Source organism: Sphaerodactylus townsendi, linkage group LG04 (assembly GCF_021028975.2).
Source record: "Sphaerodactylus townsendi isolate TG3544 linkage group LG04, MPM_Stown_v2.3, whole genome shotgun sequence".
Classification (NCBI taxonomy): domain Eukaryota; kingdom Metazoa; phylum Chordata; class Lepidosauria; order Squamata; family Sphaerodactylidae; genus Sphaerodactylus; species Sphaerodactylus townsendi.
The window spans coordinates 130,930,514-131,052,409 of record NC_059428.1 but is presented as its reverse complement, the minus strand read 5'-3'; the positions used below and the strand labels follow the sequence as shown (position 1 = coordinate 131,052,409).

General features: G+C 44.2%; 1 protein-coding gene across 3 annotated transcripts; it reads left to right on the top strand.

The window, feature by feature from the left end:
- The first annotated feature begins 2,689 nt into the window (after positions 1–2,689).
- TDRD3 (tudor domain containing 3) lies at positions 2,690–107,498 on the top strand. 3 transcript variants are annotated; one of them, XM_048492812.1, is made up of 14 exons: positions 2,690–2,883; positions 35,377–35,461; positions 37,920–37,985; positions 42,715–42,875; positions 44,769–44,910; positions 46,664–46,735; positions 48,859–49,011; positions 49,445–49,582; positions 56,135–56,291; positions 60,100–60,225; positions 66,673–67,508; positions 69,350–69,475; positions 99,930–100,066; positions 107,285–107,498. In XM_048492812.1, exons 1-13 carry the CDS (start codon positions 2,843–2,845, stop codon positions 100,047–100,049), a joined length of 2,223 nt encoding a protein of 740 aa, XP_048348769.1. In that variant the 5' UTR covers positions 2,690–2,842; the 3' UTR covers positions 100,050–100,066; positions 107,285–107,498. The 3 variants fall into 3 exon arrangements, with proteins under 3 accessions (XP_048348769.1, XP_048348770.1, XP_048348771.1); XM_048492814.1 differs by having other exon boundaries at positions 2,847–2,883; positions 37,924–37,985; XM_048492813.1 differs by lacking the exons at positions 99,930–100,066; positions 107,285–107,498 and adding an exon at positions 79,239–79,364.
- Positions 107,499–121,896: the final 14,398 nt, after the last annotated feature.

Below are 121,896 nucleotides of genomic sequence, written 5' to 3'. Positions count from 1 at the left end.
TGATCTCAGATTGCAAATGCCTTAGCAGACCAGGTGCTCAGGAGCAGCAGCAGCAGCAGAAGGCCATTGCTTTCACCTCCTGCATGTGAGCTCCCAAAGGCACCTGGTGGGCCACTGCGAGTAGCAGAGAGCTGGACTAGATGGACTCTAGTCTGACCCAGCTGGCTTGTTCTTATGTTCTTATGTCTGCTCATGCCTGCTTTGCTGTCCACCTGCATCCTACCCCCATTGGTTTTTAAGGGGGGACATGCAGAGGGGACTTTTTTGGCCATTGTTTCCCTCTGCAGCATCAATCCATGTATAGGAACAGGAAAATAGCCTGAATATTATATTTGATATAGAAGAATAAGAGATCTATATAAACTGAGAATCAAGAAGTCTCTCTCTCAGTAGTAAAAAGTAATTTGTCAGCAAAGGTACAAAGTAGAAAGACCTTATCATATTACTAAGTAAGTTATAACATCCTGGAACAGGACAGGACTCTAAAAACCCCATCTCTAAGAGTCCAAAATACATTTTTAGCTAAACAGGGAAATTTAGTTAATTAATACAGATGTCAAACAAATGTTTAAAGGTTAGAAGACAGGTATCATCTAATGAGATTATTAAAATGTGTTTTTCTATATTTTAATGAATTTTGAAATTATAGTTAAATATATGAAAAGGATATATGGCATTTATTCTATTTTGAATTATAGATTATAAGAATGACTGTAATCATTTTAATTCTTTTTAGGGAATAAGATGTACGTTAAATCATTTAATCCTGGAAGAAGTTACTTTGCACCATAGCCCTCATCAGGAATGTTGGAAACTGGTTAACTTGATTGAAAGGCTGGAAATAGTTTTATGGCCTGACCTATGGAAGGGGCAAATTGAACTAGCCTAGCAAAATTTGTACTTGTGTTAAACTAGCATAGCGGAAATTTGTGTTTGTGTTAAACTGTTAGATTAGCAAAAATTAGATTTTATGGTGAAAGCTATGTACTGTGGGAACAGGCCAGAATGTGTATAAATTTGTATTTGATTAAGTTATAGAACCAAAGAATTGCAAAGAATCAAAATGGGAGCTTCTGTGTAAGTGACCAAAAGCCTGCATGTTTTGTAACAGGTCAAAGGAATGTTACCAGCTTGCTAGTGACTATGCAAACAAGCAAGATAACATCTTTAGTATCTTGTATACTACGTGACAGCAGAACTATGCATTTTATAACTTTGGTTTTTGGGTTAGAAATGAATGTGATTAGTTAAATAGAATAAGTGTTTTTCTATATAGTTAAATGAACACATAAATGATAATGAGAAATTCATATTTACATGTATTAGTATTTTACTATAATTCTATTGTCTTAGAATCATTGTATAATCATTTAAAATGTTAGAAACATTTCATGCTGGTAAAGGGAAGTTTTATGATCTAAAAGTATGTAGAGTCAGAACTGCATTGCCTAGGGACATAGCTCTCTCTGGGAGAAACTTAGCAAAATGGGTTTTTCTTGGAGGAGCAAGCTAGTTTTATGGCTGTCCTTTGTATATGCATAGAGGCCACGCACTAACAGCATGTAGCATTTGACGTAGTAGAATAAGAGGTTGCCTTCATGTGACCAGGAGACAGATCTGACCAATGGGGTTTGAACACACATGCTTGTAGCACGTGAGAGGTATGGATTATAATACGTGGAACGTAAGGGGATGGATTGTGTGACGTTTTTGCATCTATAAAAATTAAGGCTCTTCCTCTACTGGCCGTGCCTCTTTCGAGAGCCACCCGGGAGGGGTAACCTCCTGTAACGATCTAAATTTTGTGTCTATCACTCGAGGGCACCTGGGGCTTGTCTCTCCCTCGGGAGAGGTCACCTTCTGTAATCTTATCTACATTCTGCTAAGTAAAAACTGTCTGTTTGTTTCTAATGTCAGATGTCTTTTGCTTTATTTCAAATTTTAAGTTTTTCTTAAAACTAACTCAGCTGTGTAGGACCAGAAACACGATCCTGGCCCCACAGTTTGTAAGAAAATCCTGACGTATGCATTTTGAAAGCATAAGAACCAAAATCTGTGACTGGGAAAGTGTGTCTCTATCTAGAGCACCCTTTTTCAGAGACTGAATATGAACAGTAAAAATGCCTTTCAAAACCTAAGTCTTTGGGAATTTTCTTTCTGTCTTCTAAACGTGACTGATCTGGGCCAGAAAGGGGTTTTCTGGTCCAACACATGCTAGGACCGGAAGCAGATTTGGGGAGGGGGGTCATAACCCAGTTTCTGGGGGGCATCATAACCCAGTACGAAGTGCTCTTTCTTCTCAAATGCATCCCCCCCACCACAAACACACTTCTTAAATCACTTTTTCTTTTACTGTAATTTACTAAGCTCTTTTATAAAGCACAGCACTTTTGCGGGAGAGAAGGGGCAAGTGCAAGAGGCGAGCCCGCTCGCCTGAAAAGGGTCTGCACTGCAGGGGAGTCGCTGCACCCCTTCATCAAATATCCCAGCGGTCAAACATCGGCGGCCTGTTTTGCGCCTGCTCGGGCAGCTTTTTTTTTTTTTTTTTTGCGCCTGCTCTTGCAGTTCCCACCTGTGTCCACGGGTGGCAGCAGAGAGTACAGACAAAGCGAGGGAGACAGAGAGCGGAAACTCTATGGTCGGGGGCGGAGGGAGCGTCCCTTCGCCGCCATTTCCTGGGGCGAAGCGGAAGAGGCGGGGCGTTCTCTTGGGGGCCAGAGGCGGGGCCGAGGCCTCCTCTGCGCCGCCCGCCCGCCCCGGGTCTCCTTTCGTCCCCTTTGGACGCGCGTTCTCACGTTACTCTCCTCACCCGTGTCCGGGGAAGCCGGGGAGGAGCGGCGCTATGGCCGAGGGAGCGGGGCCGGCGCTCTGCGAGGCGGGCTGGTGAGTAAGACAGGATGCTGGTCGGGACAGGGTCTGCGGGGCCTGCCCGGGAGAAGGAAGGAAGCAGGGGAGCCCCGTCCACGGACCTTTCCCCGCCCCACCCTTCTTTGGCTTGCCTCCTCAACCCACGTGTCCTCGTGTTCGCACGATACCCTGAAGTTTACGTGCGCGGACTACGGTTGCCAACTCTGGTGGGGCAATTCTAGGAGATTTGGGGGTGGAGCCAGGGGAGGGTGGATCTTTGGGAAGGGAGGGGCCTCAGTGCGGTATGATGCCAACCCTGGTGGGGATTGGAGAAGGTCGGGACTTCAGTGTGATCCTCCAACCGTGTCATTTTTTAGTTGGAGGATTTATGTTGGTCATCTGGAGATAAATGACAATCCCAGGAGATCTCCAGTTACCCTCTGGAAGTTGGCAAGCTTAGTGGGCTCATGCGGTATATAGTCAGTCTGTCTTCCAAAGCAACCATTTAATTTGGGGAACTGATCTGGGGTTTTTTTTCCCCGCAGTGAGCTTTTGTTGTTCCAGGAGATCTCCAGGCTGGAGGTTGGCATGTGTAGGCCACAGAGTAGGTGACCGGGAACCTGGGTTGGTTGGCAGGCCTAAATTTATCCAGCATAATGGCAGGCGCTTACAGAATTTCTGTGCACCATGCACTGTGTGATAACTTTTAATGTCTTTACCAACCATTGGTTTTTCAAACAGATACCCTAACCTGGTTTTATTACTGGCATAACCTTTTGTTGACATAAAGCAAACTCTTCATTATCTCATTATAGTCCTCTGTCTTGTTTGCTCTGTGCTAATGGGGTCTTTCATGTGTGTGTTTTTCAAATAAACAAATAGTAGTTTTCTTGACTGCTGCCTGCAAAAGTTGAGAGTTTCATTACATTAACAGAATTGAACAGATGCAGCTGCCCTGTTAATAGACTTTGATTTTATTGCAATATCTGTTCTTGTTACCAGATATTATCCATCATATTTATCTTCACCCAGCTATGCTCCGTGCATTCTAGAAAGGGGAAGAAGAAGAAGAGTTTGGATTTATATCCCCCCTTTCTCTCCTGCAGGAGACTCAAAGGGGTTTACAATCTCCTTGCCCTTCCCCCCTCACAACAAACACCCTGTGAGGTAGGTGGGGCTGAGAGAGCTCCGAGAAGCAGTGACTAGCCCAAGGTCACCCAGCTGGCGTGTGTGGGAGTGTACAGGCTAATCTGAATCCCCCAGATAAGCCTCCACAGCTCAGGCGGCAGAGCTGGGAATCAAACCGGGTTCCTCCAGATTAGATACACGAGCTCTTAACCTCCTACGCCACTGCTGCTCACAGTCTGCTACCAAAATGTTCATACACTGGCCAATTGCAAGCACTCACAACACCCGAGGGAATGGACCTCTGCAAGAAATATGTTTACTAATAAGCGTCTTTGGCTACACTGTATAAGAATAACAAACTGGTAGTGCAAAATGACAATATAGTTGCTGTCTGTATAAACATGTGCACAATAACAACTAGCCACAGAATTTTTGCAAGAAGACAATATTTGTGCTCAATGTTGGTCTACACTGCTTAGTTACGCATCAGATAGGACACTTCCTTGTTGTAAGACGTTATAATGAATTTTGATGCTATTAATGGGAAGGTGACCTTAAAGATAAGTGAGCGAGACTGGACAATAATTCTTTCCTCAAAATGAGTGTATACAAGGGGGCTTGTCTGTTTGCACTGATGAATTGATCTGGGGTTTTTTTTGGTATTTGAGTACCAATATTGGATATGCATTGTCTTCTTGCAAGACTTCTGTACTGCGTACATGTTTATGTAAGACACCAAATATATTGTCATTTTGCACCATCATTTTGCTTTTCCTATAGAGTGTTGCTAAGGTATCGATATTTTTATGTTGATTTACTTCTCTGTCCCTAGTTGGATCTTCTCTGTTTATCCATATGTGCCTGCCATGATTCGTTTGCATGTTTACACGTAAAAGAACCTTGGATAGTAGATAGGTAGGTAACTGCTGGGTTTGTTTAATCATGCTGGATTCACAAGTAAAATATTAAATGTGGTGCCCTAATAGGAATCTCTAAAGTGATGTTTGGGAGAAAGGAGAAATTTTCCTGTCTTCCCTGGATAGCTTTCTTCCATAGTCTCTCTATAATTCTTTTATGGATTAACCTACTTCAAAGTCTGTGTTTCTCTAAAGGCAGTTTACTGCATACATACAGAATGGACCATGTCTGCCGTTCAAATGATCAAACTCAAGTAGCAAAACTAACCCTAGAGCCCTTCGGGGATCGGGCGGTATACAAATTAAATAAATAATAATAATATAAATAATAACCAAAGATTGCACTGTCCTAATGTCTCTTCTGAAGAATGCCACCTAGAGATTCCAAAGCATCTGGAGATTTAGAGAGGGTGTGGAGCCTGAAAAGATGAGGGTTGGGGGAGGACGTGGACCTTAATGGGGGTCTAAAGCCATAGGCTCCGCTCTCCAAAATAACCATCTGTTCCAGGAAAATTGACTGGGGTCGTGTGGAGGTTCATTGTAACAGTGAGAAATCTCCAGGTGCTATCTACACATGACATGTGTGCGTGTGCTCCAGGTCCCATCTGCACACAATCTGTATGCATGCATATACACACATTACAGTGATGGCACGCATGCTTGTTGGTGAACATGAGCTGGTCTATGCATGTTCACTTTCGCAGTGTGAGTTAGGAGAACAGTTTTCAATTGTGTTGTGATATCTACAGCAGTTGTTTTCCTTTACTGCTGTTTGTAAATCTTTGACAGTACAATACCTTATCACACGAATCCTTGGGGGCCCCAGTTCTGCACAAAGGTGTATAGTTCTCATCCTGGAGCAGCAGTGGCATAATGATGAAGAGCAGGTGCACTCTGATCTGCAGAACCGGGTTTGATTCCCTACTCTGCCACTTGATCTATGGAGACGAATCTGGGGAATTCAGATTAGCCTGTACACTCCAACACACGCCAGCTGGGTGACCTTGGGTGAGTCACAGTTCTTCTGAGCTCTCTCAGCCCCACCCACCTGATGGGGTGTTTGTTGTGGGGAGGGGGGAGGGAAAGGAGATTGTTAGCCCCTTTGAGCCTCCTACAGGAGAGAAAAGGAGGGGAGAAATAAATCCAAACTTCTCCTTCTTCTTCTTTACATGGAGTCTACAGGTGACTTTTATATGGGGTCTACAGGACTACGGAGATCAGTTCCCTGTGGAGGAAATGGAGGGTGGTCTGTGTGCCATTATACCCTGCTGAAGTCTCTTCCTTTCCCGAACCCTATGCTCCCCAATCTCCACCCCCCAAATCTTCAGGTATTTCCCAACTTAGAGTAGGGAAAGGGGGTTTGGATAAATGGAGGAAGTTGCACATTCAGTTGCCAACATGTCACAATAACATAAGAATTAGTCTGTGCGCCTGCAAAGAACCATCACCTGTCCACTGGATGTGAATTGTATGTGGATTTCCTGTAACATCTGTCTTTTGCTCATTTGGGCGTGTGCAGAGGAGAAAACTTGGTCTCTTCACTGAAGAAGGTTACAACCAAATTCTTACCTGGCGTGTGCTGTAATGAATAACTTTCTTTTACTGATAGTGACAAACAAAAGTAAGTCCTCTGTAAACTTTGCAGATAAACTTTGTAGGAAAACCCACCACAGTCAGTTTGTAGATAAAGTCAACACAAGTTACTCTCCAGGGCTTGGTCAAGACCAGCCATTCTCAACCAGGGTACCGTGGTACCCTGGGGTGCTGTGAGCATGTCCCAGGGGTACCGCGGCAACACTACCGCCCCTCCCCCCTCATTTTTGTGGTGTCTCCCACCGGTGCCAGCAAGGACATGGAGCTGGCCCATGGGGCAAGGCCTGCCACAAGGTCAGCAGCCACCTCACCCCCCCCCCCCGTGCTTCCCTTCACCCTGGGAGGGGAAGGTGGGGTGTGTGGCAGGGGTACCGTGAGATATGAAGAGTGAGGTCAAGGGTACCCTGACCTCGAAAAGGTTGGGAAACACTGGTCTAGACATATGGTGGGCATGAAGTGTGCTGAGGAAGAATCACATTTTTTCCGAGTTCCCCTGTATTGTTTGGTCCTCAGCAAGTGGAATTCCCTTCACACATCATGTTATAGATTAGGTGCCAACTATTTCCCTGGATGTACTGATTTTAATGGGTGGTGGGGGTATTAACAATATGCATCTCTCTTCCTATAGCAGTGGCTCTCAACCTTCCTAATGCCATGACCCTTTAATTCAGTTCCTCATGTTGTGGTGACTGCCAACCCTAACGTTTATCCATTTTACAGATGGAGAACACTGATGCAGAGAGACTTAGGCGACCCCTGGGAAAGGGTCATTTGACCCCCAAAGGGGTTGCGACCCACAGGTTAAGAACCACTGGCCTGTAGTCTGAAGTTATACAACCTATTCTGCTGGTGGAAAGTGCCATCAAATTGCAATCATCAAATGGTGTCATTGTAGGGTTTTCCAGGCCAGAGACTTTGACAGGTGGTTTGCCATTGCCTGCCTCTGTGTAGCAGTCCTGACTTCTTTGGTGGTCTCCCATCCAAGTGCTAACCAGGGTTGACCCTGCTTAGCTTCTGAAATCTGATGAGATCAGGCCATTGTGGGCCACCTGGGTCAGGGCATAGCCCATTCTACCACCTTGCTTTGCTGCAAATCATAGTCATGCCTCAGATGCATTTCTGATTGTCCACCTATTTGCTTATTTATATATAAAAAGTTTGTTCCTGCTTTTTAGCACAGCACCTGTTACCATGTTGCTCATGTTTCCTATTTGCTGCCTAGGAGGAGGAACTTAAGTAGAGCTTACTTGTAGGATGTTGGAGGTGACTTTTTACTTCCTACAAGCCTTCAAAAATGAGTGTCCACTCTGCTGTAGAAGCTTGCTAAGTTACTTTGCACCAATCATACCTTTGCCACCTAATGGGGATTTTAAATTGTTTTTAGATCACTGAGTTTTAGCTTGGTGACTTGAAGTTGTTCAATGAATGTTGGGAGACGCCCCGAGCCCATATGGGGAGGGGTGGCATACAAAACCAATAAAATAAATACCTTTCAAGGGTGGTGGTTGCTATAAAATGAAGAAAGGAAGAATGATCTTGTCAGCAGCTTTGAGTCACAATTGCTTAGAACAGTGGGGTACAACTGTATGAATAAGAGAGAGATGTTTAGATAAGCAGGATTGATTTGTATGGTTACTCACTTTGTAGGAAAGCATGTGAATATTGACAAGAATATTTCAAAATAATTTTTGGTTTGAGCTCTTGAGGCTGACTGTTTCATGGCTGTGTTAAATTGTCCATTTGTATATGATAAAGTTACTTGAGGCTGGCTGTTAAATGTGGAAACATTGATGACTCATTAGGTCTTCATGGGTGTAACCAAATGTTGCTCACATAGCCAAAGCAGGCCGGGAACCAAGATGACTCTCACATGCTGTACCAAAGAAAAGCTGAAGCAGCGTGTCCAAAAGGGATGATAACATCTTCACATTTGTCTTGACTGATGCTCAGCATTTCAAAGCATGTGTGTTTTTGTCTGGAATGCGGAACCAGGACCGAATCAAGTGTCATGTTGCATGCCATCAGCTATTTCAGATTAGTTATTCTAACAATCCGAGATGAAGTCCTGGCAATTTAATTCACTCAACGATATCAGTTTGCTTTTGTCTCCTGGCGATGTTGCAATATCAGATGTTTGGAGGGCTTTATTTTTCTGTCGGTTGCTGCATGCCCAGAACCTTTCAAGCGGGCGCTCTGCTGGTATGAATCTAATACCCATACAGACAATCCACCCAGAACATAGTACAAGGCCCGCTCCTGCTGGTAATCAGTTCTGTCGTTCAGTTTACTTAAGGATCATCTGACTTCTTCCTACCTGCAGAGTTCGGTCAACTGCTACCTGGTCTTTGGTATGCGTGAAACAGTCTGCTAATATGCCGTGAATTAATATTCCAGCTGTGTGAAGCTGAACTTAAGTGTGGTCAGTAGTGCAGATTTTCTGAGAAATTCAGATGGGAAAATTTTCTAATGCAGATTTAAAATAAATAATTTAAATAATGTTGGCACAAGAAGACAGTCGCATACTCTCTGTATACTTGAGGCTACCTCTGTCTATTGCAGGAGGTGTGTTGGTATTAAATGTGCCTACGTTCTCATCAGATATAAAAGATTTGAAACGGGGTGGTAATTGGCCAGATCACTAGGGTCTAAGGGTGGTCTTTTCAAGAGTGGGCGGACCACTGCCTCCTTCAACCCACCAGGAAACACTCATTGCTCAAAGTAGCAATTGATAATATTCAACAGGTGGGGTCGCAACTCCTCACACTAAGCTATAATCAGCCAAGTGGGGCATGGATCCAGAGGACAAGTAGTAGGTCTAACACAGGGGTAGGGAATCTGCGGCTCGAGAGCCGCATGCGGCTCTTCTGCCCTTGCACTGTGGCTCCACGAGCCGAGCCGCCGGCCCCATCCTTGCCCATCCTGCAGGCAGCAAGGCGGGCGCATCAACTGCCCACGGTTGGCTGGGCCGCGCCGCGCCACAGGCTTCCCCTCTTGCCCGCCCCGCGGGCTTCCCCTCTCACCCGCCCCGAGTGTTAAAGGTTCCCTACCCCTGGTCTAACAGTAGCTAGGGCCCTGTCAACATCAGCCTCAGCGAGCAGGAAAAACTGGTCCAGACAAGGACTTGAAAATGGCCATGGACCCTCCATTTCGCTAATTGTATCAAAGGTGGCAGGAAGGTCATGGCAGAGCGATGTGACTTTACCCGCAAAAAAGCTCATAAATGCCTCACTACCAAGAGCGAATTGAGGATTTTTAGAGCCCTCATTTAACGAGGACAAAGGCTGAATAATACGGAACAGTTGGCTTGGGCGGGAGCTTGCGGATGCGAGAGAAGATGAGGAATAGTCTCTCTTCGTCCTCTGTCGCCATCTCATAGGCCTTCATAAACATCCTATAAGATGTTCGCGCAGCTTCATCATGAGACTTCCTCCACACTCGCTCTAGCCTTCTGAGCTCCCACTTCATGTGGCGTAGCTCCTCGGTATACCATGGAGCCAGACGAGAGTGGCGGCACAGAGGGAACCAAGGAGCAATCACCTCAGAAAGCCTGGAATTCCAATCCTCCACCTGCTCGTTGAGGGTGCCAGCGGGTTCAGGATCCCATAGAGCATTCAGGAATCCAGTTGGATCCATAAGTCTCTGCGGGTAGGCATAAATCAGCCGGTCGCCTAGACAGGGTTGGCGCGAGTCCACCTGGACCTTCAGGGCATAGTGGTCAGACCATGGCACTATATTAATAGAGGATATGACCACATCAACTCCTGATCCAAAGACCAAATCCAGTGTGTGACCAGCCTCATGAGTGGGGCCAGCATTTATCAAGGAGAGGCCTAATGTCACTATGGATGATACCAGGTCCGCAGTTGCTGAACATGAGCTTGAACCGCTGAACATGAGCATGAACTAGATTTGTATTCTTTGACATATTTGAAGTTTAAAAGGATCAGTACCTTATAGTCCAATCCAGATTGGGGGGGAATGTCCTTAGGGAGCAGCGGGGGCTCTGACATGTTTGCCCCCTCCACCAGTGCAAGAGGCATTTGCACCGGCAGATGGGGCAGAGGCGCCGGCCACCCCTCAGCTTCATGGCGGCAAAAGTCTGAAGTACAGGCCACTGTGGAGCTGTGCTGGAATCTACTGATACCGGAATGGAGGGCCCCGGGGCACTTCTGGGGTGGAGCTGATGTTAGTTGGTTTCCACCCTGGGTTTGTGGCTGGTTGCAGCACAGCTTGGGTCCTGGACCTTTGCCACCCTTTTGGGTAATGTAAGTCTGTTAAGCCTCATGGAGGACTTTCTGGAGACTGGGGAGGGGGTTTGGCTTTTTCAGCCTCCCCGTGCTGCTGTGGCCCCATCCTCAGCGTCCTGGGGAACTGGATTTGGCTACCTATTTTCTATAAGTGGCAGAGAAGTGCAGATGGTTACATCTTTTGCTACTGTACCACATAGATCAGTTTTTGCCATCTCAGGAGGAGCAAGAGGCAAATGTAGCAGTAAACATGATAGTGTATTATTTGGAGAGACTGTGTTATAGAATCACAGTTGATCTAGTTACATATAGAATTGAATTTCATAACTTTGAGAAGTCTAACATTAAAATGTGTAACGTTTTGTGTAGCTCTGCCAATCGTGGAGAAAAGTTACACCTTTAAATAATAAACATGTCCTTGGTAATATGCTGCACAAGTCTCCTGAATGATCACTCTCTAATACTGTAGGTTGTGTTAAAGAAAAATGGCCCTATTGAGTGAATAAGAGGTTGTTCTAAAAAAGCATTCTAGCCCAAAACTGGAAAACCATAAGAGGTAGAGGACGATATCTTAAAGTTCTAATATGCAAAATGTACAAAGGCATAAAAAATGGTAGAGACAAATGTGTCCATGTGACGTGCCGTGAAGTTACTTACAACTTAAGGCAACTCTATGAGTTGGTGACCTCTCAAATGACCCATTGTTAACAGCCTTGCTCAGGTGTTGCAAACTGGAGGTCATGGCTTCCTTTTATTGGGTCGATCCATCTCATCAGTTCTTCTTCTTTTTTTTCTACTGCCTTCAGCTTGTCTAAGCATCATTGTCCTTTCCGGGTGGTTTGAGTCCAGTAGCACCTTAGAGACCCACAAAAATGTCAAGGTATCAGCTTTGATAATCAAAGCTCCTTTCATCTTTTCATGTGACTGTTATCTTCCCATGATGTGACCAAAGGGTGATAGTCTCAAGGAAAAAATGCATAATCAAAAAATCTAAAACAAAATAAATACCCTTTATTGGATGAGCCGGAATGAAATGATCAGAACAGGTGTAAAATACAATTTCCTCTAAACTCACGAACATAAATCAAGAGATGTTTTCCAACACCCAAGACTTAATTTTATAGTTTTCTGATGAAGTAAAACTACCTCCTACATACATAAAATATTTTTGAATTATTTTCAGGGATCATATGTGCATAATAAAAGCTTAAATATACTACAAAAATATTCTAGATTTCAAAGGGGGGATATTACTCATTTAGTGGAATAAGGGGGACATTGAACTTGTCTTAGTCTGCTGATAGTTGTCTTGCTGGTGTATTATGGAAGGTTTACAAATCGTTATAGATAGTGAATAGTAGTGGATATAGTAAATAGGAATTTTTTGTAAATATTTGTATGGTTAATAACAATATGTAAAGTTTTAATATTATAATAATCTATATTTAGTAAGGATTGTTAAATTGCCATATATTTATGTCGTATAACAGCTTGATTATTGATGTATATGTCAGTGATCTTTGGTTGGAAATAAATTTATTTGGAAAAAAAATATTCCAGATTAATGGAATGATTGACTGGTTAGACTGTCCACTAGAAGCTTGTTTGCAATACCCAAAATACACAAATAACAAGGCAAAATGTTAATTTTGGTGAGATCTGCTATTGTATGTGTTGTGGCGTGTTTTTTTTTTTATCTTCAATTTATTAATTAAAAGGTAGCTACTTTGTTCAGGTTTATTTCGTGTGTTTGTTTGCTATACATATGGCATGTTCAGGTTGGCGTCTTTGTTTGCTATAAATATAATACATTTGGGTTGAAGTTTTTTGCCTTCCTATGCAGCCATTACTTATTACCAGTCTGCAGTTGAGGCTTAGTTGCAATAACAGAATCTGTGATGGCCCATTTCCCACATGAGTTCCTCTTCAGATGACTCAAAGAAGCCTGAGAGCATTAGAATGCCTAAATGATTAAAAAGACAAAAGTATTACTTGCTGATATTTATTATTGTTGTTATTAGCCTCATGTGTACATTGATTGTTTCTGACACTAACATTTGCTGTGATTCGATGAAGCTTTGATTCCAGCCGAATTGTTGTGATAGCATGGATTTTTTTCAGATGTGCTCAATGGGGAGTACATTTTGGAAGGTTTGTGCAACAGGCCAGGGAGAATCCCTTGGGGAGCATTCTGAAATGGAAGATGTCTCCCACTGTAGGGGAGCCAGAGTGGGTGGAATGCCAGACTCTAATGAACACTGGCGGGGCATGAGGGTGCACGATTTTACTGAAAGAGGGAATTGAGGGACCGGTTTCATGAAACAGGTTTAAGAAAAAGTATAGAGCAGGACCTCAAAGTATCAGCATTTCAAGTAAGGGAGCAGCCTGTGTATTGGAAATGTAGAGATGGTAATGCAAAGGGAATTGCAGTACACTCCTAGGCAAAGTTACCCCTTTCTCAGCCCTTGGGCTTCAATTAATGTAGCAGGTTGTAACTTGGCTTCAGATTGAACTGTAAATGTGGGCGAATGACTAGGCATGGGGCTAGAGGATCACTATCAAAGGGATCAAAATACAGAAATGCTGAGCAGAAAAAAATGAGGACCCCCTGTTCTGTTTTTTTTTAAGGTTCTTCTTTGAAGGTATCCAGCACATATACTTAAAAGACAGGAACGAAACAGAATAAAAACAATTTGCCCCCTAATTCCAAGCATGCCACAGCAGAAATTAAAATGGTTCTAATTAATAGATCAATATTATGAATACTAGACCATTGAAAGTTGACTTGTGTTTGAAACTGTCATTTGGAGTTGTGTCCCAAAGTAAGGTTAGAGTGTACAAATGTAATTTTTTGTTTTCTAAATAGGTGAAATGCTCACTGTGGCATCTCCCAGTTTTGACAACCTGCTCATAGTGTTTTGGGGCAGGTTGAAGTGTCTGAACTTTTCCCCCTTTCTCAGGGCTAATTCTGTGTCTAGCAGGGGACGGATATCAGCAGGGGACGGATATTAGTAAAGCATGACCAACTATCTCCAGGAAGGGATGAAACTACAGCATCAGCTGATGAAATATCTCCAGGGTGTGAATAGTTTTTGAGGTTCTCTTGATGTAATTCATGAATGCCCTGTCTTGATGGGGTAATGTTTCCTGATTCAGTATTAATATTATTTCTCTACCATCTTCATTGGGTCTGGTTTAGGTGTCAGCATAGCTGATTGATAACTTGTATTGGTTTGATAGGGGTTGCACAAAGGGACTAGGAAAGAAACAATAATGCAAAAGAGTTCTGAGTGTTGTGGACTGGAGAGCCAAGTGTCAGGCCTGCGCCATTCTCCGCCTGGCATCTCGCACGTCCACCCCAAGGCCACGGCTGGCCCGGTCATTATCTCTGCCCGAGGCTAAGAAGGTTTTATTTCGCTTGCATGTAACTAGTGAATAGTGTTTGAACATTCCCCCTTATCTGCTACTTCCCATGCGGGGGAATCCTATGTCCCTTGGTGTAAGGGTCTGTTACTCCATTCAGCAAACAAGACTCGAGAAAGTTTCAAGAGCGTTAGTGGAACTGTGTCAGCCCGAGATTTAGAAAGCCAAAACTACCGCTTTGCTCTCTGAACTCCAGTTTATACTTGTAAGTTGCAACAGTGCTCAATCCACGATTCCCCCTCCCTCACATTCCCAAAACACCAGCATAAGAAGAAATGGTGAGAACAGAGACGTTGTTGTGAGACAGGCGAGTTCCTAATCTAGAATCTAAGTTCTGATGGGAATTCGATACAGAAAGTTGTGCAGAATTTTTTTGGCTTTACTGCTAATCTGTTAATAGGTGTCAGGGGGTAATCTCTGTTTTCTCAGAAGAGCTGTAAAATTGGATGTCAAAATTGGCTCTCCCACACACTTCATGCTAGATAAAACAGTTAATTTACTAATTTAATAGTGACATGATTCTGCATGTGGTTAATCCTGTGCCTGATAACCTTTTCTCAGTATTGAGAAAATGTTTTGTTTTAAGGTCAAGCTCAGTACAAACGGTGGTTGTCCTGCAGTCTTAATGGGATTTAACATTTCTATTATGGAGTAATATATTGTAATATATAGCATCTTCCTCTCTTCTTTTTAATTGAAGACAGCTTTGCAAAATAAATATTGATATGTTAGAATCCTTAACCACAAAGCACCTTGGAACACGTTAAAGACTAACAAATGTATTACAGCATAAACCTTTTTGATGTATGTCTGCAACTACAGACCACAGAAGGGAGAGAGTTGGGAGTAAAGTTATTATGAAGGGAGCCAAGAACTCTCAGTTTCCCAGCATGTGGGTATGTTAATTAACAATGGACTTGCAAGAACTGTTCCTTCAGTTTTTCAAGAGGCTGAAGAACACCATGGCTTCCCCAAATCTCCTTGGCAATGTGGACCCTCTCCTGAGAGACTGTGACTTGCCCAAGGTCACCCAGCAAGCTTCTGTAACAGAGTGGGGATTCAAACCTGGGAATTCCAGATCCTAGTCCAGTGTCCCAACCACCATACTTCACTGGGACGAATTCTTCGGTGGATGGAATTTCTCCACAAACATGACTGAAGATAAAATAGTCAAAGGAATGTGATCCACTCAGAGAAATCTGTGTTAATCTTTCAGTGATCTATTCAACGGTCACCTCCAGATTAGACTACTAACTCCTTCTGTGCAGGACTTCCCTTAAGACTGCTTTGGAAACTTCAGATGATACTAAATGGGCGAGGGTCCTTACAGGAGATCACACACACAGCCAGTGCTCCGCCCATTGCACTGGCTCCCAGCTGAGCAGCGAATCCAACTCAAGGTTTTGGTGTTGGCACTGAAAGCCCTAAACAGTCCGAGAACATCATGCCACCAGGACCATCTTTCCTGATATACTCTCTGGAGGACATTATGCTCAACAGGCAAGAACTAACTGGTGGTCATTGGCCTTAGACATCCAGTTAATGATAACAGGTAACCTTTAATTGCATAGTGCAAAGACCCAAAACAAGATACAAAAAAAATTAAAAGACAACATGCAAAGCAAAATGAAGATTGTTTGTTTATGACCGTGCATAAAAACCTGGCCTTTTGATCTATGGCATAGCTGGATTCATTGTTTAATAGATAAACTGTCTTCTGGTCTGTCCAGCACTCTTAAGCCCACCAATAAGGTTGAGAGGAACTTTTCTCTGGACCTGTTATGAAGGGGGCAATAATACAGAACAAGGTGTACCATTTCTGCAGTTTTCAGCGTGCAGATGCAAAAACGCTCACTATGGGGTGTTTCGGAGTTTCTTTCATCCCTCAAAGCAGAAGGAAGCACATTGCTCCTGGCCAAAGCAATGGCACGTTGGTGCTCTGGTTCAGAAAGAGCAGACAAATATCTGGCTACGCCTTGGCAGCCGTATGGGATGCCAAGGGTGAGGGGAGAGCAGAACTTTTTTGCATGAGCCATCAATTCCTGAGAGACATCCAGTTGTCCTCAACCAGAGTCTGAACCTTTTCCGCTTTGAGCCTGGCATGGTAGAACTCCATGTTGAATGAGATCTGAGCCCTGGGTCAATTCCACAGGGCCTGTAAGACCGAGATGTTCCACCAGGCCTATGTTTGAGGCAGCAACGGCCACATCTTAGCTGGCCTCCCTGCCCCTATTCTTTTATTCTTTCAGTTGTTTCTTATTTGTGGGTACTGTCTTCCTTTGGTGTAGGGTTAAGAGCAGTGGACTTCAACCTGGAGAACTGGGTTCGATTCCCCATTCTTCTACATAAAACCTTCTGGGTGACCTTCGGCCACTCATAGTTTTTTATAAGAATTCTGTCAGCCCACATGGAGGCAGACAATTTCAAACCACCTCCAAACTTCTCTTTCTTTGAAAACCCTACAGAGTTGCCATAGATCAGCTGTGACATAATGGTACACCGACACTCACACCCAGCCTGGAGCTGACTTCAGATCTTCACCATGATCGTAAAGCATCTGCAGTATAGACTTCTGTTGGACTTACCAGGTTTTTCCCCCTCTGAAAAAAAGAAAGAAAGATACTATCATGAATCCAGCCAGCTTTTCCACTGGTGAAAAGGGCAGGACAGGTCCCCACAGCGACCCCAAAATGGGCTAGGGATGAAGGGATATGCATGAATAAAAACCATGTGGGATTGGTGCTGTAAGTGGCAGGAGGATTGTGACTGGGACCGAGCACTAAATGTGGCTGGTTGCGAAGTGACTCAGGCAAGAATTTTTTCAAATCGTTTGCTGTGTCTTTGCCATATTTGCCCCTTCAGAAATGTCTTCTGAATTCAAAACACTTTTTCCAGTTGTTTGTTTCCTTTTTGCAAAAGCTTACAGAGCATGTGAAGAGAGGCAAAGACCTGGAAAAATGTGGAAAGGACACATCCCCCACACCACCCCAAGACTTCCTTTAATTTTGGAAAGTCTGGTAGAGCCCTGAAAAAAAACACTATGAGATTTTTGTGTCTCTTTTAGAGTGAGTAACATGCAATCTTAAGGCAAGGTTTTTCACATGCAAAATAAACTGAGGATTTTCTCAGTTTCTCCTATCAAAAAATTAGGAAATTTTGGGAAGCCCTGGAAAGCTTTTGCACTGCAGACATACGCATCAATTTTGAGACCTGTTTTTGTTTAACTGTAATTAATTTTGGTTTAATGATAATCTTCATAAAGAGTTCAGTGTTGCCAGTGTTATAAAATGTTGCTTAATATCCAAACTGGCTGGTAGTGCTATTTATTGTGGCTCTGGGAGCATTACCGTTTAAGAGACAGAATTAGTTTTCTGCCTTCAACTTTCCCACATCTCTCAGATGCCAAAAATTGAAGAGCCCTGAGTGACGGGAGCATTTTCCATTTCAAATTTCAGCCTTCTCTCAAATTTACTCCCCTATCCACACACCCCTGTTTTTCCTGTGGCTTTAAAACTTGCAGAACTTTTACATTTCTACTGACAACCCATTGAAGCTTATGGGTAAATCCTGGATTTTTTTCAGTTTGGATTCCACTACTTCACAAATCATGCTCAGTTCTGTTTGGTGAGTGTCTTATGATCTTGATGGCAATTTTTTTTTGCAAGTTATACTGTTTTCTGCAGTCAATATCCGTCTAATATGTTTTTTTTAAAACCTGCCAAATGTAACTTGACTGTGACTTCAGATTGGAGTCTTACTCCATTCACTCTTTGCTTTCTTTTTACAACCGGTCTGCTTTCTGAGCTAACCCGCACACCACAGTCTGTCCTATGACCAGCTAACCATTCTCTCCTTGCTTCACGTAAAGTTTTTAAGTACCGTATATACTCGTGTATAAGTCGACCCGAATATAAGTCGAGGCACCTAATTTTACCACAAAAAATCTGGGAAAACTTATTGACTCGAGTATAAGTCTAGGGTGGGAAATGCAGCAGCTACTGGTAAAAACTGGTGGAGGAGTGGGGAATCAAACCCAGTTCTCCAGATTAGAATCCATCTGCTCTTAACCACTGCACTATGCTGGTCCGGGAAGATGTAGCTGATTAATTCACACATCACCTGAGATCTTTTTTTGCAGGAAAAGGTATAGTTTCTGAGATCTGACTAGCCTGGTCATGCATGTCAGGGCATATAACAGCTAGGTGAGACGAACATTCATCCAGACCTGGGCTCCACAACCTTTTTGAACCTGTGGGCACCTTTGGATACTGAGCGGTGGGCATAATCACAAAATGGCCTTGTTGGGAAGCAAGGCATTCCCACGCATTTAGAAGGGGCAAGAGGAGTAATTTTTAAAATTATACTGGGAGAGAAGGATGTGACTGAGAAAAATCTGACATGGTAGTGACAATAGCTACCCGAACAATGTTATTTTAAATCTGCATAGCCAGTGAGAAGTTCTGCTGGACAGGAGCCCTGCCTGGACCCAACCATGCCCTAAAAACACATCATGGACACCAGGAGAGGGGATCATCGGGCGCCATAGCATCTGTGGCCCCCTGTTGAGGATCCCTGATTCAGCTGTAAGTTCTTAAACTGACTTTGACTTGGACTAGGCTTGCTTGAGATGGAGTTTTTAACATCTGTGAAACAAACATACACACACACATAAATGAATCTGTCCAAGGAGATTGTGGCATCTGTGCTTATGTTTGTGACATTCATTTTCTTCAGAAATCCTGCTTTGAAAATTTGGTTCGCGAAGTGTTGATGATGCAGATGTGGGGAGATAATGGAAGGTTCAAGTTGGCGTTCGTATGCTGTGGTCCTCCAACCTTTTATGTGCCTTTAGTGGGTCTAGAAAGATAAAGATGTGTCTTTATCCGTAATTCGGCTCCTTCGTTTGCTGCCTGATGCAGAGATCGAGATAATACCCAAAGCAGCAGAGCTGTAATGGTGAATTTACTTTATCAAAACATAGTGTGTACCATCAAAGCCTTGGCAGAAGCTTGCAAAGTACGAGAAGCAAAGATGCCCGAGGCATTATTGTATTTATAGTTGCTCGATGCCTTGTGTCTTATTGAAAGTATCGTGTGCAGTCAAAGTGAAGTGAAATTTATTCAAAACTAAACAGTTTACTCAGGGAATTCTCCTAGTTTCAAATGTTTGGTTTTTCTCAGCTCTGCTTCTTCGTTTTTGACCTTTTGGTGCATTGTTTTTATTCTCCACTTCTGTCCTTTCCCTTCCAAATCCAGAAGTGAGTTAGAGGTAAAGGTAGTCCTTGTTCAAGCACCAGGTCATTATTGACCTGTATGGCGATACACGACAGTAAGTAGGCAGACAGGGGACACAAACGGATTTTGCGTCCCCATGAACCTGCGTTACTTGTGTCGGCATTTGCATGGTGGGTGCAGGGGCCATCCAGAATCGCTGGGATCCCAATGTCAGGATGCAGCATGATTCGCACAGGAAACGCTGTGTTTCCTGTGAACTGTGCATCTGAGAATCCCCCCACACACACTTACCGCACAAAATGGCAGCCACCTAGAGAATCCACTCTGATGGTGGCCACCTGGTAGGGGGGGAAAATAGAACACTTCCTGCTTTCCATAGGTCGCACAGGCAAGCAGGAAGCATCTGAAACCCGGGTTAAAGGGGAAAAGTTGCAAATTTAGCAACTTTCATTTAACCCAGGTTCAGCCAAATATAACAAGTTAGAAGCATTTGGCGGGTGGGAGTTCTGCATGAACCTCTCCTCCGTAACTCCCCCATAATGCTTTTTTCACACCCCTGAATCTGTTATATTTGACCTGTGTGGAATCACCCAGTGTTTACGGTGCAGTTTGCCATTGTCTTTCCCATCCATCTACACTTTAGCCTCCAGCAAACTGGACACTCGTTTTACCAACCCTGAAAGGATGGAAGGCTGAGTCAGCCTTGAGGCAGCTACCTGAAACCAACTTCTGTCTGGATCAACTGAGATTGTGCACAGAGTTTTGACTTCAGTATCGCAGCTTATCTCTCCTCTGAAGCTGAAACATACTTCTTTCAGATTCAGATCCTTATATATCCTGTAGGGTTGGCCTTTTTGTGCTGGCTGCCTCAAAGATTCGATCTAAGACTATACCTGTTCCGCCAGGCATTTGGCCAGCAGGGTTGAGTTTGACCCAGTTCCATCTATGCCTCCGGTGGGCTCAGTTGAGGGGGTGGGAGGGAGGCGGGTTTTTTATCGCCATCTGTCTGATGTCTGCTGTAGTTTCTATTTATAGTGTTATTGGTTATTGTTATGGGTTTTAATGCTGTTTAAATTATTATATTGTTAATGTATTTTTGCGTTGTTCACCTCCCTGAGCCCTTCGGGGGAGGGCGGCATACACGTTTAAAGTATAACTAAATAAATATGGAAGGAAATAGCATGACTGAACTTTGCACAAGATAACGTTAGATTCTAGCTCAGTTACATTGGAAGGGTGAATTGAGAGGGATTGAGGGTCCATATATTTTATTCTTAGTTGGTAAATCTTTTATTGTATATTATGTTGGTTTATATGTTTTAATATTGTAATGGCTTATGGCTGTAACAATAAAGCTTTACTGATATTGCTTCTCAGAAGTGGGTTACTTAAGAAAACTATGTTAAATTTAGTTTTAAATGCTCTCCCGAGTTTTGCAATGGCCAGGCAAGTGGAACATTAAAGTTAGTTCTTTGCATTCAGTCACACTTTACAGTGACCATGACAAAGACCAAAGGTATGGTATTAAGAGCTTGCATATCAGGTCGCCAAGGGTTGAGAATGACTGAATGGATATTGTTGTCGTCGTCGTCATCATGGTTTTACTAATTGTCTTAACTGTCTTACTAAGGGGAAAGTCACCCTCACCTAGATAGTCCGAGCTGTTGAGAGCTCATCAGATCTTAGAAGCTAGCAGGGTTAGTATTTGGATAGGAGACCACCAAAGAAGTCTAGGGTTGCTACACAGAGGTGAGCAATAATGGGAAATCACTTCTGGACTTCTCTTGTTTTGAAAACCCTAAGGAGTCTCCATAAAGTTCCTTTGGCTTGACAGCAATTTCTACCACCACCAAGGAGAAAGTCAGTTCTTTACTTGGAGACGTTGAGTAGTAAGGACAACCCCCCCCCCCCTCAATTCTTTTGCAAAAAAGTACTATCAATATTATCAATGTGGGACTCGTTGCTGCATCAGGAAGCAAATTTACTATTTGAAATCTGAAGAGGTATTTGGCACAGAGAAGGCCCCACCTGGGTGTTCTAGGGAGGCAGTTCCAGGCATAAATAAGAGCAAAAGGGGGAAAGAGTTGAACACTTTGGAAGAGCTGGACGAACCCTTGGAAACGGCGGAGGAGCTTGAGGAATGACGGCCCCACACATGGAAATGGGGAAGCCTTTCAGAACTGGACTCCCCACCAGTTTTCCTTTGCCTTTTCAGCCAAAGCTTTCCTGACCCTCAAAAGCAGCATCTTTTTAAACGCCGTTTCAGCTTCACTTTCTATCTCGGTATATCCTCGACCAGAAAAAGAGAAAACAAGTGAGACTGCAGCACTTGTTCTAACGTTCTCTTAAAAGCTGTGGTTGTCTGTGGTCTGCTCTGTTCCCAGGTGGTGGCAGTACTCTTTGTGGAATGACCCTGCCGTTCTGTTGGCCGTTGTGCCTGCAGCTGTCTGCCTCTGCCTTACGTAGGTTGTACATCCAGAGGCCTTATAAACCTTTCGTCCTGCCTGGTTCTCGTGGGACAGCAGTCGAATCAGGCAGCATCTGTACCTCGTTACCGTAAAAGAAATATATCCTTAGTGTTCCTTTTCTGTATACTGTTATATATTTTTGTTCCCATTCATCACTTTGGTTTTGAATTATGAGCGATCTTGAAGGCTCTTGAGCGGAGCTGCGGACTATAAATCTAATGTGTAGTGGTTGAGCATTTGCCAGGAATGCTAATTACTGAGCAGTCAAGGTTAGCTAGGGAATGCAAGTAACACTGTGCCGTGCTTGTTGCTAGACAGAGGCAGGTTTTGAATTACGCTGCCTATAGAGGAACCAGATTGGTGTTTTTGCAGCAGGCTGCATTGGAGACTTAGCTTTTCAGGCCAAAGCTCATTTCGAAACACAGGGTAGGTGCATGTGAACTGACAGCCCATTTCCTATAGTTGTAAACAAAAAAAAAGTGAAAAGCAGCATTTGCCAGGATCCAAAAAGGCCTCTGCAGCTTCGTCATGCAAGTTGTCCCTGTTTCATTAAGAGAAACCCTTGAGCTGCTTTTGAGACTGAAACATCTTTGGAAAAGTTTATACGTATGAATTGAATGGACCAAAGAAAAGGAAAAGAATCTTGCTATCTCTCTGTCTCTGTGTGTCTGTCAATGTACGTGCTGCTGAGCTCTCTGATCTGCCAGCTGTTTGTTGTTTTTTAAGTAATTAGAGCATTTTTAGGCCTCTTTGTATAGATGTTTTAGATTCTGCCTCGCACCATCAAAGAATGAGGTGAGACAATTCCATCGGCCTGCCTGGGGGCATTCAGCTTTTTCCTTCACTTAGGGGTCCTGCAAGGGGGCCATGCTGTTTGGTTGTTATAGAACAGGTAATTTGAAATTGTCGAAGTTTGCTTGTTTTCCTCCTTCCCGTTCTGTCCTGTTTCCCTTGCATTTTTAAAAATTATATTGTGAGTTGTGTTTTTTCTGTAAACCGCCTTGTTTACAGTAGTAGCAAAGTCATATACACGGATCAGATTTTTGTAAAACAGGGTTTTCCATACCAAGCGAACAACTGAAGAGAGAGCTTTTTTTTTTTTTTCTGAAAACAAAAATTAAATGGCTGGTACTGCACTGTACAGGTGCTGGAATTTATTGGTTTGAAATTGCTTACACCCCTTTCCTGTTCTCTTTGCCTACCTTCTTTTTTCCTTGCATGATTTTTCTTTGTACTGTTAATCATCAGATTGGAAGATATTTGGAATATAAATATCACAAACAACTGTGTGGGTGCTGCTGCTGCTGCTTAAATGATATATTCTCTGTACCTATTCTCATTCTGGCTGTTGGAGCTGTGAAGCAGCCATAGCGATTGACTCTTCCTCCTTTCTTTGGCGAATAAATAAATTCATCCTTCATTGAAAGCATAAAGAGCGTTGAAAGCATCATAGCACAAGAACCTTACTCTGCAACTAAAGTGAAGCTGTGTATATTGACGAAAATATTTTAAAACCGCATGTTCATTTAAAAAGACATCCTGTTAAACAAACATTCTGCCAGAAATGTTGAAGAGTTGCCGTTAGTTATGCATCCCAGACTTGTGGTTGACCCCACCTCCTTTGACAATCGTTTTATGGTTGGGCCCCCCTCCTGTGGGAAAATTCCAAAGGTGCCAACAGGCTCAAAAGGAAGAAGAAGAGTTGGATTTATATCCCCCCTTCTCTCCTGTAAGGAGACTCAAAGGGGCTTACTAATTCCTTTCCCTTCCCCCCTCACAACAAACACCCTGTAAGGTAGGTGAGATTGAGAGAGCTCTGAAGAACTGTGGCTAGCCCAAGGTCACCCAAATGGCATGTGTTGGAGTGCACAAGCTAATCTAGTTCACCAGATAAACTTCCATGGTTCAAGTGGCAGAGCAGGGAATCAAACCTGGTTCTCCAGATTAGAGTGTACCTGCTCTTAACCATTACACCACATCCCCACATAAAATGCAGGCTTAAAAAAAAGTAACGTAAAATGTTAGCATGTTTAATTTGATCCTACCAGCCAACCAGAAGTAGATAGTTCCCTGTTCTTCCCTTTCCTCAGCAGCCCTTTATGGACTACAAAATTGGCTCCCAGTCGAGTTCCGAATCATCCACAAGGTATGGGTGCTAACCTTTAAGGCCTTACGCGGCCTGGGACCTTCGTACCTTCAGGACCGTCTTACCCCTTATGTCCCTTCACAACCTCTGCGTTCAGCAGAGGCCAACCTGCTGGTGGTCCCCAGCCCCTTGATGATGCAGCTGGCTTCCACTCGGGCCAGGGCCTTTACCGCCCTGGCCCCTGCCTGGTGGAACACACTGCCTCCAGCTGTCTGGGCCCTGTGGGATCTTGGTGAGTTCTGCAGGGCCTGCAAGACTGAGTTGTTCCACCGGGCTTTTGGAGAGACCAGCCGCTGATTAGTGCGCCCCCTCTTTTGTTCTTTTGTTCTCCTTTTACATCTTGGGTCCCTTTAACATCAATAGGACCCACCGTTCTCCCCTTGGGAGGGGTTTTAATGAGGGTTTTAATGCTGGACACCGATAACAATTATTCCATTTTGTATTGAACTCTGTTTAATATTTTTTGGTTAATGGAGCCTGTATTAGTTATTTTATAGTTTGTATTCTGTTTAGGTGCTCCATTTGTTTTGTTTCATTTTTATGTTGTGCACCGCCCAGAGCCCTTTGGGGGAGGGGCAATATATAAGAGTAATAATAAAAATAAATAAATAAAAGTCCGTGCTGGCATTTAGAGGTTCTGCGTGGACACAAAAATTGTGAAATTGGAAGGCACCATAAGAAGCGGCATTGCCTGAAATGGCTGCCTCTTCCTCGTAAGAAGCTGAGAGTGTTGAACAGGGAGAAGCAAGTTCCGCAGACGAGAACATTTCTGCTTGCCTTCCCATACAGGGCTCCGCACCTGCTCCAGCGTGACTTGTCTGTTCTTGCAGGACCGAATCAGTGTTTTATGGTCATCGCTGACAATTTATATTCCTGGCGACTTTTTGGAAGCCAGATGAGAGAACTGTTCACTGGCCCGTTTTATCACATGCCCAAGGGGCAATACGGAGTTCATTTTCTGTATAATGTCGAGGAATGGAGATTGATTGGAGAAAAAATGTATTGATACAAAGACAGTCTCGCTCCTTTCTCCATTTGACTGGCGATTAAGCAGCCTTGAAATGCTGCTGCGGAAGCGTTGCCGTCGTCCTCCGGTGGCAATTTTGAAAAGGAGTATAGGGCAGATCAGTTTCTAGCTATATTAAAGTTGATGGTAATTCAGCTGATGGCACTCTTGGCTGTTTCATTTTGTCTGACAGATGTGACTTCCTTGTCGGCTCCGACTAGTAGTTATCTGCGACTTGTTAAAAGAAGAGAAGAGTTTGGATTTGTACCTCGCCTGTCTCTCTTGTAAGGAGTCTCAATGGGGCTTGCAAACTCCTTTTCCCTTCCTCTCCCCACAACAGACCCTGTGTGAAGTAGGTGGGGCTGAGAGAGTTTGGAGAGAACTGTGACTGGCCCAAGGTCACCCAGCAGGCATCGTGTGTATGAGCTGGAAAACAAGTCTGGTTCAACAGAAAAAAGTCCACCACTCATGTGGAGGAGTGGGGAATCAAAACCCATTCTCCAGATTACATTCCGCCTGCTCTTAGCCATTACACCAAGGTGGTTTTTTGAGACATTGTATAGAACTGCAGCTTAAATAATCAGCATACACAATCTGTTTTGGTTTGAGTTGTCAGATTGCTGTGTAGTTTTTGGTGCGTAGGCATGCATGATTACAGCTATTCCCCTGTCGAGCCAGCCGGACCTTCCCCCTTTTCTTAAATCATCTCCAGTCCTTGTTTGGATGTGGCACACGCACCCTTGTTTTCTGTGCTCCCATTTTGGATTGTTTTTATGCCATCTTTGTACTTGCTTTTAAATTTATGTATTTATGCTTTAATTTTTTAAATATTTACAGTATATTTACTGTATTTTTGGATTGTTTTTATTGTAAGCTGCCTTAAGTCGTAGAGGTATGGCAGGGTATAAATGTAAAAAATAAAAATAAATACATAAATTGTAATGCTTTTGTGCCTTTGGGTACCTTGAGAATTGTGACACAGAATGGTGGGCACAACCACAAAATGGATGCCATGGAAGGTGGAGGAATAAGACCCAGTCCATGGTAGAAAAGAGTTAGTTAAAAAACACTTGGAAAGTGCGGGTGTGAGAGATAATAAAACCAACAATGATGGCAGATGCTACCGAAGCAGCAGATTTCTAATCTGCCCTGCCAGTCGGATCTCCACTGACCTGTCTGTTGCTGTGCTGGATAAGAGCCTCACCTGGTTCCAACTACTTTCTGAAAACACTTGGCACCAACTATAGTACAGCTCATCCTAACATGCACTTATGGTATTCCTTCATTTGGTTCGTCCCCTGGCGCTAACTTATTTAGGCTAAAGGCTATATCGAACGGTAGAGCCCCCATGGCCCGTTTGGCAGCCTTAGCTCCTTCCTCAGTAGAAGAGGATCCCTTGTCCTGAAGTTCGTTTTCTGCCAAGACAGGGACGCACAATTTAAGCAGTTTCATGCACCATTAGGATTCCCATTAGGATTCCCATTCCAGACAGTGTTTTGAGAGAGTTCAATTGGAAGCTTGGCTTCAGCTGCTGCTCCTCCCTCAGAGTTATTAGTGCTTTGACTACATCATATCCCTTGGATTACTGGCTGCCTGCTTGTTGCCTGGGAAAGTAGAGTGGTTTTAAATAATTGGTTTATTTTATTTTATTTCTTTTGTGAAATGTGTCTGTAGCACATTTTTTTTGTTTTTGTTTTAATTAGGGCCTTGTATGTTTGTGAGTGGCTCGTGTGAGCCACTTTGAGACTCCTTACAGGAAAGAAAAACAGGATATAAAGACCAACTCTTCTTCTTCTTCCTCTTCCTTAGATGCTGGAAGTGAATGAGGCAAGTCATGGGTGTTTCTGGACCACACTGGTTGTGTTTCTAGACCAGACATGCATCCTGGCTGTCCAGACAAATCTGTTCTAGTGCATTAAGGGTCTGGCATTGAGATGACCCAGGAATTGTTGGCAGCAATTTGTTTTCTATGTTTCATTGCCATCTTCTTCCCAAAACCTAAGTCACTGTTGGAAGTTGTGACAACTCCTTATTTTCTTTTTTTCCTGTATAGTTACTTAAAAGTTGCTGTTGTATGTCATTGGTGAATGGGGTTAATTTAAACCACACTAGCATATGTGAACCTCAATTTGTTGTGGAATCACTCATTGGATTGAAGCTGTTAAGAAGCCAGAAGAGACAATTTTGCAAAGAAGATAAAGCTAAGAAGAGTAAATTGGGAAAGAAACTTTCTTAAATAGTTAAACTTTTCCCTATGTGAACCTGTGTGTGAACTGCATCGCAATGGCCAATCTTCTTTTCTCTGGTACAGCTAGTGGTTCTTCCTCTCTGTCCTTCTTGGTTAAGGGACTGATTCTTTCAAACATCTTTCAAGTTATTCCAGAAATCCTTTCAAAGAATATTCAAAGCCACCTATGCTAACATGCTTTAGGAAGGAATACAGGACTAACTTTGTGCTTTCACTAATGAACTGTTGGTTTTACTACATGTACATCTTGTTTGTCTCAATAAATTGTTAAAGCAGTGGTTCTCAACCTTCCTAATGCCTCGACCCTTTAATACAGTTCCTCATGTTGTGGTGACCCCCAACCCTAACATTTATCCATTTTACAGATGGAGAACACTGATGCAGAGAGTCTTAGGCGACCCCTGTGAAAGGGTCGTTCGACCTCCCCTAGGGGTCGCGACCCCCCCAGATTTGAAGACACCACTGTGTTAAAACATGAAAGGTACACATGAAAGTAGCAGAACCACAGTCCTTCACGGATGGCTCTTGTTCCCCAGTATTGCTGGTCAGTATCAATGAGAATCATAGTGTGGTAAGCATTTGAGTGTCTAGTGGATCCATATTATGACAGTGGGTTATATGCACCTAGCTTGAGATCTCCTTCAGCTTTCTAGTTACTTAAATTGGTGAACTTAGTGAGATACAAGACGTGGAGAGCGGGAAGGGGGTGGGGATCAAAGTAGCTTGATAAAATCAAACTAAAACAAGTTGCTAAGATTTCTGATTATTTAGCAAACATACCACTTAATACAATTGGTATTAGATGTAGAACCAGCTGTGAAAATTATCTTTGGAAATGGTCCCCCGCTTTTCAAGCAAGGATTTATTTTTGGAGAGCGAGAATCTGCGACGAAGCAATAGTCCCACCTAGTGGCAAATCTACAGTTGTACATTTTACCATTTTTGAGGTTCTGTTAAATAGGCCAGTTCCGTGCTTGCTGGCTTTTGGATTGCTCACAAGATGTCAGCCCAGCATACAGCTGTGCCCTGCCATGTGTTCACAGCATATTGTGTTCCCAGCATATAGCTGTGCTGTGCCTCAGGTTCCTGACTTGGCATTATTTCCTTGACAAGAGTCAGCTCTCGTTCAAAATCGTTTCCAGTCACAGGCTTGCGGAACATCACTGTTCGGTTTTAGAAGCCAGATTTGCATTTCAGGTTATTTTACTGGGTTTGTCAATCAGAAGGGAGGGACGGGTTTCAGTGGTAGAGCATCCGCTTTGTATGCAGAAGACCCTTGGCTCAATTCTCAGTGGAAAGATTCAGGTAGCAGGTGACGGGAAAGACCTTGGCCTGGTACCCAGGAAAGCAGCTGCCAGTCTAAGTAGGCAATATTGATGGACCAGTCAGTATAAGGATGCTCAGTGCCGGGTGGATAAAAATAAATGATTTTTTAAAAATTAAAATTGGATTTTTAAGATTTATATCAAATTTTTAAAGAATTCTTTTTTGAGGAAAAGTCTATCGAAAGATAGCTTTTTGTTTGAGATGCGTTATAGTCCAAAGATAATTCATTATGAAATAAGGATTAGTGTTTAATTATGTAGCTTGAGACTATATATTCATGCAGCGTTTCATTTTTTTTATACATTAATTCCATTAATCCATTTACAATGTCATGCCCTTCCAGACCCTTCTGTAAGATTGTTTTGGACATTTTTTTTCTGTCTCGAAAATATTATCTCAGATGCTGGGTTTTGCACTTCTCAGAAATGAATTTGTGTCAGCAGAGATAACGTGCCTCTTGTTTACAATAAAAGCGTTATAAAATAAACATACAGAATTGAGAAAAGGACCTTAATCCCATTCCTTTGCAAATCTGTGTGTACAGAATCAACCCCTTGTCTTTTAAGTACAAAGTTTCAAGACATTCAATGAATGGAAGATTGTTTGGAGTGGAATATATCTTCTCATGGGGCTAAGTGTAAGGAGAGAGGGGCAAGCAGTAAAAATGAAAAGTGAATAGTGAAACCTTTTGAGTGGAAAACTCTACAAGTCTTCTGATCTTTGTGGGTGTAACTTGGGGCTTAGTGTATTCTGTCCAAGAATGAGAAAATCTACAATGACAGCTGGACATTAAAAAAGACCTTGATTGGGAATATGTTAATAAGTTTCCTGGTGAGCAGAAAAAGCGCCCCCACGAAAAAATACACACACATTTGATTATTATTTAAATATCAAAAGGAAAAATAACAGAAATTTTAAAATTATAATATAACTAAAATGAATAATATAAACATAATATACATAAAAGACCCTTTGACCACAACCAAGGTGGTCACTCTAATAATTGAAGCCCTAATAATTAAAACAACAATTATTTAATACTGAAAAATGTTCCTCATAAAGAGAAAGCAGAGACAAATTAATTGCAATGAATCAGCTTCGCATACTGAACTTTGAATTTATTATAGTACATACTTTTCCGTGTGGGGACTTCTCCGTGTGAGCGTTTTTCCGTGTGAGCGAATTTCTGTGTGGACAGTGTTCCACGTGGGCATTTCTTAGAGTGAGCAGTTTTCTGTGTGCAGATTTTTCTTGTGAGCATTGCTGACATTGGGTTTTTCTGTGTACATTTTTCATGTGTGTTTTTTCCCCCATGGAACTGGTTTTTCTATGTATGGTAGTAGTTCAGTGAATAAGACCGGCATGCATGGGAAATGCAAACATTTCAACAAGGAAACTCATGACCTGGTGTCATGAATTAAACTGGAGATAGTTCACTTCACAGTAATTTCATAATTATGTTTCTATTTCTAACAGTATAACCAAATTAGAATTTTTATAACACTGTGAAACAAATCCAGAAAATTATTATTCTAAAATTGAATGGTTTATGTGGTGTCCGGGGGCGGGCGGGAGACCCCGTCCCTGACTTAGGTGGGCCGCCATGTCACCTTCGGCAGAACCCGGCAGGCCAGGAGAGAGAGGCGAGCTGACTGCAACAGGGGCGGGACGGGGAGATGGCGGGGGAGGAAGTGGCCGGCGGTGTGCAGCAAACCAGCCGGACGGCTCAGAAGGAGGTGGGTGAAATGGGCGGGGCCAGCTGAAGGGAGAAGGTACGGGCCGGGGGGAACAAGGGAGGACTCCCAGGGGACTTTGCGGGAGGGTTTAAAGCCGGATAAGGTGGGGTGGGCAAGGTGCTGAGCAGAGGGGAGAAGCTGGGTTTGGCACAGGGTTGGGAAGGAGGAAAGGGGGGAGAGGATTGAGGAAACGGAGATGACGAGCGGAGGGAGAAAAGGAGAGCAGGCTAAGGGGATAGGGGAGAACGAAGGGACAGAGGGAGACGGAAGCAGGAAACTGTTAGAGAGAGTGGTGGGGGAAAGGGAAAGAGGGATTGAGACGCCGCAGGGAAAGGAGAAGCCTCAACCCAGTGACAGGGGAAAGCTAAAGGGAGACTTTGAGGGCCCCACAGGGGAGGGCTAGGGGAACCTGCAACACCCTGTGGCTTAAAGCTTTATTAAACACCCGACCCCCTAAGACCGGGGTCGCAGACAGGGGTAACACCACCTCTGAAAGGGAAGGAGGGACGGACCACCCCTCAGAGGCGGAAGCGGGGGAGCTAACATGCCACAAGTGGTTTACGTGGTTTATTGGTGGAGGCTTTCACGACCGGAATCACTGGGGTATTGTTTGGTTTCCGGGCTGTATGGTCATGTTCTAGTTGTGTTTCCTCCTGACGTTTTGTCGGCTGACTTCTTCAGAGGATCTGATGGTAGTAATGCAAGTGGAGTATATATACCTGTGGAATGTCCAGGATGGGAGAAAGAACCATTTGCCTGTTAACAAGTGTAAAGGGTGCAATTAGCAAGCTTGATTTGCATGTTTTGGGTGAGATCCATCCATTTAGCTTGTGAGTAACCATGAAGATAGCATAATCAATTATGTGATTGTAAATATTAAGATTATACCAGCAAGAATGAGTCTTTATGTAGAAAACCATGATTTAAATCTAGCCTTACTGACTAGTAAACTGGGATTTAAATTGGTTTGAATTAAATCAAATCCCTCCTGGTTAGGTGTGTTCATGTGTTCAGATCTCTGTTTTGCCAGATTAATATTGGGAGTAGTTCTAGAGTTTGGTGTAGCCTCTTTACTTAGAACAACTTGTAAATGTAAGTGACTAGAGTGGTACTAAAATTACAGATATGAATAAATAGCTTGTGTAGCCTCACAGTTCTGCATTTGGCTACTAATGCAAATGACAAATTAGAATTCATGTTGAATTTCAAGTTGGAGAAGGAAAATTGGTAGCCATAGATCGACTTCTCCATAAATCTGTCCAAGCCCTTTCTAAAGCTATCCAGATTAGTGGCCATCACCACCTCCTGTGGCAGCATATTCCAAACACCAATCACACGTTATTAGTCCTAATTCTTCCCCCCAGCATTTTCAATGGACGCCTCCTGGGTAGCTGCCTATGGCTGATTCACACTGTTGGACTTGATCGATTTCAAGCTCCCGAGTTGCTCCAGAGCAACATCTCAAAGTTAAATTGTTGGGAATATTAGTTAGGAAACGGTAGGATTGGAGACGGTAAAGGAGCCAGCAGCTGTATAACTGAGACTTGAAGCACAGCTGCATGCCGCAGTGTGTGAAATGGAAAGTCTTCGTGTGGATCATGCACGCACAGTTTTAGAAATGTTGTGTTTGTTCTGTATCAGTGCAGAGCTTCTGTTTGAGAAGCTGCCCAGACTCTTGCTGATGGTTTCAATCAGCGAGAATTCCCCAAGGCAAAGCTTACATTTGTGCCAAGTTTCTTTCTTTCAAGGTTTTCTTAGCTTAGCAGTACAGTGCCGGAGCTGACTTAACATCGTAGCTGTGGCCTGGTGGTCTGGCTGTTCTAGAGGATTAAAGGATCGACGCTCAGTCTCCCAGTAATAGCTGGATTTGGCTTCTCTTTGTAGCATAATACATTGCAGCTTAGTTTACTGACCCAGTTCAGATGCACTTGATAGCTGAAATTCCAAGTGTAGGTGCATCAAGAAAGAGATGTTATAATTTTATTTTCTGTAAGCCAATGGGGGCAGCAAACAGAAGTGTATGGGTAGACGGTGTCTTATCTGGTTAGCATCAAGGGCTTCAGTGAACATGATGTTGAATGTGTATGTAAAACTGCGCCAAAGTTAAAGAAAATAATCCTTTGTAACGAAAAGCTTAAATTTGCTATGCTGGTTTTCTTTGAGAAGTACAGAGTAATTCTTTCCCACAGGTACATATTCACCAGTGATCTTTAAAAGAGCAATTGTCTGAGCGGGAAGGGGAGAAGGGAGAGAAGATGCTTACACCTAATGAACACTCAAAATTATGTGATACGCACGGGCTTTGTGTTACTGCTCTTGATGTGACCTCCTTGATTTGGGGCACATTGATTTACAATACACTGTGCATATCTTAGTTACAGTTCTGAAGTGGCCTTGAATTTTGACTGTTCAGAAAAGACACTTGAAACCTGTCTTATTGCGATGCAAGAGTGGTTTGAAAAGTTTCAGTTTTTAAAACAATGTATTGAAAGGATCAGCGCTGCATTTGTTTCCCCTGCAGACGGCTGGGGTGGCGGAGAAAGGTGAACAAATGCGGTTATGTTTTTGTGGCTCAGGGCTCTAAGGAGTTGTTAGGTAATGTTGGTTTGGATCTGAAGGTGCTGTTCCGTTCGTACCTCCCTAGATGAGTAATCTCAAGTTTGTGTCACTGTACAGAGACAGTTGTTAACTATTAATCTGTGTTTGGCCTATCTATGGAATCAACGATGATCATGTATCAGTAACTTCATCAAGATTACGAGAGCAAATACACATGCATCCAGTTGCCTTGTTGTGAACAAGACATTCAGTCCATCAGGGACAATATTGTCTATTGAATTCAGACTGACAGCAGCTATCCAGAGTGGGGACAGTCACCTCACCTATCCTTACAGGAGATACAAGGACTGAACCTGGAATCTTCTGCTGCCAAACAGATGTTCTACCACTGAGCTGTGGCCTCTTCCCCAGTATGTGTCATGCGTGTTTTTGGCCAATGACAAAGGCTTAGCTTTAAAAAAAGTTAGTCCTATTGGAACCATGGATTGTATTGTAGTGTTGGCCTTGGGTCAAAGAATACTGCTCACCCAAGGGATTTTTCTAGTATAACCAATCAGTCATTGTTTAATGCATATAGCCATAGGCTACTACTATATGTATAGATCCGTGGTGGCGAACCTTTGGCACTCCAGATGTTATGGACTACAATTCCCATCAGCCCCTGCCAGCATGGCCAATTGGCCATGCTGGCAGGGGCTGATGGGAATTGTAGTCCATAACATCTGGAGTGCCAAAGGTTCGCCACCACTGGTATAGATAGATATAGATACATAGATGTGTGTGTGTATATGTGTGTGTGTATGTATATATAAAACCTGTATGTATACACAGAAGGGGGGTACATGTAAAACAAGCATTTCCATATACAGTCATACCTCAGTTTTCAACGACTTCAGAATTCGTCGGTTTCGGTTATCGTCGATCTTCACCGGCCGTTTATTGCCTTGGTTATCTTCGGTCGCCTCAGAGTTAGTTGGCGTGTCGATGAAATCCGAGGAGACTTTTGCGTAACTTTGGTGCGCCATTTGCGTGGCACCTGCACAAATGGCGTACCTTGGTTTTCGCCGATTTCGGTACATACATATATATATAGCTGATAAAATCTTAGAGAAAGAAAATTATGGTATACAAACTTAAAGCAACGTAACCAACATATAGATAAAATTGCCTTCCAAAACTGTTAAAAGGATGTAGTTCCTTTGTTACTTGTAAGTCTAGTCTTGATCTTTTTTTGCAGCCAGAGCGAACAGTGATACTTGGTGTGAAATGTAAGGGCCAGTATCAGATAGATGCAATCCTATTGTCTCTGAGTCTGTGTATCCCCTTGTAGTCAACTAATACCTTATCCAGGAATTTAGACCTAGGTTTTTTAGGTTTATATTAGATATAGGTCTATATATAAAATATTGTAGGTCTATATATAAGATATAGTAGCAGACCATGAGGAGAACTTCATGAGAAATGCTGCACTTGTGCTTCATAGGATCTGACTCTTATTTATTTAGCACCCCTAATCGTAAGCTCTGAGGTATTTGGTCTGGTAAATGTAAAGAACAGTGGCATTCTTCCTGTATACCCCTGCACATGTAATTGTGGAAGAAATAAACCAGCAAAAGTAAGAAGCTGACTCTGTGATAACCGACTTGAATCTGGAAGGAACTTAACTTCAGTTTCTTGGTTCCTGCCCTTTAATAGAACAAAATTTTCAAATAAAGATGGCTCAGCCCCCTTTGGGGGCTAATTCCTGTTGGAACTAGACTCATCTGTATATAACAGCTAGGAAAGGACTAAGTGGCATGTGCTCACCCGTCGGTGAAACTGGCATCCTTCAGGGGTCTCCAGTCTTCGTGCCCTGTTAGATCTGACCTGGATCCACTTAGTCCAGAGACCTTTTTCCAGTAATTGTTGCTCCAAGAAGCAACAAGCAATCTACCTTTTACTCCCGGTAGGGGAAGGCGAGGAACACTAAGAGACAAGAGGCTGGGTTAATTAATAAATTTTATTCACCGTTGGAGATTCTGGTGGCAAACAGGAGAGGACTGGACTGACAATGAAAGTTAGTCCTTTTTTTTATAAGAAAGGGCTAAGAATACATTTCTGTTTAAAACAAAACTATAAATCTCGCATACCTCATGATGAAACTTTACACTTCAATATAGCACTTCTAATTAACCATCTAAGAGTGTTTTTTCCATTCTGGCCATCCCGACCTTATGTAATATATCAAGTTTAGGGAGTGCGGCTAAATCTCAGTGGGAGTCTTCCCAATTTTTCCTGGGCAACTAGGCTTTTTCTAAAACACTGTATGAAGCAGAGACTTATCATTTTTTAAAGGCACAAAGAACATTTTTTTCCTATTCATTCATAATCTAGATTATATTATATAAATTGCATTCGTATATTTATTGAACTATGCATAGAATAGCTATTTTTTGAAACTGCTTTAATCATAATATATAACCTATTTAAACAAACTTTTAATACACCTTTTTTTATAGGTACCTATCGGATGAAGGGATTGATGCGTGCACAAACTCGTCGGACAAAGTCAACATAAATGATATTATCCTGATTGCAGTTAATGTAGGTAAAAGCTGGGAAATTCCAGGAATTGTTTTTTATAAATTCTAACCAATTGTGGTGGGGATTGGTGTGTGTATAATAACATGATGTATAATAACATGTGTATAATAACATGATGACTCAAACATTCCTTGTTGTTAAATCATTATTAGAAAATAAAATGCAACAAGCAAGAAGAAGAATAGTCTACAGCGAAAAGTGTAGTAGTTATTCCTTGGTTCATTTAGCCGGGAAAGAAATACAGAAACCCAGACATTTCTGTTTTGAGTGATTATAGAATTGAGTTGGTTTCTTGCAAGGAACCAAATGGATGAAGATCCATGCACAGAGTTTTTTAAAAATCTAACAAATTTGACACCCTAGTCAACAGCACCTGGGCAATTGTTTATATCACCTTGTTTCATGGTCACAGGGATATCACTGTCTGATGAATAAAGGTCAGCTTTATTAAAGGAAAGAAGAATTTGTCAAGTTGAAGGACCAAACAGGATCATGAAAATTGGCTTCTGTTGAGAGAAATTTTGCAAAGATATGTTGCAAAATAGAGCACTTACTTGATAGGTTTATAGAGATTTACATTTTAATATGCTTCTAAGCATTTCTTGCATACTTCTGCATTCTATTTGTTATTTTTCAAAGCTGATGTAATAGATTAATCAAGTGCAGAATCTTAATAAATTCTGTGATAGTGCTATAATAGCTGTTTCATTCAAGGGTGCGAGTGGAGATAATTGCTTCTGCCACAGTGTTGTTAAAAGTAGAAAATAAAGAGGTGCGTAACGGTTCAAAGTAATTTATTTTCCTTTCTTTGAGTGAAGTGCATATCTAGCATTAGGTACAACCATCTGTTTTCATATTGCAGCCACTAATGGCTGCATATTCTCCTAATCACCCTAGCAATTCTTACAGGAATTATCTGTGGCATATTATTGAAAGGGATCCATTATCTGAGCCAGAACTTGAACTGGAGACCACAGCTGGTGTTGACCTTTTTTGGTTACTTCTTTATTTCAAAGATTTCTCTCAGGAGAAGCAGGTCCTTAAAACCAGCCCTGCTCAGTCTTTCGTGGTTGATTTGGCTGAGATCCAAAGGTGTTTTTTTTCCAGTTTTAGCTTCTGTTCTCAAGGACTTGGGGTTCTCCAGAGCCACAGGCAGGCTTAGCTCCAAAGTGTCCACTGTCAGGAGACCCAGTCCTGTAATGCTTCTTTCATGCTGTTCTGAAGGGGTTTCCTGTCTTCCACAAGCCCCCTTTCCTTTTCTGGGGGGCGGGGGTTAGGAATACTTTGTGCTTCCTTCCTTCCTTCCTTCCTTCCTTCCTTCCTTCCTTCCTTCCTTCCTTCCTTCCTTCCTTCCTTCCTTCCTTCCTTCCTTCCTTCCTTCCTTCCTTCCGTCCGTCCGTCCGTCCGTCCGTCCGTCCGTCCGTCCGTCCGTCCGTCCGTCCGTCTGTCTGTCTGTCTTTCGTTCTTTCTTTCTTTTGTTCTTTCTTTCTTTCTTTCAACGAGAAAATCTTAAGAAGAATCCTTTATGATTCTCTCTATCGAAAATGGTGTCAGGGGTTTTTATAGAATTCACTCATCTAGACCATTTGAGCAGTGATTAACCAACTGGGTGTCGAATATGAGAGAGATAACCCCCACTGAGCATTCTTGGAAATTAATCCCTATCTGTCTGGTTTAGAATGTGGCCTTGTGAAAGCCAGTTCCGTTATCTAAAAAATAACTCCACTTAAACTAAACAGAAACACAGTTTAGCACTTTAGTGAGGCCAATGGTTGCATTGCAAACAACCTAGCAAAACCAAATGGTTGCCTCATAAAAGACCCAATGTACAAGATAGATGATTTCTAAGTAAATTTAAAGGAATATATACACTTCCTTCACAGAGGCCGATAAGAGGAAAGAGAAAACTTGCAGTTGCCCCAGCTCCCCATTTCTGCTTGTGTTTTGAGAACTTTGAATCAAATCCCGTAGCATCCCAATGCACTTTGTACATGTGGCTTCTACATGGATGCTTGGTTTTTGTTTCATGAAAATCGTGTTTCTCTACCTAACCTTCTTACCTAGAAGAGCGAAGTAGAGTCAGCAAGTAGTCTCATCTAAATATGCTGCCTTTAGTTGCCGACTTGACTTAAAGGCAACACCTGTTTTGCGATCAGCTCCAATATTATTAGATGAGTTTTACTGAAGCATAATCAAATCCTGCAGGACATTTTAAGTTGCCTGAAAACATGAATCTGTTTAAAAATGCTGCAACAGATTTGACTGCGCGAGAGGAACAAAGGCTTTATAATACCCACTGTATTACTGGCAATGTACTGTTGTTAGTTTTTGTCCATGAGAAGTAGCATGACACCTGATTATTTCAATATTGCATTTCACCATTCTGCTTGCCTTCATCCCACAATGGATATCTATATTGGAAATCAGCACTCAAATATAACCTTTTTTTTAACTTCAGACAGATTTAAGAGCTATTGGCAAGAAGTTCCTTCCAAGTGACATCAATGGTGGAAAAGTGGAAAAGGTAAAACAGCTTTGACTTATGGTCATCTTGTTTTTGCCAGTGTGCATCTAGTCCAGGGGTCAGCAACCCGCAGCTCTTTTGTCCTCGTACTGTGGCTCCGCAGCGGCAACAGCGAGCACACCTCCTCCCTCCCTCCCTCCCTCCCTCCCTCCCTCCCTCCCTCCCTCCTCTGGTGCCTGGGAACGAGAGGAAAGGAGGGAGGAAGGAAGGAAGGAGGAGGCGGGGAAGGAGACACTCTCACCGTGTCCCAAGTTCAACTTGGCGTCGCTGCCGCTGTCTATCCTGCCTGCTTGGCTGAAGGCAGGGTTTGGGGAGGCCGGGGGCAGGCCTTGGGGAGGCGGGGCCAAAGGGCTCTTTGGGTGCTAAAGGTTGCCGACCCCTAATCTAGTCCTCCTACAGTTGTAATGGCCTCCCCATCTCCCCATCTGTCAGTCTTCCTCAAGTCTTGCATTATGGAAATGGAACGTGGCAAAGGAACATCATGGGTTTTGTTATGGCTGAAAATGCCTTGTATATTGCTTTGATTTTCATCTCCCCCTGCTGAAGTCCTTTGGGGAAATATTTTGTCCTGAGACTTATAGAAAGTACTTTATAGAAGGTACTTTGAAAAGGTAATAATGCAAGCACCAGCTCATTTTTGACCCTTGGGATGACATCACATGATCATGACGTTTACGAGGCAGACCATGCTTACAAGGTGGTTTGTCATTTCCTTTTGCCAGTTCTGTACACTTAACCCCCAGTGAACTGGATACTCATTTTTCTGACCTCGGAAGAATGGAAGTCTGAGTCAACCTCGAGCTGGCTACTGGAAACCAACTTTCATCGGGATCGAACTCAAGTCTTGAGAAGAGCTTTGACTGCAGTACTACAGAGTGGCATAGCACCAACAAGGCAGGGGGTGATGCCCCGGGTGTGCACCTGTGCGGAGGAGTGGTGCAGGCGTGGGTGTGGTGGGGCCCCGCGTGCCCTGAGCACAGTTCCCCCTTGCTCCACCCCTGGTACTACAGCTTACTCCTCTGCACCACGGTGCTCTTAGAAAGTACTTTATAAAAACTATAAATGTAAATGTAAAGTTAGGATACTTTACATGTAAAGTGTGGGTAATTTCCAAGGGTAGGCATATTGGTGTGAAATAGAACAACAAGATTTGTGTCCAGTAGTACCTTAAAAGACCATCGAGATTTTTCGGGGTAGGGGATTTCGAGAATCAAAGCTCTCTTTGTCCAATAGCATAAGTAACTTTAACATTACTGTTAAGACAGGGCTTTCTCAGACAGGCAAAATAGTCAAAAGTTACTGCCTCTTCGTGATACTTGGTCAATAGCTTGTGTCTTCCTTGTTCCCAGAATTAGTCCAACTTGGATACTTAACAAGGTGCTGTAAACTATTGGCTGTTTCCTAATCTAGAGGTCCAGTTTGCTGCAGATCCAGTATTATAATATTATAGTAATTCACCAACTGACAGTTGGCATTAGTGGTCCGAAATAGTGACAAATGTGCAGTTTGAAAAAGGAATGTGTGCACAATGCACATAATGCAGAAATTAGGCCGACTGCCAACCAGTTTAACTTGCGGTTAGAGTGCAAAAATGCTTCTTGAGATATTTCACAGACCCTTCTCCTTTGCTGAATGAAGAATATTGGATAAAGATTTTTTTTAACTAGGCAAAATATTGGTTGCCTGCTAAATCCACAATGAGTGTACTATTTTTTTCTCCTTCTGCACAGAAGAGTGGGTAGCGTAATGATAGAATATCTCTTCAGGGGTCTTAGAAAAATGTCTTACAGTCTTCAGCCACAAGATGGCTGTGTGTAATTACTTTTGAGAAAAACACTCATTGTATATGCTCTGTAATGCAACATATTACTGCAAATAGGATTAAAATAGTTCATCTGTAAAGACTATTGTTGTTGTTACACTTAGAAGAGAAGTCTACTGGATTTCCAAGTCTTTACACCAATTTAGACCGCACTCAAGCTACATACAATCCGTATATTTCTGTGGAATCTACTGTGAGATTATTTTGTCAAATTGTGCAGTCATCAGCTAGTGCCGGCCATCTTGAACTTCTGTTCAGTTATTTTTAATGAATCATTACATAAATGAAATGTGGGGACTAATTTTTTTTAATGAGATATTACTATGCATTGAGGGTATGATCCAAATCAAATGATCTTCTCGTCTTCGAGCAAAATTTCACTGTAGTAGTACCTTAAAGACCAGCAAATTTTCAAGGGTATGTAATTATTCACGTGGCAAAGCTCCCTTTGTTAGCCACAATAGCTGAAGAAGCGCACTTTGACTCTCAAATGCTTACACCTTTGAAAATGTTGTTTGAACTCTGAGGTATGATTGGATATGAACATTGTTCTTCTGGTAATGGTGGAAAGTGTTATCAAGTTGCAACTGGCTTATGGCGATCCCATAGGGCCGTGGTGGTGAACCTTTGGCACTCCAGATGTTATGGACTACAATTCCCATCAGCCCCTGCCAATTGGCCATGCTGGCAGGGGCTGATGGGAATTGTAGCCCATAACATCTGGAGTGCCAAAGGTTCACCACCACTGCCATAGGGTTTTCAAGGCAAGAGCTGTTCAGAGATGGTTTGCCATTGCCCACCTCTGCATAGTGACCGCGGACTTTCTTGATGGTTTCCCATCCCAGTCCTAACCTGGGCCAACTCCGCTTAGCTTCTAAGATCTGATGAGATTGAGCTAGCATGAGCCATCCAAATCAAGGCAGTTTTTCTATTGCAGATTGATATAGCTATCCCCTGAAACTATTTTCGGTTTTAGACACTGAAGCCACCAGTTGATGATGGCGGCAGTATCTGTTGCATGGATGTGTTGTGAAGTCTAAAGCAGCTTTGATGAAGACAGGTGTGTGCTCTGAACAAACTGTTGTACAATAAGGATGTCAGTATAATAGCAAACAGAGATTAGGTGCCTCAGGATAGTGGTCGTATTTGTGTAGACTGATCAAAGCAAACTGACCAAAGTCAGCTGACTGAAGCAAAAATTCCTAGATGAGTCAGTAATGGGAAAGGAGGACAAGCTCAGGCCAAAGAGGGAGACTGGAAATTGGGACCAAGCCACCATTTTAGGGAAGCTATGTAGTACTAGTTGGCAGTCGATGGAGTTGAAAGAGCAGCCGTTCATAGAAATACCTTTCATACACACGAAGCTGTCTTCTGCTTCCATCAAGGTCAGCATTGTCTCCTCAGACTGGCAGCTGCTCTCCAGGGTTTCAGGTGAAGGTTTTCACATCATCTATTACCTGATTCTGTTGACTGGAGGAGCCAGGGATTGAAACTGGGACCTTCTTCATGCTGTGCAGACATTCTCCCCCTGAGCCACAACCCCTCGAAGGGCCTGTCTGTGGATTTTTGTCCAAGGTTTATCTTTGAAGCAATTTGTTTTGGGGAGCCTCCAGAGTTTCAGAACCAGTTTGCTGCAGGACTTGACGGGCTGCAGTTTAAAGGAGTGGTGGAGTCTCCTTCTTTGGAGGTTTTTAAACAAAAGGCTGGATCAGCATATGTCGGGAGTGCTTTGATTGTGTGTTCCTGCATTGCAGGGGGTTGGACTTGATGGCCCTTGTGGTCTCTTTCAATTCTATGATTCTATTCTATGGTTCTTGACAGGAACTGGTCAAATTTACCCAGCACAAAAGTCTGCCGTAATCCAGTTGTGGTAATAGGGCAGAACAGCAAAGTTCTGTTTCTCAAACTGAAATTAAAATGTATTTGGATGAACCAAGTTTAAGCCTGGCTTAGGCAGTTCTGGATAGGGTAAATACGGCAATCCTGTACAGCAGACCTGGGCATTATATGGCTTGCGGGCCACATTCGGCCCGCCGGATGACCCTGACTGGCCCCCCTGCCTTGCTGGGGAGCGAGGCGCCTTTGAAAGCCCCACAGAAGCCGGTTGCCTTCGTTGCCGGCTTCTGCGGGGCTTTCAAAAGCACCAGTCGATGAAAAAAGTAGGTCAAGGGACTTAAGTCTCCCCACTTGCTTGATTGTCACAGTGGACAACTATGCAGGTAGGTTAAGCCTGTGATTCTTTGTGCCAAATAGTGTTGTATTCAGAACTGTTGCCACTGATTCCAAGTTGATCTGTGCACCTGTCACTTATCAGCCCCTATTATGCAGAATTGAGTTCAGCCTTTTGGCCCGGCCCTCCACAATATTTTCTGTTTCTTATGTGGCCCCATGGAAAAAATAATTGCCCACCCCTGCTGTACAGAGTTACTCCTGTTTAAGCCCATTAAATGAATGGGCTAAGACTGAAGTAACTCTCCTTGGGATCACACTGTAAAAGAACTTTAGAAGAGGAAGAGTTGGTTTTTATACCGTGCTTTTCTCAGACTTTAAGGAGTCTCAAAGCAGCTTACAATCGCCCTTCCCCTCCCCACAGCAGACACCTTGGTAGGTGGGCCATGTTGCTGGGCTGTGGTAGCCACTAAAGGCTAAAATGTGTTACTGCTTTACAAAATTAAAATGTTCCTGGTCTTGCAAATACTTTGAATAAGGAAGACAGCACAGCTTTGCTAGATGAAGTGGTGGTCTGGTGAGGATAAAATCTGAGAGACATAATTAACGTGTGTGTGTTTTTAATACATAAATGCTTGTTTACCAGGACCAAGATCTGTGTCCACAGCAAACCCTCCCCCCCCTCAACTTTTAAAAGCTAATTATAATTTAAAACCATTTTGTTCTTCATATCCGCAGCTAGAAGGGCCCTGTGTCCTCCAGATTCAAAAAATACGCAATATAGCGGCACCAAAGGATAATGAAGAATCTCAGGGTGCTCCCAGGATGCTGCGTTTGCAGATGACAGATGGGCATACAAGTTGCACCGCAATAGAGTATAATTACATGTCAAAAATAAGGTAAATAATTCTGATTTTGCCTTTGAATTGCTTTGTATAACACAAGGCTTGCAAAACAGGTAAATATCCAGGGCATGTTTGAATTGAGGATCTTGTGAAGAAGAAACAGGTGAAAACCCTTTCCTGCCTGCAAGAAACATTTCACATTCTTTGCTCCTGAAATATTTTCCTAGGAATACATTTTTAAAAATCCTTCCCATTCTGTAGCAATGCTAGGTTTCTTTGCTTGAAATGCAGGTATGTTTTAATAGTGTGCATGTTTGTAATTAAATAGAAAGCTTTATAGTGTTATGCATTAAAAAGAACTATAGTTAGGGCTCTTATTTAGTTCTCTTTGCAATGTGTTTATAGTGCACCTTTAATGAGCTGAAATTTGACACTGGGAAGCAGTTAAGAAACTCCTGGCAAGCTGAGGGAATTCTACTTCAGTTCGTACCCTATTAACGAATAAATGGAATTCTGCATATAGGTTGGTCGAATAGGAACTGGCATTAACTGATATTGAATTGGTTTGCCGATGGACTGTGAAGAGAATGGACGTGGTGCTGGTTCATGAAACTGTTTTCTAAAGAAACTGTTTGAGCAGAAGGTTAGATGTACGACAGTGCTGCCATAGTTCGTCACAGAAACATTGCAATGCATTTTGCCCTCCCGAGAAGAGTTTCTGCCGCTTTAGTGATGGAGACTTGTATTCATACTGCACTGATGGATATCGCATGCTTGACCCACTGGGGAAGACCATAGAGCAGGGGTTGGCAACCTTTACCACCCAAAGAGCCATTTGGACCCGTTTTCCATGGCCCCAAAGATCTACCGAGCCGGAGAGGTGGCTCCATACGGAGCCACCTCCAGTTCAGACCCTCCGCTCACCTTTCCTTCCAGTGCTGTTCTGGAGGGACATGCCCATGCTACCCTCTGACCTCCAGGCCATGCGGAGCCGCAGTATAAGGCTGAAAGAGCCGCATGTTGCAGACCCCTGCCATAGAGACATGTTGGTGTTCCCCAACCACGAAGGATCCCCGACAGCCCCTCCTCCGTTGGTGCCACGGTGCCTGCGACCAGGATTGAGCTTCCTACAGTGTTGTAAAAAGGATTTCCTGGTGGGAAGTCGCTTCTTCAAAATGGCGCGTTCCCCGGGGTGGACTTGCCAAGGTCATCTCACTAGGCCTTATGAGTTCTCTGTATCTAGGGCTCATTCCGCACATGCAGAATAATGCACTTTCAAACTGCTTTCAATGCTCTTTGAAGCTGTGCGGAATGGCAAAATCCACTTGCAAACAGTTGTGAAAGTGGTTTGAAAACGCATTATTTTGTGTGTGCGGAAGGGGCCTAGGTGATTTTTGAAGTAACTGGAAGCTGAGTTTTCTTACTCGATTGTGTCCGTTTGACAGATGAGAACGACGATTAGTATCTTATACTTTAAGTGAAATTTTGTACATACTCTCTCATCGAAATGGTGTTTTATGTTTCCAGATTTTTGGCATGAAATAATGAATGCACTTGATAAAATGTTTACAGCAACACATGTTTTCAAGGTCTGTTACAAGCAGAGTCAAGATGGATTCTGGCAATTCTGCTCGCATAACGCGATAGTGGACTGTTTGTCTCTCTGGGATTGTTGTTGGCGCTTTAAAATTCAGATAGGTCCTATGTGTTATTCCAATGAATTCTTTATGGTGATATCTAACCGAGCTTGTTACAGCTTTCTGGCATTTAAATACATTGTTTTCTCTTTGCTACAACAAGCAACACATTTGACAAGTTATTGAATTTGCAGTGGGTAATAAATGAGTTGTTACCTAATGCATGCAACATGGGAGAAACAAGATGGTTTATTATTTCGTTGTATCGATTTGACGCCGAACTAGCAGACTTTTCCATTTCTGCTTTCAGTCTAAACACTCCTCCTGGAACAAAAATTAAACTGTTGGGAGTCGTGGAAGTGAAAAACGGCTTCCTTCTTCTGGATGACAGCAACACGGTGATTCTTGGAGGTGAAGTGGAGCATCTTATAGAAAAGTGGGAGTTGCAAAGGGTGAGGTAACATGCTTTCCCCCTACCTTCAGCGGAATGTTCGCAGAATTGCAGTTGTTCCGTGCGTGTCTCAAAATGATGATGGTGGCATTGGGATTACGTTGAGTTAGCACAATTAGCTGCGCTGTGCGGCATTGTATTGACTAGTAATGATTTAAGTTGCAGTAAATTGCTTTCCTATGGGATGAGTAGGATATGAACCTTGAGAAAAGCCTCTCTATCTGAACATGGATGTACGCTGTTTGTCATTTCTGGATAATTTCTCTGGGGCCTGTGTGATCGGCTGCTTAATTTCCCTGGATTTTTTTTTCTTCCAAAGGAGCTTCAGGGAAAAGCGGAAGAGAGTTCATTCTGTATCGGTTAACTACAGAATAGTGCTACCTGAACAATCACAAAAATCTCAGGTTATAGCTTTTTAAAATTCAGTGTTGACTTAATTCCTTGTCCCTAAGACAATGAACTTCAAACTTTAAGTAGGCATCAAGTAGGGCAGGGGTGAACTTCAAACTTTAAGTAGGCATCAAGTAGGGCAGGGGTGTCCAATTCTGGCACTTCAGATGTTCATGGACTACAATTCCCATCAGTCCTGACTGACATGGGGCTGATGGGAATTGCAGTCCATGAACATCTGAAGTGCCAGAGTTGGACACCTCTGAAGTAGGGAATGACAAATTCCATGTGTAGGGAAGAGGCTCGAAAGCTCATTAAGGAAATGAGGTTTTGAGTGTATGCGGCAGAGTGTCAGGTACAAAATTGGTTGCGAGAATGCATAGGGAAATAATCACAACTGAGGATCTGTAGGCTTGAAACGACACATTGAGAGTTAATATAGAGTGGTAGCCAAGACTGAATTTGACAAGACTTCAAATGGTGTCTCTTTTTAGAACCTTTCTACATTCTCTCACCCGAGTCCCGCTTGAGGAATCTAGCAGGACGTCTCGTCAGTTAATCTTAGATTACCCTGTCTTTCTCAGCCTTGCTTCCCTGGTCTTCAATATAAACGTGCTGGTTGAATAACTGAGAGAGTGCTGTGTTCAAAACACTAGATAAGTGCTGCTGTTATCCTGACTGAATCACAGGGTACGTGGAATATAGGAATGCAGTTTAGCCTGAACGTTGTATGGCAGTGAAGTATCAATTGAGTTCAGCACTCCTAAAACAACACCTGCGTCATATGCTATTGACATCATATGCTATTGGCAGGGGGGAATGTGAAACTTTGTGGCAGACAGGAGGCTCCTTTTTCTCTATAGTAGGCCCACATTTGTCCAGAGGGATGTGAGGGAATTTCCTCCCTACTCAAGCCCACACCGCTCGCTTGATCGTACCATTTACAGAGAATTTGAAGAGTTGTAACTGTATTGTGGAACCTCTCTCCCCCCCCCCCCCAATGTTATTGTCATGTTCAATCATGTCGAGGGTTTGGAGCTGATTGCACCATTTATTTGGCCAATTTATCCTCATCACATGCCTGTGGGATTTTGGCTTGCCCCGTGTACATATGTAGCATGGACAAAATAGCAAAGCAATGCCTAGTTGTTCTGAAGTTACCATCTCCCTCTAAAAGAGGAAAAGAAAGCAAACTTGTGGAAACTCATACACTCATCCATCACAATCGGTCAATCGCTGTTGGTTGGCCATTAAGTTGGTAGATAGACGCCGTGGTGAAAAGATATCCCCGATCTCTTTCTGGGGAATTGGATGGTTGTTACTGGATTGCCACCATCTCATGGACACCTGGTTTCATTTTACAGAGCTTATCGAAACACAACAGAAGTAACATTGGAACGGAAGGTGGACCGCCTCCCTTTGTGCCTTTTGGACAGGTTAGTGAGTTTTTTCCCCAGTTTTTCTGTAAGTGCTCTGGAATTTGTCCTTTCCATCTGGAATGTGTCCTTTCTAAAAATTGAGTGATGCGGACTGCAGTTCAAAGTTTCTGCAAATTACATGTGCTGCAGTGATTGAGCTATTTATCTGTTTAAAACATTTTTATGCTGCCTTTCCACCCAGGGTTGCCAACATAAAAAATAAAATAAAATCACAAATAAACACATAACATAAAGCACATGTGAACAATTAAAATACATTTAAATTATGTAATTATGTGATAATTCAGTAAATCACAGACAGACCACACCAGATCCAGGACAGAAGGCCAGTAACCATTACTGGGGCTGTGTCAAACACAGCAAAGGACTTTACCTGCAGGTGACAGGCTAATAGGGGGAGAGAGATGGATGAATCTCTCTGAGAAAGGCAACATTTTGGTTCCACAACTGCGAAGGTCACCACCCGTCTAGCTTCAGATGGTGGCAGCATCCAAAGCAGGGCCTCCAAAGATAAATGCAGTGGATGGGTAGGTTCACATGGGAGGAGGTGGTCCTTAAGGTATGTTGGTCCTGGGTCATACAGGACTTTAAAGGTCAATGCCAACACCTTGAATTGAGCCCGGAGGCAAATTGGGAAGCCAGCAGAGATGGAGCAAGCCTAGAATTATATGGTCCCTTTGACCATAAAGCTTTCCTTTTTGGGTTGGATGTGAATTTGTCCCATACTTTTTCTGACTCTCAGTTTCAGATGAACTATTTAAATCTAGGTGTTGTGTGGTTTCCGGGCCGTACGGCCATGTTCTAGCAGCATTTTCTCCTGACGTTTCGCCTGCATCTGTAGCTGGCATCTTCAGAGGATCCTCTGAAGATGCCAGCCTATCTGATACAGGCAACGTCCAGGAAAAAATACTGCTAAAACTACTACCGACCCTGGAAACTCCACAGAACCCTCCTAACTCATTCTGGCAAGGGTGAAATACCTGACAATATATTTAAATTTATATTTTTTAAAAAATATATGCTCTTCTCCAAAGAGGTGTTTTAGTAAACCTTTTTCTTTTTAAGGATATAATAAGAACTTCCCAATGCATTAATGTTGACAAGGTCAAGAGGACGCTTGGTAATGTCTGTCCCCTAAATGAAATATTTTGTATTGTCAGATTTAAAACCTACTAAAAGCTTTAAAAATTGAATCAAATGGAATAGTGGGATGATAATAATAAAAGATGGGACATATGTATTAAATTGGCATGAGAACGTGTGAGAGCCCTTACTGATATATTTTAGATTTAAATGATATTTTTGTAAATATGATTTTAAAGAATTTATTCCTGTTTCTTGTATTGTTTTACTGACTGTTGTAAACTGCCCTGGGCCTTCCAGGGAAGGGCAGTAAATAGATCTGATCATCAAAATACAGTGGTACCTCTGTTATCGTTGAGTTCGTTTTTTTGTCGGTTTCGGTTTTCGTCGACTTTTTCTGGGCAAAATTTGTGTCAGTTTTCGTCCTCAAACCCAGAAAAAAATTGCCCAGAAAAAGTCCACAAAAAACGAAACTGACAAAAAGTCCACGAAAACCGAAACCGGCTGGGGTTTGAGGAAGCCCAGCTGGGAGGCAGAGGGAGCTCCTTATTTGGGCAGTGACTCCCCCTGATGTCACTGCCCAAATAAGGAGTGCCTCCTGGCTGGGGTTTAAAGAAGCCAATTAATCCGTTCAAGGCACTTTTTGGAGTGCCTCGAACGGATTAATTGGATTTACATTGATTCCTATGGGAAATGGTGCCTCGGTTTTCGTCGATTCCTTTCGGACGAATTATCGACAAAAAACGAGGTACCACTGTAAAATAAAAAATAAAGCAAACCTTGTACAGTCAAGAGATCTCTCTTGTGGCCGAGTGGAAACCACAAACCCCCACTTTCTAAATGCTCTTGGTGGGCATTGGTGGGCACCCATGACCACTACATTGGACTCCTGATCTGTAAATACATTTCTGTGGAACAAACAGTCATGGCTTAGTTTTGGTGCACAGTTATGGGGTTTTACACGAATAGCAAACCAACAACAAAGAAAGGAAATGTGTGATGGACGTGACCATTTCTGGTGCTTTTCATGTTGTCAGAGATGTGCATCTCAGCAGCAAGTGGACAGTCGGGAGCTGGATCGGAGAAAAACCCTGCAGGTGGCCAGCGTGGTCAAGCCCACGTTAAAGGACAACGATGAGTTTGAAAAACAGCGGACAGCTGCCATTGCAGAGGTGGCCAAAAGCAAGGAGGTTAGAATGAAGGCTGCAGCTGTTTTTGGTGGAGCAGGGAGGGGCTTACTTTGACTGGAATGCGTTTCTTCTGCAGATCCTATCTGAATGGTACCTTTCCTTTGCATATAAACCCAGCTTCCCTTTAGTAAACACATTTACTAAATAATCTTTACCAAGAGCCTGGCCTATGCTAGTTGGAAGTTGAACTTGACAAATGCCTGCATAATAAGTTGGTATTCTTACTATTCACAATTGACCTAAACATCTGGAGGAATTCAAGATGCTGTAGAGTTAGGAATAAGTCTATATTTCCTGCACAGAACCTTTCTGACTAAGCACAGAAAGGACAGAATGTCCTCTGGAAATCAACTTAATTGAAGCTAGTTCTCGTCACCATTTTGAACCTTTTAGTTGTCAATCTTAACAGAACTGTGCTTGTCTTTCTCTGCAGACGAAGACATTTGGTGGAGGTGGTGGCAACTCTAGAAGCAATCTCAGCGTGAGCACAGGAGGGAACAGGAGCAGGGAAGTGTTCCAGAAAGAGAAGATGAAGTCAGAGGGGAAAAATGAAGGTGTCTATCGAGAACTGGTAAGGCTCAGGATCTGAATATCTGCGTACCGGAAAAAATCTCCTTTTTTGGTACTCTTCAAGAACATCAGTTAAATCTATGATATTCATTCATTCACTCGTTCATTCGTTCGTTCGTTCATATCTCGCCGTACACCAAAGTCCCAGGGTGGCTTACATAATAGGGTTAAAAGCCCCCTTAAAACATACAATCCTAAAAACATAAAAAATGTAAACATTAAAAGGCACCATAAAAACATTCTTTAAAAGCAGTCAATAAATTATCATTAAAAATCCCCCCTCCCCCCACCCTTCAGCTGGCATTGATCCGGGGGGACCCTGAGGGTCACACATTGAAGGCCTGGGGAAAGAGGAACATTTTAACCAGGTGCCAAAATCCACAAAGTTTCGGTGCTTGGCGAATTTCTTGAAGATGCATTCTGGAGTTAGAAGGAATAAATACGTCCATAGTGGCCTAGTAATCCTGACTTTCAGCAATCTCACCTCAACCATGAGCTTGGAATGAACTTCTTGGCAACCCGTGGTTAATTTCAACCCTGTGACTTGCCCTGTGCTCTGCTATTCATAAGAAAAGGAGCAGATTGTAATGGACCTTGTGGAGTTCCTTCTTGGCTCCCCACCCCCAACAGTCAATAAATGGCGGGGAGCTTTCAGATATCTACAGACTAAGCTTGTACTACAGCCAGCTTCTTGCTCCTGTCAGTTAGTCTCAGTTAGCCGTTCAAAATCTCACGCGCAGTGGGAAAAATGCTGAGCAAGATGCATTAAGTACGAATAGGCTCAACTCTAAAATATTTATGAACAAGCAGCTCAGAGGTGGCCTTTGGGAAAGCAATCTTTTTAGAACTAGGGGGCTCTCGAGAATACAGAGAGAGGAAGTATGTACTTTTAATTTTGGAGATCAGAAAGTTACGAGACAGAACTGAGAAGATTGCGTGCATGTCTGAAAGGTAGATTTGTAACGGGTGAGCATGCTGGCGTGTAATCCAGGTGTGCTGATGTTTCCCATAATATTTTATCTTTTCACGGTCACCTATCTGTATGCAGTTATCTTGCTTGTGTTCCGGTTTGGCCTGCAGAAGGTCAGTGAATTAAATTCCTGTTTTTTCCCCCCCAAAAATCAAGGCTTGCAACTCTTAGTAACTGCTGCAGGATTTCCTAATGGATATTATCATGGCCTGTGGCTGGGTTGCTGGATGAGTGTTATGGTATATATAACTCAAGCAGGGGAAAAACAAAAGGGAAAGAGGGATTATACATGTCCCTTTGCCAGCAGAAATTGTGCTGCTTGCTTTCCTGGTCTGCGGGCCCTTCAGTGGGGGACATGCACCTTTGTCTTCCTCATCGTTGCCCTGTTCTCCTGCCCGTGATTTTGAAATGGGGAAGACAAGCGGAACATGGTGGGTTGAACCGGCCACATCTTCCCCAACTGCATGAGCGGAAGAGAAGGCATGGGTAGAAAATAGCTATATTTGAGTACTAGCGGGGCCCAGCCACGCGTTGCTGTGGCTTATTGTGGTGAAATGGGAAAGGAACAGTAGCAGCAAATCAATTGCAGAGGCCAACAGTACGTTGCTTTCATGCGAAACCACGCCAGCCCTGATACTATGCGATGTCATTGATGTGTGTGTGCCCGCATTCCTTGGGGGGGGGAATGGAAAGGCACCCCTCCCACCCCTCCCTTGCATGCCACCCCTCACTGTCTCCCCTCTCTCACTTCTCTTCCCTTGCATGCCTCCCCCCTCCGTCCCTTTCCTCTCCCTCCCTCTCTTCCCTTGCATGCCCCCCCCCCCCCCCCCTCCCTCCCTCCCTCCCTCCCTTCCCTCTCCCTCGTGTGTATGTGTGTGTGTTTCACTTCCACTCAAGTTACTGCCTATGTATTGTTTCCACTGCTCACATCTGGCCATCTGAGTGAACATTCTAAGCAGCACGAACATTCTAAGGGTGACAGTTACACACAGGCAGCTGCATGTCCTTCACCAGGGAGTGCCAGAAAAAGGCGTTTTACCTGGGCCAGGTGTGAAATTTCAGGTATGTTAACATCTAAAAACACTCTCGCCTGGCTGACTATAGTGGCTGGGAATTTTCAGAGGAATTGGCCCAGCAGTTACTGAGGTATACTGTCATCAACAAAAACACTGTTAGCTTTTTATATATATAGATAGTAGCAGCTTAGAGACCTACAAGATTTTCAGGATATAAACTTTTTAAAAATCAGTGCTTCGTATTGTCGAAGGCTTTCACGGCCGGCTTCAACTGGCTGTTGTGGGTTTTCCGAGCTGTGTGGCTGAGGTCTGGTAGTTTTCACCCACATCTCTAGCTGGCATCTTCAGAGGCATGTTTCGGCTAGATCTGAAAGAACGTTTCCTCCCCATAGTGGCATTGCCTGTATTGTTTAAGGCTTTCATGGCCAGAATCGACTGACTGTCTGACAGGACGTTTCTCCCTGTAGAGACGTTGAATGTGTTGTTGAAGGTTTTCACAGCAGGAATCAACTGGCTGAAAGAGTCTCACCACGTCTCACCGGAACGTGCCTCTGAAGATGCCAGCCATGGATGAGGGTGAAACATTAGGAGCAAAAAACTACCAGACCACAGGCACACAGCCCGGAAAATCCACAGCAGCAAGTTAAGGCTTACTGTCTCAGATAAAGTAGAAGCAGCAAGAGAGAATTTAAAGAGAGAGGGAACTCCTAATCTCATGCCATTCCTGCTTACGAGGAGCAAGAAAGCCGTGCTCATTTCCCAATTGCCTGTATCCATTCGGCACACGAAGCTTTCCCAAATGACACTATCTCCAGAAGGGGAGGATTTTCTTTTCCTGGGAAAGGCAGCAGAATTCTTTATTTGATAACTGCTTTCCTTCTCCGACTGCATCAACTGGACGTCATCAGCACCAAGAAACTATGTTGGGAGGAAAGGGAGGCTCAGCATTTTCCATTATGATCAGGGAATTCTTCACACCGATTCCTCTTCTGTGTCCAGAGTTAGGCCTGCGTTCAGTTGGAGTTTGGAGAACTACTTGAATTCTGCTCTGTCCTGTCCCAACAAAAGAAAAATGATGGCAAAATGTATAGCCGAGTACTCTGGTGTAACGATTTGAATGCTGTGTGTGTATGTGTCTTTAAGTTTGAGAGGTAAGTGGAAAAAGTACGGGAGAGTGAGAGGGGAATGAGAGTGCAATGTGATTGCTTGATTCTGGAGTGTGCCAGAGAAAAGTGCTGTGCTGGCGACAGAATGTGTCAGAGAAAGAGAGAGTATGACAGAGTGGGTCAGAGAGAGTGTCAGGACTCTGTGTGAGAGTACAGAATGGGCCAGAAAGAGTGTCAAAGCTCTGTCTGAGAGTACAGAATGGGTCAGAGAGAGTATCAGAGCTCTGTGTGAGAGTACAGAATGGGTCAGAGAGAGTGTCAGAGCTCTGTCTGAGAGTACAGAATGGGTCAGAGAGAGTGTCAGAGCTCTGTGTGAGAGTACAGAATGGGCCAGAGAGAGTGTCAGAGCTCTGTCTGAGAGTACAGAATGGGTCAGAGAGAGTGTCAGAGCTCTGTCTGAGAGTGCAGAATGGGTCAGAGAGAGTGTCAGAGCTCTGTGTGAGAGTACAGAATGGGCCAGAGAGAGTGTCAGAGCTCTGTCTGAGAGTGCAGAATGGGCCACAGAGAGTGTCCAGAGGCTTTCCAAGCTCTGAGGGGTGCTGGGAGATAGATGGGTCAGAGAGGGGTGTGTCAGGAAGCTCCAGTCTGAGAGGAAGTACAAGAATGGAGCCAGAGAGAGAGTGTCAGAGCTCTGTCTGAGAGTGCAGAATGGGCCACAGAGAGTGTCAGAGCTCTGTGTGAGAGTACAGAATGGGCCACAGAGAGTGTCAAAGCTCTGTCTGACTAGCTTCCCCAGAAGCCTCCTCTACAGCTGAAGGGGGGGGGGTGGCCTTTGGGTATAACTTTTAGATGTTTTTATTGTCATGTTTTATTGTTACTGTTTTATTTATGATGTTTTTGGTGGTATCTTTTATTATTCTTTTATCAATATTATTTTGTGGTGGGCTGCCTAGAGACCTTTCTATAAGGTGGGGTAAAAATCCCTAAAATAAATACATATTTTTCATCGGGACTTATTCAGACCTCCATTACCTTAATTCAGAACAAGGTTGTTATAATGTTTATTTAATTTTATTTTTTGGGCATTAAGTCACAGCTGACTCATGGCAATCCTGGAGCGTTTTCAAGGCACAAGACGTTTGAGTGAGTTTGCCATTGCCTGCCTCTGCATCACATCCCCCACCTAACTTGGAATTAGGTCTTCCATCATGACCAGTCAGTACTTATGCAGGCGAAGTTCTGGTACCCAGAAGTTTCAGCTGCAGTCTGATCTTATCAGTGGTTATCTCTTTTGCTGTACTGTTGCTGTACAACAAGCATTCTGAAATAGTGCCTGAAGCAAAACATCATTGCTTGCTCGAGAATCTGAAATAGCCAAACACTCTGTTTCAACGTTGGTCATGCTTATATTAGGCTCGTGGTGGCGAACCTTTGGCACTCCAGACGTTATGGACTACAATTCCCATCACCCCTTCAACTGATGGGAATTTCAGTCCATAACATCTGGAGTGCCAAAGGTTCACCACCGCTGTATTAGGCTGTGCTGTCTTTTGCACTAGCGCATGTCGTATTGGAGATGTGATTTGGGCAGATAACTGGTTCCAGCGTTTCCTGCAAGCCGTGCCACTTCAGGTTCTATCGAGGTCTGAAATTTGCTTCGCTGGCTTTGTGTATAGCATGACCACGGTGGATTGCCTTCCAGCCTTTTTCTGGCAAGACCTGGAGACAAATCTTGATTCATCTGTGAGACTCATAGGTGGCCAGGAATCCGTGTGCGTGACCCAGACGATTCCTTTAAAAGAATCTGCAGCTGCCAACCCTGCTGAATACTTTTCCATTTGAATGGGCAGCAGGGGGCGGGGGCGGACGTCTTCTCTGTTCAGGGGAGTCAGTTTGGCATTCGTAAAACATCAATTTAATTTATAACCCTCTCTCGTATTTGGAGATTCAGGTCATGCTAAAACTTAAAAGTGCCTCGCTTTGGACAAGGGAGCAGAAGTAATCGGTCTTAAGTTTTGAACGTTTGCAAGTATACAGTGCTGTGTTTTTCTTTTTGAAAAATTCTGTAGGGAGTCCCGCAAAAAGTTTGCTGCATGTCTTAATTAAGGATAAATTAAGGGGCTCCTCTGTGGTCAAGGCGAAGGTAAACTTTTGTAGTCACCCTGATGAGATCTGCTTTGATCTGGATAGCGTGGGCTGGCCCAATCTCATCAGATCTCAGAGGAGCTAAGCAGGGCTGGTTGAGACTGCGAGCTCCAGGTTGGGAAACATATGGAGATTTGCGGGGTGGAGCCTGAGGAGGTCAAGATTTGGGGAGGGGAAGAGCTTCAATGGCATATTGTGCCACTATCACTATATATATATATATATATAAAAAAACCTTTAATGACATAATTAAAACAACAGCAGCAAGAAAACAGCAACAGTGGCAACACCAGTGTGATAAATACGATCTCCAATACAATTATGACCGTTTTGTTAGCATGGCCTTCATCCCCTGCCTTATGAAATATTGGATTTTCATATTATTTCTCATACTGTGTGCTACAAAATGCCAGTTTCCATGTTTGTATGGGTGGATAGCAGAGTGTCCAAGCTGAAAGCAAGCCTAAGGCAAAACAGTTTGTTTGCAGAGATTAGATCTATGAGTTACTCCAGTGATACAATCTGGACGCCTCATAACAAGGACGTGCATCTTTGATTATCTCACTCTGCCAGAGTACTTCGTTAACATAATGGAATCTGTAGAACTCCTGAACACCATACCTCGCTAAGCTGTTTTTTTTGGGAAGCTGTGCTTTTGAGAAAACATTTCCTCAAACAATTGCCTCCTCCCTGCATTTCCCCCACCTCTCAGATATGATCTCCCTAACAACAAGATCCCTTCCTGATTCACTGAAGCAACAGCCAAATTTGAATACTGTAGGCAGAGACTGTTAAGCTGGGTAACAGTTTGCTAATAACAGAGCACAGAAATTTAGCCAACGCTTCCAATACTCTTGCAGATCCACAATCCAACATGGTTATTACAATTGATAAATCAGTATACTCAATGGGGTTTCTTAGCCACGGGTCTAGATATTTATTTCTAGCTAAGCTATGTAATGGGCAATATAAGAGTATATCTAAGATTCTTCCAGCCTTCCTCCCCTGTTGGTTTCGTAGAGAGGGAGATAGAAGCCAGCTGCTGTCCTTGTTGAGGACAATTTAGGAGGAGAAACACTTTTGAAAAAGGCCTGAAATCTTTTTTGCCTCAGGGTACTTCTTTTTTTGCATGTTCCGGTCACGTGTACCAAGCCGTGACTTTCATGAGAATGACTCACGGTTCAGTAAGTGAGTCTTCCTTACTCCTGGTGAATGAAATAGATCTGTAAAAGCTTTAATAGTGTTCAATTTTTAAAGCAGAACATTTACACGGAGTACACCGTACCCTCTGGTTGACTTCTGTTCGTGTCTCGCAGGTTGATGAAAAGGCTCTCAAACACATAACGGAAATGGGCTTCAGCAAGGAAGCAGCCAGACAGGCTCTTATGGATAACGGCAACAACCTTGAAGCTTCGTTGAACTTTCTTCTGAACAGCAATAAACAGATAAATGTCCAAGGCCCCCCCCCTCGAGGTATGACCAGTCATTGAGTTTACCATTTAAAAGAAGGGTTTGCGTCAGAACCTTTGGAATCCCTGCAAAACGTGGCCCACTTGTCTTTCTGTGAATATATCTGCGTGGCCACCTGTGTGTACAGCAAAGTGTTTTGCAGCTGTACTGCAATATGAAGCCTCTCGAATGGCTGATGCTGCCAGAGATGTAAAGTTTCCAGATGTGTTGAATCTATGGGGGTGGGGAAATTTCAATTTGGGGAGCATGGGAAATGGAAATTCTAGGAGTTTCCGAAAGTAGCCTTGTTGGTCTGCAGTAGAACAGCTGAATTTGAGTTCAGTAGCACTTTAGGTGCCAACAAAATTTGGGGGGAGGGGGCATAAGCTGCATTTGACATAAATTGAAATACATGCAATTCTTACTGCTTTAACAGTACAATGTGCAATTTACTTGTAACTAACAGCATGTAAAATTGCAGTATTTGACATATTTATGGAATTTAAATGTTATAAATGCCTTGGCTCTCTACACGGAAAATTTGCAAGTGTACCATGTACTTGATAGAAAATTGCAATCTGATGTAGCCTATGCTACCTCACCAGGTGTACCTTTGTTCCAGCTAGGTGCAGTTTTCTTCTTTCTATGGGTACTGGTTAGAAAGAGCTCAGTTTGCAATGAATCTTTCAGAGTTTCCTCTGAGGCTTTGGTGCAATTCCCCCGCCCCCGATATTTCTCCCCCTCCAGTAAGGTGGGATAATAATCAATTTACAACCTGTACTGGCCCTCCAGTACAGCTGAAGAGAGGATCTTGCACTGAGCCGGAGTGGCAGCTCTCCGAGCGAAAATGTCCCTTTGGATTTGGGCACATAGAAACAGTAGAACATGTGCTTCTCCACTGTCAGTATTATAAAAATATACATAGGCATTTTGTTTTACTTCTGCTGAATACATTCCCAGGCCAGACAGATACCATGTTTCCCCCAAATTAAGTCAGGGTCTTATATTAATTTCTGCTCCAAAAGTTGTGTTAGGGCTTGTTCTCAGGGGGTGTCTTATTTTTTTCCATAATTTTGCGCCCCCCACGTGACCAGATCAGCTGCGCCAGGGAATCTGTAACTAGGGCTTATTTTTGGAGTAGGGCTTATATTTCAACCATCCTCCAAAACTCCCAAAAAATCATGCTAGGGCTTATTTTGGGGGTAGGTCTTATTTTCAGGGAAACAGGGTACCAATCCTGACGTAACATACAGTGTGACCAGGTTTTGCATAGCAGCAGTTGAAGTACACCACAGGATGATTTATTTGATAAAGTAGGCTCAGTTATTCGATGTAATAGTTGTAGCCTTCAAACTACCAATTTTATTATTTACTTTGTCTACGTTTTTATTTGCCTTGAGTGTTTTAGGCTGAGAGGGATAATCTATCAGTTTCGTCAGTGCGCATGGCCAATTGGCCATGCTGGTGAGGAACCTGCGGCTCTCAGATGTTCGGGAACTACAATTCTTACATCAACCATCAGCCTCTGTCAGCATGGCCAATTATGCATGCTGGTAGAAAACTGATAAGCCGCAGAGTGCTTCCCTATTTAATGGGCCGGTTTATACTGTTATTCTGTTTCCTTTATATTTCCATACCACTTTCACCCCAAAATTCCTTTTACCGGTAGGTTTTGCTTTTGTTCCTTTTAGAGACATATCTACTGCTTTACTATACTTTACCCTATAGCGTGTTTTATCCTTTACTTTATTGACCTTATGTTGGTCTCTGGCTGTAACAAAGTTTGACTGACTGGCTATCTGCAACAACAGCACCAACAAAACCTCTATTGGCATTTTCAATAAGCTGCTTGTTACCCTGTTTGTGGGTGTATGTCTCAGCGTGGTTTGACGGGACAGGGGAAAAGGTCCATCACAAAGGAAGAGTCAGTTCAAAAAGACAACAGAAGACTTGCAACGGTTGAGAAGCAATGAAAGCCCTGCGTGCTCCCATTGTGGAGATTAGATTTCCTCGTGCAAGTGCATCTTGGACTGAAGAGCTTCATATGCCTACTGCATGTCCACTTAGTCTTTAAAAGCATTTCGTTCATTGTAAAAGAGCACAAATATCATGGGAGTTTTTTTCAGTACTCTCCAAAGTTTCAGAATTCTCCATCAAGAAAAAAGACCCGGGGGGGGGGGGGGGGTTCTCCCAATTTTTTCCATTTTTTTTTCTCCATGGCCGTCACCTATCTAGACACTGCTGACTATCTCAGAGGAACAGGGGACAGGTGGCTGGGCTGTTAATATCCTTCAGGTGGAAGGGTAGGCAGCAGCAGAGAGACGGGGAGAAGAAACTGGAGCCTCTTAAAAGTAGTAGTGGATATCTGAGGAGGCACTCAAAAGAAGAAAAGAGTTTTGATTTATACCCCCTCTCCTGTAGGGAGACTCAGGGCTTACAAACTCCTTTCCCTTCCTCTTCCCATTACAGACACCTTGTGAGGCAGGTGGGGCTGAGAGAGTTCTGAGAAAACTCTGACTAGTCCAGGGGTCTGCAAACTGTGGCTCTCCAGATGTTCATGGACTACAACTCCCATCAGTCCCTACCAGCATGGCCAATTGGTCCATGAACATCTGGAGAGCCACAGGTTGCAGACCCCTGGACTAGTCCAAGGTCACCCAACAGAAATATCTAGGAGTGGGGAAACAAATCCAGTTCACCAGTTAAGACTCGGCCACTCATGTGGAGGAGCAGGGAATCAAGCCGGATTCTCCAGGTTAGAGTCCACCTGCCGTTTATCCACCACAACCCACTGGCTCTCAGTCCATGGGAAATGAATTCTTGCCAGGGAGGTGGGTCTAGAGGGTTATCGAGAACAGCAACTTAGAAGACGGTGTAGGAGGAGGAAATCTGGCCAAGAGACTGTGCTGCTGACAAAGCAGGGTGGGTGCAGCAACAGTATGGCTGCCACAAAAGGCGACAGCAGCAGGCGGAGCCTGTTTGACTTCAACGACACAGTGGAGATCCTTGTGGTGAGTGGGGCAGCTGCCGCCAAAGCAACATTGAAAACAATCTGCACAGCCAATCAGAAGCCTCGCTGGACAAAAGCCCTACCTGGTTCCACCCACTTCCTAAATCACCTGGCGGGCACCACGTTGAGGACCTGGGACTGGCAGGTTCCACAGCAACAGTGTTTGAACACTGGAGAAAAGGAGATTTTTTTGCACTGACTGCAGTGCACCAATTTGGCCTTGTTTTTCACTCCATGCTTGGTGAAGGCTTCCTTTTCTTGTCATTAGTGTATGGCTCATGAGAGAAAGATTGAATGGTTATAACGGGCCCAAAGCTCTTTCACGCAGCTCCAGATGAGGTCTCTGATATGCTAGATTTCCTGTGCACGGATGCTTTTTGTTTTGAATTGAAAATCCAATGCAAACATGTTGTTTTTGCCAAGTGGGCTACAAATGCCATCATTTTGAGTGAACTGGGGCTTATTAGTGACAACGGTAAATAGATTAAAAATTTCTTTCTGAGGGGAGCATGATAGTCTCTTTAATACTTGGTATTGTCGTGACTAACTGTAACTGGGTTTGCAATTTTTGTGATGCAGAGTTTCACACCAGGATGATGAATTTAATATTGATGTTATTGACAATACTGAATAGAAGAATTCTCCCAGCATTTGAGTCCTTGGTGTATTTTTTGCTCTTGAATAATGGGTATTTATTGTTACTTCCTGGATAAAGGAATGTAGTTTGAGGGTTACATTGTAAGGACATTTTTGAACCATTCCTTCTTCTAGGTGCCAGTTTAGTTCCCCGTGTCTGATCAGTTTTATGTGGTTTATCTGCAGGGAAGGGAAAAGGTAGAGGCCGGAGCCGCCCAGAAGATGAAGAGGAGATTGGGAATGCTCGACCTTCCGCTCCGAGCACGTTGTTTGACTTCCTGGAGTCTAAAATGGGTACCCTCACAGTAGAAGGTATGTAAAGGGCTGGGAGGTTTTGGAGACGAGCTTGGACCAGAAATGGGATTAGCTTTGTGGGGCCTTGGAAAGGATCTAGTGGATTCCAACTATGGAAGCACTGTTGTCATCTTCGCAGTGTTGATCCTTGCATGTAAGCCCTCTTGGTATGTGCAGAGAGAAGACCTTGGCATCATGGTTCTTGTTCCATGTGGAGACGGGCACAATCTTTAGGGGTGATATTTAAGGTGTGATTGTGAGAAGGACAAACAGCAACTTTGCTAAGTTAGGTCTTTATTGAGCAGACACATTCAGAAGGAAGAAGCAAGGAAAGCATAGGTGCAAAAGCCGGAAAACATCAACAGGCGGTTTAAACCAATTCCTGGTTGCACCTGTCCTTGTTTACTAGAGGCAGGTAGTCCAGAACCAAGCCTACACAAGGGGATTTTTGGGTGTGGCGTGTCCAGGAGAAGGGGGAGAGAAGAAGCCAGTTGGAGAGGAGGCTGTTGTGGGTGTGGAGGAGCAAGGTAGGAGGTTGCGGTTTCTCCCAGCAGGATTTAAACACATGAAGATGCCTTATGTTGAATCAGCTCCTTGGTCCAGCAAGGCCAGTATTACCTACCCAGACTGGCAGCAGCTCTCCAGGGTCTCAGGCAGAAGTCTTTCATACCATCCATTATCTGTTCCTGTCAACTGGAGATGCCAAGGAGTGAATCTGAGACCATCTGTGTGCCAAGCAAGTGTTCTACTACTGAGCCACAGCTCATCCTATTGGAAGAAGAGGGCAGCTAGAGCAGGGGAGAATGGAGGAGAAAGCTGGAAAAGACAGGTGGGGGGAGATTAGAAGAAGAAAGAAGGTCAGTTGTGGAATCATAGACCACAGGGGCCGTCAACTCCAACCTCCTGCCATGCAGGGATCAAAGCGCTCCTGATAGATGGCCATCCAGCCTCTGTTTATTACCCCCAAAGACTAAGACACCCCCCCCCCACTTCAAGGCAGCGTATTCCTTTTTTGAGCGGCCCTCACAATCAGGAAGTTTTTCCTAATGTTTTGGTGAAATCTCTTTTCCTGTACCTTGAATCCATTCCTCCTTCTCCTAGTCCAGGGGTCTGCAACCTGCAGCTCTCCAGATGTTCATGGACTACAATTCCCATCAGCCCCTGGCAGGGCTGATGGGAATTGTAGTCATGAACATCTGGAGAGCCGCAGATTGCAGGCCCCAATTGGCCATGGTGGCTGATGGGAATTGTAGTCCATGAACATCTGGAGAGTCACAGGTTGCAGACCCCAATTGGCCATGGTGGCAGGGACTGATAGGAATTGTAATCCATGAACATCTGGAGAGTCACAGGTTGCAGACCCCACTTGGCCATGGTGGCAGGGGCTGATGGGAATTGTAGTCCATGAACATCTGGAGAGCTGCAGGTTGCAGACCCCTGTCCTAGTCTCTGGTGCAGCAGGTAACAAGCTTGTTCCATCTTCAGCATGACATCCCTCCAAATATTTAAACATGACCATCATGTCAACCCGTACCCTCCTCTTCTCCCAACTGCACATGCCTAACTCTCTAAGCCATTCCTTACAGGTCATGGAATCCAGACCCTTTTTACCATTTTGGTAAAATCCACACCTTTTACCATGTTTAATATATTACCTGGCCCGGTGGGTTGGACATGGCTTCAGGGTTCTGGAGTAGCAAGGAAAGAAATGCGGGGAGGGGGCATTGGCTGTTGTAACAGCTGCTTTGGAGGGAAGATGGTACAGAAACATCCTTCTTAACCCAAAGGTGTAACCCAAGGAAACAAGATGTCTAAGCTGTGAGAGCATTCAGAGACCTTAGGAACTTCTGACTGATATATTTTGACTTCTGTGGTTCAGTCAGTTTGAACCGGCAGGACTTGTGTAGGGAAACTCCACTGAGCTGCATGGTGAGGACGCTGCATGGGTGGGCCATCCTTCTACCATTTCTTAGTGTGCAGCACCTAGTGTTTTTCCAGTACTTCTATATATAACAAGCCACAATACATTTTCACCAAAGGCTGAATAATGGTTGATTATAGGTAATTGCAACATATGCTTCATTGTGCGACATGCTAAACAACAGTTTGATTGCCGAAAGGTACGCTTAGTGAGAACTGGTTTCCAGAGCATTGAGTAATATCTGTTCTCTGCATTTAGATCAAAGATTTAATCAACCAACAAAATCAATTTCTTTTAAATTTCTGTACTGCCTTCCTACACTGAAACATTGTGAGGTCCTGCAGGTTGAGAAAAACAGCTAAAAGATAAGTGATTTTATTGGATCTCATTGGTAGAAGAAGTAAAATGTCAGTATTTCCCTCTTTCCCCCTGTCCTTGATGCATGGTTTGGTTTTATGAAAAGTTCTTTGTCCTGGGCAGGATAGAACAAATTAAGGAAATTATAGAGTTGTGGATGTTATTCTTCATTATCTCAAAACTGGCAGACGCTACATAAAGATGAAAGATGTAGAGCTCAAATAGATCACTTGGCTTTCAGGGCACAATCAAGTCCATGTCAGGTTGAGGGGGGCGTTACTTAGAGGAGGACACTTAAGAGACTCTGGGATCTGGAAGACTAGTCCTGTGATGCAAGATGGAAGGAACTGATGAGGTGTCTCTTATTGCAGGTTTTTGAAACGGGCTGGACAGCCGTCGGTCAGAATCATTCCCATTTCTGAATTCCCTGCATTGAGCGTGGGTTGGATTATTAGCTGGTCTCCCAAGGTCCCGCCTTCTGACCTCTCTAGTGAACTACCCCAGTCTGACTCTTTGGTGGGTACAGACTTCTAGAATGTGATCTTAGCAGAATGCACGAGCACTTATAATAATAATCAAAGCTTCCTTTATTGGCATACCAAATTACAATAAAACAATTGTCCATATAAGACAGATAAATACAACAAACATTCAGAGCCTTATCAATAGTGTAGTCCAAGTGAACTCATCAAAAGTGGCATTCCCATACACCTCTCCACAGACCAGACTGAAGACCCACCATGAGCACTTGGTTCTCCATCCATGTTCAACTTCTACTCGGACAGACTGCTGTCTTTATTCACCCACACATAATAAAATTCTCCCTTCACATGTGGGGGAAAATAAACTGGAGTTCGTCCTTTCTTGGGGGAGTAGTACAGAATCAGAGACCAATAAAAGTCCAGCCGGTTGTTTGCTTTTTTGTGTTTCTTGCAAGTGGTATGGTTTGAAGATGCAGTCACTGCAGGAGTTTATTATCTTGCAGTAGAATCCAGGAACAATAAAAATGTTTCCTTCCCCTTCACAGAAGGATGTGGAGATGGGAGATGTTTGAACACTGTGCAGTTCCAAGAGGGTCTTCAGGAAGTCACTGGAGCTGTGTATTATGTGCATGATCTCGGTTATGGCGTGGAGGTTTGACCATTTTGGGATTCTACTGCAGGAGAAGTTAGCTTCATAACTTCAACATAGAGTCTAATGGCAGAAAATCTTGAGGCTATATTAATATCCCATCTGCTCCATCTACCATATATACTCGTGTATAAGTTGACCCGCATATAAGTCGAGGCACCTAATTTTACCACAAAAAACTGTTTTGTTTTGGTTATCTGCAACCATTACTTGTCTGTTTGGTATTGTCAGCCAATTGGGGGTTGAGCAAGTTGACTCAACAACAGTACATGTGAAAGGGATCTGAGAGTCTTAGTAGACCACAGACTGAAGTGTGATGTGGCAGCAGTGTGATGTGACAGCCAGGAAAGCCAATGTGATTCTGGACTTCTTCATCAGGAGTATAGTGTCCAGATCAAAGAACATAATAGTACCACTCTATTCTGCATTGGTCAGACCTCACCTGGAATACTGTTCCAAGTTCTGGGCACCACAGTTCAAGAAGAATATTGACAAGCTGGAATGGGTCCAGAGGAGGGCGACCAAAATGGCAAAAGGTCTGGTTTCCATGTCCTGCGAGGAGCAGCTTAGGGAGCTAGGTATGTTTAGTCTGGAGAAGAGAAGGTTAAGAGTTGTCATGATAGCTGTGTTTAAATATTTGAAGGATGTCATGTTGAAGCTGAAGCAAGCTTGTTTTCTGCTGCTCCAGAGACTAGGACAGGAGTAATGGATTCAGAGATTCCAGTTAAACATAGGGAGGAACTTCCTGAGGGTAACGGTTGTTTGACAATGGAATATGCTGCCTTGGAGTGAGGTGGAGTCTCCTTCTTTGGATGTTTTTAAACAGAGGCTGGATGACCATCTGTCGGGAGTGCTTTGATTCCTGCATGGCAGGGGTTGAGCTTGATGACTCTTGTGGCCTCTTCCAACTCTATGTTTCTGTGAAAGAAAGGGATGGTGGAACCAGCGTGGAGGGGGAGAGAAGGCAACATAAATAAACAAACCCTTTCACCATATTATGTAGAGCATATTCCAACAGTTCAAGTCAGCTTCTTGTCTCTAATTAAGCTCTTAAAAGTGATTGAATTAGTTTTATTGGTTTTAAGATAAGTCCCTTGTTGACTTTATTATTCATTGAGTATAGCATTCTTCCAGTGAATTGAAATATAATTGTGTGTAGACACACACTTTGCTTTAGGTAGCAGCTGTTTTGTTCTCAGGTTAGGTATATAGGCTGCTTATTGAATTGTGTCAGAGGTTAGTGTTGGAAGTCTGGAGTACTCAAGGTGATTTTCCCAAATCAGTGTTACTAATGCAGATTGTGCATGTACAGGTGCATTTTTGTTCCTGGCTGAGCCGGAGGCCAATATAAGCCTCGTATCTTACCACATCAGTCTATATGGCAGTGACTTGAACTTGGAAATCTGAAATCCTCTAAACAAACATTGGTTTTATTAACTATCATGCGATTGTCCAACCCAGTAGATTTTTGTGACTTCCTTTTGTTCAGCATGCTGATTTCAAGGTCCCACGTTTGTGCTATCCTAAATAAAAGATTGGCAGCTTAAAAGGGAAATGCTTGTTACCTTAAACTACCAGGTGAAAAACAAAAGTGTTCCCGTCTGCCACTTGGTGAAGGGATGGGAATGTTTTCCGAGCTGTTTCCCCCAGAATTATTCTTACCATAATATCTGAAGGGAGGTCAACTGTGCAACCACACATGTCATCACCGTGATGTGCTAAATGCTTAATTTTGGCTGCAGAGTGTTCCTGCGATTCCAGGATGTTAGCCTGAGAGGTCGATCAGCCAGAGAACTGGAAAGGTTCTTGACCTTAGTTGAACTCTGGTTATCCAGTCCGGGGGCTAAAGGCATGCCGTCTCATTTCAAGTGAAATACATTATGGAAGAACATGGCGTGAAAATGTGGTGGGAAGTCGCGAGTAAGGGGGTAACAAGCTTGCGCCTTCCTAAAAGTCGGCTTTTGATGCCCTAGGAAATAATTTCCTCCAAAACGTCCTATCCTTCACAGCCTTACTTGGGTCTTCCTGTGACTTCATTTCTTGAGTCAGCTTTTCATGCAGCTGGCAGCATATAAGTCAGTGATAGCGAACCTTTTTGAGACCGAGTGCCCAAATTGCAACCTAAAACCCACTTATTTATCGCAAAGTGCCAACACGGCAATTTAACCTGAATACTGAGGTTTTAGTTTGGAAAAAACAGTTGGCTCCCAAGCACGTGCTACTCAGGAGTAAGCTTGGTGGTAGTCGGTGGCTTTGCTTTGAAGCAACCATGCAACTCTTCCAACGCGTGAATCACAACCCTAAGAGGGTTCACTCAGAAGCAAGCCCCATTGCCAGCAACTGAGCTTACTCCCAGGTAAAGGATCACGCTTTAGTTCTTTGCATGAAAATCAGTGGGGCTTAACAGGGTTATCTACACTTCTTCCCCAAAACTAGGTCTTAGGTTTAATGCTAATAATCGAGCCCAGCGGCCCAGGTTAGCCTAGATGTGTGTGTGTGTGGGGGGGGGGCAACTCTGTTTGCGCGTGCCCACAGAGAGGGCTCTCAGTGCCACCTCTGGCACCTGTGCCATAGGTTTGCCATCACTGATATAAATCTTACAAATTAATAATATTGGAGAACATTTGAACACTGTCAAGTAAGTGGTTAGTTGACCTGCATGCCAGACCTATTATAAAGTGCACAACTTTGGTTGGATTTGTATCCCACACGTTGCAACTCTTGTAACTATGCAAATATTCCTGTTACAGCTATCTGAAGAATCTGAGTGGTGTTTTTTACATGTCTTTCAAAGGTATTTCATACAGACAGCCGATTGCCTTCCTTTATGACTTCATCGTGTATATTAAGAGTCCCCCCACCCTCTAATTTTCTTTGCAAATGGCAGTTGTGTACCAGTTGAGAGCCAGAACAGAACTTTAACCACCACACATTATTTCTGTGCCAGATGGATAACCTCATTTCTGTTTCCTAATTAAATGCCTCAAATGCTTTAACTGTCCTCATTTGATACAAATTAGTTGTGCCACTAATTGGATTGTGTTTTTGTTTTCCAGAACCAAAGTCGCAGATATCGTCGCCGCATCAGGGACAACACCGGGCGCCGAACGCTGAGCAAAATGGCATAAAAGCTTATAACCATCAGAGGCACGCTCCTCGGAACGACCGGCAGCCGAGGAATGAGAAGCCCCCTCGTTTTCAGAGAGAGAGTCAGAGTTTGAGGCACGTTGGGGAAGGGAGCGGGCTTTTAAGAGCCAAAGTGTCTGAAAGGCAAAATTCCTTGGGCCCTGACCACTGGACTGAAGAAAGAAATAAATGCGATAGACTTTATCCTCGAAAAGATCTTGTGTACCCAACAGCGGCTGTCCACCCTGGCGATTTTCATTTCAAGCGGAGGGACAACCCACTGCAGAACAGGCAAGGAAAAGCGGCATCATTCATGGAAATGAAAGACAACTACTCTGTTCAAAATGCATCTGAAAACAACAACCAGAAACCCGGAAGTAGGGAGAGCCAGCTGCCTCAGCCCGACAGCTTCTATGATAGGAAAACACTAATGCTGTCCAATGACACGTTGGCCACCTTGAAAAACGAGCAGCACTTTGGCATGAACATGGAGTATCAAAACCCTGTTAGAACTGATCGCTTTAATTCTGTACCAAACGGCGATATGGAACATTTTCAGAAAGGAAGGAGGGTCGGACCTATTAAATTGCCTGCGTCCAACATGGCTACATCATTTGATGTAAAAATGTATTACGATACTGGTTCCAAGAAGAGATCTGGGCCCATTAAGCCAGAAAAAATGTTGGAACCGTGTACTTCGGGGGAGTATGGAAAAAGCTGGCAGCCGGGGGACGAATGCTTCGCCCTTTACTGGGAGGATAACAAGGTAGGCCCAATTCAGAACAAAAATAACAGAGATGGTATTTTGTTCAGTTGCTCGGTGTGGTTGTTGGGAAAACTGGCATCCTTTGACAAATGAATCACTTCTTCATTTTGTTTTATTTTATCCTGCTTTGAAAGTGAATGGGGCTGTCTAGAAGAGGAGTAGTAGTTTGGATTTATATCCCACCTTTCTGTCCTGTAAGGAGACTCAAGGTGGCTTACAAACTCCTTTCCCTTCTTCTCCCCAATACTGACACCTTGTGAGGCAGGTGGGGCTGAGAGAGTTCTGAGGGAACTGTGACTGGTCCACGGTCACCCAGAAGGAATGTAGGAGCGAAGAAATTAATCCCGTTTACCAGATGAAAGTCCACCACTCCTGTGACAGAATGGGGAATGAAATCTGGTTCTCCAGATTGGAGCCCACCGCTCTTTAACCACTACACCTTGCTGAGGAACTGGAGTGTGTCCAACTAACAAGTTTATGATCCCTGAGGAATGCAAGATTCCTTTTTTTAGATGTAATTGGCAGAGTAAGTTCACATCAGGCAGGAAGGTGTTATTAAATTATTCAGATGTTTCACTGACATTGGTTCGCTTAGAGCCAGACGTGCAGCCATTTGGTTTCTTCTGAAAACCAGATGAGGCTGGGAGCATTTTAGTTCAACCTCTGTCTTCAGTAAGTGGGGTAGTGGTTAATGTCTAACTTGGTTCTGGCCACCTCCGGATTCCGTCCCCTCTCTGCCGTGGGACTTCACGAGGCGTCCTTTGACCGTTATCCCTTTCTCAGCCCACCTGCTTCACAAATTGTTAGTTGTGAAAACCAAGCAGGGGGGTGGGGGGGGGGCACAACGTTAGCTGCTTTGAGGTCTCCATTCGGGAGGAAAAGGGGTGTATTAATTACCTAAATAAATACCATATTCACCTAGAAACTATTAACTGTATCTTTCAGAAGCGAAGTAAATGTAAGGTGCTTGAGACGGGAGAATGAGCAGCTCTTTTGAATCCTTTTTTAATTCTGTAGTGCAAGGCCAGTCCAAAATGGACGTGTCGTGCGCGTCAAGTTGCATCTGACTTAATGGCAACCCAGTAGGGTTTTCAAGGCAAGTGGCTTTACAGACATGGGCTGCCATTGCCTTCCTCTGCATTCCTTTGCCATTCCTTTGTGGTCCCCCATCCAAATACTAACCAGGACCAACCCTGCTTAGCTTCAGAGATCTGACAAGATCAGGCTAGCCTGGGCCATTCAGGTCAGGGCTTCAAAATGTCAGAGAATCTGCGGATAAAAACTTTTGCTGTATAGGAGACCACTTGGATGTTTTAAAAGAGGCCCTGTTGGGTGTGTGACCTAATCTGCTTATTTCCTATTGAGGAGGGGAGTGTTCTCTTATGATTTGCCTGCTCTTTATAAGTTGTGTATAGTTTAGGGCAGGGGCCTGCAACCTGCGGCTCTCCAGATGTTCAAGGACTACAAATCCCATCAGCCTCTGCCCATGCTGGCAGAGGCTGATGGGAATTGTAGTCCATGAACATCTGGAGAGCCACAGGTTGCAGACCCCTGGTTTAGGGGGAGGTTGATAAATTTCTAATTCCCTGTCACGGCTCAGAAGGCCGTGACAGGCCGCAGAAGGCCATTGCTTTCACATCCTGCATGTGAGCTCCCAAAGGCACCTGGTGGGTCACTGCGAGTAGCAGAGAGCTGGACTAGATGGACTCTGGTGGACTCTGGTCTGATCCAGCTGGCTTGTTCTTATGTTCTTTTGTTCTCATTCGGTGATTGATGGTAGCGTGGTTTGTTTGCTGTGCAGTTGAGGTGCACCGGTCCCTAAAAGATGTTGTCTCTTCCAGTTTTATCGGGCAGAAATCGAAGCTCTTCATTCCTCCGGGACGACTGCAGTTGTAAAGTTCTGCGATTATGGAAACTACGAAGAGGTGTTACTAAGCAACATCAGGCCCATTCAAGCTGACACCTGGGTACGTGACCATAAATTGTATACAAAGAGATAAAGTGCGTAGTTCTTGCGAACAATGAAGCCATAAACAGATGACTGGTAATCGCGCAGACAGTTTTGAAGTAAAAGCCTGAAGAAAAGAATTCTAGAACTGATTGAGACCTTCTTTATTACCTATCCACCTATAACAATGCCTTAAAAGATGCACAGGGGTCTTCTCCTCATGTAATAAAAATGTAAAATTGTTTGGGCAATATATTCCTGAATTGTTAGCTAATGTTTATATGACAAAGTGATGGTATACTTTTTAAATTTACCCTGTTGTATCAAATTAAGGATTCAAATTGACTGCTTCCACATGGCTTTGTTTACATTTAGGGAATAATGAATCCGTCAGATTTCAATCCCAAAGTTTTTTTTTTAAAACAAAATCTCTGTATGTACAGCTGAAATGTTTCTACAGTTGTTTTACATGTGCTTGTTGCTTAACAAATGCTAGATTGCCTCGAGGTATAATAATCAAAGGCCTAAAGCGTGCCACAGGAATGCCCTTCTAGAAGATTTTGTGAACTGATTTCACGGCAAAATGCAAATACGCTCTGGTCTGGGTCTGGAGAGTGGTTGCAAAACCATTTTGTCATCAGCTTCTTTAAACTTTCACTTGATTTTAATGGAGCTGTCTAAAAAAATCAGGGGTTCCTCCAGCCCTGTGCTTAAGAGCGAGCATTCAAATTGGCTTTTGCATCTTTTGACATTAACTTCCGAACTATTTTGTGTGCATTTTGACTGCCCAGTAAAAATTACACGATAGAACTCCAGTTGTCTCTGCAAATGTTATGACTTATTACCACAGCCTTAGCAATTACCAGAACCCCCTGCTTATGCGCTTCTCCATTGTTATAAGGGGTCAGGAAGGCACATATACTCAAGATGTCTGTCTGTGTGAATGTATCCATTTGCCATTTTGGTCTGAACATACTACGGTATCCTGAGCGCAAGGGAGAAAAACTTCTTTTACCTACCACTTGTACAAACAGCTGGTTAAAGGAATGTTCGTAATCTGGGCAATGACAACCACCACGGGCCATGAGACCCTTTGACAGAACTCCTGCACGTTTGGAAGAAGGACAGAGACCCAGAATATGATGAAATCAGAAAATGTACGGATGGAAATAATTAGCCCACTCGGTCACAGTAATAACAAGCATACACCAATAATGTTCAGAACTTGAAGCCCCACTAGACGCACATTGTACAACACATGTAACTCAAAGAGGTTAGAACAAAAGACTGAAGAAAGGGATTCTACCCAGCTTTATGATCAGGATGCAGATAGATCCACATAGCCAAGCAAGGGATAATCCAGAAGGGGAAATAACAACAGTATGGCTTTGGATGCATATTTGTCCCCCGAAATTACGGCAAGGCAGGGATGGGCACGGGCGAAATACAGTAAGCACCTGTTGCCAAAGCTCTGAGGAGCTGCAGAGGTTGAGAAGCAGAGAAGTACATAACGTGGGCCCAAAGGGAGGTTCTGTTGATGGCCCTCGGAATCGCCCACTTTGGGGTAGGTTTGGGCCTCGGGTACAGGGCATAAAGATTGAAAACAAGTGATTTGTTTCCTTTTCTGGGCTGGGAGAATAGGAAGAGGATCTGTATGAGCTGATCAGTATTCTCCTGGATTGTAAATGGAAGGCGAGGAGACAGGTCTTTGGCAACATTTCTGAGTATCCAGATAGAGCAGAAGTGTGTTGGAAGCAGAATTATTTACTTCACTGGGCTGGGATTTTTCGAGGAAATTCCAGCCAGTCTGTGTTCAGTCATTGTGAGCGAAGCCTCTTTTGTTTGAGCTTAGGTCTAGCACGCTTAGGTCTAGGTTGGCAGGAATATTAAAGCAGCAGGAGCCTTTTGTGTCCAAAAGTCTTTCAATTAATGACTGCAAAGGTTCTGATTAATGGCCCAAGGGCCTAGGTAAAATGAGCGGCCTTTTTCTCTCTGTGGTGATGAAGATAATAATTAATTATTCCTCATCATGCCCCATCTCTGCTGGCTCTCAGCCTTTTTTGTTTGTTTGGACTTCGTGTGACAGGCAAAGAAGTAGTAGTCTTGGTACCAACATGGCAGAGAAGAGAGACACTAAGCCAGGGGTCTGCAACCTGTGGCTCTCCAGATGTTCATGGACTACAGTTCCCATCAACACCCTGCCAGCATGGCCAATTGGCCTTGAATGACTCCCTGTTGGCCATGCTGGCAGGGGCTGATGGGAGTTGTAGTCCATGAACATTTGGAGAGCCACAGGTTGCAGACCCCTGCACTAAGCCAATGGCAACATGTGATAGTTTCCAAGCAGTTGTACCCTCTCTCCAGTACTGTTTCAATCACTCATGAGCAGGTGGAGAACTTAAAAATAATATGGTTTTCACCCTCATAGAACATAAGCATCTTTTTTAGGGATGGGGCAAGCTGCATCATGGGAGGAGGCCTTGGCAGATCAGATATCTAGAGTCTTGCCTCTGCTGGTGCATTTCAAATCAGCTCTCAGACACTCTGGAACCCAGCATGAACTGGGACTTGGCACAGGTCCCTCTGCGGTATTGCTTTGAGCCTGCCGTTCACTGTCAACAAGAGGGAATACTGGTGGATGCTCCCGGAAACAGAACTTGAGGCTCTAGCGCTGCGACACAGGCTACCTTCAGCATTCAGGGAGGTTGGAAATTTTAAAGGATTTTGGCTATGGTTCCCAACTTGTTTAATAGTGCTGTGAATCAGCAGTGTGGCATTCAGGACCTCAGTTTTGAGGGCAGTGAGAAATGGTTCCAGGACAGACTGTGAAACAGAGATTAAGGTTCCACATAATCAAGCACCCGCAGATCTTTCAGACAGGTAGGATTTATTTGATCATATTATTTGTGCTATTTCCAGAGGAGAAGGGCTTCAGGAATCCACCCAACACAGTGGTTCGAATGGCCATCTTATTTGTCAATGAAGTTCTGCTGGGGTGGATCTTGTTCTGATCAGTCCAGTGTTAATCCAGTTGTGGCCAAATTGTGCTGCCTTCTTGCCCTCAAAACTCTGCCTTGCTGGTGCCGATTTGCTGGCATTCACCGCTGTAGCCGTACCAATCCTTGCCCATGTTCTTGGCCATGCTGTGCGTATGCACGGCCATTTGTAGTGTCTTTAGGAATCCCAGCCGGCAGAACCAGAACAGAAGCAAGTTGCTGTGGATTGTATTAAAAGGCAGGAAATGAAGAAAAGGCAGAGATTTGGCAGACTAGGGGATAGTCAACAGGGAGTCATTCAAAATGGATCTGTGGTCTGATAAAGGTTCAGTTTGCCGCTGGTAACTTGGCATTCATTGACCGATGCTCATGTTGTTGCTTCAGAGCAGGGGTGTCAAACTCACGGCCCTCCAAATGTTCATGAACTACAATTGCCATCAGTCCCTCCCAACATGAGCATTGGCTATACTGGCAAGGGCTGATGGAAATTGTAGTTCATGAACATCTGGAGGGCTGTGAGTTTGACACCTGTGCTTCAGAGTATCCATCTTGTAGCAGCGCATAACTAAACTAAACTAAAAAAAACACACAACCAGAACCAGAAGCATGGAAGTACGCTCTTAGGATTTTAACGACGGTATGAGTACGTAAGTGACTCATTGTATTAGGCATCCTGTATAATCGGAAAGCAGCGGCCAGTAGAAGAAATGTCTGTATACTTTGCTGCATTTTTCTGTTTTACTTGGAGGCATATGGTTGAAGTGGCTGTCCATGATTTTACTTGGCTTTCCTCGGACTGATTAATTTACCTTTTGTCAAAAATCAGCAAAAGGTCTTCTTAATTCTTTGGGACAGTTTTGAATTTTGGTACAGATCTTACTCAAGATTCTTCGTTGTTACATCCTTTTTGACAGCAAAATAGCACACCAAAGCTTTTTGGAGGATCACAGCAGCCTAGTCTTACTACAGTTAGTGCTTTTCAGTACACAAAGGAAGGGCTTTCTTGGCCATAAAGAAGTAATAAATGTCATGTTTTCAGTTTGCCTGTTGCTAAGTAGGCACACTGATCTTGCAGAGGAAAATTAACTTAGATTTTAAAAGTCTGCACTTCCCACTGTTTAAGAATTGTTTGAACTTGACAATATCAACTTGACTTAAAAAAAACCTATATACTTAATCTACTGTTTTGCTAAACGTAGCGGTGATCACAAAATAAAGGTATATGATTGATGCAACAAAAATCAGCCCCCAAATAAAATGCCCAGAGAAATAAACTTTCCCCCCCATCCTTCAACAATTAAAATGGAAGAGTATGCATTGTTTGGAGACTTCAGATTAGATTAAGTCTGTTCTGTAGAAATGCAAAATAAACACATGATAATGAAACTCGAATTGTTGCAAGTGTTTCTCCAATTTCAGAATGTCCTTCTTTCTAAAGGCCGCGTAATTGTCAGCTTCCAGTTCCGTGGTCACTACCTGCATGCTCCTGTACGCTGGTAATTTCTTGACCATTTGGCGTTCCTTCTAGAGGTAGAATGTCAATGTTTGATACGACACCAGTTTTCTTTCAGACTGGCAGGTGTTCTGTAAGTCCTGCAGAAGCGTTAAAGTACCTACAGTAATAGATCCCATCATTGTCTGCTCTTACTGTTGACTGAACGCTTTCTGGCTAGGATGCTGTCAGCGACTTCCATGTGCACTGTGTGGTATTCTGCTAAAACTTCCATTTGTGCACGATCTATGATTGTCAGTGTGTCCTTGAGCAAATAAAAGTTGTAGTGGAAAAGGAATCTTGCTCCAAGGTAGCGATCATCTAGTGCACACAGAACTCATTCCTAGGATCCATGCCTCTTATCTGGGCAGAATGCCTGTACGCCAACATTTTAGAGAACCTCTTTGCATTGCAGAGGATGTGCGAACAAGTTCTAAAATAGCCCCACCCCCAATCTTTTTGGACTTGAAGGCACATTAGGAATTTGGACAGGGTGTGTGTAAAGGGGATTGGAATGTGACGGTTTTTGCTAGCACCTGGTTTTACTGTTTCAGTTTGTGCTATCTTTTGCTTGGCGCTCTTCCCAGACTGGTCTGACCTTGCGCGTGAAAGTATTGGAGGGGGCTGGACCGAAGTTCTCTTGATGTCTGTCTGTACTTTTGGTATTTAGTTCTCTCAAGGACTATGACCGATCTAGCCATATTAATAAAGATCCTTCTGCTTTCATGAAGATTCTAATGTATGGGCTCAGTTTGTTACTTTAGAATCTTCATGAAAGCAGAAGGATCTTTATTAATATGGCTAGATCGGTCATAGTCCTTGAGAGAACTAAATACCAAAAGTACAGACAGACATCAAGAGAACTTTGGTCCAGCCCCCTCCTATACTTTCACGCGCAAGACCAGACCAGTCTGGGAAGAGCGCCAAGCAAAAGACAGGGGGCGATGATTACAACTCCAGAATGGTTTCTGTAGGAGGCCGAGCCAAAACTAAAATGGTTTCTGAGGAGGTGGAGCTAATTGGAATGCCTCCCTGCTCGCAGCTGCTGGGAAGATGAAAGGTGTGAAGGGGAAGGCCAGGTGCTTATTAGTCACCCTGATTGGCCAGTGGAAAACCTTTCATTTGAATGAGGGCAGCCAATAACAAGCCCTGCCTGACAGTGGCTCCACCCCCTTTCAGAAAAGCTCAGCAGCACTGAGGGGAGTACTAGTGAGCACTGTAGCACCCGTGGGCACCACAGTGGGGAACTTTACTCGAAGATGTGCCCTACCTTCATGCCAAACACTGCTGCTCTGCATCAGACTAGTTCTAGGAACACATCCAGCGCTTAAAAATGGGGTACAGTTAAGTCCGTACATGGGTTAAATTGCTTCGGAGACATTTCAGTAAACTGAATGTAACGTAGTCCTCCTGCATTCCTGGAGCCTGTCTTCCAGATTGACAACAGTGGCTTTTAGAGTTCCCGTAGCACATTGGCAGCTACTGGTGGAGAAAAGAATATCAAGTGGCACAAATGTTCCCATGAAGCCTCCTAGCACTTCAACCTAAATACAGTTGGATGGTGTGTATATCAACGAGTCTGCTTGTCCACCTCACTTGTAGACTGGGTAGATGGACAAACTACGTGAGCGTCTCTCTCTCTTTCAAAAGATGCTTTGGCCCCTGTTCTGTCCTGTGGATTGGTAAGTTGGGTTTTCACCATCACGTCTTTGGTGCAGTCCTGTTTGGGGACTGCGCAGGGGCTGAGAGCTGACTAGGAAGCTTGTAGAAGCTTCAGAGAATTCCCCCCCTTCTCAAGCCAAGAGCAGTTCAGTTTCCTGCCCAAACAGTCACATGGCAGAGGTGGAGAGCCCAGTCTCTCAGTTCTCCTCAGAACTGAGTTCTCCTCAATTCTCCTTCTGACATGGAATGTCATAATCTCCAGTGACTGAGTCTCTGCTGTTATGGGTCAACAATCTCCGTAGATGTCCCCACCTACACAGAGTCCTTGTCACAGTTGAGGTCAGAGTCTGGGGGCCTCTTGAAGGGGGCTTCCACTTTATTCCGCTCCTTCTGACATGGAATGTCATAATCTCCAGTGACTGAGCCACTGTCAGAAAGAGTCCTGAACTCTTTCATTATTTGAGGACACCCTGCCTTTGTTTGACAGAGAATCATCTCTTCCTGCCTCAGAGGGTGATGTTTTTTGAAGTTCTCTGAACATGCTCTAAACCAAGCCAGACATAGGATCTTACTTGAAGGCGCAGAAATCCTTGACAAGTCTGACAGTTGCTATGTCAGACTACACAGGAAACCCGCTGACATTCAGAAACAACACCATGACAGTTTCAAGTAAAAGGAAGAGAGTCTGAAAGTTAACAAAAATCTGGCTATCGGTACTAAAATACACCAAAATAAAAACCAGAGACTTTCAAATGAGACCCCTGATCACAGGCTAATGCAAATATGATTGCAAATGCAGTTGTGAATGTGACTGTAACTGAACTCCACCTGGGCACATGCAAATGCTTCTCACCCCCATCACCACGTGTGAGGTAAACAAAACATTTACCCCATCATACAATTGCTCCAAACTGTGCCATGGAGAGAAATGCCTCTTAGCATGACACACCTCTGAAGATGCCCGCCAAAAGGTGAAACTTTCGGAGCAAAAGCAAGTTCTCGGTGGTCTCCCATCCAAGTGCTAACCTGGGCCAACCCTGCTTAGCTGATGGGATTGGTTCAGCCTGGACCATCCCGATCAAATCTCTGCTGTCCCATAAACTGGGTGGTCTTCAGCAAGTCATTTTCTCTCAGCCTGACAGGGTTGTGGAGATGATAAATGTGGAAGGAAGTATGCGTACTATTCAGAACTCCTAGGAAGAAGTGCGGGATAAAGTTGTAATAGATACTTATCTGCACACTGAAAAATGAATCCTGAGAAGTTGCTTTTAAGTATTAATGATATTACTCGTACTGTAAAAAAAATTTGTAACATCCAGCTGGCAGAAAGGTACCAGCTGGATACTAGGAAACATTTTTTTAAATAGTAAGAATAGTTTAGCCATGGAATCAACTGTCTAGGGCAGGGGTCTGCAACCTGCGGCTCTCCAGATGTTCATGGACTACAATTCCCATCAGCCCCTGCCACCATGGCCAATTGGTGGAGAGCCACAGGTTGCAGACCCCTGGTCTAGGGAGATGGTGGGCTCCCCCTCACTGGGAGTCTTCAGGCAACAGCTGGATGAATGCTTGTCTTGGATGTTCTAGGCTGATCCTGCATTGACCAGGGGGTTGGGAAAGATGGCCTGCTTGTCCTCTTCCAACTCTTTGATTCTGTGTAAGTGTTCCTACAAAAGTTAAAGTCAGTGGTGGGATTCAGCAGGTTCCCACCACTGCAGCAGAACCGGTTGTTAAAATGGTGCTTGTAAACAACCAGTTGTTAAATTATTGAATCCCACCACAGGAACCAGTTGTTAAACTATTTGAATCCCACCACTGGTTAAAGCCCTGAATTGAGAGCCCACATGTCCTGCTGTCCCTTGCATGGCCGGTCAGTGGCCTCCAGTGATCCAACTGACAGGTGGATCAGAATCAGCAGAGTATATACCATGCTTGGACTCTTAATCTTCATCAGCCATGGGTTGTCTCTTAAGAGTGGTGGTTCTGTCCTTAAAAGCAGTTGTGAAGTGCCATTTTTCTCACTTTCTTGATCTGTAGGCAAATGCAACCGATGCATTTGTCATTCTCTGGTATCCAAAATATATGGTCAAGTCAGGTCCTTTCTCAGTCAGCAATGACCCTGACTGTGCCACACCACTCTAGATGGGAACATCCTGGTTCTTTGGACACTATCACTCCTTGAGGACCCAAATTTGGATCAGGCGTGACTCCAGTGGACATTATGAAGGTGGAGCAGTGCCAGGCAGAATTCAAGGGATAGACTTTTATGCTGACCTTTGTAAATAGGGTTCGCTCATCCTTCTATAGAAGGTCTTCCTCAGGTGGCAAGAGGACTGAGTGGGCAAATAAGACTGAGCAAAAATGTCCTGCTGGTTACAGTCCTTCCTGAGATTGTGCAGAAAGAAGAGGGGATGGTCCGTAACTCCAGCAGTAACTCTCCAGTGTTTCTGGCCGAAGGTCTGCTTAACAAGAGGCTTGTTAGAATGAACATATTGTTTATAAAAAAATGCGTCCACCCAACTTACTTTCAATGAAGACCTTTGTTCTGCGGGGACAGCTGCTGCTGATACTACTCTTAAAATCCATACAGTCACACAGAAACCCTTCTTAGTTTCCAAAACACTTTGGAATTCAAAACACAATGGAATCCAAAACACTTGTTAAGCACCAAGAAAGGGTTCGGTGGGCCCCACAGGAGACTCCTGATCTAGGTTGTAGGGAAGTTGCCATTCAGCAAGAAATCAAGTTCCTAAGCTTGAGGTTCCTTCCTGTTTACTGACAGGGTAGTAAGTAGAGTTACCCAACCATGGGCCACGTTTATACAGGGCTTGGGAGGGGGTAGTAAGTTTTGCTGTAGTTCAATCCACAGTATATTAAGTCAGAGTATATCGAACACATGAAGCTGCTGTATATGGAATCAGACTATTGCTCCATCTCATCTACCCAGTTCGGCGATCTCAGACAGAAGGGTCTTTCACACCACTTGCTACTGGATCCTTTTCGCTTGTGATGCCAAGCACTGGAACTTGGACCTTCTACATTCTGAGCAGATTCTCTTCTACTGAGTTACAGCCCACTTACTGTGTGTTTTTCTTCTTTTTTTGAGTAAAACTTTCCAAATTTTGTATGTATTTCCTGCTTTTTTGTCTTGTGCTGAGCCTGCTATATGTTTTACCAGGACAGCAACTAAGGTACAGATTGGAGGGAAGGGGATTGTTCCAAGATCAAAGTGGGTACAAGTTTGACTCTGAGTGAGTTCATCCTATTCCTGAATGATATCCTGCCGCTAGAAAGAAACTCGATAAGTCCACCTTTCCTTTTCCTGGTGCAGGGGATCATTATATTATGCATTACACATTATCTTGATTTCGGGGTGCTGTGTGATTTCCGGGCTGTATGGCATCTTGCTTTTCTTCTATCAGATCCTCTGAATACGCCAGCCACAGATGCAGGCGAAACGTCAGGAGAGAATGCTGCTAGAACACGGCCATACAGCCCCCCAGTGATTCTGGCCGTGAAAGCCTTCGACAATATCTTGATTTTGTCTTTTGGACTAATTTTGAGGTTATTCTTTCAATTGCTTGAATTCCCAGTTGCTCCTCCCAGATTTGTCAAACACTTTTTGGAAGAAGGAGGAGAAGAAACACTTCTTCATATTAGCAAATACACACCCATTATTCCCAAATCACAGTACTTCTTCGTTTCTGTGTATTCTTCCATCTTCTGGGTCTATCAAGAGTTAATACTGCTGAATGTTTAAGTTACAGCTATTCTTTAAGTACAACCAATCCACTATGAAATTCAACAAAGTCTTTGAAAATTACAGGCTGTTTACTAATGCATTTTGCTTTAGAAAGCAATGGAAGACAAGCTAAATGAATGTATTAAGCAGTCTTCAGCAATATGTCTGTGTTCTCGGGCAGCGATGCTTGATGTGAGAATAGCCACATTTCAGGAGTTTAATAATGTCCCTCATTTTTGCGCTGTGATGTCCCTCATTTTAAATGTCGAAATGGTGGCGGGTATGTGAATGATCATCAAAGTGGAATAGACCTAGATCTGCTGGCTAACCTGGAACTTGGTGTCTTTACCAGAATTTTCATTGTCTTGACTGACGGCCAGAGCTATAGTTGCAAAAGAAAAATGCAGTTGATAAATGTTCCGTGTGTGTGTGTGTGTGTGTGTGTGTGTGTGTGTGTGTGTGTGTGTGTGTTTATTGCATAGGTCCACTTAACACAGTAAGATGTCACAAAGCAGTGACAGCAAACCTGTTGAGTTGAGTGTGCCAAAATCTGGAAAACGGCTAACTTGACTGTGCTGGCGAGTCACCCCCTCCCCTCCCCCAAACAAAAGAGAAACATTTCTTTCCATAAGCATTTTTTAAAAAATACAGTTCAATCATGTGTATGTATTATATAAAGAAATTTCAGATAATTACAAAAATGACTCAAAACGCAAATAGGCCAATCATGCACAAGGTGTCCACTGCGCAAATGTCCATCATGGCGAGGTTTCTTGTACGGACGTGTTTCCTCGAGCCCCGCTTTCACGTTCCATTCTCCCCGGAGCAAGTGAGACCACTTCTAGCGTGGCTTTTCATTTGCTTTGCAACCAGGGCAAGACAGAGTTGCCAGTGAGCACGACTTTGCCCCAGACTTGTTCCCTCCACCTATGGTCAGCCTGTTGAACTCCACCCTTCCCACTCCCTTATACTGCCATCTGTGCTTTCCAGCTCACCCCTCATTTAGTTGCTGTCTCCTTCTCTAAATGCTCATAATAATAACAGAGTCGGTTTTTCCACGGAACAGTACAACCAGAGTGTCTTTTGGTCTCCACCCCACCTCCCCAGCTCTGCTTCCGCCCTCCTGATGATCAGGAGAGCTGTTTACAACTTTATTTCAAATCAAGCCTGGAGAGGGGGAGAAAGCAAGAGAGTGAGTATAAGGGCAGGGAGGGGGATCTAGTGCATGGCCCCCTTCTTCAGCAGCATGTGTTCCAAGGAATTGCTTTGCCTCTTTCTTTGGAGGGAGGGGTTATGTTGGGAAAGGAGCTACAATATCAATATACCTGCTATCACAGATATATCAATATAAATGCAGTCTTGCAACTGTGGGTGTGGTGAGATCTGTGCCTCTGCAGGGAGTTGATAGGTGGAGTTAAAAGAACCAGGAAAAGCTACAGAGGCCTGTTGAGACCAGCAAGCTAACTGAGGGGCAGGCAGATAATTTTTTTTTTTTGCGTGTAAACAGAAATGCAAGGAGATCACACTACAGTTTCACTGCGCAGCTAAGACCCACGAGGTAAGCATTCCATGTATAATGGGCCAGGGAGAATAGTTGTCAGGTGAATGCTGTCATGCCACCCAAAATGTTGTGGTGTTTCACCTTTGACACACATATCATAGATTCACCATCCGTTTCATAGAGGGTTTGTTGCTTTATTGTGGCTACACTAGGTATAGGGCAAATATCTGCTATTGATATTATTGATGCATAGCATGTAGACTTGATTGATATGGCTTCATATCTTAGTAAAAGAAGCATGAAAGTGCCTGCCACCATTCTGCCTGGTCATTACTGTGAGATTATGTGCTTTGGTTTTCCAGAGTGCCTGCAGGTGGACCTACCAGGCCAGAATGGCTTCTCGTCCTAAATCGAATGACGACTTACCATCTCACTACACATCTTCGATAGTACTGAATTATGCGGCAGGGATCGCCAATCTTTTGGGGCCTACAATCTTGCCACACATCTTAGATGGAACCGAATGTATGTGGCAGGGGTCCCTAGCCTTTTTGAGCCTGCAGCCACCTTTGGAATGTTGACACAGCATGGTGGATACAGCCACACAGCGACCACAACACAGTGCCTGTCACAGAAGGCAGAACCAGATATGTAATGGCTGCCACAGCTTACCTTCCTTCAATCACACCATGAAGATCTTTGAACTATGGTAACAGTTGCTGCCTAATCAAGGCTTTTAAAAATCTGTACAGCCAATCAGAAGCTGGGCAAAAGCCCAACCTGACTCCACCCACTTATTAAAAACACTCAGCTGGCTTATAACACCCACGGGCACCACATTGTGGACCTCTGGTCTAGAGTCACTGCCATTTAGTCAAGTCGTTTGAAGACAAAGTATAGGGCACTAAGTTCTCCTTTGTCAGTCAGATTTCCTCGAGGAAGTACTCATTTAGAAAGATCACTCATCCCGGAGCCCCTCGGGGATAGGGCGGTATAAAAGTCTAAAGTCTAAATAAATAAATAAATCCCTTCATCACTTTTCTTTTTCTTTTCTCATAAAGGATTTCTATAAATACTGAAAGACACTATGGCTCATTCCGCACATGCAGAATAATGCACTATCAAACTGCTTTCAGTGCTCTTTGAAGCTGTGTTGAATGGCAAAATCCACTTGCAAACAGTTGTGAAAGTGGTTTGAAAATGCATTATTTTGCATGTGCTGAAGGGGCCTATGAGAACTTTGCCAAGGAATCAGGACTATCGTGAAGCTCACTGCATTTGCTTTGTGATAAATAGTCCCCATGTAATCTGGCATAATGCTCTGCAAACAATAGTCCCTCTAATTGTTCTTCAATGCCGCCTGGAAGCTCCCAAATGCTGCGCAGAAATGAACTGCCTGGGAGAGTTCCCTCTGCCGGGCAGCTCCTTATCTGCACTGCACCAATATGGCAGCCGCACACCTGCACAACTTAGAGGGAATGTTGTCTGCAAATGTGGCGTAGGAGGTTAAGAGCTCGTGTATCTAATCTGGAGGAACTGGGTTTGATTCCCAGCTCTGCTGCCTGAGCTGTGGAGTCTTATCTGGGGAATTCAGATTAGCTTGTACACTCCCACACACGCCAGCTGAGTGACCTTGGACTAGTCGCAGCTTCTTGGAGCTCTCTCAGCCCCACCTACCTCACAGGGGGGAAGGGCAAGGAGATTGTAAGCCCCTTTGAGTTTCCTGCAGGAGAGAAAGGGGAGATATAAATCCAAACTCTTCTTCTTCTTCTTCTTGGAGGGACTGGACTCATCATTGTGGCTTTCATGCAGTTCCACATGGAACTAAACATGCATCAAGCCTTCCACAGAAATCTTTCTAGAAAGTTCTAACACTTTTCTAAAGCACTTAGAGCATTCCCTCTCCCCTACCGGACCAGTTTTTCCTGCCTAAACCAGTGACACATGACCAGAGGAGGTGGCACACTCTTTCCCTCAATCCTTTCTCCACCACAGTGGAGGTAGAACATGCTTTTCTTCCTGATGGGCCCTTCATCATTTTCTTCCTTTTACTTTCTTTAACTTTGCCATCTGAGTTGCTATACTGTTTCCCCCGTTACTGTCTACAGAAAAGGAGCTGGTTCATTGTGATCGTCTTTGGTTCAGCCCGTTGTCATCTTGAGTTGACACAGCTCTTTCTGGGAAGCGCGCCAAATGCGTTACCAAAATGGCACAATTGGATGGCCGTTCCTTGAGCCTGTTATGTTCGGGTGAATCCCATAACATCAGGGCTTGCATCAGCTGCAAGATGTTCACCTCAAAAGCCCGCCACAAGTGGGTGGTAAGGTAAAGAGGCCATTGTGGGAAAAGGCGCTACCTGCACCTGAAATCCAGCCACCACTCTGCTGAAGGTGAAAAGCGCACCTGTACACCTTGTGTGGTGGCTGTCATCAGTCTCTTCCGCAGACGTGGCTTCCTGCCATTCACACTGCTCTGGTTCCAAGAAGTTCTTCAAAACTGCCTCGGAGGAAATCAAGGTCAAAATGCAAACACTTCTCAGATCCGGCAGACTATCCCAATCCTATGTTGGGATTGATGGGAACCCCTTTCCTCCAACATTTTATTGAGGTGTTTTCTGAAAGGGCTGCATAATTTGTATCCCTCAACTTTGTCACCAATCCCTCAGTTTAGTTTATCCTTAGTATTTGGTGGCATCTGCCTTCCATGGTGAGGTTGATGGGAACTCCCTTTCCTCCAGTGTTTTAGTGACGTGTCTTCTCATACAGCTGTATAATTTGTATCCCTCAACTTGATCACCAATCCCTCGGCTGAGTTTATCTTTAGTATTATCGATATTAATTCAAAAACATTTTGAGCCTGTGGCCACATGCAATGTATCTTTCTTTTAAGGCAGCTTTCCTGGTTGCAGTAACTTCTGCTCACAGAGTGGTCAAGCTCAGGGCTCGGAGGTCTGACCCTCCTTATCAGGAAGGGCTTTGCTCATGTGGGAGACGCTCGCCAGATTCTATGCGTCCTATTATCCTTAATTGTCAATTACATGATAGTCTTTGTGGAGAGTTTCCTTTGGCCGTACTTCAGGCCCAAAGACTTGTAATTCAGGAACAGACATTCAATACTTGCTGGACAATCATGACTCTGAAATTACAGATTTGGTTGCAAAAATTTTGGCGAAGATTTTAAAAACAAAGATTGTTAAATTATCCTAATATTAATGTATGTGTTTTATTTATGACACTGGTGGTTGTTCAACCCCCTTTGAAAATTTTGTTATTTTATAGGATTTCACAGAAATACCAATAAAAGCGGATTTGATTTGAAGTTTCACACTAACAAGGTGGTACTCAGGTCAAGCCTAGGTTTCCTTCCTAAGGTGGTTTCAGCCTTTCACCTGGTACAGGACATAACGTCACCTGTCTTTCTCCCTGTCCCTTTTCTACTGATGGGAAGTGTGCCTTCCATACTTTGGATGTGTCTAGGGCCTTTCTTTTTCACTTACAAAGAACATTTATTTGTATTGGTTCTGGTAGGTTTTCTGGGCTGTGTGGCCGTGGTCTGGTGGATCTTGTTCCTAACGTTTTGCATGCATCTGTGGCTGGCATCTTCAGAGGTGTATCACAGAGGGAAGTCTGTTACACACTGTGTCCCACACAGTGTGTAACAGACTTCCTTCTGTGATACACCTCTGAAGATGCCAGCCACATGCAGCCGAAACGTTAGGAACAAGATCCACCAGACCACAGCCACACAGCCCGGAAAACCCACCAGAACCAGTTGAATCCGGCCACGAAAGCCTTCAACGATACATTTATTTGAATGTATTGTCAAATGCTTCCACGGCCAGAATCAACCGGCTGTTGTGGGTTTTCTGGGCTGCGTGGCTGTGGGAGTTTTTGTTCCTAATGTTTTGCCCGCATCTATGGCTGGCATCTTCAGAGACATGTCACAGTGTGATGTGTTTCTCTTACCGTGACATGCTTCCGTTAGGAGCAAAAACAACTAGACCATGGGCACACAGACTGGAAAACCCACAACAGCCAATTTATATGTTTGTTCCTCTGGCCGCAACCAGATTCCTTCAGCTCAGCACCCAGCACGGTGATTAGTGTTCACTATGAAGCACACATAGACCAGATCCCGGTCTTCTTTCACATTTCCTAAGAAAACCCACTCCAGGGCACAAGCATCTCCACTGCCATTCTTGGAAAGATCACCATTGCCAGTATGTGCAGGGCAGTTACCTGTCTTCACCATTAACTGTTGTGAATCACTTCTCCATAGATGTTGATTCCAGAAGCGAGGCAGCTGTGAGAAGAGCAGTATTGTCGTTGCTATTAACCTAGATGCCCCACGTCCTCCCCACTCTACCAGCTTGCTATTCCCCCTTACGGGACTGCACAGAAGGAACATCAACGAAAACATGTGACTGTTGTTCATTGAGCCATCTTCTGTGCAGGCAGACGTCCCTCCTTTCCCCACCGTGGGCCACTCTGGAAGCTTACCTGGTACAAGACTCTATGGTAGTGAGGAAGGAGGGAAGAAGTGTTCCACCTACCCTGGTCACGTGCTGGCCTGGGCAGGAAAGACCAGCCCAGTAGGGGAGGGGGAGAATTAGATCATTCTAATAATCTCTGTGGCAGGCTTGCACGCATGTGCAGCTCCATGTGTGGTTGCGCAGAAGACCACTCAATAAACAATGGTTACAGGTAAGTGCAACCCCATTTTCTTTTCAGCTAGCTGTTGGTTTTTTCTTTCCTTTCAAAACTAAGGTTCCAAATAGTTAAACAATATTTGAACAACATTCGCCTAGGGACTTGACCAGTCTCCTCTCTCTCCCTGACAGCATGGTGTGGTGGGAAGATCATGAAATCTTCAATGCTGTAGCGGTAGAGATCTAGAGCAGCAGTTCTTGTTAAGTTGACCATTTTGAAATCTTTGGAGACAGAACTTGGGCCAGTGGCAAAAAGGTCAACCTGGCTGCAGCGTTGTTTGCTTTCTTGCCTTATACCCGGGGGGGGGGGGGGGTTCCTTTTTGGATTGTAAACTATTTTGGCCAGTTTTACTTATTAGCATTGTTGAGTGTTACTCATACTTGTATGCTTTGGTACAGAGCTGAGCAGTAAGCTATCAGTACTAATCACTTAGACAGCATCATATTGTTTCAGAAGGTAGCTGTGTTGGTCTTACCTAGAAGAGCTAGATTTGAGTTTAGTAGCACCTTACAGACCAAAATATTATCCTTCTACATAAGTTGCTAAGGGTTGCAATGTCATGACGACAGCGAACCCTCGCCCCAGGGTGGAGGGTTCATCAATTGCATTCCAACCCCTCCCCTGCACCTTCTCGCAACCCCCTCCCAACAACGAGGCCACTGCCGGGACAGCCTGCTGGTCGTCAGCCCCCTCCCCATTCCCCCACGCCCTCTCTCAACCTCCAACAACATGCTCGGCCCAGAACAGCAGTGGCTTGCCTGCCTGCTGCCCATAAGCATCCTTCCCGTTCCCCCTGACCTCTCCCAACCTCCCAACAAAATGGCCAATACTGGTGTGGCAATGCCTTGGCCTCCTGCTGCCCCACAACTCCTTCCCCATTTCCTTGCTTGCCCTATCTCACCCCCCCCCAACCACCCCAGGACAGCACAAACCTGCCAGAAGTCCCCCCCTCACACTCCCATACACCAACCCTGGCAGGGGTGAACCGAGAGGTGAGTTGGGAAGAGGCAGAGAAGCGGCAGCAGAGGTGATGAGGGGGCAGAGAAGGTAGACAGGTAGGAAAAGTGGTGTGCCTCTTCACACACACACCCCACCCCCCGCTAAAGCCCATTTTCTTAAGTCATTTAATGGGCTTGGCTGCTAGTTTTGGTGTAAGCTTCCAAGAGTCAAATCTGATGAAGGGAGTGTTGACTCAGAGGTTTATACCCCAAAAGTCTTGTCCGTTTCTTAAGGTGATGTGGGATTCAAATTTTAGCTGTTCTACAGCATCTGATGAAAAGTTGGAATTACTATAGCCCTAGAGATGTTGTGTGCCTTTCCTAAGTGAGAAGCCACTTTATATAGTACACCTTTAGGCATAAATATGAAGTGGCTGGTATGAAAGGAACAGTTGGGTTTTTAGGAATGTCCGATGTATGATGGTGGTGGTAAGATGTAATTAGCTTCAGATCCCTGTTAACAGCCTACTTGGTACCAAAACTGGGTTTTTTGTTTGTCTTTTGTTTGTCTTTGTTTGTCTTTGGCAAATTACAGCTGACTTATGGTGATCCTGATGGGGTTTTCAAGGCAAGAGATGTTCAGAGGTGGTTTGCCTCTGTGTAGCAATCCTGTAATTCCTTGGTGGTCTCCCATCCAAATATTGATCAGGGCCAGTCAAAATCTGGCAATATCAGGTTAGCGAGGTCAGAGCAAACCCAGGTTATTGCTATATAATGTGTGAAAAAAGTCTCTGGATGCAAATCCAATGGAGTTGTGTCCCTGGGCTAAGGGACAAAGATGATAATTTAGTTAGAACTTCACAAGTAATTGTGTATTACTGCGTCTAAAGCTAAACAATAGCACACAACAATTGTGTCTACTTTCTGAAAAAGAAATTGCAAATTCCCTGCACCATGAGTTCTATTTGTAACTGTTGAAACGGTGCTTGAGACGGTGTGTGTGCTGAGTTTGTCCTTGTAGATTCTCTGTTTAAAAAAAATAAAGGAATATCAACAAAACACCAGTCTTGCTTTTGAGTTTTGGGGTTTTTTTGGATTGTGTTCTTGTGTTTCCAAGCTGTTAAATAACCATGGGTGCACAGGCTAGAAACTGGGTGCATTGCTTTGTGCTATCTGATCAACGGTCTTCACTTCAAAATTGTTCCAAAAAGAACTTCTTTTCTTTACAGGTAAAAGGTAATCCCTTGTAAAAATCTGGGGGTAGGGGCCTAGACTAGAGACTTCCCATCTTGTCAAATAAACACTTGATTTCTCATAATTTAGACACATTCTATGAACAGGCTGAAGCCAGCAGGGGCGGAGAAAGGGGGAACTGCGCCCGGGGAACATGTACACCCTGAGTCCCTGCCACGCCCCCGTCTGCCCCCGCAAGAGCACGCACCCGGTGTGTTGCACGCCCCCCATCCCCTTGGTGCTACGCCACTGGAAGCCAGTATTAGCCTATCAAATCCAATGAAATAGTTGGTTTGATTGTTTTGAAATCTTGTAGAAGCCCTTTGGCATCTGCAATTCCATCTTCTCAGGACTGCAATAAAAGTTCAGTAACTCTTCACTTGTAAAAAAATCTACACGCTGCCATTTTAATTTTCAAGGGGCAGCCAAATGAATATGATATCAGCGAATGCAATTTTAACATTTGTATTTATTTACAATACGGCTTGGATCCACTAGAGCTTTCCCATGGAGGAAGGAATTCTATCCACAGCCCGGCCACTTCTTTGCCTGTCCTGTTGCACTGCAGTCTGCCCCCAAGCAGAGTCTTAAAAATCAGGTTTTGCAGGTGGAAATCCATCCCTCCATCCACAAAAATGCTCTGGAGGACTCGAGCCAGAGCGTTACCAACAACTTGCGGTTCAGACCCAAAGGCTCAGTATGTTGGAGATGGTGCCTTGGGTGGACTATATAAATTGCCAGCACAAGCATTGAAAGTGATTGTGTTCTAAGGCCAAGACCAAGGTGAAACTGCATACTCTTCATAGAAATGGGAGTTAATGTTTGATAAGATAAACTCATTTTGTAGTAGAAAAATCAGTTGTTTGGGTAAACAATTGTGAACAAACCTTTTTTTCCTCCTCTGGGACCTAATTATTGGAATTGTAAATTATTATCTGCTGATGAATAAAGGCAGGGTATATCATCTTGGAAACAGCAGCCCAGGTGTTTCACATGATCACAAACGGCAGAAGCAGCATTCAAACAGTGTTAATGAAATGTGAGAGCTTCATGTATTTAGGTAACAGGCTCTGTGATCACAGAAAGAGCAAAGGCAGAGGCCAATTTACTGGTGGTTCCCAGCCCCTCAATGACATGGCTGGCCTCCACCCGGGCCAGGGCTTTTACGGCCCTGGCCCCTGCCTGGTGGAACACTCTCCCTCCAACTGTCCGGGCCATGCGGGATCTTGGAGAGTTCTGCAGGGCCTGTAAGACCGAGTTGTTCCACCGGGCTTTTGGGGAGGCCAGCCGTTGATACTGTGCGCCCTCGTTGCCTCTCCCTTTTAACATTCTGGGAACTGTGACATCTAGATTTACTGCCCCCTCTTTGGGAGGGTTTTACTGATAGTTTTAATATTGGACGCCAAGTGGTTTATGTGAAACGCTGTAATTTTATGTTTTAATGATGTTATTTATATTAAATACTTACTGCTTTTACTGTTTATGTAATATTATTTGCTGCTCACCGCCCAGAGCCCTCAGGGGATGGGGCGGTATATAAATATAATTAATAAAAATAACATGGGACTCACCCCATCGGTCAGCTCTACTCCTTGCTAGAAAAAGCAAAGCTAACCCGCCTCCTTTTCGACCTTAGATTTTCCACAACAGAGTACACCTTCATCCATTGATGGGTGCATTTGAAAACATCATCAGGTCAAAAGGTCTTTCGATTACTCTGTAGTTTTGGTAGACTGTCTAACCTTGATGCAGTTTTAAACAGTAGTCGCAGGATCGTATTGATGAAGAGACATCTGGATTTCTGTGTTCAAGTACCAGCGTGCCTTCAGTAATAAAAACAGAAATGTTTCTGATGTCCACTCTAAATCTACTCAGTAGCAGCATTCAGGGTTCTGGATTGACCTTTCTTGTTAAATGCGGGAGGATATCGTCTACGACTGGGGTCCTGAGAGGGATGCCAGCCTCCAGTTGAGCCTGGAGAACCCCTAGAAGTCCAGCTCATCTCCAGTCCACAGAGGTCAATTCCTCTGGAGAAAATAAGTGCTTTGTAAAGTGGACTCTATGGCACTGTACCCTGTTGAACTCTTTCCCCTCCGTAGACTCCCTTTCCAAATATCCAGGAGTTTCCCGACCTGGATCTGGACACCCGAGCTCCTGATATCTATGCCTGGGTTTTCTCAGGAATTCTGTATCCCATACAGATGGAAGCATTCAAACCAGCAAATCAGTACAGTGATACCTCGAAAATCGGTGCCTTCGACAATCGTCGAGATTGCCAGGCGCCGATTTCCGTCCTCTAAAATCGTCAGCCGCCTCAATTTTCGGCGGCCTCCGAGAGTACACAAACGGCGTCGCGCATACGCAAAGCCTCTAAATGTGCCATTTTCGAAGATCACCGATAATCTCCGGACGGATCATCGCCGATTTTCGAGGTGCCATTGTATGGCTATTTGGAGTGGTTTCTTTGCCTAACAACCCCCCCCCCCCAAGTGCCTTGCAGTCTGAATTGTGACGCATTTCCTTCATCTCAGTGGAAGAAATCCTTGCTGTGTCAGTTTGTGTTTGATTTCTTGTGAGACTGTTTTTTTCCTCAGAGCAGACACGTTCTTCAGAACTGCCTTATTTATTCTGTCGGGTGGCTAAGGGAAGTAAATAAGAAACCATGCAGGAGGGAAAGGGTATTTATTCCTGGATGCCAGCTCTAGTTTGTCACCTTCTGGATTGAGCAGGACATTATTCTGTCTGGTGCAGCACCTCAGGTAATCAGAAGAGGACAGTTCTCATGTCAGGGCCTCAGTGAATAACTTCCTGAGTTTATTTCTGATAGGTTTGATTTCCTGCTAGACCAGTGGTGGCGAACCTGTGGCACGGGTGCCAGAGGTGGCACTCAGAGCCCTCTCTGTGGGCACGCGTGCACAGAGTTCATCATGTGATAATAGTGTAATTATTTCAGGGAGATTATTAGCATTAAACCGAAAACCTAGTTTTGGGGAAGCAGTGTAGGTAACCCTATTAAGCGTTGTTAAACCCCACTGATTTTCATGGGAAGAACTAAAGCGCAATCCTTTACCTGGGAGTAAGCTTGATTGCTTCAAAGCAAAGCCACCGACTACCACCAAGCTTACTCCCGAGTAACGCGCGCCTTGGAACCAACCGTTTTTTCTATACTAAAACCTCAGTATTCAGGTTAAATTGCCGTGTTGGCACTTTGCGATAAACAAGTGGGTTTGGGGTTGCAGTTTGGGCACTCGGTCTCAAAGGTTTGCTAGACTGTGTCTAAAGTTTAACACACACACCCCCCACTTCAGGGAAATGCTGGCAAATCAGAACTGATTCCTTGAAGTCAGCCATTCTCTAAACTTTGGCGGAGCGTTTTTAAACAGTGGTCAAGAATACAAATGGCTGCCGAAACGTGTCCATCTGTTCTGTCCGTGGTTCTTATCAAAACCGTCACATTGCTCTGAGGAATGGCAGCAGGCAAAGTAAGTGATGGTTCAGACTTAGGGTTTCTCATAGATCTTGAAACTGCACGTGGCCGCTTGATAAAAGTGAGAGCAACATGCGGTGTTCTCTTGCTTGTTGATGTAATCAGCCTCCTTTTAGCAATGTATACGCGGCTGGCAGTAGCTCTGCTTTAATGTGGGTTTGTTGATAGAACAATGAGATGTTGTAATTGTCCGGGCGCGGGCGGAGCGATAGTAGCCATCCCCGCGCCCGGACTGAAGTCGGCGATCCTGAGGTCGGCTGGGCAGGGGGGTTCCTCGGGACCGGCACAGAAACGTGTCGAAGTTTCGACGCGAGAATGCTTCGAAGGAATGAAGCTCCGTAGCTCCGGCCGCGCCCGGAGCGCAGCTGAGCCCGATCGGCTCGGCATGGACGCGCTCCAGCTGGGCAGGGGGAGGGTTTTGAGTCTGGGAAGGGGATTTAAGGGAGAGCAAAGGGAAGCTCAGGAGCTGCCGCTGCAGCAGAGTGACGTGGGAGGGGTGTGGAGTGGTAGAAGGGCCAGACAGCTCGTGAGGAGGTTGTGTTGGGAGGGTGTGCCAGGGCCACCTCCCGTCAGGCAGCAGTCGCTCGTCCAGTGAGGCAACTGGGTGTGGCACGTCAGCTGTCTAGCCAACTCCGGCCGTTAGTGAGGCAACTGCGGCGGGGCGGGGCCTGACACGCAGGGGGTTTAGGGAAGAGACAGCTGGAGAAGCCAGAGGGGGCAGCCTTCAATACCAGGCGCCCTGTGGGCTAAATTGTTTCTTGGCCCCTTGGGCCAATTGGAAAATAACATCTCTGGGGAGGACAACCCCCAGGACAGGGTGGGAGGGAAGGTTCCATCGCCCCAGGGCCCTGTGCAGGGAGGGGAAGTGCCACAGTAATTGCCATGACCTTTATGCTTTCTTGAGCTCTGGATGCTGTGCTTTTGTCAGGTTGGACGCAAACTTTTTTCCACTAATGTGTCAGTTCCCCGATCAAGTAGACCTGGCACTAATGTGTACTGTCCACAGAGAGCTCTCTCTCTCTTGGAGCCTTATGGCTCAGAGGGTGGAGAAATGAAACCACCCTAATCATAGAATTACAAAGTTGGAAGGGACCATAGAGGCCATCTAGTTCAACCTCTTGCTTAATTGTCAGCCTGGAGCATCCCAGACAGGTGTTTTTCCAGCCTCTGCTTGAAGACTGGCCAATAAGGGAGAGATCACCACTTCCCAAGGTAGCCAATTTCATTACTGAACTACTGTCACTGCAAAAAAAGTATCCTTCATGAAGGAGAGCAACCTTCAGACTGTTTATCAAGACTATTTGACAAACCAAGGCCCTTTCCGCACATGCAGAATAACGCACTTTCAATCCACTTCCACAATTGTTTGAAAGTGGATTTTGCTATTCTGCACAGTAAAATCCAGCTGCAAAGGGCATTGAAAGAGGAGGATTGAAAGTGCATTATTCTGCATGTGCGAAAGTGGCCCAAGATAAACACCCAGCATCAATCCCCTTACGTCCTACCTTTCTTTCCCCCCTTCCCCCTCCTCCGGGTGTCCTTTATCTTCTTTGGTTGAATCCTCCTTGTAGGAGGCTGTGTTGAAATGAATGGAATGAAGCAGATGGGAGGCCTAAAAATCCATTTTAAATTTAAATATCACATTCCTAGATGATAGCTGTTGGAATAGCAGATGTAACATCTGGTGAAATACCACGCTGGCTGTTTAGAAGAGGAGTAAAGGGGGGAAATCTTTAGGACGCTTTCTGTTTACCAAGTCCATGTTGCTTTGGAGTTAAAAATAGATGTAAGTTTTTAAAATACGATCCTTGCCGATTTGGATGTTTTGTCGAAGGCTTTCACGGCCAGATTCAACTGGTTCTGGTAGGTTTTCCGGGCTATGTGGCTGTGGTCCGGTGGATTTTGTTCCTAACGTTTCGCCTGCATCTGTGGCTGGCATCTTCAGAGGTGTATCACAGAGAAAAGTCTGTTTCACACTGTGTCTAAGTGAGAAGGGAAGGTTTAGTGGGGTAAACTTTAGTGGGGTAAACTTCAGTGGGGTAAACTTTAGTGGAATAAACTTTTACAATCTGGAGCCATGGTGAGGAGGAACTGCTGAATTTTCTGAACCACCTTAACAGCATCCACCCAAACATACAATTTACCATGGAAACTGAAAAAGAAGGGAAACTGCCTTTTTTAGACGTCTTGGTCTTTCGCAGACCCAACCACCAATTGGGCCACACAGTATACAGAAAACCGACACACACAGACCGGTATTTACATAAAAACTCCAATCATCATCCACAACAGAAAAGGGGCATAATCAAAACTCTGACAGATCGTGCAAAACGAACTTGTGAACCTCCTCCCTGATGAAATCAACCATCTAGATTGGGCTCTGCAGGCTAATGGCTACTCCACTACAGAAATCAGAAGAGCTTTAAGGCCAAGAAAAACCCAGAGGACTGAGGAGAAACAGCCCACCACAGGAAAAATATTTCTACCATACATCAAGGGAATCACAGATCAAATAGGGAAACTGATGAAAAAGCATGACCTACAGACCATCTTCAAACCCACCAGGACAATACAGCAAATGCTACGCTCAGCAAAGTACAAGAGAGACCCCCTCACTTCTGCAGGAGTATATCGCATACCCTGTAGCTGTGGAAAGGTCTACCTAAGAACCACAAAACGCAGCATTCAGACCCGTGTTTAGGAACACGAAAGACACTGTCGGCTTAATCCATATCATCCAGAAAAAAAATCCTCAGCGAGTTGCAGAAAGTGTGTTAAACAAAACTGGACATAATATTTTATTTGAGAACCCCGAAATTCTGGACAATTCAGAAGCTTACTATGTCAGACTGCACAATTTCAATGGCCTCCCTGCACTGGGAGGCCATTGAAATTGACAAACTGCACAGGGAGGCCATTGAAATTGACAAACACCGGGACAACTTCAATAAGAAAGAAGAGATGTTAAAAATCAGCAAAGCCTGGCTTCCAGTGCTTAAAAAATGGACTGATAACCCCACCCGCAATACAATGCACTCAACCACACCTTTGCATAGCAAGTTCCACCCAAACACTTAATGGTTGGTTCCCCACCCTGGGACATGGACAATATACTCCACTAAACTTTCCCTTCTCACTTAGGCCGTTTCCGCACGAATGCGGAAGCGGCCGGGTCGGCGTTTCTGACGCCAACCCGACGACGCTGGGACCGTCCGCATGGATCTGTCCTGGAAAGATAGGGCAGCCGGCGCCATGGAGCGCCGGCTACCAGTCGAGCCATATGTCGCCAAGCCTCGGGCAGCGCCGCCGCTTCAGGCCTGGGGACAAATACGCCCTGGCTCCCCGCGCCGCCTGCTCCAGCGCCGCAGGTAGTAGGGGGCGTGTCCCCTGCGGCTCCGGGCGATGCTACCGGGAGGCCCGGGGACAAGGTAAGTGCCAGGTGGGGGAGGCGTCTCGAAACCGCTGCCTTTCGCTCGGCAGCGGCTTCGAGGCGGCGTTTCCCCAACAAGAGTGCTTCCGAGCTCTCTGGGGAAACGCTGGCTTCGCAGCGGTCGAGCGGTGCGAGGGCTGCGCGGCTGCGATGCAGCTGCGCCCCCTGTGCGAATGGCGGCCTGGAGACGGCGTTTTTGCCATCTCCAGGCCGCCATTAAATGCCCGTGCGGAAACGGCCTTAGACACAGTGTGAAACAGACTTTCCTCTGAAGATGCCAGCCACAGATGCAGGCGAAACATTAGGAACAAAATCCACCAGACCACGGCCACACAGCCCGGAAAACCCTCCAGAACCAGATTTGGATGTTGTTTAGTTTATCTCTGCTTGTTTGTTCCATAAACTATGTAAACAAGGAATCTGATTGCTGTAGCTAGTAGGCAGTGGAGACCTGAAAGCTGGACTTCAGAGGCAGTGGGGCAGAGCTGAACACTGGTCTGAACTCAGCCAAGTTCAGCATTTAGTTCTACACTGCCTCTGAAATCCACATGGACTTTGGAGGCAGCAGGGCTGAGCTGTAGGCTAGTCCTGGTCAAGCCCAGCATTTGGTTCTGCGCCACTTCGAAAGTCCACATAGGCTGAATGGTGGGCCCAGCTGGTCTTAATGCCATGTTCAGCTCTCTGCTATTTCTAAGCACATGTGAACTACAGCAGGTCAGCAGGTGAGGGGGAGAGGAAGGGGGAGGGGTTCTTTTTTTTAGAATGATGAAAAGATCGAAGTAGCCCTTAAAATGCTGAAAAAATTCTCCCAAAAAGTGTCAGCATTTTTCAAGATTTGTTTTTACAGCTGCTTCATGTTGCTGTTTTTTTGGCAGAAGAAACCTGAAAATACTGATCATGAATTTTTCGGGACTTTTTGGTTCGACAACACATTTTGTGGTTAGATCTGCAACCTGTGGCCCGCCACACTGTATCAGAATTCCTAAGGTGCCCACAGATTCAGAAACTTGGGGGACACCTTTCTTAGTATAACAGTGGTGAAAAATTGGGACTATAGTGGGTGTTTTCACACGTCTTAAATTAGTTTGAGCTTGTATGTGATTATAGAAAGTTGGCTTCATTTCTCTTCCACATTCCGACTCATGCTAACAACATTCAGTGAAGTGCCTATGGTACACATCAAGTTCATGGTCTTCTAGAACTTCTATGGTACACATCAAGTTCATGGTCTTCTAAAACTTCTATGGTACACATCAAGTTCATGGTCTTCTAGAACTTCAAGTTCATGGTCTTCAAGTGACTAAATATTCATCCCAGCTGAATAGAAGATACTCAGCATCAAGTGTTCCTGCTTTCTTATTACATTTGATAAAGAATTTAAGGCTGCTGTAATTTGTCATTGGTGGTTATTGCAGCTGAATGGTAAACTAAGGTCTTATGCATGGTGTAGCAAAGAGTGGTGGACTGTAGTCTGGAGAACCAGGTTCGATTCTCCACTCCTCCACATGAAGCCTTCTGGGTGAGTTCAGAGTCTTAAGCTTGTCCTGTCCCGCTTTGTCACACATAGATCTGGCAGCTCTATTGAGCATGTAGCTAACTGATTGTATCAACATCTTGGTTGCAAAATCCCCTCCCATTTGAGAACGAAGACATCCATGCAGAAGACTTGAAATACAGCTTCCTTCTGGTCCCATGAAGATGGTCCACCACCTGATCACCGCCTGGATAACCAACATGCAGCAACACAAGGGAAGAAAAAAAAACTTGAATGGGGAAATCTTGAACATCGTGTAGCTAAATATGTGTATATATTTAATGTGTGTATTTTGAAGTTGTAATAATGTGTGTATGCATCATCTCAAGCTGAAGGATGGTTCCAGACCTTCTCTGTGCCCTTCCTCTTAGACCAAAATCTGTAGCAAGTTAAAAAAAAAGTTTTTTTGTAGCTGAACACTGGTATAAGTGTCCTGAAATTATAGGGTAACCCGTATTCCTGATTGAGACTGAGGGCATCAGAACAAATACCCACCATAATCTTTGAGTTGTCAGGCACCAAAAGGCCAAGAACTGTCAAGTGTATTAAGTTGAAGTCGTTACGGGCGACGCAAGGAATAGGCGAGACGCAGCGATATCATCCGGTGGAGAGAAGCCAGTGGCGATATAGCGTGATCCATGGATCTGGCTACTCTGATCCTTGGGTCTGGCTAATCTGCCGAGCTGGCGGTCCTTGGCACCTTTTATTAGGGTTTTTGGGAAGGCGGGAGAGCGGGAGAATGTTGCGCAATACATTAATCATAGGGGCTGCGTATGTGCGAGAGGAAACGTTCCTGTCTGGGCCTAATCCAGACCTGGGAGTATGCACCTTTTGTCCCTTTGTCCAGGACATCTTGTGACCCGTGAGTCACGGGGGTCTTGTGACTGGTGAGGGTGCTTGCCCAGAGGGCAACAGATGGCACAGGCATTCCTGTGCTCTGTCTGAAGCTCTGCCCGGGTTCACTGGCTCACCCCTACATTAAGTGGTCTCAGTCTAACAGCTGCAAAGGGCTATTCTGATGCTTGTTCTCCATGGCTATTTGCTAGTTACAGGGAGCACACTGTAACTGGGGGCTTGGTTTTGAGCTGTGGCCCAGGATTATATCTTCTAGTTTTGTTTATTACTTGGGAACTGGAAGACTGTGGGGATTGGTGCATTTATGCTCATTTGGGGGGCCTTTAGTTACCACTGCTAGCTAAAGTCTTAGGAAGTAGGGAACTGGTGGGTCACACACAAGACTCCTGCTTAATTTCTCCATAGTACCTCACATTGGCATACTATCATGCCTGTAGAAGTATAGGATTTACAGACTTTGGATTTATAGCTCACTTTTCTCAATTGTAAGGAGTTTCAAAACAGCTTACAAACTTTTTCCCATAACAGACACTTTGTGAGGTTGGTGGGGCTGATAAAGTTCTGAGAGGACTTTTGACTAGCCTGAGATCTCCCAGCAGGCTTCATGAGTAGGAGCAGAAACACTAACCCGCTTCACCAGATTAGAGTCCACTGTTCTCCAGATTAGAGTCCACCAATTTAATCACTACACCACACTGACTCACTGGTTGTCTCAAGAGCAGACTTTAATCCTCCTAGGACACTTGACCTGCTTAAATCAAAACACTTCAGATGACCTAGGGTTCTTCAACTGCAAATGAAATTTGGGACATGTACATTGGGTATTGGAATGCTAATGTGGTTGAATCTCTTCATGTGGAGGAGTGGGGAATCAAACCTGATTCGCCAGATGCTAATGTGGTTGAAACCATTTTCGGCGATGAAATTTGTCCCCCAGTTGCATTTTTTTGTGGCAGGGTGCACAGAGAGGTGGCTCAATTCTGTCCCTTTAGAACATGGTCACCTGCATGTTACTGAACTATGTCTCCAAAGAACAGCCACTTGAATCTTTCAAAAAACACCAGAGGTATAAAACAATTCCACACAAAAAAGTGTCTCTGTTTCCATAGCATTGGTGTGAGAATTACATCAGTGTTTCTGATAGAGAGGCTAAAAAGCAGGTGGGCCCTTGTGCGTTAAGGACCAATGTGGGGCAAGGAAGGCGGATAGGAGGCGGGGCTTGAGCTGTCAGTCACCATTCAGATCTTGGGAGGAGGGGGAGTGAACAACTCGGAGCAGAGCAGCCAACATCGCCGTTGCCACTGGGGTTTGGGTGGGAGGGACTGGCCCCTCCCATTGTAGGGCAGGAGCTGCTGCCGCCACCTTTCTTCTCCACTTGGAGGCGGCAGTAGAAGTGCTCCTGAGTTGTTGTTTTTCTCCTTGTTGAGGCTGCGGCAGGACTCATGGGTATCCCCCTCCCCTCTGGATTCGAAGCCTTCAGCTCTCCAGAGGGAGCCGCAGTACAAGGACAAAAGAGCTGCATGCGGCTCCAGAGCCGCAGGTTGCAGATCCCTGGACTAAACTATATAAGATACTGTAACACAACCAAACTGTAACTAACCATGAGCCATGCATATAACTATTATGTGTGATACTGTATATAATGCATGTTTTCTCTCTCAGTTTAAGTAAAGTTCTGCTTATATTTTATTATGAACTTCTGAGGTAAAATGGCTGGTCTTTGGAGAGATAACTATTCTAATTTAATGTGCCGCGCAATCCACATTTCCGCCTGTTACTTTTCTTGACAGGATTATATATACCAAATATACCTGTTGCCCTTCAAATTCACCCCACCATTTTTTCAGGAGAGCCAGTGTGGTGTACTGCTTAAAGTGTTGGACTAGGATCTAGGAAGTCCAGGTTTGAATCCCCATTCTGCCATGGAAACTTGCTGGGTGATCTTGGGCCAGTCATGCGTATTCAGCCTCAACCCTGGCAAGTAGTTGGATGGCAGACCTCCAAGGAACCCCAGGGGTATGATGCAAAAGGAGGCATCTAAATGCCTCTTGCCTTGAAAACCCTGTGGTGTCACCATAAGTTAGCTGTTACTTGATGGCAAACAAAATGTATGGATATGAAAGCTGGACAATGAAGAAAGCTGACAGGAAGAACGTAGATTCCTTTGAAATGGGGTGTTGGAGGCAGGCAAGTGCAAACCACCTCCAAGCGTCGTTAACCCCCTAGGGGTCACCATAAATCAGCTATGATTTGGTGGTATATATATATCTGCATCTGACCCCTTAGTTGTGGGCCCTCCTACGCCTAGTAGACCCTGTTACTCTAGAAGACCTTTTAAAAACTTCCCATCATGGATTTGCTGAGGGTTTTTTAAAGGAAAAAAACTGTACCAAGATTTTTAAACTTGATTTCTTTATTGAAATTGGGTTTTTTTAAAAATAGCTTTTTAAAATATGTTCAATAAAATATTTCTCTTCTCCCTACCATATTTGTGTCCATTTCTGCTTCTCATAAGCTTCACTTTTTTGCTGCCAATAACTGCCACTTTCATCAAAGTTCCTAAGAGGACTGTGTTGGCCATCTGGCCTGAAACATGGTTTTACTAATCAATCATATTCCAACCTTGAGGTGCAAACCATAAACGGCCACTCTTCAAGCAAACCTGGGCCTCTGTTTGTGGTCTGTGACTGAAATAACTGGTGGCCAGTCCTCCGCTGAAGCTTTCCATGTGATTTGTGTCTTGACTTTGGGAAACCTCGCTTGTGAATTGGTGCGACCCGTCTTGCATTTTTGTGAGGGCTTATTTGAGCTAAGCTGTGATCGACGTGAAACAACTTTTGCTGTGTGTATCATTCCAGCAGTATATTCTGTATAATCATATTGTTTCCCTGCAGGAGGAAGAAGAAATAGCTTATGAACAAACTTTAGAGTTCCGCAGAGGGGGTGATGGACAGCCACGGCGGTCGACGCGGCCCACTCAACAGTTTTATCAGCCTCCAAGAGCTAGGAACTGACAGGAAGGGAGTTAAAGGTAAAGGCTGTTGATAAACGTGGAACATTTGGGTGGAAGAAGTAAATTCCATTTTTCAAACATATGCTTTTAAGATGTAATTTAGTAGAATTTACTTGGATTTCTCTTGATTGGTACCATTGTCTAAAAACTTGGGTGTTGAAGCCCTTAATTTGCTAGCTGTGGGATAAACTCTGAAAAACAGATTTTTTCTTAGAATGTGTTTAACTTCTCATGCTTGACACTAAGGACTCTATTTCCCAGAGCGCACTGAGGCACAGGTCTTCAGAAACCGTGTCTGAGATGGAGCCGGGAAGGCAAACTCTATGCTGGGGATCATTAGGAAAGGAATTGATAATAAAACTACAAAGATTGTCATGCCCTTATATAAAGCAGTGGTTCGACCGCACTTGGAGTACTGTGTCCAGTTCTGGTCGCCGCATTTCAAAAAGGATATTGAGGAGATAGAAAAAGTGCAGAGAAGGGCAACAAGGATGATTGAGGGACTGGAGCACCTTCCCTATGAGGAGAGGCTGCAGCGTTTGGGACTCTTTAGTTTGGAGAGGAGATGTCTGAGGGGGGATATGATTGAAGTCTACAAAATTATGCTTGGGGTAGAAAATGTTGACAGAGAGAAGTTTTTCTCTCTTTCTCACAATACTAGAACCAGGGGGCATTCATTGAAAATGCTGGGGGGAAGAATTAGGACTAATAAAAGGAAACACTTCTTCCTCCATGCAACGTGTGATTGGTGTTTGGAATATGCTGCCATTGCAGGAGGTGAGTGATGGCCCACTGACCTGGATGAAAGCTTTAAAAGGGGCTTGGACAGATTTATGGAGGAGAAGCTTCCATTTTATGGCTACCAATCTTGATCCTCTCTTGAACTAGAGATTGCAAATGCCTTAACAGTCCAGGTGCTTGGGAACCCAACAGCACTTGAAGGGCCATTGCTTTCACATTCTGCATGTGAGCTCCCAAAGACACCTGGTGGGTCACTGTGAGTAGCAGAGAGCTGGACTAGATGGACTCTGGTCTGATCCAGCTGGCTTGTTCTTATGTTCTTATGTTCTTAAATTCTCCTCACTCTTTGGCTAGCTGGCTACATGTCCGGCCAGGGGTCACTATTGCCAACCTTTGATAATGTGCCTTCCCCCCTCACTTTGATATTTAGGGGACAGTGAAGAAGTGTTTCCTTTTATTAGTCCTAATTCTTCCCCCCAGCATTTTCAATGAATGCCCCCTGGTTCTAGTATTGTGAGAAAGGGAGAAAAATTTCTCTCTGTCAACATTTTCTACCCCATGCATAATTTTATAGACTTCAATCAAATGCTGTAGGAAATGACTGGATTGGATTAAGACCTGGGAGTGCCCAAGACTTGGTGAATGTTGGGCTGTGCCGATGAAATCAAAACAAGAGCATTCCAGATCTGGTTTGGCATTTAATATATTTTGGCTGGGTTTACAGTCAGTGCTTTATTAGGGATACTGCTTTAGTAATGCTTTCACCGTTACATTGGTAGAGAAGAAATTTAGTAGCTGTCTTGAGAACCTTTTGGAATACAATCATGTGGTAAAATGGCAACGAGGATGATTCAGGGACTGGAGCACCTTCCTTATGAGGAGAGGCTGCAGCGTTTGGGACTCTTTAGTTTGGAGAGGAGACGTCTGAGGGGGGATATGATTGAAGTCTATAAAATTTTGCATGGGGTAGAAAATGTTGACAGAGAGAAGTTTTTCTCTCTTTCTCACAATACTAGAACCAGGGGGCATTCATTGAAAATGCTGGGGGGAAGAATTAGGACTAATAAAAGGAAACACTTCTTCACGCAATGTGTGATTGGTGTTTGGAATATGCTGCCACAGGAGGTGGTGATGGCCACTGACCTGGATGGCTTTAAAAGGGACTTGGACAGATTTATGGAGGAGAAGTCGATTTATGGCTACCAATCTTGATCCTCTTTGAATTGAGATTGCAAATGCCTTAACAGTCCAGGTGCTCGGGAGCAACAGCCGCAGAGGGCCATTGCTTTCACATCCTGCATGTGAGCTCCCAAAGGCACCTGGTGGGTCACTGTGAGTAGCAGAGAGCTGGACTAGATGGACTCTGGTCTGATCCAGCTGGCTTGTTCTTATGTTCTTATGTTCTTAAATTCTCCTCACTCTTTGGCTAGCTGGCTACATGTCCGGCCAGGGGTCACTATTGCCAACCTTTGATAATGTGCCTGCCCCCCTCACTTTGATATTTAGGGGACAGTGGAGGACGGTTTTATTTAGGATTGTATTTGGTGAAGTTTAGTAGCATCCCTGAGTGGTGATTTTAAATTTGGGGTTTTTCTTTTTAATGTATATAATGTATTACATCTATGCCTTGCAAAGAAGAAGGGCAGCTAATAAAGGTTTTAAATAAGTCAAATCATATACATGTGAATGTTTGGAATAAGTCTAGTCATATGTGTGTGTAGCCAAAAGCCATTACAAAATAAGTACAGTAAGAGCAATAAAACATTAAAATTGAAAAGTGTAATCATGAAATAAGCATTTCACTAAACATTAAAAGCAAGTTAACTGAAATATCCACAATAATAAATTCTATAGACTTGCTCTCTTTGAGACCTGATTGGCTCTTATTGCTTTTGCTGCACAAGCAAAGATGTTCTATAGGTAATGTAACAACCAGCTTCTAATAATAAAAATATCACATTTTCAAGATCGGATTTCCAGTTTAACCCCTCAGTAATCCATCAAGAAATTTGGCCTTGGGTTCCGCATACAGTATTATGTTTTAAATAAATGATGCAGGAAACCTGGCCAGCAGGCTCAATGGTGTGTGTGGACTAATGAGTCCAGTTTTATCATTGCTACTTGTGTTTCCATTCCACCCACTGGAACACACTGGGCTCCCCCCCCCCATGTATTTTGGAACTAAACACATCCATAATGAAGGGTTAGATCCAGGGCATGAGGTTACAGAAGGGGTGAACCAAGGTGATCTTCCCTGCCTTTCTCCTCCCCAAACGTGCTGCTGTTTGCTGTAAAAATCCTCAGAATGGGGAGGACCTCACCAACAAAATCCATGGCCATGTGGGCCACTGCTCCTCCTCCTCCTCCTCCCTCCTCCGAACCGTGAATGGGGGAGCACATAATTTTTTGCAATCCTTTTTCATTGTCGCAACACTCCATACCATTGGACATTTGGTCGACAAGACTCCTCCAACCCTCAGAAATGTTAGTGCCAACCCAGACCCGCTCTTGCCATCTTCTCCCAGGAATCCAGCCCAAAACATGGTGTCAGAAACAGCGATATCTGCAAAAGTATGGAAAACAAAATGAAATAACAACATTGGGAAATTTGGGAAAATAAAATCACATCTACAATGTTAATTGACAAATTAACAGGGAAACTGAGAAACAATCCAGATAAATTTAATAAAACTTGGAACTTGTTTATAAAATATATGAATAACTAAGATGCTAGAACATACTTCTGAAATATAATGTACAAATTATTATTATTATTATTATTATTATTATTATTATTATTATTATTATTATTATTATTATTATTATTATTTAAAATAAACAAACAAATAGCAATATCAAGGTCCTGCCATTTTCTGCAAAGGAGAGAGTCTGCTGTTGTGTAGTGAGTGAATTTATTTGTATGTCACCCTGGGCCATTACAAACATGTTAACGGTTATATCAAAAATGTTATAAATATACATGATAAATTAAGATATACAACAGTGGCTAAAATATAGAGTGATATTAAGTAAAGTATACAGCAATTTACCAATAACAATAACAATAAAAAGCAGCTCTAAAGGATTGCTCCTTTAGGGATCTTGACCATTATCAGTCCCTCCGATATTGTTTAAATCACTCTAGTTCTTAAAACTGGTGGACCTGTGTAGATCCCCCCCCCCCCCAATTAAGGCTTGCAGCAATTGTTGTCTACATTCAGATGAAGTCTTTGTTATAAGTATAATGTGGGTCCAAATCCATAAACAATACCACAGTACCACAAGGTATCTGAAATACAGACCCTAATGTTGAAGATCCTGTGTAGTACAAAGCAAAGATCCTGTGTAATACACTAAGCTAACTGGAACCTGGATGTGCACCAGACTTGAACAACCATCAAGGCTAGTGGAACATCAATTCCATGTGTCTGAGCTTCCAAAATGTACAAAAGTGTGTATGAACGGCAATGGTTTGAAACCATCAGGGACTGCAGTCTGCTCTGAAAACTCTGGCTGCTGCAAAATGTCCTACCATATAGGATCTCCCATATCAGGCATCTTCCTGGTGTTCAATATAGCTTTAATCACATAGGTTCATTACATTAGCATCACTCAAATCCACCTGAGCCAGTTTTATGGTTGTGCCAAGAAACGAGTTCTTCCATGTATTCACCACCAAGGTTCACAACCTAGTACTATAGATTATACTGTTGTGATTTCACTGTGGTTCTTTGTGGGCTTTTTCTTCTTTTCATTCGTTCCTAACTCCTCTTCTTGTTTGTATGTTCCTTTATTTTTGGATGAATGAATGTTTAGGTTGTTAAGAACTTGTACGAAGGTAATCAAAAGAAGGGTACAGATCATCACATTTAATGGTTAAATGCAAAGTTAAAACTGACTGTTGTGCATTTTCCAGGCTGCATGACCTTGGTCTGGTCGCTTTTGCTCCTAATGTTTGGACTTCATCTACTGTTGGCATCTGCAGAGACCTCTGAAGATGCCAGCCATACGGATGGGCGAAACGTTAGGAGCCAAAGCTGCCAGACCGAAAGCCTTTGACAATGCAAAGTAACGGCTTTCATGCTGTAAAGATACAGCTGATTTGAGAGCCATTACGCACACCTTCGCAGCCCAACTATCCCAGTTTGGCCCAAGCTCATTGGATCTTGGGTGCTAAGTAGGCTGGGCTGTGGTTAGTACTTGGATGGGAGACACGCCAAGGAAGTCTGGCATTGCTATGTGGAAGAAGGCAATGGCAAGCCACCTCTTTATGTATCTTATCTTGAACACCTTTCCCTGTGGGAAGTGGTGACTATACATCAGTTTTGACACAAATGGCATGTTCTTCTTATATGCATCCTAACCGTATAATTTATTCTAAAAGCAAAATAGTTTTTCGCGAAGCCCAGCCCCACGTGACCAGATTTTACGGAAGCCCTCTCAGCAATGTACCGTATATACTCACGTATAAGTCGATCCGCGTATAAGTCGAGGCACCTAATTTTGCCTTGAAGAACTGGGAAACCTTATTGACTCGCGTATAAGTCGAGGGTGGGAAAGGTCCATGGGGAGGTGGAGCGCTGAGCAGGCAAAGGAGCCGCAGTTGGGGGAAAGGAGCGCCCCAGAAGCCTTTGGGAGGCTTTTTAAAGAGGGGCAAGGTGGGTCTGGGGAGAGGGAATAAACTAGGGGCCTTGGAGTGTGAACGGTATGGGAGGTGTTGGTGGAAAAGGCAGAGGAGAACGAGGCACAGAAAGCGGCTGAAAGGGGGCGGCAGAGAAAAAGGCGGCAGAGAAGAAGGCAGAAGCAGTCACTAACGCACCCATTTCCCTCCCCCCTTCCGCAGGCTGTAAGACTTGATTTCAGAGAAGCTGCCTGTTGGGCAGTCTGCCTCTGTGGTTTTCTTAAAAGGGTAATGCTCCAAAGGTTGCTTAAGCTATCTTTGCAGCATTGCCCCTTTAAGAAAATCATAGAGGCAGGCTGCCCAACAGGCAGTTTCTCTGAACCAAGTCTTACAGCCTGCCGGGAAAGGGAAAAAAAGGGTGAGTTAGTGAGGGGGCCTGCCAGTCAAAAGTGAAACAGAAAACTAAGCACAGAGAATGGCTGAAAGAGGGGCGGCAGAGAAGAAGGCAGATCAGAGCGAAGAAAGGACAGGGGGAACACCACCCAAGAATTACCGGTAAGTGGGACCCGCGTATAAGTCGAGGGGGGCATTTTTCAGCCTTAAAAAAAGGCTGAAAACCTCGACTTATGCGCCAGTATATACGGTACCTAAAAACAGAAGTGTTTGCTTATTTTCTAATATGCCCATTAGTTACTCATCAACAGTTCAAAACACTTTTAGTTCTGTCTGTTTCATAGCTGCATGTTTTTTACTTGAAAGGGAAGGTGAATAAAAACCGTATTGTAACATTTTTTTTATCCACCTTATGAGGGCAGTAAGACTTAAATTCTTAGAGGCATCTTTAGATATATTTGAATCAATCTAAAATTGATTTTTAGCAGTTCAGGTGCCCGCCATGCGGCAAGTGCAGTTTTGGCTCCCCATGTAAGAAAGCACAGGGAAAAAAATGGAAATTAAATGTGAAGGGGTTTTTTCCTCTTTGTTGTGGAGCAACGTGGTCTTTGATCCTGACTTTCAAAAAATAACAGTCAAATGGGGGGATGTTGTGAAGTGAGTAGAAAAGAAACGCCGAGTAGAAAGATCAAGAATGTGAACTGGTTTAATATATGACAAAAGTAAAGTAGAAGATGTCAAAGGCATGGGGCTTGGGAAGTTTGAGCACCGTTCCACTGAGAGTCTTCCATTGGAACTAATGTTGTCCTCTTGCATGGTGAGTGCTACACTACCAATGTGAATGCAGATGCAGATGTATTCTCCATATGGAGAGGGGACAGCCATTAAGAGGTTGCTAGCCTGTTAGCTACTCTGTGTTGAAAAAGAGTAAGAAGAGTTTGGATTTATATCCCACTTTTTTCAACCATAAGGAATCTCAAAGCGGCTTACAAACTCCTTTCCCTTCCTGTCCCCACAACAGACACCTTGTGAGTAGGTGGGGCTGAGAATTCTGTGACTGGCCCAAGGTTACCCAACCGACTTTATGTAGAGGAGCAGAGAAACAAATCCAGTTCACCAGATAAGAGTCTGCCACTCACATGGAAGAGTGAGGAATCGAACCTGATTCTCCAGATTAGAATCTGCTGCTCCTAACCACTACGCCGCCTTGGCTCTCCTAATAACTTCTTCCTCTATTTAGTAACACAATGTCTAAAAACTATTCTAAGTTTGAACTTGGCTTATTAAAGTAAAAGTTATTTAAGGTAGAAGTACTAGATTTTTTTTTTTGAAAAATGGTTATTTCTTCAACATCAAGGTTCCACCCTCTTCTTCCCCAAGTGTTTGCTCTGGGGCACATGCAATGTTTGATTACCTGATCACATCCAAGGCACCTTCCATTGTTAATCTTCACATCTTGTTGTCTTTGTTATTTTCATTAGGCTATCCGTCGCAGCAGACATACTCCGCGTTCTCCTTCGTGGTCAAGATGTCTGGTTTTTTGCCCGAAGAATGGGACTTGATAAAGAACTTGGTATGAACGAGGAGTACGGAATATTCCTGCCAGAGACATTTTTTAAAGTTAGTTCGATGAAGTTTTTACATAAAAAAATAACCATTGTTAATATTGCCATCAATAAAAGCCACCATGCTGTATGTGCTCTGTCCTTGGTTTGTCTTTTACGATTTGGTCACATCATCCACTTTGCTTTATTGAACATCCCAAACTGGCAAGATTTGAATGCAAAATTGTTGGAATCCATGTAGAACTGGATGTATAGAAAAGCTAAAAGCTGAGGAATACGTGATCTCTTCCTTTCTTCTACGGTAGCTTGCGTAGAGGGCAAAACTAACCTGGTCTACTCAGGTCTATTCTGTGGGCCTTACTTCTAGGAAAGCAGAGTTAGAATTGCAACCTTAGTCAATGCTGGCTACTCTCAAATAGAATTGGGCCTCTGTGGCGTGGAATCGCAATTCTGTGTCATTACATCCCAACTGGAGTGGACCTTCCAATTGCTGTTCAATTGCAGTCATCTCATGGAGATCAAATTTGATTGGCTAAGTGTAACGAACCAGTAAAGTCCAGTCAAAAGCAACCACGTAAGTTCTTTATTGAGCTGGCATTCTTAGTCAAGAACAGGCAATGCGAGAACTGGCACCCAGATCTCAAGCACCCACTTATACAGGGCATCAGACAGGCTCCCGCCAAAATAATATAAACAAGGCAGATTTTCACACAGAGTTTCACACAGGCAAGCAAGCAAGTGAAAAATAACCAAAAGAAGTAAAATTCCCCTTCCCGGGCGTTGAGCTAACACCTCCGGCGAAAACCTCTCCAAGGTTGAACTACATCCTTACACTAAGTACTAATATAAAATTGTTAAAATAGTGCACTACTGGCACACTGCACTGGCAAAATGCACTGGCCGTTCTTTGGGAAACATTGGTTTTATGTGTTAACTGCAGTTGTACATAATCTACCAGGCTCTAAGACAGTCATGACAATAAAGACAATAATGCTAGGAAAAGTTGGAGGCAGCGAGAAAAAAGGAAGACTCAACATTAGATGGATTGACTCACTCAAGGAAGTCGCATCCCTCAGTTTACAAGACCTGGGCATGGCTGTTAACAATACGGTGTTTGGGAGATGGTTAATTCCTGGGGTCACCAGTTCTGCCTGCATTGATAAGTATGAACATGTTCGTCACACAACCTAAACCCAAATTGTGTCAAATAATAGGGCAACAAACACCATAAAGCTAAATAAGTTTTATTGAAAGAAAAAGGTTAAAAACATGGTTCCGTTGAGGGTTCAAAGTACATAAAAATGACAAAGCTAACTTCCTAGATATGCTTACTGAGTTTTCTTACTTCATGGATGCTAAGTTCTTGAAGCATTGGCGCATACAATTCAGATTCAAGCTGCAGAATCCACAGTAAATGCAATGGCAAGATAACACAGTGGATGCAAAAGACATAGGGGAAGGGGTTTGGAAAAAATATTTACTTACTTACTTAAATGATATTGCTTAAACAGCCAAAAGGCCACAAACAGCAACCTGCTGATATAATCCCCCAAATTAACCCCTTTTACAGTTTATTACTGTCCACAAAAATAAAGTAATTCTATTACATTAGTGGCCACTTAATGAAACTTTGCAAGGAAAGATAAGATTTATAGGATAAAAGTTTCCTGCTGGCACAAAAAAAATAAGCAAGTGACACATATAAACATAGTCTACATTTATAGGAAATTTAGGCCAATGGTCTGCTGATTTTTTACAGACAATCAAGACACTGTCCTACAACAACTTTCTGTTGAGCAAAAATTTCCCCCTCCCAAACCTTACAGCTGTAATCAGTGAATGAGCTAGCACCGTGGTGGCGAACCTTTGGCACTCCAGATGTTATGGACTACAATTCCCATCAACCCCTGCAAGCATGGCCAATTGACCATGATGGCAGGGGCTGATGGGAATTGTAGTCCATAACATCTGGAGTGCCAATGGTTCACCACCACTGACTGACTGTTGGATGCCCATGGGATGGTGCTGAGTTGAGATGGCTGATCTTCCCGAATTGTTGACGCTTGGTATTCACGGAGCTGAATCAACACTAAAATAAAATCTGGCAGATGGGATTTTACTTGAAGGAAACACATTCTCTTGACACATGACCAACATGGTGGCTCAGTCCATTTGCCATGTATACATTCAATCCCATGCCATGGACACGTGCCGGAGACAGCATATCTTCTGCCATGCAAATAGAGGCCTATGCTTGACTTGACTAGTTCTGTCAGCCTACCTATGGGTGGTTAGGAAATAGAAGAATTGTGTACCAGTACTTAATGTACAAATTGCATTGATAGTCTCAACCTGTCCTGTGGCTGTGTGCACGGAAATAGAAATCTTGCTTCTGCATTCCATAATTGAGGTATTACGGTGTCTTGAGAATTACCAGTAAGTGTGGAAGTGTCAATCAGAAGGAAGGTAATTTTACATTTTGAAAATGTTACAATGCGACGAGTCACAGAGGGTACTAAAAAAAAATATAAGATCTGGTAAAATAACAAGGTAATTTGAAGAAATTGTCTGTTGTTCCTTCTTTTAGATTCTGCCTCAGGCCACTTGTACAAATACCATTTTACAGCATTTGTATAAATTTAAATCCTTGTTCTTAAGGAAACAAACCTACCGCAATCATACTTTAAATTATTCTTCTTTTTTCAATAGACAACAAGGTCTGGAATGTGCATAGCTCATTTTAATTGCATCTTATTCTCAGCAAAGAAAAAAGGTTGTGCAGGAGTCCGTATTTCATAATTGAAGTCCCCAGGTAAAGAGAGATCGAAACCACTTTTTCTTTGTAATCAAAAGTTTGTTCTTAATCAGAAGTTACTCTTATTTTCCTGTAAGAGGAGATAACTCCGTCCAGCATCTTTGTTGGCAGGAATTTATATTTCAGTTCGACAAGTTTGTGTTGAGCTAATAGACAGGGAGAAGAAATAAATCATCAGTGGAGGAGCTGGAGACGTTGATGTAGCGGAGCATAATAAAAATCAAATTCTGGGGAGGAAGCCATGTTGGTCAGTTTGGGAATGTTTCTGCGGTAAAAGTTGTGGCATGTTAAAGACTGGTAGATGTATCGTGGCAGACTCTCTTGTGAACTAGAGCCCACTTCTTCAGGTAATTTAAGGGTCCCCAGTTCCAAAAGCTTTACCAGATTACCATCATTAATATCTATTTCCTGTGGTTTTAACTGCACATTTTTTTTAAAAAAAAATAAAACCCATCTTTCTTTAATGAATAGGAACATTAGCCTCTGCTCTGTGGCCTTGGTATTTTAGGGACATAGTAGTATAACTGGTTGGGTTTTCCGGGATGTGTGGCCATGGTCTGGTAGATCTTGTTCCTAACATTTCACCTGCATCTGTGGCTGGCATCTTCAGAGGTGTATCACAGAGAGATGTCTGTTACACACTTTCTCTGTGATACACCTCTGAAGATGCCAGCCACAGATGCAGGTGAAAAGTTAGGAACAAGATCTACCAGACCATGGCCATACAGCCCGGAAAACCCACCACAACCAGTTGAATCCGACAATTAAAACCTTTGACAATACACAGTAGTATAACATGATTCCAGTTCCACTCTTGTGTCCAGCTGGAGCAAGTGTTCCAATTTCATAAAGAGGTATTTTTTAATATCTTCTGGGTCATTTCAATGTTTGCAGCTGAAAAGAAATCTTAGGAGCTAGCACTTTCCAAAATTGGGTCCTCCCTCCAGTTGATTGCCTCCAAGGTCCTAGCTGAGTGTCCAGATGTAATGCTGTGTCTTGATCAATCAATCAATGTTTATTATGATCAGCATTGATCAGCATAGACCAGCATAAGGTAAATAAGCTAGAACTGAAAGGATAAAACTGTGTAAAAATGTATCTAAAACAATACTGGCAGAAGAAAATTGGGAACACAAAAAGGGATGGGACCAGAAAGGGGATGGGATAAGACAGGGACTTAGGTATAGATTTTTATGGGGGGAGGGTTCGGGGGGGCCACACCCCCACCCACCCCTAGGGCATGGCCACGCCTCCCCAAGCCCCGCCCCTGGCCTAGCGCTTATAAAAGCAGCTCTCCAAGGCCGGGGACTGCAGACTCCCCGGCCCTGCCCTGCCCTGCCCCTCCCCTCTGGGCAGAGGCATAGAGGGAAAATGGAGCCTGGTGCAAAATCTGAGTTTTGTGGGGGGCCCCCTGGCAGCCGCTGTGATGCTGGAATTCACCCCCGAACAGCATCACTTTCAATGGTGTTTAAACTAGAGAGCCCAAATTCTCCTTTTAAATCCACCTTAAAGGGAGAATCTGGGGTCCCTAGTTAAACAACATTGAAAGTGATGCTGTTTTGGGGTGGATTATCCCCCACCCTGAAACAGCATCACTTTCAATGTGGCGTGGTGGTTAAGAGCAGGTGCATTCTAATCTGGAGGAACCAGGGTTTGATTCCCTGCTCTGCCACTTGAGCTGTGGAGGCTTATCTGGGGAATTCAGATTAGCCTGTGCACTCCCACAGCTGGGTGACCTTGGGCTAGTCACAGCTTTTCGGAGCTCTCTCAGCCCCACCCACCTCACAGGGTGTTTGTTGTGAGGGAGCAAGGGCAAGGAGATTGTAAGCCCCTTTGAGTCTCCTACAGGAGAGAAAGGGGGGATATAAATCCAAACTCTTCTTCTTCTAAACTGAAGATCTCAGATTCTCCCTTTAAATCCATGCCGAAGGGGGTGGATTTAAAAGGAGAATCTGGGGAAATTTGAGGGGTGCCTGCTGTCAGGGGTGCAATGGTTAAGCTAGAAGCACCAAACTTTCAGGGTATCTTTAGGAGTCTCTCCTAATGATACCACCCACGTTTGGTGAAGTTTGGTTCAGGGGGTCCAAAGTTATGGACCCTCAAAGGTGTAGCCCCATCTCCTATTACCTTCCATTGGAAACAATGGGGGATGGGGCACCCCCTTTGGCAGTCCATAGCTTTGGACTCCCTGGACCAAACTTCACAAAAACTGGGTGGTATCAATAAGAGACTCTCCTGATAGTACATCCCAGGTTTGGTGAAGTTTGGTTCAGGATGTCCAAAGTTATGGACCCTCAAAAATGTAGCCCCCATCTTCTATTAGCTCCCATTGGAAACAATGGAGGATGGGGCACCCCCTTTGGGAGTCCATAACTTTGGACCCCATGGACCAAACCTCACCAAACCCAGCTAGTAACCTCAGGAGATTCCCCCAAACAATCCCTGAAAGTTTGGTGCTGCTAGCCCAAACAATGCGCCCCCTGCAGGTCAAAAACCAAAAAAGCACTAAAATGTTTTAAAAACCCACAAATGGGTGGGCGGAGCATCGGACATGAATGGGAAGGTTCAAACCCGAGAACCCCCCTTACCTACGTCCATGGGATAAGATTATAAATATCATAAGGAAACAAGGCATCAGGGAACGATAAATTTGGCATTGTGTCTCTTTCCTCTGCAAGTGCACACTGTCATGTAGACAGGTTTTTTGAATTATCTTGGTTCCACCTGATAATCATCCTGCTCTTGTGGTATGCCTGAAAATCTGTGTGAATGGGTATTCTAGCAGCAGGGACATAAGGAGATATAAGGAGCTTTGAAGTACATCAGAAAGTCCCTGGGAAACTGACAATCAGTTATTTTCTTAGGCCGTTTCCGCACGGGCCAAAAAAGCCAGTAAAAGAATGGTAAAAACAGCATTATAGGTGGGGAATTTGTATGGATGTCGCTGCCGAAACGATGCTGCAGCGATGCAGCAACACTCCAGTAGGTCCACAATGGTTTATTTGAAAGTCACTCACTATCTGTCTATGGAGCACTGGCCCGTGCAAACACCTTGTTGCTGCAGCATTGCCAGTAACACCGACGGCACAACGCTGTAATTGGCTGTGCAGAAACGGCCATAGAAAACAAAGCCATAAAATGCCCAAAGAAGCTCAGAGAGCAGGAGATAACCATTTGCCTACCTGCCAGGAAAGTAGGATGCATAGCTGTTGTAAAACATGATCTGATTATCGATTTGTGTGAGATTTGTGCTCCAGGATGATTGGTGGGAGATGAGGGCACGCCTTTCCACATGGACAGAAGTTTACTGCCTCTGAATGCAGAGATTCCCTTTCGTCACTATGGATAGTAGTCACTGTCAGATCTATTCTCCATGAATCCCTCTAATCCCCCTTTTCAACCTTTCTATGCCTGTGGCAGATGAATGGATGTTGTATAAATGGAGCTGTAGACACTTGTCTCACAATTGCCCCTGGCTGCTGGAACTTGGTCCTTTGTTAGAAATACCTCTCCTATTTCTAACTGTCCTTTGTTCCCTATTGGCCCTTTGTTCCCTATTTCGGACCCTATTTCTAACTGTGGCCACTTATGCATGCAGTACTTACCCTGAGGCTGTTCGCTCCACTGTGGGGTTTCCCCGCATGTCTTCATTTACATGTGAGGAAGTGCCCCACTGGTTCCTGCGGAGCCACCATTTTGCCCACCCCTACTTCCTGGTTATTTCTGCAACCTCCATTTGGGGAGGTTGCCTTCCACTTTATGTGCAATGGAGGGGGACATTTCAGTGGTCCATCACCCCTATGATAGACATTCAGTGTTAATTTTTTTTAAAAAAGGAGCTCCACTGATTTCCCTGAAATTCCAGCCCCAAAGAGTGGGTGAAACTATTCCTGTGTGGGTGGGTGAGGGGACCCAAACAAAACCACTGATATTCTTCACTTTCCCTGCGAAACAAGACAAAATGTCACATTTTGTAGGTTTCAGCAACTATGCAGGGAATCAAACCAGAGAGTGTGGTGAGTTATGAAGAGTGGGAAACCTGTCTGTAACCAAGAATCTGGCCCAAAGGGCACGTAAGCTCACTGTGGAGCAGACCACAAGTGCGTAAATGACCTGCGAGTTATCCAGCCTGGATGATTACGTTCTTGCACTTTGATCTCAAGATAGTCACGTTGGAGGTCTAAAAATGCCAGTTGAAAACCCACCACAGCCCGGAAAACCCACCACAACCAGACAGTTGAAGTATTAAATCCCCAACATCCCAAACCCATGAGGCAAGTCCTGATGATGTCCATAGGGCGGGGGCCTGGTGATGCAGTGCTTTCAGAATGCTGCCCATTTCATTTCATACAATGCCAATTTTGTCCTGTGTAACTGCTTGTAGTTCTGCATCCCCGTAGTGTAATACTAAGTGAACCAAATCGATCTCATAATAGTTAGAGGGTTGTACACTGCAGCTTTTCCCTTGGGTCCATCAATCAACCCAGCTACCTAAATAATTTAAAAATGAATAGAACACTCAAAACATTTCAAATATGCTCTGTTCTGTATAAACAATTCCACTTGAAACCTGTGCTTAAAAGCCCTTAAATTCCTTCTCCATGAGATGTGTTTCATGATGGCTTCTTAAGTGCCTTTTGATTGACTGCCATCTAGCTGCCATTCTAACAGCTAGATTGACTAACATCTAGCTAACTACATTGACTACCATCCAGCTGAGAAGGGCAATGAGGATAATTGAGGAACTGGAACACTTTTCTTATGGGGAGAGGCTGCAGCGTTCGGGACTCTTTAGTTTGGAGAGGAGACGTCTGAGGGGGGATATGATTGAAGTCTATAAAATTATGCATGGGGTAGAAAATGTGGACAGAGAGAAATTTTTCTCCCTTTCTCACAATACTAGAACCAGGGGGCATTCATTGAAAATGCTGGGGGGAAGAATTAGGACTAATAACGTGTGATTGGTGTTTGGAATATCCTGCCACAGGAGGTGGTGATGTCCACTAACCTGGATAGCTTTAAAAAGGGCTTGGACAGATTTATGGAGGAGAAATCAATCTATGGCTACCAATCTTGATCCTCTTTGATCTGAGATTGCAAATGCCTAGCAGACCAGGTGGTCGGGAGCAGCAACAGCAGCAAAAGGCCATTGCTTTCACCTCCTGCATGTGAGCTCCCAAAGGCACCTGGTGGGCCACTGCGAGTAGCAGAGTGCTGGACTAGATGGACTCTGGTCTGATCCAGCAGGCTAGTTCTTATGTTCTTATGTTATTGTCCATGCTTGGGAGCAGAATTTTGCTTTGTTCCAGGAAGACTACCTCTCTTATCATTGCCAGAAGGTCCATTTTCCCAGTGATTAGACCCCCAAGATCCATGGCAAATCAAACTTGGACACCCTCCTTGCACCCGCAAAAAGTGCTGGCTGCTTCTCTAGCTCTCTCCTTGGACCTCTTCACTTCTGGAGTGGTAAATATTGCCCTCCCTTCAACACTCTCCTCTTTCCCTGCTATCAAGCATCTCTCTCTGTTTTCTAGGCTCCTTAAAATTCTCTCTCTCTGTGTTTGCAACTTCCAAGTATATTGTTATTATTTTAAATCCCTTAATAAAATTGTAGCCCTTCTCTTCTCAATCCTGATTTTAAGTGGATTTGTTTGCCGTATAAACCTCTGTATAAATTGGTGGAGATCCCCTACCCCACCTCTTGCATAACAGGTCTGTTCCCAGCTAATTCCCTCAACTACAAAAGGGAACAATCCAGACAGATTCGGGTCACACCACAATAGCTTGATTCACTGGAGCAGGGTCTTCTGCAGGTGCCACCCTGCAAATGGGCAATAGCAACTTGTGCCTTCTCTGTTGTAGCCCCCGCCATATGGAACAGGAAGACTCCCACTTTCTGCAAACTATGCAAAACTGAATTATTCAAGAGGGCTTTTCTACCCAGACAGTAGAGTTGCATTGTATTCAATGATTCAGGAAGTTACCTGGAACCATTAATAGGGACTGTAGTCTATACTACTGTGTGTAGCTTGCAAAACCAGGATCCTGCCGTAGAATTTTGCATCATTTAATGTGTCAGGTTAATAAACACGATTTGCTTCAGTTTTTTTTTAACTTCTGGTTAGTTCTCCAACCCTAACCTTATTGCATTGTTTACTGTCTTACTTCCCCATCTGCCGGTTGCATTAACTCACTCTAGGTAATCTGCCTTGAATCCAAGTGAGAAAGGCAGACTATAAATAATGTACATACATAAATAAAAGGTTAACCACAGTTTTGCTTTGTACAGGAGCAGAGTTCAAGTCAGGACAGATGCAAAGGAGATTTTTCCATCTCTTTGAAATTTCACAGTAACATGATGTCATCCACAACGCCAGCGTTCTCACTGCTTGCCCTTACTCAAAATGGTTTATGAATGTTCAGTGGCCCTCATCCCAATCCCTCTCCTTGAGGGATGACACTATTATAAGTAATAATTTGTATGATGGAGTTCATTTATTTCTATTCCATGTTAGTCAATAATTAACAATCCATAATACCAATTGGGACTAAAGTTCCTTTAGAGTGTTTGGCAAGGGTTAAAAATGTATTTATATGCTTGGAATATGAAACATAAGCTTTTGGATAAGTTAGATCCTTAAATTAGAGGACCAAAACCCACATTACTGCAGCTTTTGAGTGCACCAAAGTGGGTGATAGTTCTCTTACTGTTTAAGATAGCGTATGGTCCCTTTCACGTCCCTATGGCAGAGTTTGGCTCGGCAGATGTTCTTATTTCAGGCAGATGAATATTGTTTGGTTTTAAAGTATAACTTTGGGGAAGGAACACAGAATGCAATTAAAAATAATGACTGAAAACTAAAGAACAAGGAAACAACATGGTGGCTCTACGTGATTAATCTGGAAGATACTTGACTAAACAGATTCTTGTAAAGCTAGTAAGAATTTAATGTTGCTAAGTGTCGGCTCGGATGTAAACAGAGGATTATTAAGTTTACCAATATGTTTACCAATTTGGTGTCCCCCTGTCCCCCGTCCCACTAATTTCACTCTGGCCGTTTCCGCACGGCCCTTTAATGGCACCCTGGGGACGGGATTAATGCCGTCCCCAGGGAGCCATTCGCACAGGCGGCGCTCCCCCTCCCCCAGGGCGGCATCAGGCCACCCTGAAAAACAACCTTTTAAAGGGTTATTTTTCCCCCGACAGCGTGTTCCCGGCGGTGCGGTGCGAACAGCACCGCTGGGAACACGCTGTTTCCCTTCCCCGTCCCACTCACCTTGTCCCCGTCATCGGCCTGCTGGCCGTCGAAGCCCCGCCCACGCTGTCCTCCGACCCCTGGAGGTCGGAGGGCAGCGTGGGCGGGGCTTTGACGGCCAGCAGGCCGACGAGACAAGAGTGAGACGGGAAGGGGAAGAGGCGACTCCATCGCGAACGCTTCGCCGCCTGCCGGCCTCTCCAGAGGCCGCCCGCATGCTTGCATGCGAACAGCCTCTGCCTCCACGCCGGCAGAATTCTTGCCGGCGTGGAGGCGCCTCGACGGCCGTGCGGAAACAGCCATTGTTTTTGTGAACTGTAGAATCGTGTGCCGTAGACTTCAGCTGGAAGTACATCTGATCTCCAGTCGAAAAATCAGCTCCCTGGGTGAAAACGGCTACCTCAAGATATATGAACCAAAGAGCCCCCTTTTTAATGGGATTCCAAACAGCTCAAATATAATGTCTTTAGGGCATTATAAAAAGCATTCTGGGGAGGAACTTCACACAGCTCTCGCCCCCAAAATGAATTCAGCCCATTAATTTTCTTTCAACCCGGGTTTTCAAAGATTGCTAAAGTAGCAATCCCCCCCCCTTCAAGATTGCCCGTCATTTTGTGTGCTACAACAGATTCTCCGTGAAGGTTCTTTTGTTTTGAGGGGGCTGTCTGCAAAGCTACAGTGACATGACTAGTCATTTCTGCATGGTCCAAATATCCTGGGTTGGCCAAGTAGTTTGCACTGTTCCTGGTCCTAAGGCGTGTTTGCACTGCGATATTTCCCTCATCCTGGGATTTTAAAAAATTGCCAATTTGGTGATTCTTTTCAAAAATCCCATGTTGAACCCACTACCATGCAAACACCATGGCTGTTTCTGCATGGCCAGAGGCAGCAGCTTCCCACTGGCTTAAATGAAGCCGGTGGAGCATCGGGACAGTTCGCATGGTCTCGTACAGGCAGTCCCGATGCCGCCACTGCCCGCAGGGGTGGCTCCACATGAAGCCACCAAGGGTGTGAGGAAGACACTTACCTTTGCTTCCTGAGCAGCTCCAGACGGCTGGAAAGACAAATCCAGACGGCTTTCTGTGCAAATTTTAAAAGCGCTGTTTTCCCGCCATTTTGGGGGCCGGCACACGGCACTGCTGCGATGCAGCAGCACTAGCTGTGCGGACAGCGCCCCGGGATGCTGTTTTTTCCATCCCTAGGGTGCTGCTTTTTGGCTGTGCAGAAACTGCCCATGGGAGAAGAACCAGTTTATTTTTCCTGCCCAGCCACCTGATCTCCCCGCCCCACAGCCTGCCTCCCTGATCTCTGCACCTGACGTCATGTCAGTTTTCCACTCTGCCAACTGTTGCAGCCCACCCTTTCTGAAACGTTTCCCCGAGCACATTTTCTGCTCATGGTGTCGACTGGTGCCATTTTACCTGGGTTAATCAGGAGTGGAGTCAGAAAATGTCCCTGGTTTCTTTTCTGTGCATGTACTGGTTGCTTGGCATGCAGAGCAAGGGAGATGTGCACTTTGGCCAAATTCTGGTGGACATATCACGGGGGGGGCAGTCTCTTGTTTTCAACAAAATTATGAGGACATGAGTGGGGATGTGATGCTGTGCCCCATTGTTTTTTGTTACTGCTTGCTGTGTGGAGGTCTGTGCCGGACTTTATCCAGAATGTTCATTCAACTGCCGCCCCAAAACAATAGCTAATCAGAATGTGGGACACCGGGGATGTTCGCGCATGTGCGGATACACTTGCGGTGTGAATACAAAAGACCCTGGCTCGTGAAAAACAAAGGGAGTATTTCCTCCCGGTTTTCAATTGATTCCTCCTTCACAGAAACAGGCAACCATGCAAAGGGAGAAACTGGGATAAAGTAGACCTGGATTGTAAGATACCGATTGTAACCCAGTATAATTGTGCCGTGCAGAAACAGCCAGGGAGGTATTTTTACTTATTGGTAGGGTTGGTCAATACTAAAAAAATTCGGTAAAATTCGGATTTGGGTATTTTGGGGCATAAAATGATTTGTATGCCCGAATCCGAATCATAGCCGGTTCAGATATGCCCGAAAATTCGGGTAAATCCGAAAAATTCGGGTCCGTTTTATTATTTTTTTGAATTTTTGGTGTTTTTACACGTTTTGGCCTGCAGGGGGTGCAATTTTAAAGCTAGCAGCACTAAACTTTCAGGATATCATCTGGAGACTGTCCTGATGATTCTCCCCAAGTTTGGTGCAGTTTGGTTTAGGGGGGACAAAGTTATTGACCCTCAAAAGGGGTGCCCCGTCCCCCATTGTTTCCAATGGAAGCTAACAGGAAATGGGGGCTACACTTTTGTGAGAAGGTCCCATAACTTTGGAATCCCCTGAACCAAACTTCACCAAACTTTGGGGAGTATCATAGATTGACAAAGTAACTTGTATGATACCCTGAAATCTCATGGTGACAGTAGCTCTAAAACTGCACCCCTCATAGAATCACTCCAAAAAATTTCCCCAGATTCTGTGCTCTGTAGTGGCTGGCTGGCTCCATTTGGCAGCCAATGGGAAATTTCTGTGGGAGGGCTGTGGAGTGCATATTTCTCTTTCATGAGTAAACCCATTAAAACGGCTTTCCAGGGTATCTTCAGGAGAGTCTCTTCATGACACCCGCCCAGGTTTTGGTGACCGTTGCTTCTCAAGGGGTTCAATGTTATGGGTAGGGTCCATCTCCCCACCGCCCCTTAGCATAAGCAAAAGTTCCTCAAACCTGGATGGTGTCATCCAAAGTTACTCTCCCTGAAGATTCCCCTTGAACATTTTGTGATCAGTGTACCTTGATATCAATGTGCACCCCACAGCCCTCCACCAAGAAATTTCATTGACAGCAATGCCAGCTAAGTCACTGCAGAAAAAAGAATCTTGGGCAGAATTTAATGTGGGGGTGCCTGCAGAGGGGTGCATTTTTAGACATTATCAGTTAACCAAAATATCAGGGGTGGATCATCAGAGAACTGTCCTGATGACACCCCGCTTGGTGTGGTAGTTTGGTTTAGGGGCCAAAGTTATGAGACCCCTCAAAATGGTAGCCACCATCTCCTTAGCTCTCATTGGAAACAATGGGGATAGAGGTCCCCCCTTTGAGGGTCCATAACTTTGCCCCCCCCCCCCTGAACCATAACTGCACCAAACTTTGGGGTGCCATCAGTGACAGTCTCCTCGATGATACCCCTGAAATCTGGTGCCACTTCAGCTTCTAAAAAAATTCCGGTTTTCATGTTTCAATCAGCTCCTGCACATGAAGCCTGCTGGAGTGAGTGAGCGGTGATGAAAACCACGCAACTCCAGCATTTTTAAAGCTAGAGACACCTGAAACTTTCAGAGGCCATCATCAGGGAGACTGGTCCCTGATGATACTCCCCAAAAGTTTGGTGCAGTTTGGATTCAGGGGGAGCCAAAGTTATGGACTCTCAAAGGTGTGTAGCCCCCATCCCCTATCAGCTACCACTGGAAACAATGGGGGATAGTTGCACCCCTTTTGAGGGTCCATACTCAGAACCAAACTGCACCAAGAAGCTTGGTGGGCAACATCAGGACAGTCACCTGATGATACCCTGATAATTTGGTGTCGATACATCTCAAAAACAAGTGCGTCCCCCTGCAGGCACCCCTGCAGAAATTTTGCCCAAGAATTTCTTTGTTCCTGCAAGTGACTTGAAGCTGTATTGCTGTCAATGATGAATTTCTGGTAGAGGGCTGTGAGGTGCACATTTCTGAAAGGTTCGCTGTGTCACAAAACTTTCAGGGTACATCGCTTCAGGAGAGTCTCTAGATGACGCACCATCCAGCGCCCGTTTGGGAAATTTTGCTTCAGGGGGGTTTAATTCTATGGGACTCCAAAAAGGGTAGGAGTCCCTATCTCCCACTGCCCCCCCTGAAGCTAAAGTTCCCCAAAACCTAGATGGTGTCAAATTACCTAGAGACTTTCTCTGAAGATGGGTACCCCTGAAAGTTTCCTTTGTGGAGTTTACCATGAAAATGTGCACCTCCACAGCCCCCCTCTATCAGAAATTCCTATTGGACAGCAATGCAGCTAAGTCACTGCAGAACAAAGAATCTTGTGCAGTTAATTTCTCTGGGGGTGCCTGCAGGGGGTGCATTTTGATAGATGTATCGGTACCTGTATATTTCGAGTGTATCATCAGGAGACTGTCCTGATGATGTCAATCCTCTCCAAGTTTGGTGCAGTTTGATTTGGGGCCAAAGTGCTATGGACCCTAAAAAAGGGTAGCCCTCATCTCCTTAGTTCCCATTGGAAAGAATAGGAGGTAGGGACACCCCTTTTGGGGGTCCATAACTTTGGCCCCCCTAAACCAAACTGCACCAAACTTCTGGAGGGTATCATCATGACATGTCCCCGATGATGTCACCCCTGAAAGTTTAGGTGCTGATATGTTTAAAAATGCGCCCCCTGCAGGCCAAAACG

Bases quoted from the DNA above. Each gene is read 5' to 3' on its own strand.
- TDRD3 (XM_048492812.1), top strand. From the start codon at position 2,843: ATGGCCGAGGGAGCGGGGCCGGCGCTCTGCGAGGCGGGCTG. The intron at 37,986-42,714 runs GTAAAACAGCTT...TCATATCCGCAG, and splicing joins ATGGTGGAAAAGTGGAAAAG to CTAGAAGGGCCCTGTGTCCT. The intron at 56,292-60,099 runs GTATGACCAGTC...GTTTATCTGCAG, and splicing joins CCAAGGCCCCCCCCCTCGAG to GGAAGGGAAAAGGTAGAGGC.